The sequence below is a fragment of the Cebidichthys violaceus genome, unplaced genomic scaffold, assembly GCF_023349555.1.
Source record: "Cebidichthys violaceus isolate CVI_PGR_0920_01 unplaced genomic scaffold, fCebVio1.0.p SCAF_4, whole genome shotgun sequence".
NCBI classification, from domain to species: domain Eukaryota; kingdom Metazoa; phylum Chordata; class Actinopteri; order Perciformes; family Stichaeidae; genus Cebidichthys; species Cebidichthys violaceus.
Window position 1 is genome coordinate 19,512,980 of NW_027176594.1, and position 139,417 is coordinate 19,652,396.

The following is a 139,417-nucleotide window of genomic DNA, read 5'->3' on the forward strand; positions in this document are numbered from 1 at the left end:
ATAAACCGTTTTTTCTTGTTAGAATAATTACATAATAGCCTTTAAAAGATGTTATGACGTCCATGTCTTGTAAACAAACTTATGATGCGTTATAATCTGCCTATAGCACTTCCTCTTATAGTAATAAGCAATCATAAATATTCATAACGCTTAATAACACATTCAAAAGTATTCTATAATGACTTATAAAAGTATAATACTTAATTGTCACTTTAGTATCATAGTATATTATAATTCCCACAGTGGTAATACATTATAATCTTTTTATTATCACTGTTATTATACATTATAATATGATTATAAGTTATTCTAAGTGGCCATTGTTTGTTTTAAGTAAAGTGAAAAAATTATTATTGTCAGTAAGTGACCAACAATTATAAAGTATTCTCATTCTTGACTTTCATTATAAAATGCTTTATAATGTGATATGATTTTGTTATAAAGTATTATGTAGCCAAACCATCAACCAGGCACAGTGAAGGTGCCGTTTCCCTGTTCTTTAAATTATGATGCGAGACATAAAGACACTTGTTTTGAATGACTTTATACCAGATAATAATACGTTAAAAGTGTTAACTTTCCTGTCAGTGTTTTGGGGCTGACCATCCTTCTGGCAAAAGACTGAGCAGCTGCGTCACACCTGCCTAAGTAGATCAGCCTGGACAATTGGACTGTGCCATTCTACATCAGCAAGAGGGGTGTTGTCAGGAGCCACTACATCTGCACCACAGAGGAGGAACGTCTTCAACCCCCTGCAATCAACTATGGACTGGCCAGCACAGTATATATCGTGCAGTTAGGAGACGGGGAGGGAGTGTCTTATGTTGAGAAGAGCCCTCACTATGTTGTTTTAAACTAAGTTCTGTTTAATTATCTTATTCTTAGACTTCAGTGCAATCATGTTAAGTTTATATAGTTATTCTGATTTGTCACTTTGGCTTAATTTTGTTACCCATCCTAATTATCGTAAATACTTTGGGTGAATAAAATCTCTATTTTTTCCTACTTTACCTGCACTCCCAGCTTACCCTGGTCCCTCACACATTATGAATACGTGTGAGTGCTTATGAATATACAGTGCTTTAAGAAAATTATATGTATGTTTATAATGCATTATAAAAAACACCAATTAGGTGTGAATATCAGAGACATTCACTGTTTTTCTCTGTAACAGGTGGAGGTTAACGTGGATGTTGAACATATGTGTGACAGCTGAGGCTGGAGAGTCGTCACACCGGCCAATCCCCTGCTGATCACCTGCTCAACCAGAAGAGGGCGCTGCAACGCAACACAAGGTAAAGACGACACGTGTTCCCATGCACCAGATGTACTGTATTTAATACAAATATGCCGTTCATCACTTATGACCCTTAATAGACCATGATTATCGTGAAAGTAGTAACACTGAATGTTTTCTATCATACGGACACTTAATTATGTTTGATCACAGAAAAAGTTGAAAACAGTAGCAACCACAAGAATTGTTTGTTTTTTTTAAATAAGAGAATTTAATTCAATAACAAAAGATATTTAATAAGTACAAAAGCAAAACAGTTGCAAACCGAATTACACTATTAACAACAAAACAAACGTATTAATTTCATAAAAGTGAGGCCCCATCCGGGTCACGTGACAGACACGTATGTCTGCACCATGATCAGCAGGAGGTCTGAATCTCTCCTGGGATTTACAGTTCTTTGTCTCCCAAGAGTCCCATTCCTCAGCCTCCACGATTGGCTGAGCTCCTCCTTGGCTCTTGACCCATTGTCCTGGATCAGACACCTCAGTCAACTACGTATACTTCCCCCGCAGGTTCACACCTTCTGACATTCCTCAAGCCCCCCCTCACAGACACTCAATTCAATGCATGAAATGACCACACTCCCTGGTTCAAAACTTCTACAAGCAAACATATTATACAATAATTATACCTTTTTGGTTTAAACCTTAAGTAAACATTGACATAAAATATCCACCACCAGGAGTGCTTTAAAACATACTAGGAATGCTTCTAAACTTTAAATTCCTCACAGTCGCGATGACTGACCCAAACCCAGCTGTCATCAATGTCAATGAAGTCACCCTGAGACCTACTGATAGAGTAGTCACATGTCGACGAGCAGGTTTTATCTGTGTCAGGAGGTGCGTTCCTCTTTGTCGAGAATTTGACGCTGGCATAGTGGAGCTGGTCCGCGGGAGGGTTGACAGTGGCATAAACGGACAGCATCGCGTCTCCTGAGCTCGCCTGCTGGTTCTGCATCTGTATCTCGTCATAGTGGTGATCTCCATGATTTTCCTGCAGAGGAAGAAGGGGCGCAGTGTGATAGATGCAATTGTTGTCTGAATGTGAAAACTCGCGCACACACACACACACACACACACACACACACACACACACATACACACACCTCTGTGTAGTGTTCTTCGTTTGTCCTCTGCTCTGATGATCCGCCTGCAGCACAACACACTGGGAACAAGAACATTGAGTAGATGGAAACAAGATTTTTTTTTTTTGTATTATCTTTCAAAGTTATTTATCATCTTCAAAATCATGTGCAAATTAAGCTTTCCATGTTTGTTTTAAATATAATTCCATGATTTTGATAGACGACCGACAATCCTTTTGCCAATTAAAGGATAATTCAAGACAAAAATTATATTTATAAAACTAAAAACTCATAAAAAATGTGTTTATTTCAAATTTCCAACCCTCACCTTGTGTCCTGGGGAGTTTGTGTTTGCACAGTATAAATACAAGCACAGGTATCAGTAACAAGGCCAGACACACAATCACAACGGCAATCAGATCTGCAGCAAAGAGACAACAGTTGAAGCAGTTAAAGAATACATGCCGTCAGCAGTTTCATCAAAATTCATGCGTAAAAAGGGAGAGGTTGTGTCGATGTTTGTTTTTTTGCAGTAAAAGTGTTACGTGTGTTCAGGGAAGTGTGAACAGCAGCTGTTTGTTTGCGGTAGCAAGTGGCAACCGGAGGTCACCTGAATGGAGAACTCTACGGGTTGTAGAAGATGCGGTTGTCTGCAGAGCTGGAGGGTCTGATCTTTTGGTTTTGATGTGTTCTTCAGCTGAGTGAGGGTAAAAAGCCAGAAGGTTAGAGATGTGACAAAAAGGCACACACACACACACACACAACACATCTCAATCCATCCATCTGTTTTCCCCATCTCTTTGTAGGTTCTGTACTCCGTCACTGTAATTATAGTACTTTCTCTCGTTATGTTCATTCATAAATACTCAGTGGTGAACAAATCCTGCATTCAAACCCATTCAAAGCATTGGAAGCAAAACATACTTAAAGTAAAAAATACTTCCCCTGTCAGTGTTATATTGTTATATAAATTATTACAGCATTTTAAAATGATGACCTTTTTAAGGTTTTCATGAAATCCATTTTAATTGTTGATTCTATTTATGGTCTGCTTTTTTTTCTGCAATAACATTAGATGTATTTACATCCTGTAAATACCTTTTTTTTCATATAGTAGTTTTCATCATTAGTGGTGGAGTCTGCCATTCCTGCCCTGGATTCAAATTGCCTACACACATACCAACTTGAGTTGTTTGGCTACACTGTTAGCTGATATACCAGCTGCTCTTTATACTCCGGTAAAGTAGCTGCTCAACTTTCATGCTGCAGCTGGTCCAAAGGAAGCTAATTTGAACCGCTCTACAAGTACCTATCACCCATAGAAAATGTGTAATATGTGATAATAGTATTTCAACTGATCATGTGTTTTGTATGTTGAATCTAGTGACTGTAGCTGTCAGATGTTCTGAAGTTAAAGTACACTAGTATACTAACTAGCAGAACATTTATATACTGCAAGTATTTAATGCTAATACTTGTGTAAATGTACTTCACATCAGTTATGCAGCTGTGAGACAAAAACAATGTGAACAGACCTTTTTTTAAAATGGGTGAATAGGAATAACCTGCAACAGCAGCACAGATGTGTTTGGATAAAATAATTGTGCTGCATTTGGTTCATAGGTACCGAGTGAATAGGTTCTACTTGTGGGTTTAAAGTAGAAGACAAGAAGTGCTCAGTGTTTACTTACTTACTACAGAGAGGAGGATTTTGGTGGATCCAACACGCTCCCCCGTCTTGCTGGAGCCACACCAGTAGTACCCAGAGTCCTCTGTGCTCAGATCGTTGATGTACACGTAGAAGTAACTCCTGTTATCTATTATATGAAACCTGCCTTTAACCACGTCTCTCTCCTGCTCTGATGTATTTATCAGCTGATTGTAGTTGGAAGGATTCGCCCCCTTGCACAGGAATTTCTCATTGTTCTCATGGCTGCGTGGATAGCTGCACTCAATTTGAGCGGTATATCCAGTGTTTTGGGTTATTGTCACTGGTGTCATGTCATTCCAGTCTGAAAACATATATGATTATGTTCAATTATTGGATTGTTTTTCTTACCACAAACACAGAAATGTCTTATTTGAAATAACCAAAACTGTGTGTAAACAGTGTAGCACCCCGTCACTGCTAGTGAAAATAAAAATAATAAGTAAAGCTGGATAGTTTAATCTATAACTATGCATATTTGTGAAGCTGGTTATATGTTTTCTATGTACATTCATTTACTGCAAAGTAAGTAGTAAGTATAGTGACAGATACACGCTGTGGAGTAAAAGTACATTTTCTTTTGCATTGTAGTGTAGAAGAAGTATAAAGTAGCAGCAAATTAAGAAAAGTACCTCGGTGCTGTTTGAGCTGCCAGGTTTATGATTTTTAGTTTTATTTTAGTTTGACATCAAAGAAAATATCACGTCTTTACAGAAGCATTTTTTGCGTGATGCTTTACTTCATTGTACTTACAGTTCATGTCAACATGTCCTCCTTTGTTTCCTGTGACGGGTGATAATCTCACACTAGCTGTTGTAAAAGATGTAAGAAAACAAGAAGTTATTTCTTCAGAACACTGTAAACGGGTTTTCACTCATCAAATAGAAACACATGCAGTAATATAATAATTACCTGTCATTAGGTAAATGATGACTCTCAGTGATATTCTCATTTTCTCAGTCTATTTTTTTCCAGTTTACTAAATACTACTTTATCAAATATTAAGCACTTTTCCTCTGCTTTTTCTCGTCATGGCAACAGTGTACTGTCACACCTTCTGTCTCAGATGTCCCAGATGCAGCTTCTGCTTCTGCTTTCTGGAATATAATTAGAAATATTTGCATTTTAAAATGAGTATACATTAAATTTTTATGCAGAGAAAGAAAGGAAGTAGAGACAGAGAGAGATGGAGAGCGAAAGTGCTGACAAATATTCAGAGTGACTCTTCACCTGCTGCATCTCATGATCTCCTCATCTGTTCAGACGTAAAACCAAATGTGGTCAAACTTCACAGAACGTCGTCCACAATGTACCTCTTGTCTTTGGATCAGAAACGTCTGAAGAAAATCATTGATTTAACCCATTCAGACACAGGCTCCGTAAAATAAATAAATGAATGAATAAATTAATGAATAGATAAAAGATATTGTTAAATAAATAGAAATATTTGATGATTTGAAGTTGACAATTAACCACTTTAGCCCCATTTTTTTGTTATATTTGTTTACATTTTGGCAAAGTGGCCCCATTAAAAGTCTGCTGAATCAGTTATTAGCCGTTCCAGTTTGCAATGGATACAAACACAACTATCTCTGGATTACTTTGACACTGAAAAAAACTTAAAATGTGATGATTCTCGTTCTATAAGGGACTTTTTTTTATGTTTTGAACTGGATTTATGGACGTTAATTCATGATGGACTTCAGAGATTAATATAAATTGAGAACTGAATCTAAAAAGGAGTGTAACATGTCTGTGTGATCAGGTATCATGTGACTTTCACAGTACCTTTGGGGAGACTTCCAGATGAAGTCAGTCAACCTCTAAACCCTGATGAGTATCGCATCATGTACCAACATATTTGCATTTTGAGTTATTTTTAGATGGTCAAAACAACCATTAATGGGAGGATACTTTTGAAAGTTTTAAGCGAGACTTTAAAAGCAAATCTAACACATTCTTCCTCTTACAAATGGAAAGTGAAATAAGCAAAAAAACATAACTTTGTTAAAGTCAATGCACTCAAGGGCTCTGCTGCTACAGCCTTACTTTGTCCGTTATGACCATTAGCCTTTGGTGGCTAATGTTAGCAAACTTTAGACGGATATCATGGCTGCCTCCATGTTGGAGCTCTGGACCCAGACGACCTGGTTTGTGGTCAGATTATTGGATAATAACGTTGCAGAGACTTGCAAGTTAAATTGAGGTCACTGTATCATGTCTGTGTCTCGGTCTAAAGTACAGAAACACCAACAGATTCAGCAGCAGTGCAGCAGCAACCACAACAGCTCTTTTCCTGCCGGTGGTGATAACACTAGAGCAACGGGAAATACCACAGTAGAATACTGTAAAAAGATTTCAAAAATAAATAAAGAGTTGATCCAACAGTTATCTCTGTTATATCTGTTTACCTGTTTTTTCATTGTCATTTCCAGGACAAAAAACCCTTAAATTTATCACAATCCTTACTTCAACTTAGTACAAAAAACCTTGTAAAATACATTTAGTATTTGAATAGCAAACTATCGTAAACTTTCCCTTTTTTAAAACCAACCAAATACAAACCCCTGAAAAGGAAACAGGTGATATTACAGTATGCTGCACACAGATGGAAGCAATTTCCTGATGATTGCATAAAACTTATATTAAAAACTTGTCAAAGAAAGTGCGGTAACATGTAAGGAAAATAGATAACTGATAACTAATTGACATACCTTTTGTAGACTTTTAGCTTGATTTCTGTCTCAGAATCAAACGTGTGTGTATGTATTTCACAGCAGTATGTTTTGGCGTCATTCAGGGACAGTTTATTGATGGTCACATGCAGGATCTTTCTTTTGGTATCATCATAGGGATAATATGTTAACGTTGGTTTTAATGAGAAGCATCCTTTGACCGTAATAGAGAAATGTTTAGGACATTTTTCATTCCCAGGGTCACATCGGCATGAAGATGTCAACTAGTCCTCCCTCCTTTGTTGATGGATGTGTCTTTGATTGTTGGCTTCTGCTGCTTCAAATGAAAAAAATAAGCACAGTCGGTTATTTTTTTGTAATGGCTAAATTACGTATTTTTTTCATTGGATTTTGGTTTATTGCAGAAAATAAGCTCTGTGTTCAGCAAGATAATATTCACAAATGAACACCACTTTTATTGTGGTTTTTTTAATGGGAAATCAGAAGTGCAAAAATGTCAACTCATTTCCTGGTTTGAGAACTCATTCCTCCAGCACTCTCACTCTCTGCGATCTTTGCGAACATTCTCTCTCAGCTTTTGTTTTCCTTAGACTCTACTGGGTTCTCTGCCCTTCACCAACTCTCAGACCACTCCACTGAGTCTAAATTCAATCTAAAGGCTTTCATCCTCTCCTAGAAACACGACCGGAGCCCCACAATGAACCAGGAAGTCTTGAGGTTAATTACAAAGCCTGGTGTTAAGTTAGAGAGGTGTGACGCCTGTCTCCTATAGCCTCTTCCTTTGCTCACGTCACCTTCTCAGTTTCTATTGCATTGTGTGTGTGTGTGTGTGTGTGTGTGTGTGTGTGTGTGTGTGTGTGTGTGTGTGTGTGTGTGTGTGTGTGTGTGTGTGTGTGTGTGTCACAGAAGAAGAACAAATACACAGAAGAAAATCTATCTTTGATTTGACAATGTTGTTTTTATTAGGCTAAAATACAAAATCTACTGACCATAATTATAATTTCCATGCATTATTTTTAGTTATCCATATATATTTCTTATCCGTCCTTCATGAATGTTAATCAATAAATACATTCTGAATGATCTGAATAATTAATTCACAACAACCTGTGAATTTAGCTTAACAGAAATGTGTGAATTGTGGGTATTTTCAGTTTAGCACCACACAGACTTCTACAGCAGATGAAGATACTGCACTAGAGATGATCATAGCTGAGTTCTGACATTGTAATAGACTGCGGATTCATCTGTTTCTTGGTGTTGAATGGCGGAGTACGTAAGCGCTGCAGCGTCAGGTGCGTCAGCGCCGCCGTCTGTGTGTTTGTTGAAGCTGACTGTGGTGTAGAGGAGGCCGTCTGGTTGGATCTGAGAGGCGGATGAAACGGAGACGTTGGAATAAACATCGTCTGAGGGATCGCCTCTGAAGTCATGGAGTTGAACAGCCGACGAGCTCAAGATGCTGTTTGTCCTGCCGCCTGTTTCTTGATACTTATTGGCTGTTGAAGAGGAAGTAGCGACGTGGTGTCCATCTTGTTTCTGACGGGAAAGTGTCGCATAGACCGTGTCATGGTTGTTTCCTGCAAGGAGAGTGGTGATTCACAAAGTGTTAGATCCCAGACGAATGAAAGCTAGATTTGTATTACATTCACTCCCTGAAAAAATGCTGCATCAAATGAAAATAATTAAAAAGTACAATAAATTGCTGAACATTTCTTGAAGAAACCCCAGGGAGAGCAGTAGAGGAGAGAGACCTCTTCCAGGATAGACATATGTCAGACATGTACAGAATAGACGGGAATAAATATGGAAATTACAATAATATGCCTATTGAAAATTACAAAATGGAAAAATTGTGTCCCTGTTGTTGCTAGCTGGTTGCCACATTAGCTACCACTTTTAAGTGCTACATGTTAAGAGAGTGCTAATTGTTATCTGTGTTGCTTAGTTGCTAAGGATGTAGATGTTTTTATTGCAAAGATGTTGCATGCAATATGCTATCTGTAAACTATTGACAGGTGACCCCAAACTGCAAACATTGTCAATTATTACTTTTATTTACGTCCTCCCAAAGTAAAGTACTAGTCCACACTAGTGTTTATTTTGTCAGCTATTTTTCATTAAGTCTTAGTCCTGTGTCAAATGTCCTTGTTAGTTTTTATCATATTTAGTCAACTTAATCCTGTTATTTTAGATTTAGTTGACTAAAAGTCTGGGCATTTGAGTTTTATCTTATAGCCAAAGAAAACTAATTATTTTAGTAGTTTCAGTCAATGAAAACTGTCGACATTTTACTTTTTTTACAGGACGACAGCGGAAGCAGAAAGAAATGTCTTATATTTCATCTTTTCTTTTTTTGTCAACCAAAATAAATAGAGGTTTTGGCAAAGTTTTAGTTTTTTTGTTTTTTTAAACAAAATTTTAATTTCGCCTTTTTTCCGGCAACAATATTGCATGTTGATATAATCACACTTAGTGTTTATTGACGTCGGAGCCGTGTCGTGGTCTCCTCGTCTTAAACATGTTAAAAAAAAAAAATCAAAAAAAAATTCTTTTGGACAAAATCAACACTGAACCATATTGGAGTCAGTTATAGATATGTGGTTGTTTGTGGTGGTTGCTATGGCTCACTGGGCAGAAGTTCAAGAAAAGTGCTAGATAATTGTGAGGATGTCGCTAGGTGCTTGTTATATCCTTCAGGCCTGGGTATTGCTAAGTTGTTTGGGAAAGTTGTTCAGGTTAATCTGTTTTCTACCATGGGTGTATCAAACTGCCATCAGGTTCTGAAAATATGATCACACGAGTCTGTTAGTTTTGTACCAGAAGATGTGTGGATGTCTCTGTTTCGATGTCTGAAGAAGATTAAAAGGACCGTCGCCAGAACCAGAACAAGCAGCCCGAGACCTGCTCCAATGTACACCAGCTTATCTGCAAAAAAAAGAGACAACGTCACATCTCAGTGATGACACATCACTCAGGACTCTCTCTCTCTCACACACACACACACACACACACACACACACACAGAGAGAGACAGTTGCTTACTAGCGGTTGAAGTTTGTGACAAGTAATTTTCAGAATCCTGTGTGTTTCCTGAAAGAAACGAGAAACAATTATTTTTATTTTAATCCTCGTCCCTCAGTCCCATTGTATGTGCTGTGTTGCTGTCTCATTTCTTTATTTTAATTACTGTCTGTTTGCGAAACAAAGAAGATCAGCTTGAGACAGACTGTTGTGAAATATTGCTCATATTCTAGTGAAAAGGAATTGGGTCAAAGGTTTTCATCTTTGAAGTGACGAAGAATAACGACGTCATGAAAGCTATTCATATACAGTGCCGAATCAACTCACCCTTTATGACTGTAAGGACTACTTCATTGTATGTGTCCACACCAATTCTATCTATTCCACACTTATAAGTTCCTGAGTCATCCTCCGTCAGACGAGAGATGGTCACGTAGAATGTGTTTCCTTCATCTGTAATGCTGTATTTCTCATTTGAATCCTTCTTATTGTTTATGCTTCTGATTAGGACGTTTTTATCGTCACACGCTCCCTTGCAGAAATACTTGACGTTGCCAAATGCGTTCGAGTGAGAGCATTTTATTTTGACCTCCTTTCCCAACTCTCCTGTTACTGACATGGCTTCAGTCTCCCATAATCCTGGACAAAACACACAGACAGCAACAAAGTCAGATCTTCATTTTGTAGTTACACGGTACGTCACCAACCAGAAGCACGTCTCCTGCTGTTTTAAAATTCTCAAACGTTTACGGTTTCTGGCCCTTTTGCTTTCTGGCCCCTGACACAAGTCGCATATGTCTACAGCTATAGGCTGTTTAGTCTGTTCTGATTGTTTCTTTTGAATATTCTCAGAGGCTTGAAGAGGTTACACTATACAGTACTTTTGAAAAATGTTCCTCAAAAAGTGCACTCTTTAATCTTGATACAGCTCCCAACAAAACTGACAAATTAATAAAAAAAAAGTCCTCCAGCTTTAGCTCTAATAAAATCAGGAAGGTGAATTCCAACACCTGAGGAAGACACTAAACATTCAGATAGAGGAACAGAGAGACAAACAAAGGACTAACCTTTGTAAACTTACCTTCCAGAAGAAAGATCAACATGAGGAAAATCATCTTCACACACAGTATGTACATCTGTCACTTTCCTTTGCCTTTTCTTGACTCACTCTGATTTCACCTTTCTTTAGTATTGTTCTCCAAACGAATGACAACTCTCCATTTGTCACCGGTTCCTCTTTGTTGTTGCACTTCCCGCAGTTTAGTCAGCTTCCTCATCTCACTAACTAAACCACTTGTGAGAAGCACCAAAAGATCCTTTCCCGTCTCGTGCTCGTCTCAAAGTGAATGTTTCAGATCAATTAAGCCAGTAAGGAATTAACACAAGGACACCATTAGATATTACCACTTGGTTTTATTTTGGTGAAATATATCAGAAAGCAAAGCGAGACACGGAGCTTAAAGCTTCCAGTAAGCTCCTCTTTTTTTCAACTCTTGACAGCTTGAGTTGAGAGTCTTGCTCAAACTGTTATTTCTTTTCAGTTGCAAAACTACTTCCTCTAGAAATAACTAAACACAGTAATAATCAACACTACAACCTCTTGAATTACTAAAGTTCCTTCACCGCTAACTTTCAAATTGGCCAACGCCCCTCCAACTCACAATGAAGTATAATTTTGGTTTATTACAACCTTGATGTTGCCGTTGTTCTTAATACTGACACATATCTCATCAAGATCTGGGAACACAGCTACAAGAAAACAAAGGTTAACAATGACGTTTCTGACTTTCCGTAATTAACCTGTAATTATCCTTCAACAGTGTCAACAGTTGATCTGCTTTTTGACTCCCAGAGGTCCGTCTTTAGGATCGCTGAGTCCATTAAGGCTGTGATAGACGTGCTCCTCGATCCGGCTGAGATCCAGATGCTGGTACTGGTCGATGTGCTTCGGTACATCCACATCCACATATTCGCCGAAGCCGAGAGTGACAGTGGACTCCCGATGCTTTGATGTGACGTGGGAGCAGAGGTCAGGTGGTGCCGGTGGTAAAGCCGAAAGGCCGGCGCAGTCTGGAGCCGAAGAGCTGCAGCGCTGTTCGGGTTCGGTTCTCACACCGGGCATCATTGTCTCATAGTCGGATGATATCTGTGGGATGAACAGAAACCGGCTGACAGTGAAACTGCTTCTTGCACGAGATGTCATAGTATTCTCTGAATGCTAATTTGTGCTAGCATCACTCTGACTAAGGCACATTGAGCTAAATGCTAACATCAGCATGCTAACAGCTGAGTTGGCATGAGTCTGATGGGGATGTCTTTAGTGGTGCAGAGTATTGGACACATTGACCAATACTTTGGTTAGTGACAATGATGGTGTTAGATTAAAAAGTCAGAGAATCACCAAACGTATTGCAAGTCATTTTGATGTGAACATTAATATCTGTACTAAGATTCATGCCAATCCATCCACTAGTTGCTGAGATATGTTTCAGTCCTAATAGCAGACTGACCGACATCGCCGTAGCCTTGCTGCTAGTGCCGCTAAAAGTTTGGACAAACCTCTCTATTCCGGCCGGGTCTTCGGTGTTTAACAGCCAGCAGAAGACAGAGCGTGAACAGACATATGAACAGCATTGCTGCCACACACATCGCTGCAGTCACGAACAGCGACAGTTGGATCTCTGCAGGGGAGAACAATAAGTGAAGTTCACCTGGCTGAGGATTCACTCACACACACACATAGAATTATGAATACTATGAAAACACACACACACACACACACACACATATCACTCACTGTTCACTTGGTCGTTCATCGGAAAGATGGGTGATTCAGTAACTGGAAAGCACAGTTAGGAAAAAAAAAGGTCAAAGTATTTATAAAGAGAAAAAGAATGAACACACAGAGCTCCCTGATGAATCGTGTCGTTACACAGATTTACTTACTGTGATGTGTGAGATTTTCTGGAGGGTTTGCTGTTGATGAAGGGCAGCGAAAAATAATTAGTTTACAAAAAGGTACACAGACACTCATAAATATACCAGCACTTTCAAACTGAAAGTTCAGAAAAGAGGAACATGTGTAGGAAAGCACTGCTATTACTGTAACACTACTTAGTTGTTATTTATAGTATAAGAGGCCTGATCGAAATCACCAGGTAGGCAGAAACTATTCAGCATCTGTACTGTAAACTTCTTATTTCACTGTAAGGCACCAACCAGGGACCGGATGGTGTGCCATGGATGAGCAGTCAACAACATTATCCTGTGCTTTGACGCGACATACCTCGGGAAACATTCAGTTTTATGTAACTGACGTGATCAGGGATCGCGTCCACCCCGCACCGGTACGTCCCGCTGTCCTCTGAGGTGAGGCTGTCCACCCTGACGATGAAGACGGCTCCGGTGGTGTTGTCGTACAGAGAGAAACGTCCGTTTTCATCCCACTGGTCGTGTTTTTGTGTCCGTATCAGGGTGGTGGAGGACATTTTGGCATCATTGTTGTCATTTTCATAGCAGAAGTACTTCGTATTCCTCTGCAGGACGGCTTCATATTCACATCTGAAGTCAAATCTCTGGCCTTCCACACCATTAACATCCGTGGTTTTGACACTGATCAGAGCTGTCATTTCGAAAAGAAAAAAAAAGCTGTGTTAGTTGCGTAATCATATAATCATGTATTTTAACAAATAGTTTAACTCAAGTATTACTATTAACTATTACGTCAGCTTTAATGCATAGCATGCGGCCCACCTTGGATTTGCAGTATAGTAATGATGACGGTTGTTGTGGTTCTCCATGAGATCCAGGTTGCTCCCATCACTCCCAGTTTACCTTCAGTTTGCAACGCGCAGAGTCCTCCCCAGCTGCACAATGAGGCAGCAACCTGGACGAAAGACCGTGTCCCTGCGTTCGATCTGGTGCTTTCATGTCAACGTGTTCAAACCTCTTCCTCTTTCATGGACCAACCGGTCCACACATAACCTTCAACCTGTGAAAGTGAAATCACGGCGGCGTAGGTGACTCAAAAAGTTACCTTTTATGTGTATTCACAAACTTTTTTCTTTTTTTCTTGAAATCATCCAGAGTTCACTGGTTTTTTTCTTAAAAATTAAGAAAATAATTCGGGATTTAATTCACTGCATTCTTCAAGGCACTCCCATAGTCCTCTGTAATCCTCTTGAGTCATCACAAACTGTACATGTTCTTGACTCCAGTGTTGCTATCTGCTACTCTACCACTTCCTATAAGTAGGTGTGATGAGGTCCAGCTAAGTAGATTTTTCATGGTGTGCTAACCCAGATGTTGTTATTACTGTATAAAGGATACATAAATGAGTTATGATTATGATTAATTAAATCTGCACCAATCAGTGTTTTTTTTAAATTAATAATGGATCAAATGATAACTTATCATGTGAATGGTTTCCCACAGAGAATTATCTCCAGACTGAAGTTAACACCAACAATTGAGCGTCTAAGCTGAATGTTTTGGTTTTATGGCCCATAGCTTTACTGTTGCCAATTATTCTCCCTGCTCACATGAGATTTGTTTCCGGCAGCCGCAGGAAGCCGTTTCAGTTCTCTTTAATAACCCGACTGTTCCCTAACTGCAGAGAGCTCAACATGAGAACAGACACAGTTAGTGACTATGTGGTGAACATAGCGGAGCAGAAAGCAGCTTAGTGTTAAGAGAGATTTTTTTTTAAAAAAGAGCTGAAATAAGTAAATATTGGACTTGGACTCGTCGGGTGGACACAACGACAACTGGATGATAGTGTTTGCTGGATGTGTAAATAAATAGCTGATACTTTCGCCACACAGATTGACCCAAAAAAGAACAATAACACCTGCATTGTACAAACCATTTATAAAGTATGCTTTATTCAAAACATGCCACAAAACACTGATCTGTGTAACAACAACAGGCTGCAATACTTCTTTTAACCTTCCACTGAAAAGGTCATGAAGAGTGATATTAAATTAGAAAATGCTGAATGAAATAAAACATTAAAGATAAGTTCAACGCTGATGCCAAAAAACGTGTTATGTATCCATTGACCCATGTCGTACTTTCTCCCTATTGTTCTATCAGATGAAAATTCATGAAGCAAGTCTGTCTTTTGTTACGTTATTCATGCAGGTAAGCCTTAAACATCCTTTCTTTCCACTTCATTATGAATTATTATTATTAAAGTTTCACAGTAATGTGCTGGAAATTATGACTTTGTGGGTTGGGTCAATTTTCAGGGCACAGTGTCTTTATTAATATGACCACTAGGGGTCGCCAAAGTAACTCGCTAAGTTTGGTGTGAACGCACCTTTAGACATTCAACCACAGCACCCCTGCATGCAAGGCACTAATCTCGTATGTTAACAGTCAGTCTGCTATCGGTAAAAAAAAAGATTCAGATTTTTTTTTTTTACTCTTTAAAAATGAACTTTATTGGTCTTTAAAACTTTTTTTTTTTTTTTTGTGCAAAAACCAGAAAGCATAAATATAAATCAACATGCAGTGGCTGCAGGCGTCACATTATGGGTAGTCAGAGCTAGCTGGTGAGATAACTTTAGAAAAACATTTTAGTAAATAGTTATTATTCACGTAACTTGTTAACTCAAATGACCAAGAAAGCTGAAGAAACAAAGAGACATTTTGTTTGCACATGCTGCGTTTCCTTGCGCCCTTTACATTGTTTAGTATTTAAACTCTCCTTTTTATCTTAAGTCTGTGATGATTAATAATCATCCTAAAAAGACACAAAGGTTTTACCATATATATATATATATACAGTATATATGTTACACAGTTTGGTTAAGAGCCTTCAAACTTCAATCCCCTTTTTTCACAACATCACTGTTTCTGTAATTACTGCTCTCTGCCTTTGTAAGGCAGTACAGTGTGGAATAAGTACCACTCCTGTGAAGTTTATAATGATAACTTATTGTTGACACTGTCATGGAGGTTTCTTTTGTGTATACAGGTTGAAAAAAATCCATACGATCTTTGTCATATTCCAGTTAAAATCTTAAGTCTCTCAACTCTTTCATCAATAGCATTTTCAGCTTTTTATGAATAAATTCTAGGACTGTAGATCAGATTTCATTTTATTCATCTATCTGAGATTGGACTGTCAACACGTCACCCATCCGTCCTTTCTCACTCTACTCAATCGTGTAATATCAAGGAACAAATACTCAAAAGCAAGTAAAGTAACTCAGTGAATCTAGGAAAACATATTCCTTTGTTTGCTTTTTCCAGTTAAAAGTAAGATTGTCTCTCTGTTGGCACACAAATCATGACTCTAAATCAATGCAAAGACAGAACATGTCTCCAACCCTCAGCATACCTTTGTAAAGGATAAAAAATGTAGTTAAAGTGAATTACAAACGTTGGTTTAACTGAGGAAGCATCGTAGGAGGTTCTGTTGTACATCAGTGTAAAAATCCCACCAATCACACTTTGGGGCGTAACTCACATTGTCCCCGATACATCCAAACCAAACCAAAGGGATCTTGGCCTCACTTCTGTGGAATCACCGCAAGATCTGCAGTGACAAGCGGACGCATTGCTTGTACAGCTCTCTGTTGGTTTGCTTGTTGCATTTTTAGTTGCCGTCGGTTGATTTGTGTGTTTTCTAAGACAGCCTTCGCCAGTTCTTCCAGATATAGATGGCAAAGGTTTGATGTAGGTCACAAAGTTGATGTCGTCTTTGTCGGGGACATTTGCAGCGGAGTGTCTTGAATGTTCAGTGCCTTTGGAGCAACAGATGTTATCATAAATGTAAAGAGGTCCGCTACAATCGACTGCAGTGGACGCATCTGTCGGTGGATTCTGCTTTGGGTAGTGAGAACAAGAGACGAGCTCCGATGTTTTTTTCATCGACTGCACATCTTCGCCGACGTCATCGTAGTCGCAGTCCGCCTGTAAAACAAGAAAAACAAATCGGCGTTTATCAGTTCAAGTATGTTCTTCATTTAAATGCTGAATTTAAGTGTACCTCTGAACTGAATCTACTCAGTAACACATATATAAATACCACATTAAGTTTACTGATGTAGTTCAAAATTATAAAAAATTTGCATTGGAAATATGATGAACTGCAGACTCAAATATAAAAAAGTCACTAAATCCTTTAACCCCACCTTTTTAGGCTCACCAAGGTGTCATATTTAACAGAGAGACTATCTTCTCATCTAACTCTCAGCAAGTATGCAAATAAGCATCTTTCCTAAAATTACAAATGCAAATAGAAACACCGATTAGTTGTGGGTATTTGAAATATGAACTGACGGACTTTTGGGAAAACCCTCTTCGTACGTTGACCTCTGACCTCGTCAGCTTCACTTGATTCGCTGCCAAAGACAATCGTCATGTTTCTCTAGGAAGACAATTGCCGTGTCGTGAAGAGACTCGTACCTCTGGTTCATCTGCGCTGACGCGGTCTGTGCTGTCGGAGCAAACCTGTGGTTGAGGTTTGAAGTTTACTCCGTGTTTCATCATGATTATTGCCAGCATCAAGATAGTGAGCATGGCAACAGCCCCGAGTGTCGCGTACAACACGGTGCCTGACCCAAAAACAGGAGACATGGTTCAACAATTTGACATATCCACAAGCGACTGATCTTCATGCACCATCTGCACACACACACACACACACACACCAAATGATAAGATAGAAACTAATCTGTGCTGTTCTGTTTTCCGCCATTGGTGTTGTTTGAAGCTGTGAGGTTGGGTGGAATATTACTTGTACATTGTGTTTTTTTTTATCTAATTTAGAAGGATTCAATTTTGATGATATTTTTCTTCCTACCTGTCAAAAGGTTTGCAGGCCTTCTGGTGTCCATTCCAGGTGTTGATTCTGTTGAGTTGGAAATATTCGGATATGTCCATGTGGGAGAAAGCTCAGTTATGGCGGTCGTTGCCTCACTTGCAACAGCTTTAAGGGAACAGTGGTGGAAAAAGTATTTAGAGTCTTTACTTAAATTTCATATTTTTGTTACATTAGAATGAGCCCTTCATATCTATATGTTCACAGAGTCCGCCATGTTTCTACAGTGGTTCAGAACGGACAAACCAAACGCTGGCTCTAAAGAGGGCTTTTCATGTTTTCACGTGACCTGAAGGTCACTGTAGTTCTCATGCGTTATTATGAATCACACCGCTTTTCGTGGCTGTGCAGCATTCAAGTGTCCATGCTCACCGAGGTACTGGTAACCTGATTTGCTCAGGTCCTACGCTCTGACCAATGAGCTATACTGACTCTTACTACTTGAGGTTAATAGCTAACCTTAACCAATCGTCCTTGCTTCAACCAGCTACGCAGGGCGGGTGTTGCCAAGGGAAGCAGCAGGATTCAGAATAACGCTTAGAGATTGAGGGGTGAGTAGAGAGGTATTGAGTCGGTTGCAATCTGCACACATTCATGAGACAATTTGTCTATTTTCAGATGGGATTTTAGAGGAAATGGTGCATAGTTACACAATCATTTCACCTCAGGTTAATAGCAGACCACCTCAAGGTGTCACGCAGAGAGAACCAGGACATTCTGATGTAGCTTTTCAAAATTAAAGCCCTTCAAAATCGCATGCATGAGCATTTTACTGTTTTAGCAGGTTGAGGTGGAGCTAGTTTAAATTACTTTTTATACCGTGAGGTAGTTTAGTGCAGTGGATTTAAAAACCGAGGGGTCACAAGATGAATCTGAGGTTCATTAGATCATTAATAGGGATGTATAATGCATCCTTTATTTTAAAAACTTAAAAAGTCACTATTTTGTAAAGGACTCCAGCCGTCAGATAAATGTTGTGGTGTAAAAAGTACAATATTTCTTGAGTAAATGTACTTAGTTACATTCCATTCCGCCACTGATGGGGAAATGTGTATTCACGAATGTAGAGACAAAAATAAAAGCAGTCGGTGTAAAGATGCATCCGATTCAAGGTAGGAGTAATAAGATCATTCACGTACCTTCCTTTACAGTAACATGTACTTCAGTGAATGTATCCAAACCAAATCTGTCCACTGCACACCAGTATTTCCCCAAGTCTGACAGCCGGAGGTGACTGAAGACCACAGTGAAGACTCCGTCCCCCGAGTCCACCAGAGTTATCCTCCCCGACTCCACTCGTCCACCAGCTTTCAACGTCACCAGTTTATCTTCTCCGTCGTTACATGGATCCTTGCAGAGGTATTTATCGTTTTTCACCGCTAATCTGTGTGAACACTGGAACGAGACTTCTCCCCCCTCGAATCCCTCTACTTCGATGCGTGCACCCTCTATCCCAGCAGCTGCCAAAATGAAATAATGTGACAAGAGTTACAGCATCTTTTGAGTTGTTTAGATTGTTCGCATGTATTTAATTAACACACTTACCATAGAGAAGACAGCAGAAGATATAAATGGTCTTCATTCTGATTGATAAAGTTTCCTGTTACTCCCTCCAGACTCTGTACTTTAAATTAAAATCTGTCTCTTTAAAAACCTAAAAAAGTAGTTTAAATATTTCATCAGGCTCTGCCACTGCACAACCTTGTGCAAATGAAATAACATCTAGGTACGTTCTCAACAATCAACCTGCTTCCTGTGGTTTTGACTGTATATGAGAGCGGAAGACGAGGAGCACAGACTCACGTTAACCCAAGAGAAGGGAAACATCCGTGGGCAAAGGTGAAGTGAGAAGACCCTTGTCTCCAATGCAAGCCCACACTTAGTTTCAATTTCAGGTATCATTATTGTGGAGCCCGTTTTGCAATACAGCAAAAGAATTAAAAACAAAGAATTGAAACCAAAATACATACGCGTTTCCTCACGTCTACTACAAAAACCTTGACAAACAATTCAAATGAAGCATACGTAGATAAATAAAAAAAACATTCAGTTGACTTTGGTACGACAACTAAAAAGCCAAATATTTCCCACGGGAGTCCGTAAAGAACAAAAACAGAGCTAAAAGAGGCTAAAAGAGGCTAAATATTGACGTGGACAGAAATAGGACTCCAAATAATGTTGCTCTGGAACAGACTGTAAATAATATATTTTATTTTATTTTTAAAAAGTCCTATTGTTTGGCAAAGAATTACACATTTTGCTTATATAAATAGACAAGATGGTTGATACACATGTCTCAATATGAAGCTGCAGTCAGCAGCTGGTTAGCTTTGCTTAGCATAAAGCCTGTAAACATGGGGGAATGGCTAGCATGGGTCCGTCTGAAACTAACTGGGAATTTCTGTTTTATATTTAGTTGCTCACTTCAGAGGAACCGTCGGGTGGATTTGGTTACTTTTCCACAGAGACGGTAAGTTGTTCCTCTCTGGTTCCTGTCTATATGCTAAGCTAACATGCTGCTGGCTGTAGCCTTACAAGCTAACTCACTCTCTGCCAAAAAGCATAGATCCTAAACTACTGCTTCAGTTCATTCACAAACACCTACAAGCAATTCTAAGCGCAAGTCTTGATCGAAAGGATACCACAACATTGCAATGTTCTATTTTAGTGCTGAGGACATCTAAAAGTGAGTCATTCATATTTTTTGATGCTGTGTCTTTAAATGTTTGTGGCCGAAACGCTCACCGAGTGGGCCGTCAGTTACACAGAGGCTAAGTGTGAGAGGCAGAAAATGACTCTATTGTTATTAAAAGCACAGGTGACAAATGAAGAGACTTTCAGTTATAAGGCTCGAGCTAGAATGTCTCTGGATGGGTTCTCCACTGTTGGGCGAAGGTGTTAAAACTACAGGTTGTAAATGTGACGATAGAATGTTTATTTCTCTCACTTCTCTCTGACCATCTCACATCCTCCATGGAAAGTTGGTGACTCAGAGTGACACTACACAAGCAACGACGTGCTGCAAGCTGTTGCATGTGCGAAGGAAATAGAGGTGTGATTAAAAAGTGTGAATGTGGTCACTGCATGAACTCATCTATTGTTTTTTTACTGCCTTCGTTTGAACATTGAACTAGGTCTTCTAAACAGACACTGGTGGATCTAATAAAAGCAACATATTATCAACACCATTTAATTCTATATTTATACTTTTAATTGCCTCCGATGGGGTCCAATTCCAAAGTGAGATCAAATGTGTGTAGCACCCTCTGCAGGTCTAACTGCACCACTACTTTGAATTGTATGAAAGCTCAGAATCCCAGAAATGTACGTAGTCCAGTAATGCTTTCTGTGCATTGTGCTTTATTTAGTTGTATTTCTGTTCTTGTACCATTATCTTATTAACAATAGATACTGATATGATATATATATCTATATATATATTTTTTTTTTTTTTTTTTGGTCAACACTGAAATGCATCACACCTTTTCAATTTGTTCGGCGAAGAAAATTGACACAATGAAAGATATTTATAAGGAGAAAAAGCAAAGTTACTGTCATTTTTACATGTGCATTTCATCTAATTATGATATATTATTATATTTGTTTTAGGCATTCTAAATCTTCCATACCTGCGTGCGCCACATATCAGTCCTGTAAATCTACTGAACACCGTATTCACTTTCATCAGGCCGCACCACATCTAACTGAGTTGTGTGAACAGGTTAAAATCGTACTGACCGTATTTCCTATTTTGGAAGATGACGTCACTGAGGATCATCACCGCAAGAATTAACTTTACAGACACCCAAAGGAAGAATATGTACAGATATACAAAGATGTGTCCTTTATTTGAGTCATAATACAGAGAAGAAGGTGAGATTGGCTGTAAACTCAAAAGACAGAATGGACCCTGTTCAGTCCAGAGTTTTGGGATTGAGTGCCTGGTAGACTGAAGCGTACTGGGAGGAATTGTGAATACTGGACTCTGGATCAGCATCTAAAGACTGCAGCCTCACTGCAGCCTGAGTAGAGGCAACATCTGCGTTTTCCTCACAGTATTCAGGCTGCAAATGAATAAGAATTGTCATTAAGAATGATTTTATCTGTTCGTCTCATAAGAGACGAACATTTTAATCAAAACTAAAGCCGATTAATGACAAAATGGTCACTCACCTCACCCTTGTTCTGACCTTCTGAAACAAACAAACGGGATTCATTAAAACACATGTGAATGCTCAGTTTTGGTTTTCAGATCACACTATGGAATGAAAGCAGTGTGTGTGTGTGTGTGTGTGTGTGTGTGTGTGTGTGTGTGTCACCTCACCTGCATTACTCCACCAGTGTCTGTAGAATATAAGAGGTATGATGGCACACACCAGAAGAGCCAGGCTCACCGAAACAATGATGACCACTGTGGTGTCTGCGGAGTCACACATGCGTTTGTGACAAAACAGTCCTTGAGATTTATATTCTTAATGCTTCTGACTCATTTTCAGTTGATTTTCTGCATAAAAATACAAATCCTGATACTAAGTTCTCCAAGTGAACGTGCGGGTTAGGGTGAGAGCAAGACGGCAACACATTTTTTTTCCAGTTGTGCAAATAAAAACTGTTTTGTTCCTTACTCAGAACCAAACACATCTAGTCACTTTTCACTGAAACTGCACCGGAAACTCTGCCTCTTCTACAAATAGATAGTTTCCACATCACACGTTGGCTTCCAGGCAAATATATCTAAAAACACTCAAATTTAAGATTCCACCTTCAGCAAATACAACAGCGAAGTTCAACCACCAAAGTAAAGTAACAATGAGTAAAACACATTTTGGGCTGCAGAAGGGGGCCTTTAAGTTCTTTTCCAAACTGACCACGCCATTATTAGTTCCAATACAGCTTCTGGCTGTAGCTGTGAATACCTTTGAGGTTGTTTGCTGCTGTCTGGTTTGTCTTGTCCTCTGTAGCGGGCAGCGTTGATGCTGCTGCTGATGCCTCAGTGCCGGATGCAAAGCTGCCTTGCGGCAGAGTTTCCGCTTCAGTCTGAAGGGGGGTGGTGGAGGGAGGAGATCCGAGAGGAACAGTGGAAGCTTTGGAATAACGGGACAAAACTTGAGTGGCAATTCATTTTGTGTGCTCATGTGACATTGCTGAATCACAAGATACACTATATAATATTTCCACGCAAAGCAAGACCCGGCTGTCAGCTTCATACAACTGTGGTTTTTATCCTGAAGACAGAATCAGTATGAGACACAGACGATAAGATTGTTCATTGTTATCGCAAAACGTCCCATTTTCCTGCAGGAACTTTAACGCGTCTAGCTATAAACTTACCATCTAAAACTATGAGCTTGACCTCCTGGTGCCACACATTAAGAGTGTCCTTCACTCCGCAGTGGTATGTCCCTGCGTCTGTCCTCTCCAGCCTCTTTATGGTGACGCTGAAGGCTCCATCTCCTCCGCCGGCCTCCATGCCGTATCTCCCCCGCTGCGTGACGGCCAACCTCTCGCTCGCAGTTTGGATGAGAACGCTTTCTTCGGAGCAGACTCCTTTGCAGAAGTACATGTCGTGGCGTTCGGAGCTGTTGTTCGCGGTCCAGCTACCAGAACAGCGGATGGAGACCTCCGCTCCGACATGGCCGGTCACCTCCAGCACTGCTGAAGCCTCTGCACGCGCAACTGCAGCATAAAGCAAGTGGCTGGTTTACAGCTGCTGACCACAGTATATCTACTGAAACTAATGTGGATGAAATGCTTGACAGGGAAGCACATTAAAATGAATGACACGCATTACTACTGTACCTCAGCTTGCAAATGAATTACGTCTGTTTCTGTGAAGTGATGCAAACATTTGAATTGTGGCCTTCCACCTTTTGGGTTCACCCAATATTCTTGACTTATTTTATATTCCCTAATTTAAATGCAATGAGCAGTTTATAGAAGTGATCCATCCCACAATTATGTACCTTTTGTTTGTTTTTCAAATTGTCTCAATGTGGGGTTTTTTTTTTTTTTTTTATATATATATATATATTTTTGGCATTTTGCATTGATTTAAAATAGTAGAGACACAGACATGAAATGCAGGGTGAGAGGCTGACTCTCTGTGTAGGTTATTATAAATTAAAAAAAAAAAAATCTGCTGCCACTAATACTACTACGCAAAAAAACACACGTTGAGTCAAAACGTTCTGAAACATCATAGTCTACCTGTATAATTCAATATACATGTTTTCTGTCAATAAAACAGCTGACAGAAAATCATCAATGTAATTACACTTACACAAAGTTCTCATCAATAACTAATTAACCATTGAGGGGTTGAAGATTTCCTCTCATTCACATCTAAGTTAATAAATTCAGAATGTAAATTTGACAAATAAAACCTGTCTATATGAATGTTAATAAAAAATAAAAAAAAAGATATCACATCGAAACTCACCGGAGAAGCAGCAAAACATGAGGACATGAAGAATCCTCATTCTTGATCCAGGTTAAAAACCAAAGTAAATAAAGTTTAGTCCAGCGGGGTTGGGAACGACGCAGTGAGCTGCTCCGAATAATAAGTCTTCTGATTCAATGCCATGAAACAACGAGCGCCTTAAAGATCCAGAAGAGCTGCTTTAAAGCTAGTCTACGCCACAGTGTAACCACAGCACATGAAGCTGCAGGGCATCCAACGCAACAACAGATGTCTATTGAAGGCGTCACGGGGACCAGAGCCGGAGGGCAACTTCAGAAAATCAGGGTTATTTCCAGAAAATGTTGTTCTACACAACAGGAGTCAAGACAGTATATGGGCCAGACAGTTTAGTCCTCGGGGGACTGGACGAGAATTAGGAGAGGGACTGAGTTTTATTGTTTGTTTTATTAAAAAGCATTATGAGTGTTTTTCTACTTGTTGCTTCTCTTGGATGATTGCTGTTCTTCTGCACCATGAAGTTCAGAGGGCAGCGTTCACACTCATCTGAAGGTTTCTCTGCGCTCACCTTAAAGCCAGTCGACAGCACCGGTTCCACAAAATTCGTCTTTCTGGCAGAAATTTAGATAACGTCGACACCACGCTCATATCTGACCGTTACAAAAGGGACACAGCTAGCATGGCTCTGTGAAACAGGTTTAAAAAAAAACAACTGTCAGCCTAGGAGTATCTTTAAAGCTCACTAATTAACATTAGATCTGGTTTCGAACACATTTTTATTTGAACGTAAAGTTAAATTGTGTTTTCATGGCATGAGCTGTGAAGTGTTTGGTTTCTCCGTCCAGAAATCTTTTCCTCTTAAGTTGAACAATTCAATCTTTTATGTTGCGACTTGATACAGCAGGTTATTTTTTTTTTATTAAGGAGAACCTTTAATACAAACAAAACAGAATATATGCACATGTATTTTTTTTTTTAGAATATAATACAGTACACTGTGTACTTATTCCCATCAAAATAGAATCTTATTCAGTATCAAACACCAAACAACATTAATCATATTTACATTTTACCCTGCGAAATGGCTGCAGTCATTCTCAAAAGGCGTTTTTTTTCCCCGAGTCTGTCCGTTATTGTCTCATGTGATTTATAAAAGCCACATGAATGCAAATGCGATGACTGACAGCAAAACAAAAAATAGTTGGCAGCTTAGTGTGATAACTCTGGCAGTCCTGGATGTCTGCTGGTCTTGTTTAGGATCGCGGGAGGACCCGACCGATGGTGTCCCGGGCGCTCTGGCTGAGCCGTTCTGGGAACTTGACCTCATACTCCACTAATAGGTCCCCTCTGCGATCGGGGCGTTTTGGATGAGGCAGCCCCTCGCCATTGATGCGCCGCTTCATCCCCGGCTGCACGATATCCGTCGTCGACACGGTGACCGATCTGCCGTCCAGTGTGGGCGCGTTGATTGTACAGCCACACAAGGCCTGATGGGACAGAAGGGGAAATAACAGAGAAAAAAGCATGAATTAAGATCCAGAAAAGGCATCGATAGGAACTTTATTCTACTCATCATTTTCACAATCTTAACTTACATCTCTGAGTGATATCGTTGCCGTGTAAACGATGTTCGAGCCGTCGCGTTTGAATTTCGGATGCGACTTGTCCTTTAACACAAAGACCACGTCCGCCGGAATGTTTCTGGGAGTCTCGTCCCCCTCTTTGGGAAACGTGATTTTTGTGCCCTCTTTCCACCCTTTCTTTATCTGAACCTCCAGGATCTTATCCTCCATCCTTATCGTTCGCCCGTCGGGGTTCAGCCTTTTACGAGAGACCTTCATCCTCTTTAAGCAACCCGACAGAACTTCCTCCAGGGTCACGTTGAGATCGTAAACCACGGGGGGGTCTTGGGGCTTCTTCACAATGCTGCTGTGAGGGCCCATTCCTCCCATACCAGAGCTGAAGGAGCGAGGGAACCCGCCCATTCCACCTCCGGCCATCCCAAACTGAGCGAAAGGGTCGTTCGTGTCCATATCCTCATCCATGCCTCCATTGCGGGCACCGAAGAACTGCTCGAAGGGGTTACGTCCACCGAAGAACTCTGAGAAAATGACATGAGGGTCGCCCTGGAAGCTGTAGCTGAAGTTACCGGGACCACCATGACCGCCGCCACCACCACCACCCGGCGGGCCTCCGCCTTTCAGACCTGAGTGAGACAAACAATCAATTAATACAGTTATCACTAAAAAAAAAAAAAAAAAAAAAAAGGCAACACTCATTGTGGCATAAACTACAATATCTCACTGACATTCAGGTTACAGGGGAGCAGAGATTGCTCGTTAGGTATTCATATTTACAGTTTTTAATCTGCAAACATGCCACAAACTAAAGGATTGTCAACACAGTTTACTGTGGAGGTGCTCTGTGAATGAATCAACATAATAAACACACAAATAGATCTATTCCCTATTAGCCGGAGAGTCAACCTCTTATCATTCAATCGAAAAAAAAAGTATTTCTGTCACGCGGCCCCACCTCTCTGGTTTCCATGCGCCAAAATCAAGCACTGACAACACCATTCAAACATGCACACACAAGCGCACTGTACACTCAGCCCCGCCCCCTCCACGTGACGTCAGACACCAACCTCCCATCTCCCCTCTGCTGAACTGACGTTCACATATTTTCAGTTATACTTTGTGTCAGGTCTTGTACAAACATGAAATGGTGTGATACGCTGTGTGCGGGGAAACGCCTTTCTTTCCTGGCTCACAAACAGGGCTTTACTGGGGCACAGAGCGCCATGACACTGAACTGTTTGGTCCCGTGCATGTCTGACACTGTCACCCTTTCGTGTTGACATCCATAGTACCAGCGTCACTGTCAACCGTTAAGTGAATTCTTACCTTCTTCTCCAAAACGATCATAAATGTCCTTTTTCTTTGGGTCGCTCAGAACGTCGTAAGCCTCAGCGATTTCTTTGAATTTGTCCTCGGCTCCCGGGGACTTGTTTTTGTCGGGATGAAAGCGCAGCGCTTGTTTACGATACGCTTTCTTTATATCGTCCTCGGACGCTCCTTTCTGAATTCCCAAAATGTCGTAGTAGTCTTTACCCATTTTGACCATCCAGAGGGCTGTTCAGTACACGGGTATATGAACTGTTCTCGCTCCTCCTCGGTCCGTCCTTTGGCTCTACTCCGACGGCTGCGCCTCGAGTATTGTCTTTATAAACCGCGTGGAAACTTCCAGAGTTTTCCATAGACAGCCCGAACAAGCTCAACTGTGACGGCAAATCCAGTTCACGCCCACCAAGGACGTCACGTTGTGCTGCCTTCAGGGGCTGTCGGAAATTATCAGGCACAGTAACATACCATGCCTTATCAGTCTCCTTTAAACTCGCTTGCCTATGTAGGGCTGTATGGCTATAACAATGGTGGAATACGTTTTCAGATCTTTACTAACTTTCTTTACGTAAAAGTACCAATACTACAGTGTAAAAGTACCACATTACAAGTAAACGTCCTTCATTCAAAATCCTACTTGAGTAGAAGTACAGATGCAGTACAGCTACTTGTTTTGCTCCTCTGGCTGATATATGTTTTTAAGGACATTAATAGATTGTTGATACCGTTGTAACTGGTGGAGTTGGAGCTAGTTTTAACTGTTTTGTATACAGTTTGTTTAACTATTTACGACGTTTAGAGTGAAAATCACTCTTTTAGTGGAACTGCTTATAACTCCCCACCCTTATTGTAAGGAGTTACAAGTGCAAACAAGTTTTGAAATGACTGTTTTAATCTTCAACAGTGTATTATATTAGATACATTTATCATGTGTTTGTTATGTAACATCTCTATCTATAGTCTAAAGTAATTAATAACTAAATATGTCCTTTTCATGCCTAAATGTACATGTTCCATGGACATTAATGAGATGCCGGACCGTATCACAAGCAGCTAATCCCATAAGCAATGGATCAACAACAACAGTAGCCTAGAAATACGTGTGCAAGTCTTTTTGCAAGATTAAAATAATAATAAAAAATACTTCCCTCATGGAGCCCTATCATAACAAAATGAAATACTGTGGCACTTTACTTAACCTATGCACACAGTTACGCTCGGGAACATTACCATTAGCCCTGGAGACCGGTAGGTTTAATTCCACTCAAGAGGATTCAACAGAATCTGTTTGTTTTGTGAGCTAGGTGAAATTGAGAATGAGGTGCACATTTTTTGTTTTACTGTCCTATTTACTAGGACATAAGGGATGCATTTTTTTGTAAAATGACTTCCATTTATGTTGATTTCTTTTGGCTGGATGATTATGAAAAACTTGAGATGTGCTTCAGGAAAGGAACCTTTTTTGTAGCAGACTTTATGCTGGGCACATTAAGTACATGACACGAGGGGCATTTCTAGATTTTTAAAACAGATGTGAGCATTCAGTGCAGTAAAGTAGTTGGACCAATGTATTGCATGAGCTGATCTAATTTATGCAACCAGTCGGGACATAATATCACCAAATTAAGACTCAGGAGGTAACACTTCCACACCTCAGGATGGGTGATACGTTCAGATGTGTTGAAAATGGTTTTATTGGACATAATTGCCCTTTGATTTGTTGCATGTCCTGTAACAGGCCTTACAAAAAGTGACAAGAGTACGAGTAGCACTTGAAGGCAGCATTTCAGGTGTACTACACAATAGACTACATGCTTCAGCTCTTGCTATGGCTTTTACACAAAGATGTCACTCTGAGATGTGTTGCAGGTAACAATGTGCCGTCATTTATCAGTGTTCACATTAAAAATAGTGCCGCTCAGTCTCTGTCTGACAAGTGAATCGAAACCGGTTTGTCAGGGATGAGAGAGGCGTTGTCAGTTTTTATATTTAAAATATCTCTGCAGATGTTAAGACTTGCACAAACCCACATACACTACAGTGGATTTTCAAGGTGGAGCTCACACAATTTTCTTTTGGAAAGGCTATAATTCCTAGTTATGCTTTTGTATATTGTAGAGTATCCATTCTAAGTATTTATTTACACATGTCCCTCTGTATGTGTGTATTGGACAACACGACTTGAGACAGTTATGGTGCCTTCAGCACAAGAACATGTTTTTGGGTCAGTGTGCCTGACTAATACAAGCATTTCATAGCTTGACAGTTTTAGAATAAGTGTTGCCTTTGGTTTGAGATTACAAAGTGACAAGATACCAGGCAAATGGCAAACTTTATTTTTGTAGCACAATTTATGCACAAGGAAAACACAATCTACACATAAATGCAACTAAACAAAAGAAAGCAAATAAAGATATTATACATTGTGCAGTGGAGGGAGGGGGGGGGGGGGGGTACATATTGTAGGAGCATGACATTGAGTAAGACTGCAAAAAGAAATTGGAAAAATAATAGCATTTAGTCTGCAAATGAAATTGGGAAAAGACAACAGATTGATAAATCATTTTCGATACAGTCCTCTGTCTGTCGTTGCTGGTTGGATCAGTAAGCCTGCATACAAACAGACAGAGCCGCTAATCAAAGAGCAACACATCCTAACGCTAAATCCAATTACGTTAGCATCGTAGCCTGAACTTAAGACGGTTAGCATAGCCGCGACCTCGCCATCTCCTCAAATCTCATTGGCTACGTCGCTGACAGTGTCGTCAGTTTTGATTGGCTGCGGGACGGACGTCGGGCCCGCCTACGGTGGCCTCGGCAGTCGCACTTCACTCCGCTGATTGGAGACGGCTCTGTCACTCATCCGGGATATTAAGGAAAGGGGGTGCTAACTGCCAAGATGAAGCACTACGAGGTAAGTAGTGTCTGTGGAACTCTAAATCATCAATGGAGCGATTTATGGGGCCAGAATTGTATTAATCAGAATATTTTTTTCTGTGGTTTCTGTAAGGATGAACTCCACCAGAAACAGTCACGTTTAGAGCTTTAAAATATGAGCAGAGAGGATCGCATTCTGCAGCAACGTCGCCTGTCACGGGCTGACTGCTATTACCGGGGATTTAACGGCCTCGTGCACGGAAATTAGCGCTTCTATCGGTTGATATCGCACACGAAAGTCGAGCTGCTGCCGCTTGTACGACGAATTCGACTAGCGTTGTGTATTTGTTGAGTTTTCGATGTACGCTGAACGCGTCTGTTAGCTTAACACGGAGTCCTCTGTTTGGGGATAATGCTCGACATCACCGCCATCTGTGGCTGGAGCGACGCATGGCGCTTCTTATCGTGTTGTTACCCAATCGAATGCAGGTGAACAGTCAAGCGTGCACGACTTGTTGAACTTGCTCAGAAAGAGAAAAAACCCCAAAAACTATATGTTAGCTAACTGTCACCAGAAACAGCCATACTCCTGACACAGGCCTCTCTTTTTATCATTCATGTGAAAAGTGCTACTTAACAATGGCTGTAAGTCTTCTCCTGCAGCCACTGAAAGCTTCTCTAAATGTTAACAAAATAAGAGCACCAAAAAAACCCATCAGACAGGATTTTAAGTCGTCTAGACAGAAACTGACCCACCCAGTGGCTTCTCCTTCCTTCTGTTGATCACAGATATGAGGCTGTTGCAACCTGTGAGGGGGGTGAAAAACACAAAACACACCATGTTTTCATTCAGTAGTTGCATAGTTATGAGATTATTATTTTTTTAATGGCCAATGTGACTCCTGTGACCCCCCCCCCCCCCCCCCCCAATCCATCTGCTTGATCCTTCCATGGCCATTGAAACATATGATAAGGATCTAAATAGGCTCTCTTTTTTTGCAGCGTTAGCTCCGACTGGTATCTTCAATTATCAGCCATGCATAAAGCATTTGAATACCACCAGCTTGCACATTTTGGAAGTCTGTGTAAAAGCCACTATCAGGCCAATGATGTGCGCACATTCTAACTCTAGTGTTCACTCGGATGAGTGCCAACGTAATCTGTGTCACCAAAACCGACAGGTTAGCCAACGTATTGGCAGCTGGTGTGGGCTGCACAGACAGTAGCCACTGCTAACGAATGAAGTTAGAATTGAAGAGCAAGCTTATGGATTAAATCACAGTGGATTTTATTCTTTATTTACTCTGTGCATGCTTTATAGACATTCAAATATCAATCTAAACAGATAAACTAAGTCGAGATTGTTGCATATCTTTTGGTTACAACGTGTCCACAATATCCTGGGACATGAATCAGACTGTAAATGTTTTTCCATTTGTGTCAGCAGTGATCCGTCTTACTTACAAACTGACTGGCCGTGAGTATCTGGAATGGAGCAAAAAGAAATCATTTCCAGATTGTCTGTTAATCTGCACTAAAAAGAGAATCCATTTCAGAAGCGGTCTCTCACCTTTTGCGATAGGAGGTACAGCAAAACCCAGCAAAGAGCAGCAGAAGTCCACCGGCATAACTAAAGCCTCTAGTTCTCCCTGCTTCACCCTCACCCCGGAGTGCCCTACCAGGACAGAGAGTCGCTGCCAGACAGAAGCTTTATATAGATGAGATGGGGGAGGTACAGTGGCAGAGAGGGTATGCCTGCCAGGTGGAAGACTGAGATAGATGGGGGTTATGTCCCCTTTAGCCTCAGCTGCAGTGTCATGTGTCCTGCTTTGTTTAAGCATACATGCATGTTTACGTTAGCACAGTAACACGGCAGCAAGAAAAAAAGCATGGATTATATATATATTATAATCTCCATTTTACTTGTAGTCTCAGCTTTGTGAGCAGGTGTACGTGGTTCAGGCGTTAAGTTGATGGAGAACCATTTTTAGATAGCAGAAGATGTTTCCTACGTCCGGCCTAAACTTCCACGTTGCCTCTTGTGACTATATGCATCATTATAGAGTGGAAGGGTGGGTGTGGGTGGGCTTCACCTAGGGGAATGCCCCGACTAAGCCCTCCTGAATCTGGAGTATTATCACCCCTTGGTGGCAGGAAAAGGCGGCTCCCCAATGCGAGAGACCGAGAAACCGGCACCGCTCGGTTCGGGGTTTTCGAGGAACACGCTCCGTGAGACGTCATGTGGTTTTTGGTTTTGTGCGCGCGAGAGCCCCTGAACCGGTCGAGGTCAAAGGTTGGCGGTGCACTTTGGGGGCCGGACAGATGGACCAGCACTGCAAAGGGCTTTAAAGAGTGAGCCCATGACATCACCGCATAGGCGTAGACGGACGGGGGTCTGCGGGGAGAGGGTTGGTCATGCAGAATTAGCAGTAGACATTTATATTTAGCCGTGGAGAGGAAGACAGGGGGCAAACTATAAAGGGGGGGGGGTTGCTTTTTTCATTATACCCTTCCTCCATCTTCCCACTTAGCCAGGGGTTGAGAGGTGCCAGGAGGGTGCCAGGTGTCCTTTTTTAGGAAGGAGTTATGTTCTCCCCCCCCCCCCCCCCCCCCCCCCCCCCCCGCAGCACTAAAATATAGCTCTGTGCTCTAGAAGTTTCCTTGGTGAGATCTAACACGGCTGATCTACTGCGGACAGTTTGCCAGGGGGATGCTGGGCATTCCTGTGTATGCAACTGTGCACACACATGTGGTATATGTCCACGCTCCAGAGGTCGGTTAGCAGTTAAATAAAGCAACGCACCAGAAGTGAAGGAATGACAAGAGGGGCAAATAGGGTGGGGGGGGGGGACGAGAGAATGGGGTGTTGGAGGGAGGGGTGGAGGAGCAGCAGGCGGAGAGACAGATTTATTTCCACAGCTGAGTGCTGCCCCTCTCCTCTGTGGTTTTGGCATGGATCTTGGATAGACAGCTGAGAGGTGAGGAGTGACAAGAGAACCGAGAGGAAGAGTGAAGGGGGCGAAAAAGCGAAGATAAACCGAGTGCAGGAGGAGGACTGTGGACATGGATGCCCTAGCACTAGAGGCCACCGGCACTAAAAAGCCGGCAAACGGGGCGGCGGTGACGGCGGCGGCCGCCCCGGTGCTGGCCCAAGCCCCGGTCAAACGCAAACCTGCCAAAAAAGCTAAAAAGGCTGTTGTTTTCTTTGAGGTGGAGATACTGGATGCCAAGACCAAGGACAAGCTCTGCTTCCTGGACAAGGTGAGGACGCATTTCCCTTCTCTTCGTGTGTTTGTATCAGTTTCCATCTCGGTTAACTTTTCTTTTTCTAATATCATCTCTGCAAAAAAAAAACCCCAACATTTTTTAATTACTATATGTGCACATGCAATTGCTCTTGTGCCTCTATGTTTACTAAATGCAACAGGTGCAGTGTGTCCGGTCCTATTTCACAGTAAAAAAAAAGTGTGTGTGTGTGTGTGTGTGTGTGTGTGTGTGTGTGTGTGTGTGTGTGTGTGTGTGTGTGTGTGTGTGTGTGTGTGTGTTGGAGTCGGGCATGTTCTAGAACATTGTCGAGCTGCTGTGTTCCTCGCTGTCAGTCGGTGGGCGTGTAAATGACCCGACGCGGCTGTGTTCTGGTATCTGGGTAATGAAGGCGTTTTTTTTGTTTTTGTTTTTTGTTTTTTTTTCTGGAGCGCACACATCACATCATAAAACATACATCATAAAACATACATCATAAACACTAGCATACCAAGTACAGTTCACCTTACTTGCGTTACAACACCACCACCACCACAACCTCTGGCCTCAAAAATGCCGGTGTGTTTTGAGCAGAGTCTACATCCATGAAGATGAAGATGTAGAAGTCCCACATGATGCTCCTGGTACATCACATCATCGGGGGGGGGGGGGGGGACGTAATGATGGAAGAGTGTGATGAGGAGGAGGAGCTCATGTGCCTAAAATGAGGAAGGTTGCTGTAGAAACAGACGTGAGGCGCTTGTCTGGGAAACCCCTCTCTGAAGTTCAATCATACGTAATCTGAATGTATACACTGCTTGTATGAATGCAACATGTAGCCTATATATATGTGTATATTTTTGTGTAGAAGTCCCTCATAGCAGTACTAGAGAGAATATTTCTTCATGTAAATAATATTGAATCCTCTGTTTTGGAAGTGGAATGTGACGTTCATACTGGTTTTTAGGATATTTTGGATAACACGAGCCAGCGTGACGCTGACTAACGGTCCGTACTCGCGCTCACAGTCGTGATTTAAGAGCGCCACTGTTGCGTTTTGACGGGTCGTTTTAAGCTCATTGTTTTACGGTATATTGACTGTACTTTGCACTTGGCCTGTGCTTCGTTATCAGTGTGTTTTAGATGGCTTTCGTGTGTCACCGACTGGCCTGTGAGTCAGCGCGGCTGCATTAGGAGGGTTTAGCGTGTTGTTGACGTGTGCATTAGTCAAGTTCACGCCGGCGTTGGACTCCTCTTATCAGAGGCTGCTCCAAGATCAGAGTATAATGTTCTACCCTTGTCGGATTACACCCTGTCGTCGGCTTAGCAGAGGTTCTGTGTTGATAGCGTGCAGAATCTTAACACCTTTTTGGAGAGGAAGTTTCACTGGTTTGACAGATTTAGATCTGGATCTGGACAGAGGGGGGGGGGACTGGTTTATTAAATATGCTTGGATATAAGTTGGATATAAAACTCAAGTCCTGCATCATGTCAGGGTTTATAAAACAGACTCTGAATTCAGCCTGTAAGAGGGGGGGAGTGTCACAGAGAGGGTTGTTTCTCAGTGGTGTCATCCTGCTGAAAATGGCCTGTGGTCCTCTGGACCACGTGAATAGAAGTCTATTACAGCAGCAGACCTCCTCAGTCTGCTTCGGATGGGTCACATGGTGTTTGAGCAACTTTTCCTCGCAGCACAAAATACCAGTTCTCTGAGTTGCTCAAATTAATCTTGCACTGTTTCATACTGAACAGCGCTGGCCTTGGTCATCGGATACGTCTCTTGGCCAAACTCTGTGCTCCCCGACAAACATGAAACTCGAACAATTTCCTCTCCGCGTGTCCTTGTGGCTCAGGTTCCTACGCGGGTCAAAGGTCGAAGCGCATGATCGTAATTTGCAATTGCACGTTTGTGACACGGACTCGCCGAAGGTCAACCGTCTGTATTACTTTTGCCATCTCGCCGTTCACACACTAGCCACGTAACGGCCTCTCGCTGCACGCGTGAAGAAGGAATAGGCCTTCACACTTTCCTGTGTCACACCTGTGCTTGGACAGTGTGACTGCGTACAGGTTTACGTTTCACAGACGCTTCTCAGCTCCCGTATTCCAGGCCAACAGGGAAATACAGGCTTACTGCTCAGATGTGGATTTCAATGGCAAAGTTAATTGGTGTCCCTGGTTGTATGAGAAGTTGGCGTTTACGCATCGACTCCTCCTCAGAGCGTGTCCACATTTGCCTCCGTGTGCGCTTCATGTTTCTGTTGTGTTGTTGTTGTGTTTATATTTGGGCTAGTTGTTTGGGAGGCTGGCACAAGGTCGTGTGTGTGTGTGTGTGTGTGTGTGTGTGTGTGTGTGTGTGTGTGTGTGTGTGTGTGTGTGTGTGTGTGTGTGTGTGTGTGTGCTCTTTAAAACCCTAGTACCAGCTGTTAATAAACCACATCCATGGGGTATGTGAGCTAAATTTACCACTAATCACCATCATGAATGGAGAACAGGGTTTATCTGTTCCTGTGTGTGTGTGTGTGTGTGTGTGTGTGTGTGTGTGTGTGTGTGTGTGTGTGTGTGTGTGTGTTACAAGTCCCTCCACTTATTTATTGTGGCGTCATTTATTGTAGGTCGAGCCAAATGCCACTATCGGAGAGATCAAGTCCATGTTCCACAAGAGCCGTGAGTGCCATCTCCCTGCAGGCGTCTGCAGCCTCGTACATCCGATTTATCTTCAAGCTGCGCATACAAATCCTCACTTTAAGTCCCGTCTGAAGATCACTGTGTCTCTCCGTTTCAGATCCTCAGTGGTACCCGGCCAGACAGTCCATTCGCCTCGACCCCAGTAAGTCAGCCACAGTGCGATTGTCTATCCGTCCACTTAAAGTGAATGTAGTACTACTACCCAACTCATAATTCACTGTACATCTCATTCAGTAAACGTGTGTGTCTGTGTTTCAGAGGGGAAGTCTCTGAAGGATGAGGATGTTCTGCAGCATCTCCCTGTGGGAACCACAGCGACCTTCTACTTCAGAGACCTGGGAGCCCAGATCAGCTGGGTCACGGTGAGTGCGACCCGGTGCCGCCCAAAGACAGACGTGCTGTCAGTCCAACGGTCCTGACGAGCCCGCATGCACCAGATTACAAGTGGGATCAAGAGCAGCTATATTGAGATTTCCCGCTGGGTTAAAAAAAAGGGCGTGTGTGCGTGTGTGCGTGTGTGCGTGTGTGCGTGTGTGCGTGTGTGTGTGTGTGTGTGTGTGTGTGTGTGGAGAGACGGAACAAAGCGAGGGAAGATTATATAGTACGTAACTTGAGTTTCCGAGGCTCTAATGTACCTTGTCCTACTTTCTTTTTTTCCAGGTCTTTCTGACCGAGTACACCGGTCCACTGGTCCTCTACCTGATGTTCTACTTCAGAGTTCCCTTCATCTACGCACCCAAATATGACTTCACCACCAGTAAACACTGGGTCGTACAGTGAGTGTCTCCAACACGCCGTCACACACTTTATATAGTCGGAGCCGTCTCGGAGTCGAACGCGTCTCAACTTGAAGGAACGGTGTGACATTTTGTGAAGTGTGCTCACTAGTGAGACGACAAGAAGATCCAGACCACTCTCGGTGTCTGGAGGTAGAAGACGAAGCTCCTGGACTGGATGTCTTCCCTGCTGAGTTCTTTTTAAGACACTCTGGTCCGTCATGTTCCTGCTGGTCAGACCGCCAAACTCGTTAGCGAGGCTCTTGCTGCCACACATCCAGAACAGACCGGTTTTATCAAAGGAAGCCATTCATTCACACAAAAAGCATTTGTTGAGGTTAACTTGTGTGATTCCAACTTAGCAGTCGCATATTAAATGGTGTTAAAGCACGATACATGGCCTCATCTGACCACTTCTAATGGTACATAATCACAAAGTGTCACTTTATACAGGGGGGGGGGGGGGAGAAAGGTCTGTCTTTAGCTTGTAACGGCAAAGGATGAGGCAAGTTGCTGCACTATATTCTTTATTTTTTTATTCAGGAAAATAAATAAAATAACTTGATAAGAAGATAGTTCTACTTATCTAACTCTCAGCAAGAATGCAAATTAGTTTTCCCTAACTATTCCTTTAAACAATGTGGAAGTGACCCTTCAAGTCCTATGTTGACGGAGATGATAGAACATAGAAATGTATAGCATAGAAAGGCTAACACAAGCGTTTGTGCTCTCTCCAGTCTCGCCTGTATGTGTCACTCTTTCCACTTCATGAAGAGGCTGCTGGAGACGCTGTTCGTCCATCGCTTCTCTCACGGCACAATGCCGCTCCGTAACATCTTCAAGGTGAGGCGCATTCCACCACTCGTGCTCTGAACCGTTCTTCCTCACATTAACAAAGGAGTCATGGAGGTCTCTCATGGAGCAAAAGGTCAATGATCAACTGTCAAAAGTGACGATGTTCCCGTCTTATTCCCCCTCATTTCAGAATTGTACCTACTACTGGGGCTTTGCAGCATGGATGGCCTATTACATCAACCACCCGCTGTACACACCACCCAGTGAGTATGCATGCACCATGCACCATGCACCATGCACCATGCACCCAACACCCATTAACCAGTAATCATCGTAACTCCTGTTACTCGTTTCTTATTGCAGTCTACGGCGAGCAACAAATCAGACTAGCCCTCGTCATATTCCTGGTAAGAGTATTTCTACCTCGACACAGTTCTGTAATTTATCGTGTCATTTGACTAATAAATAGAAAAAAATGTCATTTTCATAATTTAAATTGTATTTTTTTTTACAACTCTATGTCATCCTCAGAAGTGTACAATAAGGCCCTGACTTAAAATGTTTATTCTCCTCTGCTCTTCATACTCTATTAAATCACTTGTGTGACTGTTTTCTTCCGTAGTTCTGTCAGATCGGCAACTTTTCCATCCACATCGCTCTTCGGAACCTCCGTCCACCAGGTACGCACACAGCAATGCGTTGCTACTCTGTAATTGATTTAAAAGGTACAATATTTGATGTGGTCCAATCAGTCCGTATTAAAATATATTTGAATGCTTTTCAATTAAAGAAAACAACATTTCACGGCCCTGTATGTCAGTAAATGTTTGTTAGGGTTTCAAGAAAAGACCCTGAAGATAATTAAGATCGTTGGTTTTCACAGCATTTAAAATCAATTTACAATTGTTTAGTTTTGACATTGGGCCAAATTGTAAACATCGGAACGAGTAGATGGTTTAAAATACGATGCATTTCTTTGACAAGCCCTTTTGTTTTGCTTCCTTCATCCAGGGTCTAAGACCAGGAAGATTCCTTATCCAACCAAGAACCCCTTCACCTGGATCTTCCTGCTGGTCTCCTGCCCCAACTACACCTACGAGGTAACGTGTTTCATTACGCTCATTAATTATGACAATTTTTACACAAATGTCTAAAAGGATAAATGGATGACACTTTGGGAACATTTATGACACACTATATTGTGATTTTTAGGACATACTCTATTGCACTGCATCTTTGTAAGTTAATCTCACCGCTGCTGCCCTCTTGTGGTATGAATGTGTGTGTGTGTGTAACGTCCCTCCTCTTCCTCGTTCAGCTGGGCGCCTGGTTCGGCTTCACACTGATGACTCAGTGCCTGCCGGTGGCCTTCTTCACCTTGGTGGGCTTCATCCAGATGACCGTGTGGGCAAAGGGGAAACACCGCAGCTACCTGAAGGAGTTCCGCGACTACCCTCCTCTCCGCTCACCCATCCTGCCCTTCATCCTTTAGAGGACTCCAATACCCCCCCCCCCCCACCCCCACCCCCCACTGTTCTCTACACTGGAACTGACTGACTGAATCTAACCACGTCTCCTCCAAAACCAAATCTTTCACCTTCTGTAATATTGAGTGCAGATTTCTTTTTATCGCCCACAAGCTCATACCGATCGATTCATTGACTTACGTGTGTTTGAGCTACTCGGTGTACACTGAGTGACAAACTGTACATACGTGTTCAGACGCCCCAACCACTCTGCCATCTACTACTGTTGTCTGGAGGCTGAATCTGCAGTTTACTTTTTATATCCATTCATCTAAATTTGAAATCATGACAGCATGTCATTTTGTTGATGTCGGAAGTAATTTATTAAAAAAAAGGTAAACCAAAGTGTTGTTTGTAAGACTTTGCGGTGAGCTTTTAAGTGTCACCAACAGGAAAACTGACGTATTTTAAAGGCTCAAGGGTTGAAATGACAACTTCCTTTACATTTGTTTGCAAATACACATTTTGTCGGACACACCTGCAAGAATTTGGCAACCAAATAAAACAACCAAAAATGAATAAACCTTTTAGACTCATCCAAATACTAATAAAAAAAGTTTTAAACAAAATGGTGATGGAAGGATTTTGTAGCAGGAAGAAATCTTTAGCCAAACACTAAAGATCACATGTTTTTGGTGAAGTTATGTTTGTGTGGACATTAATGAGACGGAGGGTTGTGTGTAGAGCTTAAACAATATTGTTTATTGTGAACAGAAGCACATATATACAGAGTAGTATCCACTGATCATGCAGCTTCAGCCTGAACCTCGACCCTCTTCTTCCTCAGCTGGAGCCTCCTCTCTCTCTCGTACTCCTTCATGCGCATCACGTAGCTGGAGGCAGAAAAACACCGGTTCATAGGTAATGAGGAGCTGGATCCGTATCGCAAGATTAAAGTTAATCTGACCAATCTGAGGATCTTAAATGTACTCGTGTGCCGTCAGTGATTCAATCTTAACGTTATTAGACAACTTGGTTCTGTTTTTGTTTTTTTGTGGAGTCCTAATATTGAAAAAGAGAATCTAGCTACTTAATTTATGCAATTTTAGAATATTTACAGTAAACTACGATAGAACAGAGTGAACCAGACACTTTAATTAGTTTAGGGTTTTCTGAACTTTTGGCTGCTAGATTTAATTTCAACTTTATTTTTCATGATAATAATTAAGAACGGTGTATGAGTTGCATCTGCTTACACGTCTGACAGTGCTGCAGGTCTTCCAACATCAGTGGTTTTAAAAGGTGAACCAATCATGTATTAACTGCAGACTGTAGGAAGCTTACAGTTTTCATCCAGAGCACTTTCTCTACTTATCTACCAAGTCCCAACCGGTAAAGAACGCTGCGCCTAAATACCCTTCTGCGTTTTGCATTTAACAATGAACATGCATGTCATTTAAAAAGCAAGAATATAGCTAATAATAATTTGACAATTAAGCATATTTTTGTGTCACTGCATCTGAGGGAATGTTAGCGAGCAAACTGTGGAAAAACATGCATGTCTCTACCTGGTGATGTGTTGTGATGATTTTCAAATATAAATTCATTAAAACAATATTTTATTGATCTGAATTCTTAAACACATTCAGATATAATAGTAATTAGCTTGTATTTTTTTTTATATTTGATCTCAGTAAATGGCGCTCCGAGGCCCACCAGAGGACCTGGTCCAGAGGAGTCCATCCTACATAAGACCTTTCAAATGCAAATACTCACTCCTGGTGTTCGCAGTAGTCCCAGTCGTGTCTCTCGTGCTTGCAAGCCAGGAAGTTGGGCCAGTTGTCCCTCTTGCACTTCATGAGTTTCAGGAGATGCTGGGCACAGTAGTCCCTCTGCTCCAAAGGCAGCTGGGCCAAGTTCATCTGCTCCTGGCTTGCTACCATCTCTGAAAAAGGAACGCAAATTATCATGGTCATCTTTGCACGTACAAGGAACCTCATGGGGGATGCATCGACGCCAATATCAGGCCGATACCGACTCAAATAGCTGGATTGGGTATCGTGACAATGGAGCCTATCGATTCTATATAACTCCGAGCACAAATCCTTTGTTTTCACTCAAATAGAAATGAAATGAACTAGGACTGAACGGGTTTATACTTATTACATTATGCTTTACAGAGTTAGGAAAGCATTGTTTAGCCTGATGTTGCCACACACGCGAAGCAACGATCCCAGTCACAGGTATTCTGTTCATTAAACTCCGGTATGGGATCATACTCTGAAACAGCGGACACCCAGAGCTCAGATATCTGGACTGAAGAAGTCAGTCAACGCGGTTGGCTGTGGGAGTCTTACAGAGCGGACAAATACTCGGTTGTACAAATCCTGTACAGGGTAGATGTTCTGTATATAAATCATACGAATCAAATCATTTTCCAGATGTTCTAATTCTTCTACACACAGACAATGATTTTCATGACATGAGTGCAGTTTTCAACTTCCTGAGATGTTTTGCTTGATTTCACAACATGTGCAAATCCCAACAAAATGTCTACAAACTATGCTACAAATCAGGTGTCTCCTTAAATATTTGAGAATGTAATTTAAAAAAAAAGGTAGATTATGAAGTGACAGGGCAAACTGCACGAGCTCACTTGACACTGAACTCCTCTAACAAGCAGTTAGCAGGTGAGCTAGCTCGGCTAACGTCAGACAGGTTAAACATAGCATGGCTCAAAGGGGAATCTGTTTCACTCGCGGTGATAACAAACACATTGTAGTATTCCGTTAGATGTTTATCTGATGACAAACCTCGCTCGTTCCTCTCTGGGAAGCCTAACTGTGGGTCGAACTCGTATTTCCTCGCGGGGTCCGGCTCGGTGTCCGTCTCCGTGACATACCGCCTGGCCAGGTGAGCTCCCATGGCAGCGACGATGTTTAGACACTGTTACAGAAAACAATGAATGTGTTTAGTTCGCTGCTGTAACCGTGCTAATCTAATATTTCCAAAGGGAATCTGCTGCCTGCCATTCGGTCACCTCCACAAGCCCCTTGATGCCACTTCCGCCTCTCACCGGAAATAAACAGCCTAGCGGTACGTCAGAGAAACACGTTCTTTCTAGCTAACTGACAAAGGTTCCGAGGCTGGTGTTGTTTCCGATAACTTAGCGTTTAGTAAATACTGGTAAAACTACGTATTCAGTTCTAAGTATTGAATAATGTTAACCGTACAAAAACATTACTGTTCAGCTCAATATTCAATGTTTTCTAGCAAAGCTGGCTCATCAAGCCAAGTGGGCAACTGCACCTGAGCCCCAGACCCTCAGTGGTCATGAAGGCCTCAGAACTAAATTGTCCACAGATCACAAAAAAGACAAAATGCATTGCTTTCACACACTATATATATATATATATATATATATATATATATATATATATATATATATATATATATATATATATATATATATATATATATATATATATATATATATATACTTTATTTTGTTGGGATGTATTGGTACCTTTACAACTTTAGCAGATCAAACTGAGACCATCTAAAGTTGTAGTTGTGTTATTCACTAATAAAATTAACAATGGTTGTATTCAAGTGTCCCAGTAAGTCAGTGTGACAGTGAGCCAGCTTGCACCGTACCTGTACAAAAACACTGCAGTCGGTATCCCAAGATAAAGCTAAGAGTGATGGCATTTGAATTTATTTATTCATAACGATTGCAAACAGATTACAGTGTGAAAACCCAAAGCTTTGACACATTTATTCTTTCATCACTGGCTTACATGTTTATTGGTTTTTACATTGACTATTATAGCATCATTACTAGATAGACATTTTTAATTTGATTTCTTGTTTCATTAATGTTTTTTTAAGTATTTAAAAAAAGATTCTTTATGATTATTATAACTGTGATTTCCCCAAGTTTCCTTTTGTGTCTTACAATTTCCACTCCCATTATTCATCACTCCTATAAGGAAGCCAGGCTCAGCAGTGGAAAAGGAAAACATTGAGCAGCTCTTCAACTATATGATGAGTTTTCTGTCACTGGTAGAGATCGTCATTGCCTTCGTCTCTGGACACATTTGGGCCCCCTGACCCAGAGCCTGAGCCCTGACCTCCAGACTGGGCGCCAGTAGCAGAGGGGAACCTAGGTGTGGGGGGGGAAGAGGGTTGAGTCTTGAATATATCTTGAAGAATCCAAGACTACATTTGTTGTGACACAGTTGTTCTGTCATAATATGTACCTGAAGTTTCCAAAACCTCGGCTCTGCTGCAGAGTTTGAGCAAACATTTCATACTTGCGGATGTCATTGTCGCTGACAGAGCGACGAGCAAATCGCATCGCCTCTTCAAAGTGGTCTTTTCTGAGCTCTGGGACTGGATCACATTCCTCATCCTGCAGGAAGAGAAAAACATGATGTGGACCTCATATGGAAACAGAGTACACCATGTGTGTGTGTGTGTGTGTGTGTGTGTGTGTGTGTGTGTGTGTTCCCAGTCCAAGGGCTGAGAATTACAAAACCCACAGCCGCCCTTTGGGGTACTTTTTTTTGTATCTTCCACAGTCTCTTTGAGGAGTGGTGCTTGTGTGTGTGTGTGTGTGTGTGTGTGTGTGTGTGTGTGTGTGTGTGTGTGTGTGTGTGTGTGTGTGTGTGTGCGTGTGTGCGTGTGTGCGTGTGTGCGTGTTAGAAAAAGTCAGAGAGACACAACTATCAGTCTCCTGTTGAATACATTATAGTACGGTGTAAATAAGCATGTATGCAGCGCTGTAACTGACCATGGGGATGCCTGGTCTGTTCTGCCTCTGACGCTCAGCCTTGATCTCGGCCTCGATGGCCTCACGGATGGCCAGCTTACAGGCCCGCTGGCAGATCTCTGTCAGGTCAGCTCCGGAGAAACCATCTGTGATGCCAGACAGGTAGTCCAGGTTCACGTCCTACAGGAAGAAGAGAAAAGAGGAGCAACAGCAAAGAGCAAGAGGAACACTCCTCACAATGAATACTTAAATACATTTTACCACCATCATCTAAGATAAGATATAGACTTTATTGTCCTGTTCTCTCTCTCTCTCTCTCTCTCGCGTACATGAGGGAGATATGTTACAGAGGAATTCATCTCCATACATGTGTGTGTGTTTCACTAACTCGTGCGACAGGGGACTTGCGCAGGTTGGCGTTCAGGATCGCCGTGCGAGATGGTTTGTCTGGGAGCGGGATGTAGATGAGCTGGTCTAAGCGGCCCGGCCGCAGGATGGCAGAGTCGATGATGTCTGGCCTGGTGTGACAAGAGGAGTAAAGGAAGCGAGATGAGAATCATTGCTCCCAGCGTGCTGCCCTCTCAAACCACAGTCGTTAAATACAAACGCGTGCACCTGTTTGTGGCACCAATAATGAAAACGTTTTTTTTGTCCGACATGCCGTCCATCTCTGTGAGTATCTGGTTGATGACTCTGTCAGCTGCACCACTTCCATCCCCAGCTCCGCCTCCTCTGGATTTGGCAATGGAGTCTAACTCGTCGAAAAACAAGATGCAGGGGGCTGCCTGTCTGGCCTGGAGACAGAGAAGGTTACAGTGAGAAACAAATGTCTATCCTCCAACAATCATCCTTCTTTTTTATTTCTCTGCTCTCACCTTATCAAACACATCTCTGACATTTGCCTCTGATTCTCCAAACCACATGGTGAGCATCTCGGGTCCTTTGATGGAGACAAAGTTTGCCTGGCACTCGTTGGCGATAGCCTTCGCCAGCAGGGTTTTCCCGCAGCCCGGAGGGCCGTAGAACAATACTCCACGAGATGGAGTCATACCGAACTTCAGGAACTTGTCCGGATACTCAACAGGGTACTGAGGAGAGTGAAGATAGATGGGATTGTTGACGGGGTTTGTGTTTTGTAGGTATGTCCGGTGGTGTGAGTGTGCGAGTGTTTCTTCCACCTGAACAAGCTCTTGCAGTTCTCTCTTGACCTCGTCCAGTCCTCCGACGTCCGCCCAGTTCACCTGAGGCACCTCTACAACGGTTTCTCTCAGAGCTGAAGGGTTGCTCTGACTCAGAGCCCACTGAGGGTGGACACGATGAGTGATGAGGAAAGGACACGAGGAGTGATGAGGAAAGGACACGAGGAGTGATGAGGAAATTACATGGATCTCTCTTCAATCATTTAGAAATATTCACGTCTAGCTTTTATTTTTTGCGGTTACGAATGACGAGATGCACAGTTGTGTTCTTTGAGGAATGGATACACACACATACGGTCTGGAAGAACAAAAGTCAGTATGTGTGTATTTGCGTGCGTGTGTGTGCGTACCTGGAAGTCATCCATGGTGACAGCCATTGAGTTGAGCACGTCAGCGTCGATGGATTCGTCCTCCAGGTCTATGAGGGTCATCTTCTTGCGGATTGTTTGTAGAGCAGCTTCTGAGCACAAAGCAGCCATGTCGGCGCCTACGTGGCCGTGAGTCTCTTTGGCAATCTGAGATGTGTTACATAGCATTGATATTAGTTCATTAATAAAGAGCACACATGCATATCAAGATTGGGATGGATGCCACCAGAAGGTAGTGTGATTGCTAAAGGTACGGTTTTTGTTTATAGTGCTCCTTTTTTTTTTTTCAACACTGAAACCAGAAACTGACAAAATGTGATGGCAGTGATGTTAATGGAACTGTGCTGTTAAACGGCAACTCCACCAACGTGAGGGTGAAGTCAGTTAAACTCAACTGAATCGGTTTGCGCTACATAATTATATCAAGAATAAATCACAATTGCCATCTTACCTTTTCACAGAGAGGTTTTAATTTCTCAAAAAAAAATTGTAATTTAGGTTATACTATTTACTGTCTATATAATGCACTGAATATAGAAATACAGTGGATTTAATGTGCTCTTAAAAATAACAAATTTTACTCAAATTTGATTCACTAGAATAAAATACTAATTTCAAATTCCCTCTCACTTTTATCTCAGTGAAGACAGTAGTACAGTTATTATAAAAACATTTAAAAATATAATTTGATTTCATGGGGAACATATATTACAATAATAACATTCTAATCCTGTTACATGAGGATATCTCAGCACACCTCATTAACCAATTTTCATAAGAGCTGCAAATAACGATTATGTTTTCACGATCGATTAATCCGCCAACTATGTTCTCAATTAATAATAAAAACATTTTTAAAATCCCCTTACAACATAAAACCAAAGGTGGTCACATAAGACAAAGAAAAAAAAAAAAAAGCTGGAACTACGTTATGTTTGGTGTTTTTGCTTAAAGAAATACTCTCAAAAGAGTTCTTTATGTTGCTTTTGGCCCAGGCTGCTACACTCTCTCACCCTCTCCAGGTCGATGTCGTCAGCCAATTTCATGTTTTTGGTGTGAATCTGCAGAATCTCCAGTCTGCCAGTGGAATCAGGGATTCCAATGTCAATCTCCCGGTCAAACCTGCCTGGAAAGAGACATCACCATTTGTATGGGATTGCTTTTGTGTGTGTGTGTGTGTGTGTGTGTGTGTGTGTGTGTGTGTGTGTGTGTGTGTGTGTGTGTGTGTGTCTGTGTGTGTGTGTGTGTGTGTGCGTGCGTGTGTGTGTCCTGACCAAAGCGTCTCAGAGCAGGGTCCACGCTATTTGGTCGGTTTGTAGCTGCCATGACAACTACATGAGCTCTTTGCTTCAGGCCATCCATCAGGGTCAGGAGCTGAGAGACTATACGTCTCTCCACTTCACCATGGGTCTACACACACACACACACACACACACACACACACACACAAAGTTAAAGGCAAATATTTTTCATTTTTCCTTGCATTTCTTTGCATTCAGAGAAAAGAAACGCACACATGATTGTACAGTTGTTACAGAGACTTTATGCGCATACAGATCTGTACATGCATTCTGTAGCCATTCTCCAATGTTTACCTTCTCTCTCTTGGGAGCGATGGCATCCAGCTCATCAATAAAGATGATGGCTGGAGCGTTTTTCTCCGCCTCCTCAAACGCCTTTCTCAGGTTGCTCTCCGACTCTCCCGCCAGCTTACTCATGATCTCAGGACCTTGTCACAGAATAATGCACAGCCTGTACCACATATTTCACCCCACAGACATCTTTAAATAAGAACACAGTAATGCTGTATACCTTGTTTTCAAAGTTTCTCTCTTTGCAAGAGCAGGATAAGCTCATTTTTCCTCCCTTTCTGTGTACAAATGATGTCAAGCCTTACCATTGATGAGGAAGAAGAAGGCACCGGTTTCATTGGCTACGGCCCGGGCCACCAGGGTCTTCCCTGTGCCTGCAGGGCCGTACAGCAGGATGCCTCTGGGGGGCTGAAAGAGGGAACAACACACTGAGTCATTATTAGATAATGTAAGAATTAAAGGAAGCAGAAGTAAGAGTGAATGGGGTCAGTGTTTCTGTGTGTTTATCTATGACACCTTAACTCCGATAGCCTTGAAAAGGCCAGGGTGTCTCAGGGGAAGCTCCACCATCTCTTTGATCTGGGCCAGCTGCTTCCGACAGCCTCCGATGTCGTCGTAGCCGATGTCGTTTAGGCTCTCCTCCTCGTCCTGTCACAAGGCAATATGCAAGATTCAGACCTGGTCGGGCCACGGATGTGGCGTACACTCAGCGGTTCCCGATGCCAATAAGGTTACATGAAATCACAAGATAACCAGCTTTAGTTCACTTCGTTAGCCTGCAGACGAGATGATTGATGGGGGCATCAAGTCTGCAGACAACCTCGTGTCCCAGCTGCTGTATACATACAGACATATTCTTACCTATAGTTTTTAATACATGTAGATCTTTCACAATAGAAAAATTACATGAATTTAAGTACCATTTAAAAGACCAACACACAGATGGAAATTCCCACATTTTTGAGTGTGTTGTTCATGGAGTCCTTCTGCAATACAATGTACTATGGATAAGAGAGAAGTGACTGAAAAAGTGACAAAATATAGATGATGTTGTGATGTAACAACAGTTTAGAAAATGAACAATGACCTAACTAATACTAAATACTTTTTCAAATTTGAAATTAATGTCTGTAGGTATATTATATATATATTTTTCCTGTTAAAACATTTTTAACTACCAAAATAGTGCATTTAGTACATTTAATGAAATTAGTGTTGTGGCACACAATCTCAATCTCTCACAGACCTCTCTCTTGATTGGCTCCCCCTCGCAGTAGATGACGGTGTCTGGGGCAACGATGCAGTGAGGGTTGGGGTCAGTCTCCACCACCTTGAACTCCACCCCCCGCATGCTCCCCCTCACCAAGAAGATGTCACCTGGCAACACAGGTAAAAAAAAAAAAAAAAAAGAGTCACCACACAAAAAAGACATGTAAGGGATGCTCTAGATGATGGTGAGGTGATGACCCGGTCATAGTATGAACAGAGCTGTGTTGCTGTGCTATGGTGGAGTTTGCAGTACCTATATGTATGGGCCGGTAAGCCTCCAGAAAATACGGTTTGAGGAAAACGTCAAAGAGGTTTCCTGTCAGGCCCTCGATGGTGTCGTCTATCGGGAGGACATGGATCTTTTTCCCGTACTTGATGTCAGGGCAGGCATGAATACTGCGATAACACATACATCCTTGGTCACTTCATATTGTCAAACCTCACGCACACGTAACGAAGGCACAGGCGCGAAATCTACCTGATGACATCACCGAGCCGGACACGCAGGTTGCTGCGCGTCACTCGAGTCATGCGTATTCTTTCAGGCCCACAGGAGTCATCGTTCAGGACAATGCACACCGTCTGGCGACGCTTCTTCCCTCTCAACACCACCGTGTCCCCCCGGAAGAGCTGCAGCTCCTCTGTCTTATTCTAGTGCAAACGCAAAGTTCTCAGAAGAAATACAAACATACTAGGATTTATATATGTTTGCCAGCCAGCCACCCCCAAAACAACACAACACAACACACACACACACACACAGACCTGTGACAGGCTGACAATGCTGTTGTCTTCATTGAGAGCTTCGTCCACAATGAGTCTGTTAGGTCTGTGCTTCTGCTTTAGGATGGCAGTGGAGAAATCTTCTGCCTTTGAGCTTCCAAAACAAGAGACACATTATGACTCTCTGAACATGCAGTCTTTGCACTTGTAGCTCTTATTTCCTCATGTGACACTGAGCTGTATTTAGACCCTCTTTGGCTCGGCACGTAGCAACTCTACGGGCCTCTACACGTCAAATAAATCGTGTTAACTTATCAATAGTTTTGAGGGGATGTAAAAAAAAAAAACAACTACTTTTAAAAAAGCTGATCAACTGCAGATTACAATTTGCATAATTTATAAGTTAGAACTAGTTTTGTGAAGAAAACATATACTGGATAAAACATGCTAATGCTAAATATTGTACAGTATGTTTAAATATACATATGCGCACACACACACACACACACACACACACACATACTGTACACATGCAGCTGTCACTCACTCTGCTCCTCCTGAGCCTGGCATGACTGCTCTGCTTTGTCCCGTCAGATATCCTCAAATTTTCCACTGTCACTGTCGTTTGCCGCGTTGTATTCAGGAGCCGCTCTTGCGAGGTCTGATTCCGGCTGTGATCGGTTTCAGGTTCTGCCAAATCTGAACTGCCCCTGGTGTGAGGTTGTTGTTTTTTTTTTTTTTTGTGGTCTTCCTGGAGCCCTGAAGTTCCCAGCAGAGAGTCTCAGTCTTTTCTTTTGCGTCTGTTGCCTAGACCCACCATGTTTGTGGGAGTTGCAGTCTATCTGTTTACCAGAGGAGGTATAAATATGCCCGTCGTATTTGTAACCCCATCGTGTTCACGCGCAAACACTTTCATACGCTCACACACACGCATCCCAAAGCACTTACCTTGGAGAGCGTCCCGGGACAGATATAGCGTGATAGTTCCTCCTCCCCCTGCTTCTTACCAGCAAATGCAGCACATAGACAACACCTTCCGACTTACTGTGAAATATTTACTGTCTAAATAAATGGTGTATAGGGTCTATTTTCTAAAACGCAGTACGGTCCTTCCTCCTTCGACTTCTTGTCGCTGTGACTGAGGGGAACCCGGCTGCTGTGTTGTTGGATTCCCTCCCTCACACACACACACACACACACACACACACACACACACACACACACACACACACACACACACACACACACACACGGCCCCCAAATGAACACAATTATACACAAACACTGTTTATACAGTACATGCAACACTTGTTGTCTCACACACACACTCAGAATGGACACGTTGTGGTGTTTTGATTCAAACTTTTATTACTAAAATTGTCCTTTCACATATAACTTCAGACACGCAACAAGGGCGTAGACGCACTGTACATTCCCCTTGTGCTGTGTCCCCCCCCCCCCTCCTACAGATTTAACTAATGACAGTGAAATTATCTGAACGCTAACAGGGGGCAGCAAACACTGAAACATGCACCGTACACTAAGTGTAATAACCTGAAAGAAATGCTTGTGGAAGTTGCAAAGAAAATGAAGGGACAGACGAGAGGAGAGAGGTAGAGGAGGTCAGTGTGTGGAGAGCGGAAACATTCACCGGATGAAACCAATACGCTGAATACAGAAATATAAACATACAAATATGAGGGGGAAACAAAGTCACTGGATAATGTCAAACCTGGAATGTATCACGTTACAGTGAAGGTGGGAATGAGATGATCATTTGACAGCATTTTGGTTTTGAGACGGTTTCAAAGCTGCTGCTGCTGGGATGAGATCAGTTGCTTGATTGACTCAGCTTTACCCTGCGATAGCATCTTTCAGTCAGATAATTGTTTTTAATAATTTACAGATGGAGGCTGATGTATCGACTTATTTTCAATCTATTTACACTCAGGTGAGAGTTGATTGTTCTGCTGATTTCAGACCAGTTAGCTGTGACTGATCAACACTTCTGCTCCAGACTCTGAGGCCAGTTTCACAAAGACGTGTCAGACTTTACTTTAATGCATAGTTTAAGCCTAACATCTTAGCCACACTAACCCCAGGCTAACTGTGAACAAAAAAGGCCATTTTTCCATGGTAACAATCACTGACACCTGGCAACAAATATGACTTAAATGACCCACAATTCATTGCAAATGTATCCCTACTTAAGCTTCGTGCAGCGGATGGATTGTGATGTCCTTCTGGAGTCTGACCGGTTTAATCTAAGCCAGTCTGGCTTTGTGAAACCGGCCCCTGATGTGGTGACGCGTAGACCAGAACAGATCATGGCTAGCTCTGCTTCAAAACATTTTGAAAAACTGAATGTCACTAAGATACACAAAGACAACCTGTCGATCTGAGAGCTTACAAGGTTCAACGACCTCTCAAACATTCTAGGAGGAGCTATCCACTTATTGACCAACGACCGTTTGCACCGGACTTTACTGTGACGGGTCCATCCAGCTGCTGAGAATGTATTTAAATCTGGTCAATTTCTAATATGCTCCTGCTCCATCCAACGCGCATACAGTTTGTGTACGATGACAAACGCGGAAGCGAGAAACCCTTGAAGTAAAGCCTCACGAAAAGGAAACGTACTTCCACACAGAATAACCGCGACCTCTTTCAAAATGTGCATAAAGGTCCGCACAAGACAACAGACGAAAAACAAAACATTCCGCACAGTTTAGTCATAGAAATGGCAAAGTGCTTGATCATTGTAAATAAAAAAAGAGAGAAATTGCATTACTTTTTTTTTTTTTTTTTTTTTTTTTTTTAACCTCTGCATCTTAAGATTGGATGAGTCTGCTTCCTCCCTCCAACTGTTGTGCTCTGCTTGGTAGAGAATCCTTGTTGTCCATCCAGTCTCACTTCTGTGTGTTGAGAGGGCCAGAAAAAGAGAAACAGAGGTGTGTGTGTGTGTGTGTGTGTGTGTGTGTGTGTGTGTGTGTGCTGTTTGACATGGGATGAAACGTGAAGCGTATATATCATGCATGCATTTTTTTTGTATAGGATTACTCGAGCTATATGTAGATACAGACATGACAGTCATTGACAGTCGTCATCCTCAAAGTGTGTTTTCTGCAGAACCTTTACGTGACGCTCGTAGATCTTGAGGGCGGGCCCGAGTCTGATTGACAGGCCGGTCAAAACGTCGTTGCGCTGCATGAGGAGAAGAGACTTGCCATCGATTTCCTGACGGAGAGAGCAAAGCAATGCGGTAGGTAGACGAAGGTTACAACCGTCAAGGAGTTCGAGTACAGCCATTAACGCTGTCTCTGGTGGCCTCTGGTGTTTGTTAAAGGGGATCACAGGCTCACCTGGGTCCTGAAGGCAGCAGCCTGTTCAGGGAAACCTGCTGCTGTGAAATAACTGACCACATCAGACACTGTCCAGTCCACTGGGCCCCCACTGGCCCCCTCAGACTTCATAAACCTAGGGAGGTGAGGAAGAGGTGCGGTTGGCCCATTACAAAACCTGCAGGGGATGTTGAAATCGTAAACTCGTAACGTTATGTCAGAGCTGACACTTTAATTAGGAAATGTAGATTTTTTTTTTTTTATGTCGGGTTTTAATGGCTGTTCATTCCCTTCTTTATGGTATTTAGTGCTGGTCTATTAGAATGGGACACTGTGATTCCCACGTTTTTCACAAAGCATGAACCTTGAGTTTACGCCGTATCACCGTGAGCGTAAACAGGAGAATCAGATATTAAGTTCTAGATAATAATGAATGGCCAGACTTTGTTTCCCTTTATTTAAAAGCCTCTATAATCCATATTTTTCCACATTAACAATGTATAAGTGTAGACGATGTGAAACGGCTCGCTCATAGAAATGAACTTACAGAATCTGCAGCTCCCCTCAGCTTCACAGAGCGTTATAGAGAGTTTCAGCTCACTGTTTTTGCTGCGACTTTACTATTTTGGTTCACTGTCAGCACTTCATAGCATAAAAAGAATCTCTTAAAAAAAAAAAAAAAACACTGTACACTACCGGCTGAGCAGCAAACTGCAGACAGACCCAGTTAGAGACTAGATGCTGAACATAGTGGAGAATGAACAGCTAAACAGACAGATGTTTCCCTCAGGAGTGGAATCAGAGGCATTACTGTGCTTCATCAGGTGGACACACACACACACACACACACACACACACACACACACACACACACACACACACACACACACACACACACACACACACACACACGACTCCAAGTAAATGGTGACGTTGCTCTGTAACTGCAGGGCGAGGAAATAAGCAACTGTTTGCTAACAACTCCGCCGTATCTATTTTAAAGGTGATGGATGAGATATCAACGATGTGTTCCTAACTTGTTTATTGCAGGTCGAAGGTTTTACAGTCGGGGGGAAAGAGTTTTCTTGGATTTCACGATACGGAGAAAACATGAAATGCCTGATTGGTGATTTATTGGATGTTAAGATAGAAAATAACCTCACAGAGCCGGACTACAGCGAAGCGAGAACCCCTCTCCACTAGAACAGACTTTGTAACCCCAATGAACCTGCGTCTTCAGTGTCTCCAGCATCTCTGCTGTACTCACCCTCCTCCTCCGTTCATCCCTCGTTCCTCAGACGTGCCGGAGTCTCTCGGAGACGCGGTGGGCGTGAGCAGGCAGGACGACGCGCCGACTTCCGTTTTGGACTCCGAGCCTACGGTGGGAACAACAAAGAGCGCAGTCTGATTAGCTGTCGCCACCGCTAGCCGCCAAACACGCAGACGTTTTGAGACGATCTGTACGGCAGCACTCACTGGTGAAGTCGGAGGAGATGTGGTTGATTCTGTCATGCTGCATCTGGCTCTGGATGTAGAGAGTGGGGGGGGGGGGGGGGGTCAAACAAAGAAGCAAATAAATGAGCATGACAACAAATCATGGCTGAATTATTAGTGTTGATGTGGATACAACGCAAGGTTTCACACATCATCACTTAAACAGAAAATACATGGGAAAATAAGGTCCAAGTTAAAAAGGTAACCCTTTAAGGGGAGAAACTGACGGCAAAATCCTCACTTTCTGATTCATTTTGAGATTTTGTTCTATTTTCAGACATCCAAAATACATATTTAGGGGTTTATTTTATTAATTTGTCTTTCTAAGTCTGTAGATTTCCCAAAAATGCATCAAAAGTTAGCATTAGATAATGCCTCAATTGCATATTTGAATATAAAATGGAGAAAGTGGGGGAAGTTTCATTTCATTTATCAGTTTTTCACACGTTACAACACATATCTTTAAAGGCTGTTGCCTTAAAAGGAGAAATCTCCACTTCAGTAGCACTTACATACATAACAACGTTCCAATTTGTACAGAGGTGTTTGTTCATATTTCAATTAATTCATAGTCGGAAACATTTTACTCCTAAAAAATGTTGTTTTTGTTTTTTAAATGGCTTTTGACAGTATTTTCTGATTTACGGAGTGATAAAAAGAGATATCCCAAATTCCCACAGTTAAACTCAAGCATATCAACAAAATTGAAAATATAATTTTGAACCTATCCAATGCTCAGATTTATATCCTGGAAATGTATGTAAATTAACACATATTTGATAATATAATGCCTCACTTGCATATCAAACCAAAACATTTCAGAAAATGTGTAATACAACAAATATTTGCCCCGTTTCATTTTGTACACTATTCACCTGTGGTGTCTCCCGTTAAGTTGACACAAATGCACTGGCTTTCATGAGCTGGAGATTAGAAAAATAAATGAACACTATCACACAGAACACTGCATTTTATTTACTTAAAGATAACCCGGTAAACTTCTGACAGCCAGCGGCGCTGTCCCTGTTCTGTTTGTACTGTTCGCACGTGAGGCTCACTGTTCACAGCTCTGGTTTCACACGATCGGTGGACAGTTGGCGGAGGTAATGTGCCAAGAAATGTATCAATGCACCGACAAAAGCAGGGAGGAAAATGACAGCTGGCAAGTAAACGTGGACGTAAACAAAAACAAAGAAAAGGCTTGACATGTGTAAGGAAATACAACCGACTGTGTGGCGGGCCTCCTGAACACACACTATGCATTCTGGTGGGAAACAGTTAAAGTAAGCAATAACTATGTTTGTTTTGTTGTTGTTTTTTTAAACTCCACTGTCAATATCCCAAGATGCATTGTGCTCAAATACTGTAACACATTTTGGTGTTCACAACGTCGCACCAAAATGCAACATGTACTTCACAGATAGCTTGGAGAGATATATATATATATATATATATATATATATATATATATCTAAGAAACCGATGACAGCACATCTGCTTCAGCACATCTGGTTACTTACATTTCATGTTTTCAATCAAAACCAATTTACCAACTCTGACATCAAATAAACAGTTTGTGCTCTCTTTCATCTCTTTTCCTTTTTCTTCTTTGGATAAAGTTTGAATTTTGGACACAGTCTGTCTGCGTTTGTTGAGCTGTTGGACACATCGCTGCTCATTCTAACTGCCGCTTCTCCTTCAACTTTTAAAAAGACGACAGAGAAAACGCCCGCGCGTTGAAAAAGCCGGTTCAGAGCAGCATGGAGATCAGCTGTGTGTAGGATGAATCGCGGCCGTGCGTTAACGTGTTACGACACGGCGGCAAAATGAACATTTGACAGTGAAACTGTCACGGAAAACCGACATCGGGAAACTATTTTGACCTCTGGCATCACCTAATTGAAAGGCATTTCTAACATTCACACACAAATGAATGATGTTTTGAAAAGAGCCCTTTTGAAAAGCGTCAGTCTTTTACACAGAATGCCTCTTCCAAGGCTCAGCGGTGGAAAATATCTGAATACATTCACTCAAATCTTCAGTACAAATTCGCAGAAGTGACAATTCATGAGTATTTCTCTACATTTCATGCTACTTTATATTTCTACTTTACTACAATTTAGGAGGAAATATTATACAAATAGTATAAAGGTAAAATAAAATACTTGGCACTGCCTTGACCAGCTACAATATCATACACATTAATGCATAATTAATAATAATATAGTATGCATCATATAATTATACAATATTAAAACTACTTTTTTATACTACTAAGGAACATTTTTCTGATGGTACTACTCTACTTCTACTTAAGCAACGTTTTGAATGCAGGCCTTTTACTTGTAATGGAGAATTGTTTCATCATTAGTGCTTTTAATAAGGTCAATAATCTCTATAATATTTTGGGGGAGTTTTTCAAACACAGGACGGTGCATTTCATGGTTGGCATTCATTTTGACCTGTTTTGACCATCCAACAATAAAAGGAAACATCAGGACAGATGCACATTGTCGCACTTACTTGTGCCTCCACATGTAGCTGATCAGAGACCACAGCTCTGTCCTCCAAGTGTGCGCTGTTACATTGTGACAGCGAAGCTCCCTGAACCGGCAGACGCGGCGTCCTGGTGACGGAATCGAGCGCGCACATCCCTGACCGAGATGGAAGAGGGAAAAGATTAAAGACTACAACTTGTATTATTGTTACTGTCAATATTACCGTCATTATTATGAGTATTATTATTGTTGTTGGTAGCAGCAGCAGTAGTAGTACATTTGTAATTTATCATAGAATTAATTTATTTAGGTTTTCTCATCAGAAATAAATTATAAAAACAACAGTGATATAAACAACACATTAATAAAGTTGGTGTTAATAGTAAACTCATTATTTATATCAAAATTGAATATATTACTTAACATTCTGAATCATTTTCTTACAAAAGCGCTTAATTCCATTTAATAGGCAACACATGAAATAAAACTAAGCACTCAGGTACTTGTAGGTGAAGCAGCAGTAAGCAGTCATGATAGCGGCCTTGATCACCAGCGGAAGGTTACCGGCGATAATTAGGGCCTTTAATCAGCCTGTCCCAGCCGCACGTTCACGCACACACACACGCACACGCTCACGCACCTTTGCCCCCGTGCTGCTGCTGCTGCTGCTGCTGAGGGCTCTCGTGCGGTGATGCTGTCTGGATCTCAACTTCTTCTGTGGTTTTCTCAATGAGCTCTGGTTCGGTTGTCATGGCTACTGGGGATAGTCCTCCCGCCTCCTCATCAGAACTCCGGGGATCCTCCTCCTCTTCCTCCTCTTCCTCATTCTCTTCCCGTTCCTCTTCTTCACTGGCTGTTTCCATCGGCTCATTCTCCCGGGGAGAGGGGGACGGAGGCTGCAATTGACAGATAAAGTTAGTATGAAGGCAATTAAAGCGCACACCTCGTTCCACCAACTGGAGATCAGCAACACCTTCAGTTTGAGCGAAGTTCTCAATCAGGCTGCACTCTGAGCTTAATACAGAATAGTAGGTAATGTCAGGGGCGGGAAGAGTAGGCTGGATGACAAACACCGCCCACTTGGGGAAACAGAAATCTGAAATAACGATAGCTGACTACTGTAGCCTACTCAAGTGAGCTCCCACCAGTGAGGGAGGAGAGTATCAGAAATGATACAAAGGATTTAATGAGGCACGAAACGAAAGATGCGGGTATGACGCGGGGTGGAGAAACACAAAGCCACGGGGTTACAGGAGTGGCGTCGATAGGCTCGCAAACACGACGCTCAGCTGTGAGTCCTCCGCCGGCCCGCGCGACAGAGCAGCGCCCACAAGAGAGAGGCAGCGGCACGTCTCAAGTTTAGACAGACACCGCCTTTACCGCGCGGCAGGCCCGGACGCCCCGCGCTCTGTTCCGCGCGGCTAAAGTTCCCGAGAGCAGAGATCACATGTTATGAACCCCCCGAATAGTGATGTGGCAACGGCAACACAACCAGCTCGCGCCACGCAGAAGACGCTCTTTTATGGTGTGTGTGTGTGTGTGCGTGTGTGTGTGTGCGTGTGCGTGCGCGCGCGCGCGCTCATCCTGTGTGCCGGGGGAAGCCGCTCCGGAGCCGTCTGCTCCGGCAGCCCTGTGTAACCCGCACCTTTTGTGCAGGAAGCGGAGCCACGCGTACACGCGCACAACGCAAACGCAACACAGGCACGGCCACATCCCGCCGACAAATCACAGAAACTAAAATGAATCTTCCTAAATGTCTTCTCCTCAAACACTTTTGCGTGTCGCCTAAAACATCGTGGTGGACCAAGAAACGAAACAAACAAAAAAATGTTGGTAAAGGAAGCCGAGCGCGTCCTGGTGCCGTGCGTGCGATTTTAACAGCCCGTAATGTCTCAGCAAGCACGAGAAGCCAGCGCCGTTCGGCGCCCCGTATAACCGGGACGTGTTGGACATATTAAGTTAGCGGTGCCCACCTTCTTCCCTGCGTGCTCGTCCTGCAGTGCGCTCTTTACAAGTCTGTCAGCGGACGCATTCTTCGGCTCCTCCGCCACCATCCCCCTCAGAGGAAGAGTAATGTTCCCGCAGCGGGTCCTGCGCAGTCTGCCCCTCGCCACCTCTCTCTCCATGACCACTTTGACTTTGCCTCGGGTCAGCTTCTCCTCCGACAGCCGTTCCTGGCTGCTCAGATAGCCCAAAATCTCCTTCAGCCCGAGCGGCTTCGTGTGGCCTCTGGTCGCGGCGGCGGAGCTCCCTCGGATGCTTTTCTCGGACAGGCTGCGAACAGAAGCCACCAGTCTGTCGCCCAGGTCGGAGTTGGCGTGGTTCCCCGCTGTTCTGGTTCCCCCTCCTCCGACTCGAAGTTTGGGCTTGAGGGGCGCAGTCTGCTTCTGCCTCTGCTGTTGTTGTTGCTGCTGCTGCGGGAGGTTGCTGACGCTCCCTGAGCAAGTTTTGTCCTGGGTGTCATCTCTTGACAAACGCGGCTCCGTCTCTCCGGGAGCTGCCTCGGCGGTGCTCGGTGTTATCCCGCTTGCATCACCGCCGTCGCCTGGTTTCGTTCTGTGACTGGGAGCGGGCGACGGGCAGTCCCCCGCTCCCTGCTGTCCTAATCCCTTGTCTCTCGGTGCACTTGCTTTCTCCCCTTTACAGCCGCTCCCGACAGCGCAGCCCGTTGTTGCGCCACAAATGGGGCACCCGTTTCCGCTACTCGGGCTGGAGGCAGGCTTGAGCTTCTTGTCGGTGGTGCTGGCTGATGTTTGAGTGTGAGACTCCGGGCTGGGCACCGAGTCCTCCTCGCCCTCCTCCTGGTCGGTGAAGCTGTGCGCACTGTCGCCGTTGTTGTTCAGATGGTCGTGTTTGGTCCGCTCCCTCGCTGCCTCCGCGCTGCTGCTGCTGCTGCTGCCAGCGGCCGTAAACTCACTCTTCTTTCTGCTTTTCCTCTGCACCTTCGCCGCATTCCGGTACGATATGGACCCCTTGTAGCTAACTTTGAGCACCGTCTGCTCTTGAATCAGTTTTTCCAGTTCTGTCCTGGTTCGGTCCGGGTCTGACCCGTGTCGTCTCCGGACCATTCGACAAATCCTCTCCAGATCCGGACGGGCTTTTCTCGAGCGGAGAGAGTCGATTGTTTCCAGGATCCACTCTCGGTACTTATTGGGCTCGGACATCTTCTCTTGCTGGTAGGGTTTGGCCCGAGTGCGTCTTCTTTTTTCTTCTTCTTCTTCTTCTTCTTCTTCTTCTTCTCTCCCCTCTGCTGTTTCACAAGTGACGCTGTGTCAAAGCTGGGAAGCCAGAGTGCGATCCCCGGCTGGAGAATGAGGACGGAAGCCTGGCTGGTACGCTTTCGTTCGTTGGCCACATTGTGCGCTTAAGGTGGACCGAAGATGGCGCCTCGGTCTCCGCCACAGACGCAAATGACATTTAAGGTGGAATCGGCTGGTTTTAACTCCATCGGAGCTCCGTTCTTTGTTCGCAGGCGCGATCTGATCAGCCCGCAGATTATAACATCCGATTTTAACACAAAGAAACAACGATACGCAGTCCAGGCAGGGAGCGGAGGAAACGATTTTGCTCTTGAATGTCGTGTTTTTTAAGCGTTTTTGGCGAATCCCATTGAGCCGCGCGGTCAACAGATGGGTGGGTTGACGGCTCCATTCCGCATCAGGCGGCAGTGATGGATGTCTGACCTCCAGGCAACACTCACGCTACTATACATTTACAATATGTCATCATCTACAATTCACTCTTTCCCAAACTTGCAGCCGCTGAACAGTCAAATGAACAGACACCCAGGAGGCGCGCACACACAACACACACACACACACGCGCGCACACACACACACACACACACACACACACACACACACACACACACACACACACACACACACACACAAGTCCAGTCGAATTTTACAAGTAAAACTTTATTGGAATGATACTCATGTTGCAAAATATTACACTTCGTGTTTTTATGTCACTGTTCCCGTGACTTTATACGCTTCCCCTTGCAGTGTGTCTGCGTGTGTGTGTGTGTGTGTGTGTGTGTGTGTGTGTGTGTGTGTGTGTGTGTGTGTGTGTGTGTGTGTGTGTGTGTGTTTGTGTGGCGGGGGTTAACATGGTTTACATCGGGGTCTCGTTTCCCTAAAAAGTGCGACAGTATGTACCAGCATTGTGCCTGCATCGAGAGGAAGTTGTATCACTGCAAAAAACATCGAGGAGACAGGGAATAATATTGTATCATAACTTCAATTTTGTCCATGATGATATAGTCAACATTAAACTCGACATGGAGGAAATACAGCGAATGTGAAGTCTCAAGAAGTGGTTTACAACAATGTCATAATAATAATAATAATATTAATAATAATAATAATAATAATAAAAGGTTGGAAAAATAGTCCATCATATCCAATAAGTCAGCATAACTACACCTGGGTGTGTGTCCACCATCTGTCTGCCAATAAGACTTCAGATTGATCAATGAAAACGTCTCCGCCTCTCTCAATGAGAACGAATATGAAAAGTAGGTATAGAGGAGACGGGGGTGAACCCTTTTGGTCACGAGTTGGTTGCCTTGTGTGTGTGTGTGTGTGTGTGTGTGTGTGTGTGTGTGTGTGTGAGAGAGTGTGAGAGAGAGAGAGAGAGAGAGACTCTTTCTTTGATAGAAAACCAATCAGTCAAAAGAACTCTTAACTGGACATTGCCGCGGCTGGATTACCAAAGAGGCCTACTGCCCCCCCCCCCCGGTTCACTGAGGCAGTTTGTTTGTGGGACTTTTGATAAATATTAACTTTGTTTGGGAATTACTAAGCACAACATCGACTGACACCATGAAGGGACTTGAGATAGATGCTACTTCTTTAGCTCGACTCGTGTCCTGGACCCAAGTCGATTCTACATGCCGAAAGTCAGTTCACTACTCGAGTGGACTACTCCTCAGCCTGTGAAGTTGTCAAACCATCCATCCCACATGACGTGAACGCGGCACCATCTTTAGGATATCTAGGCCTCTAAGCCTCTTGCAGGTTTTATGGAGGTGCTATACTGAACAGCTGGCCCTTTAAGGCCTCCATTTAGTCTGCTAATGCTGTGCTTACATGGTGCATATTCCTCGATTAATTCGTTTAAATCAAATTAGCACACAGAGTACACATGGGGCCATGTTATATTCCAGCATAGTGATAGTGTACAGACTGTAGAGACAGAGGGGGGGGGGGGGGTAATAGGGGCTCGGGGGCCCCTGGTTAAACCCGCTGTGGACGTTGGGCTACATGGACCTAAAAATGATCTGAAACAGGTCTTTTAAGCCCGCCTTAAAATATTCCTTCATGAGACTATAAATTAAATTGTGTGTGTGTATCATTTGATTTATCCACACACACACACACACAGAGAAATAGCTTGTTACATTTCCCAGTATCTGAACTTTTTTTGGACAGGAAGGACTCGTTCCAATAAAACCAGAGAAAAACCAGAGCGCCTGTTTGAACCAGAATAGATTATCTTCATTATGGTGGGCACATTAAAACACAGCTATGAAGAAGGCATTTGAATGTTTGAAATAGACACTATTTATAAACTCTGAAAGACCAAATCCTACAAGTGCTTTTCCATCATAGCTCAGGTGCTAATTAGGCATTGAACACCTGAAGCGCTATCTTGTGGTGCACTTTTAAAAACAGGCAGCTTGTATACTGTGCACTGAGATCATTCTCGTGTCTTCTCGGCACTAGCTTCTATTCAACTCTTCTACCTTTTCCCCTAACTTCTTCAATGGAGTCATCTTTACATCATCACCACATGAAAAAAAAAAAAAAAACAGAATTAAACAAAAGCTGTGCATGTAAACACAGAGATGGGAATAGAGCTGCTGGCACATGTAAGACTGTGGAGATGAACACAGATGAACCATCCAGACCACTTACACAGCTTACAAACTTACAAAGCGCTCCAGTGACCACCAGCCAGGAGCAGCTTGAGGTAGTCCGCCTCGGGACGGTCTCTTCTAACTGGAGCAGGCAAGGGCCGAATGGTTGATTCGAAATGCTGCGTCAGCTTGACTAGTAAATGAGCTCTGAGCAGAGACAGCGAGTGCTTTTAAGACCAGACAAGAGTTGTCGAGTTTGCAAAACCAAATCCTCTGGAAGGGAAAACTGTGGAATACCCTAACTAAAAGTCTTAATATTCCCTTTTGTTCCTCTTAGTGCTAACCAGAACTTTAAATTCCAAAATCTATATCACAAACAAGTGTCTCACACATCTTCTTGACCTGCTAATCCTAATGCTTAATGTTGATAAAATGTCTTATTAAGTGATATGTTCAAACCTGAGATACCATTATGTTGTGGCGTTCCTTCACAACACCATTGAAACTGAGATATTTACGTTCCCTTGTCCAAATTTCCTTGTTTGTTTGCGTGACATGAAATAATTGGAGCGACTAGTATCTAGTAACATTTAAAAATTGAGTGCACAAAGCCTGTCTATGCTAACAATGATAAGAAGTATAGATGGGAGTTACGCAGTAAACTTAACTGACTTCTCCCCCCCCCCCCCCCGAAGTGTCATCTGTCTCTGACCCCAACTTGTTTGAGTAGACAACGCGTCGTCTTTACGTTTTTTTTTCTTTTTGGCCAATCATGCCGGCGACTCGAGGTACGATGTCTACGATATGAAACGGTAACGGTTTAAATACTTAAAGAATAAAAAGGTATTTAAGTGCATATGAGTGAGATTCATTCAAATGTTCACTTAAATGCTCCTCCTGCTCACCAGAGAGAGAGAGACAGAGAGAGAGAGAGAGAGAGAGAGAGAGAGAGAGAGAGAGAGAGACAGAGAGAGAGAGAGACAGAGAGAGAAAGAGAGAAAGAGAGAAAGAGAGAGAGAGAGCTCGCCGGTTATCAGTTTAAATTGAAGAGACTTTTGTGCAGACTGAGACCTCGACTTGATCGACTCTATGGGCTTCGAAGACGACGCGATGACCGACAGACCGCAGGAGACTCGAACAGACGGACTGATTTCTCTGTGATGTGGCCCAAAAGTGATCAGAAGATGAATGAAACAATGACAGAGCAGGTAAGATCTCGGGTGAAAATGTGTAGAGGCAACTCTAAATAAGTGGGGGTTCCCAACACCCTTCTGAATCTGAAGCACACCTTCATTATAAAGGGATCCATAAATAAGACAGACTCATAAATAAAATACAACAGAAACGCAACAGAAAAGGCAACACTGCTGGTTATCAGTCTCCTTGCTCTTTTTCCCTTCTCTATCCCATCCCCCCCCCCCCCCCTCCCCCCTCTTGTTGTAGCTGGTGCTTGTGATTGGACAGGAGACTCTCTCCTTACGTCTCCCACTTGACCAGCCTACCTTTGACTCTCCCTACTTCCTTCTTTCTTCCTCTCTCGCTCTCTAAACTCTAGAACTCCGCAAACTCCTTGGCACATTTCTCATTGAAGGAGACGCGGATCTCCTCCTCCTCGTAGTCGTCAAAGTTGCTGGTGTCGCCCGGTCCTTTGAACTTGGGGACGAAGGGAGCTTCCACCTGAAGACGATGGAAAAAGCACCGGTGTGAGAAGTGAACTTTACGGAAGGGGAAGTCAAACGCATTCCATGCACTCACAGACACGCTTACCTTTTTCTGGTAGATGGCAATCCAGTCAGTGGTTGCAAACCACTTGTGTCCCTTGATGTCGTTGACCCCGTTCTTGAGGTTCCCGAAACGTTTTGTTAGATCCACCTGAGGATAATGCCGTATACATTTGCCTCACTTGTTCAGCACACACACACACACACACACACACAGCAGAGTAAAGGTAGCCTCAACGTCAGAATGACTGAGATAGCAACTATCTCACCTGTAACAGGTTCCTCAGGAGGTCCTTCAGGTCTGAACTGAAGTGAGATGGGAAACGCACCTGAGACGGAAGACAAGAAGCGGTTACAAACATGTCTGCTTCTCTAAACCTTCATGTTGGGGGACTAGACAGGTGGTGCGATAGGATGTCATATCTTGTATGACTAGCAGTATCCAACATGGCTGAACATAAAAACTCAAACTTTACCATAGAAAATTCTAAGAAAGCAAACATCACAACATTGACACCGATAGGAAAATGATCCATGGAAGTATAAAACAATATAACAGCAATCACCGCCTCTCACCAAAAGCGGCGCTACACTGTAAATATAACCCAAACTTTCTGAAATAAAACCATCAGAACGACGTCAGGGGGGTGGAAGAGGGCCGGGAGCTCCAAAAGGTTCCAAACAGACACCGAATGAAGCACAAAGTGGTAATCAGAGAGTCCGACTCACCTTCCCTGATACGATCTTTTCGTAGATCTGAATGGGCTGGTCAGCAAAGAAAGGCGGGTACCCTGCTGCCATCTCATAGACCAGTACGCCCAGCGCCCACCAGTCTACGGCCTTGTTATACCCCTGGTGGAGATAACAAGGACGGAGGAAAGTAGAGACAAAAGGAGAGCATTATAGACAACTACTCAAGACAACATTTTAAATGTTATCTCCTCAGTTACGTCTTATTTTTTTATCCCATTCAGATGTTCAGAAGGAAGAGATATGATCGCTATATACAGCATGTCAAAATATTTTTGTGATATTATACTGAGGATGAGGATTTTTTTTTTTTTTTTTTTTTTTACAGTCAAAGCATTTATTGAGGTTTTTGACTGAAGCTTTGAATTTCTATCGTCACATATTAAGACATAATCCCCCTTAAAAAACCCATAAGTAAATGTTGACATTGGGACATTAGATCATTCTGAGTTATTGGAAATGTTTGAATCACAGGAGTCAGAAACAATCCTACAGAAACACTGTTTAAACAGAATTAAAAAAAAACAACATTTGAATGTTGATTAATAATTTGAATGTCAGCATTAAGAATAAAGCTTCACACTTTTCGGTACAGTCCTAATATGTAGCATCAAACAAAGACACATTTGGCGTGATCTTACAAATGGCTCATTTCACTTTCACCTGCTAGCCTGTCAAGTGCAGTAGTTATTAACAGCATGTGACTGGTGTCAGGTGACATTAAGGTCTACTTAGAGTAGTGCTAGGTTCACTGTTTACGTCTTGTTAGGAGGAACATTTGAGTTGCGTTGTGCTCTATAGATGCTCCTTAAACCCATCCTGTAAACTAAAGAAAGTGTTGTAATGTGTTTTTAACTCTATATGCAACAAGTTGGTGTCATTGTTTGTTCAAATGCAAGAATATCTTGTTTTGAAAGGAAACACAGCTGACAGTTCACAAGATGACAACGAGGAACAACGGCGGCTCACCTTGCTGAGAATAATCTCTGGGGCCAGATATTCCGGGGTGCCACACAGTGTCCAGGTCCGGCCCTTTACGCGTTTGGCAAAGCCAAAATCTGTCACCTGAGAGAGGAAATGAAAGAGCATTGACAAACAATGAGAAGAGTGCCCAGCTGAGTTTCAGTGCATGACGGGCAGAAACAGACAGAGGCAAAGAGGTGGAGCAAGGCAAGGATCTTGGGGCAGCAATGGGACTTTTTCACCAGGTTACGTTTCACCGTTCACCACTAGAGGGCAGCAGAATCTGCGTCACAAGAGAGACTCGGTGCGATGGCACACTTACTCGGTAAACGCAGATAATTGCAAAACACACACTGCCATCGTAGTTGCACTCTCTGGGTAGTTGTTGATAGTTTCTAGACTCATCCGTGTCTGTGTGACATCACAAATAAAGGGGCGGGGTCAAGCCTTTTTTGGGACAGCCATCTTTCTAAATATGCACCAATACAGTCCTAAATGTTCTGTTTTTTTAAATGTCTTGTTTTGTTTTCATGCAATCGACTTTTTTTTAAGATGGAACAGAGCCGAGCTCACTTTCTTTAAAACCCAACTGTTTGATGTCCCATGGACTGGTTGCAACGTTAAAATAACCAATTCTAATGACAGCGAAATTGCAAAAAATAATATCCGGGTTGGTCTTTTTATCAAATTCTCCTCCGTCTGTCCCGTTACTGTCTGTAACTGCTACAGCATATTATAACAATGGCAACAATATCTCATACTGAACATAACGCTTCTTATCCACCCTGAGTTACTACACACTACGGTATGAGCCGACTCGAGCTAGCAGAAAGTGCTAAAATGCTAATGTTGCCTTACATTGCCTTACAGTATCTGAGCACTTCATATAAAATAAAATATGAATTCACATAAATGTTAAAAACAACTTGAAAGACAGCGCACAAAAAGAACCACTGCTTTTTTTTGTTAAAATGTGATGTGCTTTGTTGCATCAACATCAAAGATTAGCGAGCTAGCTTATGTGGCTAATGTTAGCTGCTGTACATCAGAATGTGATTACTTGGCCAATACGTTTTAGAGCTGCGACAATTGAGTTGATAAACCAATAAGTCTATTGACAGAAAATGAGCCAGCAACTATTTTGATAATCTATTCATCAATTATGTCATTTTTCAAGCAAATGTTCCAGATTCTCAAATGTTAGAATTCCCAGCAAACACACACAGCTGGGCCAGTCTGCATGTTTAGAAAGCCCGAAATCTCAACCGCCACCGAGGCTTCACAAGAAGGGCCCGACCTTTTTCCAGCATCAGTCGTGAACTCCCGCCGATCATACAAATTCACGAGTACGTTATGATTAGCTTTTGTACATCACTGCATCAAGTGTTCGTTACCTGTATGTAGCCCTGTTGGTCTATGAGCAGGTTTTCAGGTTTCAGGTCTCTGTAGATCAGGTCCAAAGCGTGAAGATACTCAAAGGTTAGAACGATCTGAGCGGCGTAGAACCGAGCGTGAGGCTCACTGTGTACACACACACACACACACACACACACACACACACACACACACACACACAAACCCAACCAGAAGAGAGCAGTTTAGTGGAGTGTGCAGTTCAGAACATAGCTAAATAAAACAGAGTAGAGCTAAAAGAGAGCTGAAGAGAACAGAGCTGTGTAGAATAGAATAAAATAGAGCAGAACTGAGATGAATCGAGCGCACATTTCACCACAATTCACCACGTGCCTAAAAACACTAACCTAAATCTGCCAATTCTCCGTAGATGGGAGAACATCTCTCCACCTGGTACATACTCCATCACCATGTAGAGGTTAGTGTTGTCCTGGAGGAGGGACGACAGAGGACCCGTTAGTGACACTCGCCACACAGACACACATTAACGTACATAAAACACACACAGGACGGACAAGTGGACGACATGAAGACTGTATTTTGTGGGTGAATATAAATAAATGAAGTGACTTTTGTTTCAGGTATTACCATAATAAAAAAAAAGGCCGAATGAAAAAAGTGCCTGTAACTGTGTCTATCACACATTTATATACGTTTTGTTTACACCCTTTAACAGATATAAGTACTGTAACGTTAGCTTTACGTTATTCTCATAATTCTCATAACTCACTGTCAAATAACCGTTACCGAGCGGAGTTAACATGCGTTTGTTGTTGACCCTTCCATGAGTGTGAAGGACGGGACATGTGGACAGGAAAACTTAGTTAATAGGTTTATTTGAGGCTTAACCTGAATAAGGCTTTAATTGGAGTTTGGCCATCAGCCGGGTTAGTCTGTACGAGCGCAAGCAGCCACCGATGAAGCTGGGGTGTGAAAACGTTGAAGACTGTGTGTGGCTCATTTCACAGGAAACGCGGAAGTGATGATATGGATGAGATTGTAAATTAACAGATCATTGCATCAGGGTTTACAAGTTAACACAACTTAAGAGAGCAGTTTATTTGTAGGTGTGTGTATATATATATATATATATATATATATATATATATATATATGTAGTTACATTTCTGATCACACAGATCATTATACATACTTGATGTGGTCTTTAACCAGAAGAGATCATATTTTATTCAAACCTAAATGATTCATTTGGAGTGTTAAAATTGCATTGTATGCCTGTTATCTGCATTATACAGAGCTACTGTGAACCGGAATGAAGTGAGAATGTTAATTAAATGTTTTGATTTTTAGAAATATGACAATATCAAAATATCTTCTCAGTTTTGGTTATTCTTTCACAAATTAGAAAAGTATTTGATATGACACAAAGAAATGAAGCTTCAAATGCAATGCTTTGGCCCTTAGTTTAAATAGTTAGTAATCCATCACCTTACCTAAAAATAAACCTAAATAGAAACGCTTTCATACAAAATACACAAAAACACTCATCAGCTGTCATAAGTCAACTGGGTGAGCTGGGATATCTGTTGACCACTTTCATGAAAATGTAGACAAATAACAACTTAAAAGCTGGGATGAGGAAATGGGGCTAAGTAGATGAGTGGAAAGAAGGAAAATCTATTTAGTCACTCATCATCAACACACACACACACACACACACACACACACACACACACACACACACACACCATCTGAAATTCTCCGTACCTTGAACGAGTACTCTAACCGCACCAGAAAAGGAAAGCTGACAGCCTGAAGAATCCTCTTCTCATTCAGAGTGTGCTCTATTTGCTTGAGCTTCACCACCTGAAAGAGAGAGGGGAGTTTATATTGTATGTGTTCATGTAGCTACATAGGCAGCCCATTCATTTTTTATTCCTGGATGATAAAATAAATAATAAAAATCATTTATATGATATTAGTCTTATTATAAGATACTTTTTTTTTTTTCATTTTGTAACACACAACTGCTTCTAAGGTAACTTCATATACCAGAAGTCCAACCTAAATGGACAGGTACAATATTTTCAAGATGTTTGAAGATTTATTCTCGTGAAATTGGTAAAAAAAAAAGGAAAAAAGTACAAACACAAGCTGAAACTTTGAAAACAAGTCAAGAAGGGTGTAGCAATTATTATTTTTTTCCTCCACTTTTGGTAATCAGGTGCACTAACATACAGTAATCATGGTGCACACTGGAAAGCGGGCCTGAATAGGATGAATATATTATGAGTAGGAGAGGTGCGTAGTCTAAGCAGATGTCATTACATTGGAAAATCACGATAGATGCTTTTATCCAAACGACCAATAGGCTCACGGTCCCTCCTTTCATAAATTTGGTCAGGCAGGTTTTGCCAGGTTGCCAGCACACACTGGATATACAGACAACATTAGCAAATTGTGAATTTTGCATTTAAAAATGGATTGACCGTTTGTCCTAACCTGCATGTCTTTGGACTGCATCCATGCGATGAAGAACATTGATTTTTTTTTCAAGCGTTACATTCGCTGGATTAGCCAATGAAACAGACATTCCCATCTTTGTATTTTATCTGTAATATGTGAAACGCAGGCGCAAATTCATTCTACATCGGTTACCAAAATGACTCTACTTGACAACCTGAGCTCTGGCGCTGCAGTCGATGTCTGCTTCAGCACGAGCTTGTTCAAAGAGGTTCGGTGGGGAAAAGGCGGCCTGCACCTGCATTTGAATCACTGCATCGATGACATTTCCGAATATATATATATATATATATATATATATTTTCAATGACACATCCTGCAGGTGGTCCTTAAAATGAGAGTTGCGTTGAAAACAACCTCCACCCCACCTTGGACCCTCCTGACCCGCACTGACCTTCTGCTTGTTGAGGATCTTCATGGCATAATGCTGTCCCGTTTCTCTGTGCTTCACAAGCATCACACGGCCAAACGACCCCGTGCCGAGGGTTTTCAACCTCTCGAACTGCTCCAGGCCAGCAGTGTTCTGAACAGAGCAAACAAAAAAAAAAAAGAGTAGTTGATTGTTGTGGAAATGGGATGGTGAGATTTTTTTTTACTAATGTGTCCTATATGCTCACATTCTATATTATGTATGTTTTTGTACATGGCAAGCAAATGCCCGAGTGTATGATTTATGTTACTACGATCACAGAGAATATAATGTATATCAAGCATGGTATGTATGGTTCATGATACTGTGTTGTAATATATATATATATATATAAACATACTGAATACATTGTACATACACTGTACAGAATATCCCTATAGAGCCCAGTCATATTTAAAACTAGTGTGTGAACCTGTAAAATCTCTTGATTCATCTACATGGGGTGGGGTGACTGGAGCAGGGCCGCCTTTCAATCAGAGGGTCGGTGGTTCGATCCCCAGCACCTGCTCTAGTGTCCCCGTTAATGTGTCCTTGAGCAAGACACTTAATAGTGTATCTACTATTATGATCTGTGTCTGTAAAATATGCATAGCAGCACAGAACTCCATCATATTCCAATACCATAATGCAAACAAGAATACATTTTTTTTTTAAATATCTTTACATAAAAAGGTATATAAGCAAATAAAAAAAACAAGTACATTTCAAGAGGAATAGTAGAGAACACACCACACACACATTTGGTACGTCTGGTCACACAGCATAGGAATGTACATGTTTGCATAAATCCAAGAGCATTCAGAAAATATTCACATTCCTGTTGCGTTAGAATGAACGTCACACAGACAGTATATCCAAACACTAACCTGTGCAGGGCTCTCCCACTTCTTTAGAAAGTCCTCTTTGGCTTTAACAAGGAACTCCTTGACTGTGGAAGACAAGATCACAAGAAAAGCTTTAGGAGGTGTGAGCAAAAAAAAAAGCGAAGGAATCCAGAAATGAAACGGGAGGATACCACTGTGACAAACTCGGCTGTACTGTTTGAGATTAAACTGGCATTGGAAGAACGGAAAGAGCCGTTGGAGGAGCTATGTAATGCAATGCCTCAACGTTAACCAACGTGAGCCTATAACTTCCTGTTCCTTGATCTTCCAAAATCCACAGTCCAGGTTTGTACCATGGGGTCTCTATCCTGCAGACTGAAGACAGCTCCCAACCACAACTGCTACGCTAAGCTTAGCAGCACTCTCCTGACAAGAAGAGCAACAACAACACACACGCTGTGTCTCGTCTCAGTGTAGAGCCCCTAAAGAATCAGCACGGTTTCTGGTATTGAGGCTCATTTCCCTGCATTCAGAACTGAACGGCACAACACAGCGTAATCTCAAACGGTGCAGCTGAGGCGGATGCCAGCTCGGCACGCGTTTTTGTCTCGTCCTCTCCTCTCCCTCGTGTACTTTTTAAACTGGGTTATAATAACCTATAATAGTCGAGTTAACTAGCAACACATCTACTACTCACCCTTGAGCAAGGCACCAAAGATGCTCACTGACCAAAGGGTCCATGACACGTGTGATACATGCACTCAAGAGCTTCTTGAACCGTATTTCAAACACTGTTTTCGTCGTCCCTGTCACCTGTTCTTGGCTGTTTGTGGAAAACGCATATCTGGTGGTAAATAGGAAAGCCCCAGGAAATAATTACTGCGATAGACACATCGGTCCAGTGGCCTCTGACGTTAGCGTACTCTCGTCCCCCTGTGCATAGCAGCAACTTTACATTACACCGACAGACACGCCGAGACCAGCTCAGCCAACCCTGCACACTTCCATGGGTTCACGTTAATTAGATTCAGCTCACCCACACACACCGTTTAAGGCAGCATCTCTTTTCCAAAGGAGTGGAGCAACAGGCCTGGAGTGTTTTGGGGGAAATATCTGACACTTGAGTGTGTTGTGATATTGGCAATATCTCAGTACAGTGAATATTCCAAAATGCGTGCAGTGTGTACAATTGCTGTTGGACGTTGTGCAGCTCACACAGAGCTTTGTCTGTGAAAACAGATCCACATCCGGCTTCATTCTACCTTTAGCATCCACTCAAATCAAAGCCAAAAAGGTCCAAAACTGAACAGCACGTCTGAGCCTCGTCTGAAGAGAGACTCCCGATGCATCTACATGCACATACATACAATGCTTTCATTTAAAATGCATTACAGTTATCATCTTGGGAGTTTGCATTCGTCTGCAGCGAGGACTTGTCATGGACGTGCTAGTGGATCTTAATGAATGGGAAAGCAAGAACAGGCCTCTAATTAACACCGTATGGCTTGTTATGTAAAGCTACCACAGCCTGGTGTATCACATCGTTCTTTGATCGTTTCGTGAGGCTGCAGCCGAGCAGGTGTTGCTGAAGAGTGATGTGAAACATTACTGGCGATGGTACCCACCGCTTTCCATCTCGCTGCCCTTCCTGGCCGTGGGCGCGTTGCCCATGATGACAACTTGTCAACGGGCGATCCGTGGCTTTTTGGCCGCCCTACAGACTTGTCAAGCCGGTAACTCGATTAGGTCCGGACGGTGTTTCCTAAATCCAGCTGTAGCAGTCAGCAAGCGTTGCGAGGTCTTGATCTTTAATAGCCTGACAGCTGCTGATGCGGCGAGACGGTACAGTGGAGCGGGCTCACGCGCTCCACGGCCATCAACCACCGGCGAATGAGCTCTAGTTTAAATCCACGGGGAGCTATCGTTGTGGTGTCTCGGTCGCTGGGGTTTCACTGGACTGCCAGGCCGACCTTGTTGTCCTGAACACGGAGGATCCAGTCTTCTCCTGTCCCTCCTCGCAGCCCCCTCCGCGCGAGGCCCCCCCGGCTCCCCACCTCTCCCCCAGCCCACAAATAACCAGCTATACCGACGGCGGGGATGCACTGTTCTCAGTCAAAAGACTGCCGCTTTTCGTCACCGAACCCAGATTTCAAAAATTAATCCTCGGCGGGGTCCGACAACGACGCGAATTTGCCCAAATCAACATTGGCCCCCTGTAGCCTCGGAGACGGGCGAGATGACGGAACTACAGCCGAGCGAACATCCCGCCTACTCGCCAGAACCGGGGTTGATTGACGGCTGGAGCGAGGCTACTGATTGGCCACCTATCTACGACGCTGCCCCACGGAGCGCTCTGATTGGCCGTTGAATCCATCAACGACGGCGACGTACCGCCACCCTACAAATAGCCAGCGACGGGAACGTCAACGATTATTTTCCTCTCGACGACGTCCGCGCCCACTTTCTCCGGTTGCTCTCCTCCATTGGCTTGTCGCAGCCGAACCGTGGGAATCTCGGTGAATGCGAGGATATCTATTGGTCGTGAGGAATGGGCCCCCTCCTTCCAACAAAAAAAAAAAACCTCCCTCCCCGCGCGCTATCACCCCCCGCCGCCGAGCGACTGATACACGTTTGGCTAAGTGACGTCAACCGCGAGCTATTTTTAGAAATGTTGGTCAGAATATAACGCACGCGCGGCGCAGTCTGGTTGGCAGGACTTCTAAACAGATCGCAGACGGCCGTGCATGGAAGGAAGAGTTTATCTGGTGGGAAATGAATCACGAGAATATATATATATATATATATATATATATATATATATATATATATATATATATATATATATATATATATATATATATATATATATATATATATTACTATCGGTTGAGAATGAAAACACGCAGAGCCTCATACTCTCTGTGTACCAACAACCTCTACAGTCAGAGGCTCGGTCTTCCTCGCCCCACATCTGGTGTACCTACGGGGCGAGTGCAGCAGATGCCCAAGGGCCCCTATTATCAGGATCCTCGAAAGGCAACATTTCACATAGATTTGCATCTGAATATCTTAATTTCAATAATAATTTCAGCTTGTGTTAGTAAATAAAAAAATCTGAATTTACAAACAAACACCCATGGTATAAATGGGAGATCCAAAATACTAAACTACTGACATTTAGAAAGTTATTCATACATTTATGTGACATAATATAATACACAAGTGGTAAAGCACACACATTTGCATTAAATTCACATATTTAAAGAATCAAAAGTTAAAGTATTCATCGTGCAGAACAACCCATTTCTGAACAAAAACAAATGACATTATTGGATTATGATTATTGACTAACTAACATATACATCAATTTAATGTCGCAGCTGGTAACTGTGCAGACGTGTGCAAAGCAGACCGAGGTAACAGACGGGAAGGACGGAGGAGCCGGTCGCTTCAATGAGATGAAATGGGTGAGAGCAGACAGTCTCCCCCCCCCCACCCCACCCCACCCCCTCGTGCTTCAGTTGCCAAGCAACATGAGGCTAGAGTGAAAATGGTGGAGTGAGGCTGCTGCATTTTATGAATGAAATTGGAAAAAAGAAAGGAGCCAGAGGAGGGGAGGGGAAAGAGTGGGCCAACACACACACACACACACACACACACACACACACACACACACACACACACACACACACACACACACACACACACACACACACACTCTCGCTAGTGTGCTTCCTTCCTCACTAGTCAAGGTGGAAAGCAGCTGTGTAATTAAGATGTGGCGATTAGTAGCACTAGGTCCACAAAACAAGCTTTATTAAGCCCATCACAACCCCCCCCATTGTTACAAATACAGAGAATATATAGTAAGTACAAAAACAAAATGTGCCTTCTCATCTCAGAGACAATATAAGCGCTGAGAAAACATTATTTACAGTAAGCCTAAACCTTAACTTGACTGCAACAGAGAATCCATTTCTCCTTCACCTCCACAGACATTATAGGTCACATTTTTTTAAAGAACAATAACTGAACTGGGGCCTGTTTGAAGAGGCAGGTTTAAAGAGTTATCTGAATCACTCAAGCTTAAAACTCACAAACACAAGCTTGTAACTCAGCATAAGCTTATCTAGCTAACCGTAAATAAAGCTAGTTCTTGCAACAGGCCCCTGAACATGACCCACATTTCAAACCCAAGATCTTCCTACTCCAAGATGCTACACATTCACGTGAGACAAAAAAACCTTCACAACAATGAAACGTTTTATTATAACCAGCTAGTGCTGCATACAGAGCACCGCCCATATCTTTTGATCAGCGCTCAAGGAGGACACAACGAACAGCACAGTATGGGTACCAAACAGGTGAACATCAGTGTGTGAGTATGACTTGCAAAATCTCAGGGCTGCGAGGATTTGGCGATATTAAAAAAAAGAAAAGAAAAAAAACGCCCCACCCCGATGACTCAAAACTTTCCCTGGCTCAGCTTTGACATCGTCTAAGACGGAGATATAGTAAAATAAGGCAAAGCTGGTTGTGCAGGTGTGGTGATAAAGAGAAAGCACAAGAGACAGAAACAGTTTGCAACAATGCCAAGAGTCATCCCATCTGCGTATGCTGTATAAAAATAATGTCCTCGATACATCCATGGCCTTCTTGTCCAAATGTGTGTTTGAAATGTGGATGAGTGTACATACAAGAAGAACCTCGTGTCCTTTAGCTTAATCTTTTTTTTTTTTCTTTTTTTTTTTTACATGCAGTCCATGGAGTTGTCCGGCATCAGTCCAAGAGGCGGCATCTTTCCCGGTACACAGGACGGCGGGAGCATGCCGCTGATGTTGGGGGACGGGTCGACGTTCTCGCCGTCCTCCATCTTGTCTGCCGAGCCCTCCCAGTTGATGTGGAAGCGGGTGACACGGGGGTTGGAGGCCAAAATATTCCTCAGGAGCTGAGAGAATAAAAAGCGGCATTTGGTGACATGTCAGAATTCCTGTTTGTGGTGGAGATTGGCCTGACTTTTAGTCCCAAATATGGGTCAAGTTCTACCAAACCTTCCCTTAATGGAACTGAACAGCATCTTTTACTTAGGCCCTCTGTGCCTGGTTAACACCCAAAGTCCACGCTTCCTGTTCGGGATGCAGGCGTAAAGTGCAGTCTCTCAAACTGAGATAACCTCGATGGCATCCCGTGGATTATTTTTGTCAGATTATTAAAAAAAAAAAAAAAAGCTTCTGCACAGCTTCAGAAGACATTATACAACCGTTTTTCAAAAAAGGTTGAGTGGATCCATGTCGGAATACAAAACAGTACCGTTTGCATGTAGAGTATAGATCACAGAGAGCCTACACTAGCGAGTCACGGCCAGTTTTGAGTTAGCTTCTGTTCCACTGGCGTACATCGACCCAGCTGGGATCTCATACAGGGCTCAGGCTTTCTAAAAAGCTGAAATATGATACCAGAGTTTTAAGGTCTATATTAGAAGCTAAATAAGTATCTCTCAATTTCAGAAAACGATACAAAGTGTTAGGCTTGGGCGATTGAACAAACGTAGCAGCTATTGGCGGAGTACATCGCCGCTAGGCTTTTCATTTTGGCCGTTTTTTTCTGTCAATTTACGTTGCTAATTTAATGGTCCGCTTCTAATGAATAAGCGCTCAGCGAGCAGAGAGACTAAACCAGAGTTGGTAATTGTTGGAATAGCAGAAACACTAACGGAGATGGATTGGGTGAGTTCTATTGTGTGCTGAGTTTGAATGAAATTGTGAAATGAATTTCACAATCGGTGTATCCTTATTATTTTGTTTGACAAACGGCACAAAACCAAAAGATATTTCGTTATTTCCTTTAGAACAAAGAGATAATTACAAAAATATACATTTACAGCTCATGTTATACGTCTTTTTTTTTTTTTTTTTTAATGCTACTGTTGCCTGTAAATTCTATCTCAGATCACCAGAGGGCAGTAGAAAACAGTGCATGTTTCAACAGATAGATGGATCATCAACTAGTCAACTCATCAGATGTGTTTAGTCATTTAGCCTTTTTTTTACCATGCTTAATGACTTATTTTCAACTTCTAAACACATCTCTGGTAAACAATACTTTAAGTGGCGATTTTGTGTGATTCTTTACAGATCTGTCAATAAAATAAACTTATGGATTAGTTGACAAAATTGTTAGTCGACTAACAATTGCTTTGGTCAAGGACAACCCTGTACGACACATAAAAAGGAAAGAAAAGAAAAAAGAAAAAGAAGCGCTAGAAAGATAAAAATGTATCACTATTATTATGCTACTACTCATAACAGAAATCAATGACGGTCATGTCCGGGTGTGTGCGTTACCTGAGCGTAGTCTGGTTTGAGGGGTGGGTTTTCCCGTAGTTCAGGGTCTGTGTATTCATTGTTGACATAGTAACCAATGCGGATGAACTCCTGTCCACGGTAGGTGCAGGTTATAAGGACGACGGTCACTCCTACAGCGTCGCTCTCTGGAATCAGCCCCGTGTTAGGAGCATCCGCCTGAGGGGGCAGACAGGAACACAACGGGGAAGAAATCAAATACATGTTCCCAGGTTTCTTTTTATTTTTTATTTTCAGGCATAGTAGTCAATGGCTTCTGTGGCCTAGCTGTACGACATGAGCGCTAACATGTGACCACAGCTTACTGACCTGAAACACAAACATGTGTCTGCCAGCCGGTACCGGGCCAACTAGAACAGAGTCCAGAACCTGGTCGTATTCCTCGCTCTCAGCTGAACCCACATAGATGATCTTCCACTCCAGATCTGATATAACACACACACACACACACACACACACACACACACACACACACAATGTAGACACTCCGAATCACTCAGATTGTTTTTAAATTATCTATAACAGAACAACATCATCAGCTGATAGCTGTATGCTTATATTGATATCTTCTATTTCCCTAAGTGTACTTGGAGATTACAAATCAAACATACATTGGTTGTGTGTGTATGCATGCACTGATGTCCATTTATTAATTAAACCGTACAACACTTTCACAAACAAAAAGATGTTTTCACTTCAACAATGCCCTAGCATTAATGAAGCGACATAGGACACCATTAAATACTTGTATTGGTGAACAGCTCCACCGTTATTGCCACCAAAGGTTCAGTGATACTCCCAGTAGCAGATACATGCTTACCGCTTCCCTGTTGTCTCTGCCCGCGGTTCGCGGCAACTTGTTAAGCTGGTCTGTTGCTACAGTAACGTAACGCGGTCAACCAATCAGCTTCACGGAAAAAAAAACTCCGAAGAACATCCACGAACCAATCAGTGCAGGCAGGAGGCGGGGCGCTGACCATAAACGCGCCAGCGCCAATTTTCAACAACTTGTCAAATGAAATATCACTATCCAGCGCACAAAGACAGCTAACACATTGGTACATCGTCGAGCTACACGGCATGCGTCTCTTTTACTTACGATGCACCCCATCTACCCTCAAAGTACAAGTTACCACTGAAGCAGAATGCGCACAGAGAGGTAGCTAGTACCCAATAGCTAACATACAACAAAGAAGAATGAAACTGGCATTACACGTTAACGTTAGCTGAAAACTATACCCACCTTCCGGTAAATCCTCCATGCATTCAAACGTTATTTCAAACTGGAAGGGATTTCCAAATGGGCTCGGGTTGTCCAGCACAGCAACATTTAAGACTTGTACCTTGGCCATAGCGGTATCTTCTGAGGCACCCGGACCTGGAAAACTAATGTGCTCTTCTCTTACGTGAACGAGGTTTAACGAGTCACTCGGTGCTTTGATATCGCTGTGTTCCCGGGTTTGGCTGCTCTCCCTCGCTTTGACGTTGCCTGTCTTCAAGACTGTCACTTAAAGTTTGATTCTTTTCTTCTCTGAGAACAGTAACATGACCTGGTGGCTGGAATACAGGAAGTACGTCACTTTCTTCTTCTTCGCCGTCTTGATTTGTAGCATTTAGCTACGCGCTGCTGCCCCCCAATGTTCATTTGTTAAACAACAGATCAAAATCAATTGCTCACTGTCACATGAGCTCACCAGGATGTTCAGTGTGTGTCACTTAGGGAGTTCAAGAGTTCAAATCAACGATAAAGCTGCATAAGGAACCTTCCAGGATATTTAAAGTGTCCGTGACAACTGTCTCACCGTGGGTTCTTGTGGGTTGAATATCCACAGTGGTTTAATCTTTCAGGGTGAATCTTGAATCTTTCTGTTTTAGATGATGTAGTTAATGATTAGTTGGATCATATGGAAGAAAAAACATAAATAGAAGGAAGTCACAATTGTGACATACAAGCGGTGTGACTGAAAATGATCAATTGTAGATGCACATTACCACACAGTGGAGATTTACCGTCTGCTTTATAAATTGGGGAAATGGATATTTGGGGCGAGGTTTTTAATCGTCATGTGCTTCATATTGCAACAATTTTATGTTTTAGTGTCTTGTTAGTTTCTTGTAAACCACTTCATAACTTTGTTTTAAAAGGTGCTTTATCAATAGTTATTTAATCAGCATCATCTCACAATACATTGATATGAAAATGTTCTCTCTTGTTTGTCAGTACAGTGACATGTATCACCAGCTATTTATCAGGATGGCTTCCCAGCCACTTCGAAACCTCACAAGTTCACAAATAAACTCCAAAGTACCCAAATAGTATAGATGAGTAGTGTCGGTAAGCTTATGTGCTGAAACATGTTGCTTTAGGAGAAGATATATCAACCAACATACTGTTGTCTGAGGTCAGGATCCAACACTGATCCTCTTAACATTAATAACATCATAAAGTTAATTTAATGTCAAAATGAAATAAATACATGTGTCTACATCCTGTGTGGGTAAAATATTAATTCCCCCAGATGTTAGTATACATCACCACAAATATGAATATAAAGCAACCCGCATTTATTTTACAGCATCCCAAAGATGCTTTCCAGGGCAGATCAGAGTTGAATCACTGAATCCTTGGCAATATAATAATACATGTTTATTTCCTATATTTGAAAGATTTTGAACATTATCCCACAAATATGAGTTTCTGTCAAGTGTACCTTTAAAATGTTAAAGTGACATTCAGAGATTTCTTCTTCTTTTTTTAACTTAGAGTTGTAATTGTTTTAGCCACATTGGTTTGTGTCAAGGGGAGGATATGTATAGATATGTTAAGTTATTATAATCTTCTAATAAATTAAGTTTATTAAGTGGTGAAGAGGTCAGTTTGTGTTTTTTTCAGGATTTTGTTGCTTGGTTCAGTTAAAATTATCAATACGAAATAACAATTCACACCTGCGCCACCAGTAAACTTATTTTCCTTTTATAATGTATCACACCTGGTGTCAGTTGTTTTAAAACAATCAGTGAGCAAGGAATAAGGCTGAAATTCAATAGTGTACTTATTTTTGTTGCCAGGTTGTAATGAATTCATTTTTAAACCTTTGTTCTAATTCTAACTGCTGTAAAAAGCGATTGTGGTGGATAATTATGGTCGACGGTAAACTACAGGTGGATGGACCATACAGACACAAACAATGACAACTTAAAGTTAAAGGGAATTTCATTCACAATTTAATACAGTTCAACACAACTTGTAACGACATGTAACATGTTAGAACATTATTATCAGCATTTCACATTATAAAGATACAATAATGTAAACATTTCAACTTTACAATAGATGAGCACAGTCACAACTGTCTGTGTGTGTGAGGAGCCACGGTCACAACTGTCTGTTGTGTCCCAGGTAGCCAGCGGACGCGGCCGTATTGCGGCTGAGTGTCGGCTGTGTTCCGGCTCAGCCATCAAACAGGTTCTGGCCCGTTGATGGCTGCCAAATCTGGGCCCAATCTATGGGCCCAATCTATTCTGATGAACACATATTCTGCTGCCTTAAGGCTGGACGGGATATGCGATTGTAGGAGGCCGTGTTGCGACGTAGGCACAGATGTGAACACTCTGGCTTTTTCCAGGAGAGTGGCCCGCTGCTGTGTTGCCGACCAAGGGTCTGTGACCTTGGGGATGAACTCCCCAGGGACCCGCAGAGGCTGGCCATAAACCAACTCGGCGGATGAAGCTTGAAGGTTCTACTTGGGGGCTGTCCTGAGCCCCAATACGACCCACGGGAGCCTGACCACTCAGCCGCCGTCCTTGAGGCTGGCCTGGAGAGCAGCTTTCATTGAGCGATGGAACCGCTCACACAACCCATTAATTAGCCTGTGGGTGATAGGAAGTAGTCTGATGGAGCTTCACCCCTATCTACCACTGCGTTTCAGAACTCCAACGTAAACTGTGGGCCTCGGTCCAAGGAAACATCAGCTGGGGCACCAAACCTGGTGACTCAAGTCCTAATGAACGCCCGCTGTCATCAACGACATTGGATGAGGTGGCTCATCCAATGTCGTTGATGACAGCGGGATGACCTCCGGCAAATGAGTGGTTCAGTCTACCATGGTGAGGAGATGTGTGAAACCACAGGACGGAGGAAGAGGTCCAACCAGGTCCACATTAACATGATCGAACCTCCTTTCTGGAACCGAGAACTGTGCCAATGGGGCATTTATGTGGCGGTGCACCTTGGAGCATTGGCACACCATGCAAGTCCCAGCCCACTTTCACAAATCCTTCTTCAGCCCGTGCCAGACAAACTTAGCTGCCACCAATCTCTGAGACGCCCTCTTGCCGAGGTGTGACAGACCATGAATAGCGTCAAAAACCTGCCGTCTCCATCTGGTGGGAATGACCTGTGGAGACGTCACGTGGTGCCTGTTTTGCCTAAAGCAGGGGTCGGCAACCCACGGCTCCGGAGTTGCATGAGGCTCTTCAGCCCCTCTGTTACGGCTCCCTGAGTCTACATCCACACAAATACGTTTTTGTTTCAAAACAGAGATTTAAACAAGTGGGTGCCGTGTAAACAGGAAGTAGATTGATTGATAAGTTAAAAAAATATGACAAAAATAATAAAGTAGTCATTAATAATGACAGGTCATGTTTGATACTTAAGATTTTCCTCTAAAATCTTCCTCTATAAACTCAAACAGACACATTTCGTGGAAAGTTTTAGAAGTTTTATTTTTCAGACTTAGTTACAGCGTTACGGGTCTTGCTCTATCTCTTTCACATCAAATTTACTTTAAAATCAACACATACAAGTTTACTAGATTATGGGTCATTAATGTGGTCAACACACATCTCTCACTCATTTCCACCGTTTCGTTGTTGTCCACGCTACCTGACAAGAGGGCAGAAAAGTCCAGAACGTGCGAAACTGGATAGCGGTACGGGATCGTTGCCTCGTTGAGCCGACGATAATCACCACACGGGCGCCACCCACCACCAGGCTTTGGTGCAATGTGCAGGGGTGAAGCCCACGGGCTGTTGGAGCAGTGAATGATGCCCAGGCGCTCCATGTTGTCAAACTTCTATTGTTTCTGTTTTTGTAGACTTTTGTAAAGTGTCAAAAACTTTTAGCACTATACAAATAAAACGTATTATTATTATCATTGAAATTAGTAATAGTAACATGGGGGACTAAATTGAATGAATTTACTGTTAATCAGACCACAGAATTAGCTAGCTAGCACACCCTTTAGTCCCTCAGCCTCACTCCCAACCGCTAGATGAAACTTTCTACAGTATATCTGCTCTACAGGACTTTGGAATACAGACTGGAAAATGTTCAGGGATGGTGGCATCTAACAACATTAATCTGAATTAATATACATCACACATCTGCTGTGTCAAAGGCACTTCAACACATTTTGTGTCATTTCTGTATCCTTGTAGCACACATGTGTAGTATGACAGTGGATCAGCCCACACATGAGTGTGTTGTTGAGCGTGGCAAAATATGTTTTTTGACAATTCGGTTTCTACAATTGTAAATATTTAATGTATGAATAAGTCATCTGACAATGGACTTGAAATCAAATTATTGCTTTCCAAATAAACTTAAATATAAAATGTGTATCCTCCTGAGACCTGGTAAAGCGGGTACAGCGGACTGCCTTGACCAATCACGGTTGAGCTATTTCAAATGTTTCAAGTTACAACCGTCACACTGCCCTTTTCGCTGCTGGCTGCCAAAGAACATTGACGTCTCACAGGAGGACATTCCAACACTAGCGGTGAGTTGTTGGCGTTGGTTATATTACAAAAACAGTGGCTCCATATTTGAATGGAAGTGTGTGTAACGTAGCGTGTGCAGTCCAGCGGCGCCCGGGCCAAACTCTTCGCAGAAGCTCGGAGCTCCCCGCCCGCTTGCCGGCTGATGGACGGGGAGCTTCGAGTGCTGCGGTAGGGACCGAACGTCTGCACACACTGACACAGAGCTGGTTGGATATCGGCAAAGATTAATTTGAGTGAGTACCGTTAACATTAGATGTCTTAAAATAGTTTGCCAACAGAATCTAGCTATCTGGCTAACATGAGCTATCAGCTGATATTAAGCTAGTTATCTGAAGAACTGAGTTAGTGGTTAACGTTGAATGAATGAGTCTGCTAGCTGATGTTGGATAGCTAGCTAGCTATGGGTTCATACATTATGTTCCGGCCATCATGATGAGCGTTATGTGATGTAAAGTTAGTTCATGTTAGCATTTGTGAGCTAGCAAACACTCGGTTGTGCAAGTCTAGCTAGCTGTCTTTGTTATTGAATTCATTGTTCGTTCCGTCAAAAGTGGCGCCAAAGGGCGTAACGTTAGTAGAGAGAGAGAGAGAGAGAGAGAGAGAGAGAGAGAGATGCACTTAGAGCAGACAGGTGTTAGCGATGGGGCAGAGGAAAAGTAAGTATCGTTAAGCGGTATGTAAATGTGAAGTTTGGGTTAACTGTGTTTGATTTGTCAAAGAAACGAAGTGTGCCATTAACTACATGGCACTAATATTACCTAGCTGTTTATAATTGGCTTGAACATGGACTAGAACAGGTTCTTTAATCACAGTTGACTTTGATAGCAGGGCTTTCCTTGCCATTGTATGACTATAGGGTGAAGGACCTTTCTGCACATGAATATTAAATCAATGTGGAGAGCTTCAGGGCCGTGTGTCGGGCGTTGTCTCTCCCTCTCCTCTTGCATGTGCTGGCAGGCAGGAGTAGATGCTGCCTGCATGAGTGGGAGTTCAGCTGTAGTGAGTTTCTATAATCAATTTGACACTGAAATTTTATTGTGTTGAAATGGTGCACTGTAGTATAAGCGCAATAGCTCTCATGCCATTTGAATTTTCTTCGAATTTTTCTATTTAATATAATTCAGCAAAGTTGTCTCCTTCCTTTTTGTAGATATGTTTTTTTTTTTTTTTCAAATAAACAATGTCCCTGTAGTGAGTTGTGATTATTTGTCTAAAGATTACTTGAAGTGTCTTTAGGTGACCTCTCCCTTTCTGTGAATGTGTGATGCAGCACCCTTACCCTCTAAAAGGGGAAAACACGGGATAAATTAATACATTTAGTCAATATCACAATTAGATTGGTACTTAACTTGTCTTTGTTTGTTGTTTACAGGAAGGGAGACATGAGCAGCAGGAATCTGGGAAAGTCCTCGCAACCACTTTTAAGGATGGTAAAGAATTGAGGCCGTGTGGTAATCACATATTTACCTCCCATGCCAGATTTCACAACTGCCCTGGCCCTGGAGTATCAGGTGGAAGCAGCCACAATGTATACAAAGGTATTGTTAAAAATTCTTATGTACATCACGTTTCTTTGCATTTGCATTACCTGCATTTCTCCATTAAAGTCTGCTTGTAGCATTGACCAGGTAAAAATCACCGTACTTGCATTTAGGTGGCATTTGCGGACAATACAAGAATAGGACTTCTTACAATCAGCATCTATTTGATTTTGCTATAAAAACAGTTTGCCCAATTATTATCTAAAAAGAGTTTGATCGTTGTGTTACTTTGTTGATATGCCCTGATAAGACTGATGGGCTCGGTGGTTCTAAATATTAACTTCCATTTTCATTTGTATGTGATTGCTTGTCAGGGTAAAATCAGACTCCAGCAAATGCAGTGCCAAGGTCAAGAAAAGAATGGAAAGTGGAAGACCAGTAAAGCGCAAGACATCAGATATGAACCAACGTGTCAAATCCTTCATGAGGGACTTCACTGCATTTGACTGGCAAAATAACCAGATGGAGGTGAGGCTCTTATAATAACGTGGCCTTGATTTTCGTCCACACTAAAACTCATGAAAATGAACATCACATACACTGGGCATGTGTCGATGTAAACAGGAAGTAGATTGGATGCTTGGTTAAAAAAAATACGACAGAGTATTAAAGTAGTCTTTAATAATGAAAGGTTGTGTTTGATACTTAAGATCTTCTCTAAAATCTTCCTCTATGAACTCACACAGACACAGTTCATGGAATGTTTTAGAAGTTTTATTTGTCAGACTTAACGTTAGCTACAGCGCTGCCTCTCACTCACACACACGCATCAAATTTACCTTAAAATCAACACGTACACACAAAGGTTTACTGGATTATGTGTCCATAAATGTGGTCAACACACGTCTCTCACTCGGTCCCTCGGTTTCATTGTCTGTTTTCACTCGTAGCTCTGCGGGTGGCTGAAGTCTCTGTCCTACTGAAGAGCAATTACTGCTTTTGTTTCTTTACGTTTTATCTGTAGACTCACAATAGTTGTGTAGAACAAAATAAGCATGAATAAGGACAGGAAAGTCCTCCGTTTTGTGTCCATCACCCTTCCTTAAGCCGCTAACCGTGACTTCAGACGGCCGCTCCTTAGGTCTGATAACGCCGCTGGACACGCCGCTCACTCTAATCGCTCCAATAACAGCTGCTTCCTCCTCAGAAATGAAATGCTGACTTTAACTGAACAACAGCTGCTAGTAAAGACAACAAGGTCAGCAACACCTGTAATCAGTTGTCCATGTTAAATTAGCCTGGTAGTCGATCGGTAATCAATGTTGTTTATGATTTCTGGGAACGGTCACATGATTGGGATGTGACGAATCAGGAAAGTACACAAGTTCAACAAGCCATGGATCACCAGTGACCTGAAAGCACTTCTTAATAAGAAGAAAGCTGCTTTCAGGTCTGGGGACAGGGATGAGCTCAGGAGAGTCCAGCGTGACCTGAAGGTGAAGATCAGGGAGTGCAAGGACACCTACAGGAGGAAGCTGGAGGCCAAACTCCAGCAGAACAATGTTAGGGAGGTGTGGACCGGGATGAAGCTGATTACTGGCTTCAAGGTTGGAGGGAGACAACCAGGGGATCCCTGGAGAGGGTCAACGAGCTAAACTGTTTCTTCAATAGGTTTAGCTCACAGCCCTCATCTGTCTCCTCCACACACCTCACCTCACAAACACCTCGGCTGCCTCCTCCCCTCCCCCCTCTGTCCCCCCTGGTGAGCGGCACGGACAATGAGCCCTCTATTTCAAAGGGCTCTTCCACCACCGACACCATGACCACCCTCCCCCCCCTCTCTGTGACGACTGGCCAGGCTAGAAGACAGCTGGAGAGACTCCACCAAGGAAAGGCTGAGGGACCTGATGGCATCAGCCCCAGGGTCCTGAAGACCTGCGCCATCCAGCTGTCTGATGTCCTGCAACACCTCTACAACCTGAGCCTGAAGCAGGAGGAAGTCCCGGTGCTGTGGAAGACGTCGTGCCTGGTTCCTGTACCTAAGAAGACGACACCATCTAACCTCAATGACTACCGACCAGTTGCCCTCACATCCCATGTGATGAAGGTGCTGGAGAGGCTGGTCTTGGCCCACCTCCGACCGCAGGTGAAATCATCACTGGACCCTCTGCAATTTGCATACCAGCCTCATGTGGGAGTGGACAACGCCATCATCTACCTGCTGCAACAAGCTCAGTCGCACCTGGATGGAACCGGTGGCTCTGTGAGAATCACTTTCTTTGACTTCTCCAGTGCATTCAACACCATCCAACCAGTGCTGCTGAGTGAGAAGCTGCGGGAAGTGGGGGTTAACGTGTCCACTGTCTCCTGGATCACTGACTACCTCACAGGCAGACCACAGTTTGTCCGTCTGGGCCGTGTGCTGTCTGATACGGTGGTCAGTGATACTGGAGCCCCACAGGGAACTGTTCTGTCTCCCTTTCTGTTCACCTTGTACACCACTGACTTCCAGTACAACTCGGGGTCATGCCATCTGCAGAAGTTCTCTGATGACTCTGCAGTGGTCAGGTGAATAAGGGACAAACGGGAAGAGGAGTACAGGGCAGTAGTGGATGACTTTGTGGAGTGGGCCGGTAGAAATCACCTGCTTCTGAACGTGGCTAAGACCAGAGAGATGGTGGTCGACTTCGGGAGGAGGACGACGGCTCCACAGCCGCTGAGAGTTCTGGGAGAGGACGTGGACATGGTGAAGGAGTACAAGTACCTGGGTGTCTCCATCGACAGCAGACTGAGCTGGAAGGCCAACATCAACGCTGTGTACAAGAAGGGGATGAGTCGACTCTTTTTCTTAAGGAAGCTTCGATCCTTCAATGTGTGCAGCAAGATGTTGGAGATGTTCTACCAGTCTGTTGTGGCCAGTGCACTGTACTTCGCCGTAGTCTGCTGGGGGAGCAGCATTGGAGCCGGAGACACCAACACACTTAATAAACTGATTAAGAAGGCCGGCTCCATCATCGGCTGTAAACAAGACTATCTGGAACAGGTAGTGGAGAGGAGGACACTGAAGAAACTATTATCCATATTGGATAATCAGGACCACCCTCTCCACCACCTACTGCAGGGACAGCGGAGCACTTTCTCCAACAGACTGATCCAGCTCCGCTGTCATAAGGACAGATACAGGAGAACATTCCTGCCTACTGCTATAAGACTCTATAATAAATCACCTCGGGCCAAATCAAATCGTTAAACCTCTGCACTACTGTTTATTTAGTTGATTTAATGTTATTCTATTCACTGTGTATATAGTGTGCATTTTTTTAAATATATATATATATAACATCTTTACTCTATTATAATTGTATATATTGTGACGTGTGTTTTTCTTTTTCTTTTTTCTTTATATATAATATTAAGATTTTTATACCTGTAACCTATTGCTGCTCTGGAACCTATTGCTGCTTGTAACAAAATAATTTCCCCTCGCGGGATCAATAAAGTTAGTATCTATCTATCTATCTATCATCTACACGTCATCATTGCTAATAACCAATCAAGTAGCGAATGCGGGTGTGGGCATCGTTTCCAAACGTATCCGTTTTCGACTGTCCACACAAATACGCAACCCGGAGTTTTCAAACGTATCCGTCCTCGGGAGCGTTATCAAACTCCTCTGCTTTCGGTGCTCGAAAATGCCGGCGTAGTGTGGACGCTCAGTGTAAACGTAGCAAAACATGCATTTTCAAATGGAAACGGAGTACTGTGGACGTGGCCTATAATTTTTATATATGTACATTTATTAGTGTTACAAATTGTTTATGTGTCACAAACTGTTGTGTTGTGGTGATTTGCCCTGTTAAAGAGCGTTAGTTGTGGGTTATTAATTGTTGTGTTATAACCATGATTAAGGGTCCCTCTCAATTAGGGTTGGGTACTGAAAACCGGTGCCAATATGGCACCGGTTTTCGGTGTGGTTCTTATGCGACCGGATCGAAACGCAACGCAGATTTTGGTGCTTCCTTTTGGTGCTTCCTTTTGGTGCCTAAGCCAATTGAAATACTTTCGGTGCTTCATTTCGGTGCCTGAGCCGATTGAAATACTGCCACTGGTGGCCTAAAACGGACGTTACAGCCAACATAAGCATCACCTCACTTGCGCTAGTTAACATTACACTACTCTGATGACTCCGTCCTGGCAGCAGGTAACGATAGCCTACCGTTTGTATAGCTACAGTAGCTAGCTAGCCATCAACCTTTTAACAGAGAAAATGCCAAAAGGTAAACGGTCAAAAGTGTGGCTGTATTTCGCACTAAAATGCATGCACCGTGTTCGACTGCCTGCGTGAGCGTGAGCCCATGCCAAGCACATCAGCGGGCAGTGTGGGCCTCCCTGGCCTCAGCGATGGGGAGACTGGTCCCAACCCTGAGAACGATGATGACAACAGCAGCCTTACCTCAGGTTAATAATGTAACATTGATTGCAAATCTTGCATTTAGAAAAGTAGGCCTAATAACAAATGATAAATTAGGCATTATAACCATGTTTAAGTTAGCTAGCTACTAGCAAACGGTAAGCTAAATGCCGCCATCATAGCAAGTCAGTGTAATGTTAATGAAACTAGCAATGGCATGTGCAGTGATGCTTCTCTTGCCTGTACAATATTTAACATTTATGTTTATTTTTGGCTCTCCAGCTTCAACAGTGACCCCATTCACCTTGGCAAAGAAGGCTCATTTAACAAAAGAGAAGGTGGAGGAACTCCACAGGTCTGTGACCAAATTTGTGGTCAAGGGACTGCATTCTTTTTCCACTGTAGAATCTCCATGGTTCAGGTAAAAATAAGTGATGTGAAAACAATATTTGTATAAAATCTGTTCCATTAAAGCAATTCGTCAAAAAGACTAATAAATATCCTCAAATTTATTTTATACAGAGAGATGACCACTGCCCTCAATCCTTGCTACCGATCCCCATCCAGGGATGATCTGTCCAATACACTAATTCATACCTGTGTGTACAGGCCTCATTGACACCATCTGAGAGGGTTTGAACCGGTTGAACCGGTATACAGCCCAGCACTATTACAAATTAGGATTTTCCACAAAACGTGATGTTTGTTGTCAAATCTAATCAGCTCTTTGATCAAGCGACAGCCAGGCGTTTCCCATCATGCCCTGGGTCATGGGTGCAATCCCAACGTCCCCCCTAAAGCCTCAAACCCTGAACCCTCAAGGACTTAACCGATGTCACCTGGTAACTGGTTGAGTGTGAGAGACTGTGAGGGCTTGAAATGGTGTAAATAGGAATGGGACAGTGTTTTGCTGCGACGTATCACATTACTATGACAACAACAAAAAATAAGATGTATAATTGTGTTTCTTTATTTTATACTTTGTACTTTTGCAGAAGCTTTTTAAAAATTTGACAAAATAATCCACGCTTTGGGTGCCGATCGTCGGTGACCGATTCTGCGCAGGACTGGCTTATCTCGAACGAGCCTATTAGTTCAAATGCACCTGAAGGTGCATTTTAAAGTGTGGATTAGTGTCCAATGTTATTATTTTCTTTCAGTTACTGAGGCTACAAAATACAAATAAACTGGACAGGTGGAGAAATCCAGGTAATGTCCTAATTTTCTTTCTGTCAGTGGTTTTACAGTGACCTGAAAGACCCGTTCATTGCTGCTGCATTAATCTTTTCAGTGATTGATATATATGAATTGTCATACAGTATATTCTGAGTCTTAGGATCCTACTCCTAGTTGAAAGTCCTTGTTCAACTTTATTATACAGTAAACAGATGATGACAATGATTTACATTAAATAAAACTGTAGATATGACAGATGAGATAAATAATATTTAGTTTTAATTAACACAGTGGAACATTGACTTTTGAATTTACTGTATCTCATAGCTATAAGGAGGACGCAACTAAAAGCATTTCATTTTTTAATTAAAATGATTTCTATTGATGTTCTGATTTAGATTTGACTTGTGGGAGGAAACTGGAGTGCAGAGAGTAAAACCAAGGAAATTTCCCACAGCTAGAATCCAGCCTGGAGAGCCTCGACTGTGTTAACCAGTGATCCACTGTGCGGTCTCAGTGGACATTTTGACCGGTTAAACATAGTAATTAATTAGGTATTAATTCATAAACACTGTCTTCTATTGAAACGTGGCACTGGAAAATCAAAATGTGACACAACCGCTATGACACATTAAAAAGCACAGTGTGAAAAAGGTGGTTAGGACCTCATAAACTTAGATACAGCACCTGATACAACACCTGAAGTAGTACTGAACCATTTTGATAGCACTTTACAGCTCGTGAATGGCACTCATTCGTGCAGTTTTCTGAGATTTCACTCTCCCCGAGTCACAGAAATCAACACACGTTATTTAGTTTCTGTTTTGTGTATAACGATAAATATTTCAGAATTGCCATCTTTCTGTGTTCATTTCCCCTTAGACTGACTGGGTTGTCCTATTTCATAGCTGCTATGTTGGTAGGCACTTCAGATCCAATCTATGTGGACAAACACTGAAAAGGGGAGGTTTTCAATATATGTGTCCTTTGATTATCTCAGACATTTATTTGCTGGTTTTCGTCATTGAATGTGGCAGTAAATTGAATATCTTTAGGTTTTGAAACGTTGGGACAAATTAAGCAATTCAAAGGTGTGTAATCCAAGATTTGTTAAAACAGCCAATTAGTTATATGGGTTTGTTGCGAACAAACAATCAGAAGCAATGACTTCTGCACAGGTTGCCTGGCAACTTCATGGTAAATACAGGTAAACTATTGTGCCAAACCGCTTGTTGTCAAGTCAAAGTAACGGCATGTAAATTACCGTAAATCACCATTTTGCAGTTATTTTTGTGTATGCATTAAATATTCAAGATTTATTTTATTTTGTTAAGAACCAAGTTTTCTATTTGCTTTAAGCCTTTTTCTAAGCTAAGAGCCATCTGGCTATAACTACATACTTAGCATGTGAGACTAGCATCAATTTAACTTTATGTATTAAAGCAGATAAGTGTATTTTCCACAATGTTGAATTTAAAACACATTTTTGGTCACTAGAAAACCATCGCCATATAATTTAAAAAAACAGGGCTATGGCTAGATGAGCAAATGCAAATAGATCATTTAATTATGCACCATAAGATGAAAGGGAAGGTTTTCTTCTTTAGAATTTTTTTGTGTATCAGTAGGAATACATCTGTTCAGTGGTTATCGTCAAATCCATTTTTGTCAACAATACTGTTGCCATGGATAAATTGATGAATTTTTGATAAATGCCAGCTTTATTACTGCTGCAGTTCTCAATAATTGATCTACATGAGCCGTTATATATTCTGAATCACAAGCAATTTAATTTTATTTCATTTTTTATTGTTTAACTTTCTATGCATCAGCCCATTGATAAAACTTTATTAAACTTCTACTTCAAGTTGAACTTTTTACTCTACATTAACCATAACCAACATAACAGTAATTACTTTAATCTGTAAAGAAGACAGAGAATTATTGAGACCATTCGGTTTTAATCAATATAGTGCAATATTGTAGGTCCTTATATCCCATTGCAGGGAAAGTTTTACATAAGGATAAAATCCAAAATAAAAACAATTTGAAAAGAACACTTTATTTTGTTTGGTTTCACTACTCCTTACATCCAAAGACTATGTACTGCTCGACCATCTCCGCCATGCCCAAACAGGTACGTCTGTGTTTCTCAGTTTGACACTCTGCGTCTGTGGGCCAATACTCAATCCAAGTTCTCTCTCCGAGTACATACTGATACCTGAGGAGAGCAAAGTGAAAAATGCATTGGTTCTTCATGTGAACAGCTATCTGTAATACGCTGGAACATAACATGAAAAAGCCTCCTACCTCCTTCTTTAAGCTAATTTACTCTGTCGATAGTAACATAAACAAGAGAACAAGAAAGGCTAACTTGATTTAGTAATAGAAAGCAGTAAAAACATTTAAATACACACACACCACACACTTTCACATAAAGAACACGCTTACGATTGTTCTTGGTCATCTCTGTAAATATCTTTGGATGCACCCATGATAAGGTAGTTGTTGCCTGTTCTCAGATCCAACGGCTCCCTGCAGTGTGGAAAACTGAGCAATTTGCGCACTTTATTCAGAGGACCCACATCCTTGCTTCCTGTAATTAAAATATAAGAACATAGAAAGGGTAAGGATTAAATGCATAGCTAAAGGTGCAGTACAACGCATGACTGTACAGCAAATGTGCAGACGACAGCCGGCTAACTTAACTTAGCATAAAGACTGGAAACAGTTAGCCTGGCTCTGTACAAAGGTAACAAAATCCACCTACTAGCACCTCTAATATACTCTGTTTAATCAATACAAAAAATAAATTGGTAAAATACAATTCACCTTTTTAAAGGGCCAGTGTGAAGCAATTAGGGGGATCTATTGGCATTAATTACTATATTTTCTTCAGAGTATAATCACCTGAAACTATAGAATCATGTATTTTGTTACCTCCGAATGAACCGTTTACAGTATAATGAAGAAAAATGATAAATACCCACCTTCTTTGATGACTTGCACTACCTGCACTGTGTAAATATCAGTGGACAAACCGTCTCTATACTCTTCCAGTCCCACTTTGTATGCTTAGGACAGACAAGTTGCAGATTGTTAGCAGAGTTGCTTATACTTGCTAGTCTCTTACTCACACCAACGTATATTCTTTGTATAAAAGTGCTTTATAAATGCAGTCACGCTCACTTACCAAAATCTATTCTATTGTTCAATTCAGTTTCACAGACCTTAGCTCTGCGCTGATCATTGCTGACTTTGTCCTTCTTCTGCATACTGCAGTTCTCTGGAAATACACAAGTCACAAAGTAAAAACACGACCGATGACCTTTTAAAGTGAACCCATGTGGATGTGAGAGTTGGTGGGTGAGTGTGGATGTGAGAGTTGGTGGGTGAGTGAAGCTGCATCTAAATCCCAATTTAAGTAATTCTTTATCTAATGCTCTGATCCGACAGCATCCTGCAGGCGCTTGTTGCCTCTGACAAAAAGTTCTGATCACTATGTTACAATCTGGTGATTTACAGTGTTAATTTTGGAAGGTGTTTTATATTTAGTCTTTTTCAGCATTCACATAGAATCAGGCAGACTGTAGAAGCAGACGGACACCTTCTGGACGGCACTGGACAAACCAACAGTCATACGGAATATCTTGTTATGTTGTTAGAGTAAGTTTTATTCAATAAAACTATTTCATCTAGTATTTCACGTAATTATCCTTATAATGCATGTAACTATAAAATGCAGCCTCCTCTTAATTTTCTATTGGAAACTTCAACAACTTTGTCCTTCCGTGAGGGAGCTACACAACATTCGATTGTAAATTCTGTCACAAATGATGTCAAAAAGTTAAAATGTTTTATCTTTGGACGGCAATGCTGTCTGCTGTTACCATTGACTATGTTCTCTGCCGATCTCACCTGATTTTACTGTCCTGTTTTTGTCCGGTAAAATAATATCTGGTTTGTCGTCTGCCTGATTTCATGTGAATGCAGCATCTGTCTTAGTCTTAAGATAAAAATCCTTATTTGTTGTAATCACATTTTAGGCATTTTCATCCTTCATAGTTTTAGTCAACAACAACTCAAAATGTTTTTGTCCAGTTTTAGTTGAAAAGACATTCAATTTTAGTAAACTGTTAGCCAAAAATATTTCTCCTCTTGAGTTTGTGAGTTATTTTTCTATGTCAGCAAAAAAACAATATTTTGTCATTTTAGCATTATCCGAAGAAAAACCCAGGTCAAATGTTTAAGAATGCAGCTCAGTCCAGTCGCACCGGGCCCATTTTGAGAGCCAATGTACCCAACATGGTTTGTGTGTGTGTGTGTGTGTGTGTGTGTGTGTGTGTGAGAGAGTGTGAGTGTGAGTGTGAGAGAGAGAGAGAGAGAGAGAGAGAGAGAGACACATCATCCTGTTGACCTTCAGCACATGTGCATTCATTAGTTCTGCAGAGCCGCATTAGCTGTCCAGCTTTCCTCTCTGGATGGTAGAATTTCACACAACGTGTTTCTGCAAAGGAGAAGAAAGACATTTGAAAAGGAGTTGCAGTAAATCAAAAAATGTACATTAAATACTTTGAAAATGTAATATCGACTGCTCATCCGCAGTGTTGTCTACTCTGACATCTATCGGCAGCAAAGTACATGGAAGCATCATGTGTTTCTAGGAGACTGAGACTCACGGTTATAGTATTCATAAACAGACACAGCAGCTGGTTGAAGGACGCCCACTTTCAGCTTCTGATGGACCCTGAAAGAGATCTCCTCGGGTTGTGTGTGAGAAACCTGTGGACAAAGGTAAGATGGAGATAAACACAAAGAACAAGGCAGAGAGAAAAATTATAAAAAGGTAGGGAACAGGTGATGTGTCTTACCTTGTCCAGGTAGATGATGAGTGAGCCTCTTTCTGACAGGACTTTGTTCATCTCATATTTTGCAATGGTGCGAGCACGTCCTTTGGACAACTACACACACACACACACAATTTCTAAACCATAAAAAACTTATCTTCTAATAATCACAACTTGACTGAACTGTTTGTGGGTATACATGTATCTATCTGTCAGTTCTTACTAGGTCCAGGTCCTTTGTGTCAACAGTGAAGCCAGTTAGCAAGCCAATATCCAAGATTGACATGGATGCATCGCTGTCATTGTCCTTATACCTACACAAAGAATAGACAGAATAATTAAATAACGGCATAAAGGAGAGAAAGAATTAAGTAAATTATGTTAGAAAATGTTCTATATCTAACCATGTTTCTGTAACACTGGTCTATATGACATTTATTGTACTCACAAAACCTCTATTTTCAGCTTGTACATCTTCTCATCCATTTTCTCTGCAGGAGCTAAAGTAATTGAGTATTTTGTTTATTCGTTTCTCATAAGGTAAGGAACTTGGCAGAAACAAACTGATAAGACAACAAATAAACAGAAAGAGAGGGAGCGCATCTCATTACCTGGGAGGAGCTGCACAGACATGTCAAACTTCTGACAGTCACTCTCCTTTTCTTTAGGGTGAGCGTAATACAGTGACACCATCTGTCACATTGATAAAAATGGGTCACAAAATGTGATAAACTAATAGCAATGTATCTAAAAAAATAAAGTCTACATAAGGTTAAAAATGTATTTGGTTTCATCTGAGATTCAAAAAGGACAAATCAACAGATGATAAAACTCAGAATCTGAAAACATTGTGCTTACGGTCAACGTTGCGTCTCCTGTGCCATTGGCAGTCACTGTCATATTCTGGTGTATATCATTGTTCTGTGGAAATTTAAATATGCACACAAACACACACGGTCAGAGATCAGCTGAATAAACCCACAGGAAACAACAGAGTGGTGATATTATGTCATGGTTCAGGGGCAGATAAGAGACTCAAGAGCAGACCAGTTTCCCAAAACTGGTCGGACGGTTGTGGTGCGGCGTTCACCAAACCGTGGTCTGTGGAGTCTGTCATGGCCAGATTGTACTGTCACGGTTCGGGGGCAGATCAGAGACGAGGTGATGTAGAAGGCAAAGTCTTTTAATAGGCTCCAAGCAGTAAAACACAGGAAGTCAGTTCTTAAAGGCAAAGAAAAACGACGAGCAGGCGAAAATCCAAAAAACCGAGAACAAGGTAAAGTAACAAACCATAGAAATTGACACGAGAGAATACTGCTGGAAGGCGATGACACTTGGGGTAGGACAAAGACTGGCAGAGGGAAAAAACAGGCGCAAGTGTAGTAAATGAGAAATCAGGAGGGAGCCGGGAGGAGACCAGGGCGGAGCCATACACAGACAGAGAGACAGAAACACAGGATGTTACATAATAATGAGCCACAGAGAGTTTGTGTGTCTTCTCACCTTAGATGTTCTGGTGGTGTAGTGGTTGTTCCTGTTGAACTTGAACTTGTCAGGCCTTGACCTGCCCGTGAACGTGATGTCCACATTCAGATCATACTCTGGTTCTTTAACATTGGTCCAGTACTCTGCTATTGCCTGGTACACTATTATGGTAGCCTAGAGAGAAACAGAGTGAGAAAACAAGACTTAGAAAAAAACAATATTAAAGTAGACATAGGATGGAGGTATCAAGATGCAAGGAGAGGTCAGTGTTACCTGAGTTGATCCATAGCCTCCGCCCACCCACTGCTGCTTGTTGAACCATCTCACAACGGGTCTGGCTTCTTCAAAGGCCTTTATCAACAAAATCAAAGTAAATGGTTGACATGTCCTATAGTCTGTAGTTGCATATACAGTAGATTTAAAAAAAAGTATTAATTTAAAATAGAGATATGTCCTGATTCTGGTACAGTGGTATTTTAGATTGTAACCTGCCAGCTTCCAAAGTTTCCAAGTCCACCATAGAGCTTCTAAATCAGTTTTTCCCAATATGGCACAACCAAACAGCAGCTACTTGAAACTTGAAACCATCATTTCAAGGCATTTGCATTACTGAAACAAACATTTCATTGACTTTTGATTCTAAACCGTCCACCCTTTTAGTAAGGCAGCATGGATGATGACTGAGTTGTATGATTTTTGTAGCATGACATTCTGGTGAAACCCAAATAAGTGGGACATGCTCACCTTGGCCTTGACCAGAGCAAGAAGAGCATAAGCTGTGGCCTCCAGCGTGTAAACATCTCCCTTAGGTGTCGGCCAGTGGGATAAGTCTGAGGAAGACACACACAAATAGCTTTTTATTACAATGCTGTACCTGGAACAAAGCTTAATTCACTGATAATTCCCCAATCCCTCGTCTTAGAATATAAAAGTAAAAAAGAAAGTAAAATGTCCTCAATTTTAAAAATGTTAACTATCTTTCTATATAAGAGTCCGACTGAGAACAGACTAATAAGAACAATAGCGATTATTGATATTACAAAGAGTAAAAAATCTGATATTTGGTTTTAACACAAACAAGCATTTCTGAAAAAAAAATCCCTTAAATTTGTAGTTCAAAAACTGTTCCAAAAATATATACTGAGCAGGACACTATATAGCTAATAAATGACATTGTCAAATCTGGTGGACTATGTGTGAAAATGAGATGATTTCTAAATCACTTAAAACTTTTTTTACCCAATAATATTATCCAACATACCATTGTGTTGGTTGGGCTCAAATCAACTTATTATAGAAACTATTAGTAGATGTGTAATATCTAAACACTACAACATAAAATCTGTTTCTGAAAATTATTTTAAGAATATTGCTGTGTGACGACACCTGGGGAAGCAAACTTGAAGAGGATCTTCTGGTTCAGTTTGTCTTCATTTGCCAGGGCATATGACGTCATGGCAACAGCATATGGGTTGGTGAGGCTGGGCAGATGCCTTTCCAGATAGACCACTGCTTTGCCTCTACTGCCTGGCAGACTCTGCACGAAAAAAAGGAAAGAGAATGAGGAGAGAACAGTCGGATGACAGTCATCCATCCATTTTAAATATCCCATTCTGTTCAGGAATGTTGTAACATTGTTGTAACACATGTTGTAACCTTTCGATAAACCCCTCCCCTCAAACAGCAATTGCTATTTTGGTTTAGCAACTGTAACTAGACCCGACAGGTCGTAACACCTGCTGAAGCAGTATTCAAACTGTTTTTTTTAGACATTCTAAAACTAAAAACATGTATATGTGTATATTAGAATGAAACAAGTCTGATTGAACATTTGTCCTTACCATACTTATAATGCAAGGACTAACTAGCTCTAGATTGCAATACAATATCCTTTTCAACCAACTCACAGAGTTAATGTTAGCTTAATATATGTATTTAATTACAGTTGACTAAATCTGCCCGTGGCTAGAAATGCAAACTGAAATTGTCAACCTCTGTGTGAAATGAAGAGCCAAAGTATTTTGAAAAGTAAACTCGCCTCTGTCCTTTCTGTAAACTGCATGTGCAAGAACGGAAAGCCCTATGAGTCGCGACAGTAACTAAGAGAGACGGGACTTCGCAAATGGTGAGTTACTTCAACATCAGAAAGCATTGTGTCGTCCATCACTTAAGTAGAATCTGAAAATTAAGAAATAAAAGCAGTGGAGGGAAAAGAAAAAAGATTGTATCATACTCACATTAACAGTGGCATTGCATAGTGTGCTTGACTCCTGCATGGCAATGAGGCAGAAAGCCGTCATGGAGGCATCTGAATCTGTGCCGCGAACATCGCCCTACACATGTACAGACACAAACGTGTTGATTTATATAAGGTTTTAGCCAGTGACGTGGAATTGTTTCCATCTTGTTTTGTTATTGACGATAATTAAATCAGTTCACGTACAATCATCTCTCCGTGAATAACCTTTCCATTTTCTCTAAACAAGCCGTTAGGTTGCTGCGCGTTGAGAATCAGATACGAAATAGCGCCACAGATGTATTTGTTATCCACTTTCACCAGACTGTTGCCCATGGCAAACACCTTGGCAACATAAGCTGTCAGCCTTAGAGAAAAGAGGAGACGTTTAGTTTCCTTTATTTGCACATGAAATACACCATCACCACATAGTCAGAATTTAGGTTAAAGGAGAAACATTTCTTGGATATTTGAAAGCCTCACCAGGTGCTACTTTGTTCGCCGGCCCACACAGCAAAAGACCCATCATCTTTAAGGTAAGCAAGCTCGTTCTGGTAGCCTGGACACAAACAAGAACACACAACCAGTTTGAAGAGCCCTGTTACATTTTTCTCTTGTTATAATTGTATCTTTTAAATGATTCTGCTGTCGTGCGTTTTTGTTTGTAGTCAAACTTATATAGTCTATGTATTGCATTCAGAACACTAATACTTAGTGTCTCTGCTTGGATCTGTGGGGCAGTGGTACCATGCATGTCTGCCATACTGTTTTTCTTTTAGATACCACTTCTGCAACTCCAGAAAATTAAAAATCCTACACAGAGGGGCATTAATAAGATTCCTGGTATCTGTTCCAATACCTACCAGTCTTGATGTGTTGGAGGGCTTTATTACGCTTCTCAAAGCCCACATTTTCCCACTGGTTGGTTTTGTCCAAATAAGTTGTTGCAATGACAGGTAGAGTCATGTAGATCATGTTCTGCTCTCCACAGCCTGAGGGTTGTGTGATCAGACTACCCATAGACTTTCCGCTAATGGCGTTCTCCACCAGTGCAGAAACTTGTTCTCTCCCTGCATTCACACACACAAACAGAAAAAAACTGAACGTTACAAATCAACACCAAGAAACATCCAAAGACACATGCAAAGGTCCCCCACAACCAGTGAGGTGGTCAGTTCATTTTACAGGCACTATGTCACATAACGTGCCCAAATATGACATAACATCTCACCTGTCACAGCGATCTGTAAGCTAGTAGGTGTGTCTCGAACCAAATCTTTCTTAGGAATTCCACTGAAGAGAGTTTCTTCTTGTTTACCAGCTGAAGGGATTAACAGTGGGCAAGTTGAGGGATCAATACGCAAGTGATAAAAACACAACATTACCAAATTACAATATAATTTAGCTGTTTATGGGTAAACTCACCTACACCTTTAGTAGAGGGGTCTAGAATTATAATCTGAGCAGATTTAACCTGTACACCTTCAGGCTGGAACAAGTTCGGACAAACATTACAACTCACAACTATATTTTCGTAGTCTGCTAGTGTGTAACAAAATACAATATGGCTTGCTTGTTAAAATATTCTCTTCATTTTGAGAAGACTGATAGAGTACACATATGCATCAAGGTTAAGCCCCTATTGATGTGTGTTTCCCTATGCTGACTTTAACACTGGAGATCGCTGTTTCTCTTACCACCACCAGCAGCATCTTCCTGATTCCATCATTGAGTGACGAATCTTTAACAAGTGCTTTGACCTCAATGCCGTATTGTCCTTTTTTCATGGGAATAATAACGAATGGCACAGAGCGTGTAGTTTGGGGCCCAATTCTGACCTCCTGACGATACTTCCCACGTTTAGAGGCTGCACTGCACACATCCTCCTCCTCAATGAGATCCACACGCACCTTGAAAACAGAAAGAGAGAAAGAGAGTGAAGTGTGTGTAACTGTTGAAAGATGAAGACCCCCATTGAACGGATAATAAGGATCACAGTAATCAGTTTTATTTTAGGTCACCTACCAATGATGCATCCCAAATTTGAAGAAATGTAATGCTTAATATTGTTTCCTTTGGGATCAATTTGAACTTGAGAATGGAAAGGTACACTGTCCCAGTTCTGGGGACCAACCACCATTCATCAAAGACTAGAGTGAAGAGTTAATTTGTTCTATTTATTTTGAGTGCCACTCGTTGCATGTCAGTCCAATATTTACTGTTGTTTTTGCACTTTTGTTTGAAATCGCTTAGAGAACAATATCTTGGTCTAATTGGCTCCGGTATGAAACACCAGAGCAGAGGAACACAAACTTACGGTGGCAGGTTCGTCGCTGTAGTTGTGGAGGATTGCCTTAACTTCCACCTGCTCTCCACGGACAGCAGAGTACGGCAGCTTAAGATCAATAAAGAATTCCTTCCAGACAATTACCTCAAACGGATCGCTAACACAGATTCCTTTAAGATGAGAGCGATAAAAACAAAAAAACAAGCGATCAATGAGAAAAAAAGGGAGAGAGAGAGAGAGGTGTAAAGGATGGGAGAGGTTTACAGATTTTAGTCACTGAATCCTCACCGTGAGTTTTTGACAGACTAATGCCAGTCAACTGCCAGGTTGTGATTGAGTCTTGCAAAGGAACATTTGTCGTCAATGATGTGGTGACACTGAAAGAAAGAAAAGGGTTAACACTTTGAGAGGTAAAGGGTAGCTTTAAATCGTAGTGGTGTCAGTGTGAAGTTATCAGTATATTTTGTGTGTGCATATTTCAGTTGACTTACCAGTTAGGTGTTTGTGAAGGACAAGCAGGCAGTTTGATGTCTGACCACAGCCAACTTTCAGGGAACTTGGTGCGAGACACTATTTCATTGGTGTCCATGTAACTGTTGTCATCCACCTCACCTAAAGTGTCATTAAAAATGTTACTATTGACCATGAATAGTAACCACTCAGAGATTCAAAACATCCCCTGTCCCCGTCTCTTACTGCGAGCAAGTAGGAGGCTATCCTCCTTCCTGTCAGCTCGCTGGGCCTCCATCTCCTTGCAGCAGTGCAGGAAGGCCGTGACACAAGCTACACCATCACTGATGTACTCGCTGCGCCTCTCACATGTGTAGTTGAGAAGGGTTTCCTTCATGCCATCCAGACAACAGTCACTCTGCAGCTGGTCTTTATATTGACTCACTGGGAAGAAAGAGGGTTGTGGAGGAGAGACAGAGGTAAGAAGATACAGACCACCAAGAAGAATTGTGAACTGGAAAGGCAAATTACAAATTAGAAATTTAAATTGCAATTGTGCTTCTTTAATTCGCATGACCTCTTACATTAGACCCTTGATTTGAATAAGAAAAATCATATAAACAAAGAACTAAATGGGACAGGGAGGGGAAAACTGACAAGAAAAGACGGCTCCTTCTCCCTTCAGTATGGAAAAGTAGAAGCATGAAGAAATAGATTGACATAGAAAGTATGAAGTAAAAACAGTTTCACCTCACTTTTATCTGTCTATGAATACATAGTATGGCAAAGGCGAGAACAGTGAAAGTCAATGGGACAAGCTGTCCAACGACACTGAAGAGTGCCTGAAGATGTGTTTATTGGGTAGTTAAGAGCTGTGGTTCTTACGTAAGCTGGTTGTGACATCCATGATAGTAGTGGCTCGTTTCCTCCTGCTGGGGGCTGGACATTTAAATTCTGGAAACAGACAAGTTTTTAACTTTAAAAGTTGGAACTAAACTTGATTTGTGCTTTGTATAATTAATGTGAAAGTCTTTAAATCATAGTGTAACCAAGTGAAACTGACGGGGAGAAAACGATTGGGTCCGCCGGACGGGTTATGGGTTGTACGGGCCCTGATTAGGTGAAAAGATGCGCCTGCTGGCAAATCGTGTTCTTTCTCTTTCTCGCCGCCGTCACGAGCGGTGTGCCGAGAGCCCGTTCTTTGTCTCCGCCGCCACGAGCGGGTGTGCCGGGAATCCGTCCGCTTTCTCTCTCGCAACGAGCGGAGACGTAGTGTGGGGCGCATTGTAGGGTTGCGTCGGGAGCTCAGTGTCTGGGAGGCATCCTGTACAGAGGGGACGGCGTGTGTTTGGGGGATGGTTGGTTTCAGGTATGTATTTATAGTTGAATGGGTTTTCTTTATGTCTTTGGGTGTTGGAGGAGTTGGGTGTAACAAAGTGTGTAATGTTGTATTTGTGTTTTGTAGAGCTTCCTGAGTCGTACACCCAATTGTAGCTGTGGGGGGGAATCCAAGTGGGGGTGGCTGGGTTGCTGGACAGCCGGTGGGTGAGGTAGCTTCTTTTTGGTTTATTTTCGGTTTGTTGACAGTTTTGTGTGATTAATTGTTTTTGTTTTATTTATTTCCTAGCTAGTGGGACACTGCCTTGGTCTTTTGTTTCTTTTCTTTTTCTTTAAATTGTTTGTGGTGCCTATCCTGGCACATGGTCTGTGAACTCCTCCTGCCCACCAAACCAGCTGTCATTGACTAACGCAAATAGTTATTGTTCTAATAAAGTTTGCTATTTTCATAAACAACGCTGCCTCTTGCCTGTACATGCCTTCACGGTGTTTGAACCGGGTCTCTGTGGCAACGGGGTGCTACAATAGTGAGGTCATTAATCTGGTTGGAAATGTGGACAGGGTGAGGCTGTGAGAAAATTTGATCTACAATTGCTCATCCATTTGTTGAAATGTGAAAACATTGTATAAACGCTTTGTTGTTATAAAGTGCTGAAGGCAATATTCTAAAACCCCTAAAATAAGGGAGGGACCATGATCACCTAATGTGGCAGTCACAATAGTTCAAATGGAAATACCTCAAAACGTCAGTTCAACCAAACACATATTATCTCACTTACATCAGGTAGTATTTGGCAGATAGTTTTAGTGCCCAAAGTTTAAGATATTAGTTTGAGGTTTTGAAGAATTAAAAAAAACTGGACAGTAACAAGAAATCTATCTTCATGTCAAAATACTGAAAATATAATGCAATTTGGTTGAAGATGCTGTTTTTCTACTGTCCACTAGATGCTTACTCCTAAAAAAAACTAGACTTATGGCGATGAAAAAAGGTCTACATCTGCCCACTTCTCCTTATCAGAGATATTTCATTGATACAATATTGAAACCTAAATAAGGGTATTAATAGGGAAGGGGAGAGTAAAGTAGTGTCACCTAGTCTGTAGGGTGTCCCAGAAGCCGTGTCTGACTCAAACATCAGCCCAGCATCGTAGAACACACCCATACCATCCTCCCCTCCACCTGGTGTGCAGCCTGTGTCGTACTTCTCTACAATGTCCCACACCTGAGCAGGTCAGAGGTCAATCACACAAATACAAACAAACAAGACATAGGGTTACAGTATGCAAATTAAACAAATCTATAAACTCACATGACAGATCTCATATGTGCACATTAACTCATGCAATGTATTTTGCTGCAGGACAAATTAATGCCAGATATTATTTGGAACCAAAAGCTAACAAACGTGAAATTTAACATGTGGGTAATTTTCTTTTATACATAGCTTTTTAAATAAAACCCCTTTCAAATATATTTTCTAAGAAAAATATGACATAAAGAATTTGCCTTTTTCTGGGTGAGACGGTGTTTGTTGTTTAGGACGTAGACGCCTTTGTCAACTGCCACCAGTCCCACTGTGGCATCTGGATCTCCTGTGACCTTCAGAGCAAGCATCTTGCGGGGCTCATAGGAATTTTTATGTTTTGTCGATTCAAGCTTCAGCTGAATGTGAAGGGCAGGTCAATGAATGAGACGTGCAGTTCTGTATTATATGTATAAAAAATATGTCTGAGAAATTTACAAATCATTTTATCAGCTTGTGTGTTTTGTTTGCCCACTTAAACTCTACTACATCAGCGTTGCGTGTCTCACCGAGCCCATGCAGGAGTCCTTGACATCCACCCAAACAGAGTCTGATACCACTTCATTGCTGTTTGTATGGTAGTAGGCTATGATGCGGAACGATGGCAGCATTTCTTTGGTAACAGGAAATATCAGGGAAATCAGAAATTGACCTTTTGTCCTGTAACGGCCGTTTTTCACCAGCTGACCTCTCCTCAAGATCTAGGGACGCAGATTTGAACATAAGCACTTATCAGACATGCATGTATATTTTACACACGACGTGGGATGCCACCAAAAGAGTAATATATGTGCACACATGCACTGGTGTAAAACATCTCTCACCAGGTATGTGATGTCAGTGTCATGGCTTTCCTGCCGCTTCAGGTTGAGGTTGATTTGTAGGTTGTCTCTTAATTTCAGCTCCGCTGTATACACACCTGCAAATGTGACATGTTGTGATAAAACACCCAAAACATGTAGTGCACGGTGTACACTTTTCCACTGCTATCTCCTTATTTTGTACCATCTGATATTATTTCGGGATGTCCCTCACCTATGTGGATGTAGTTATTGCCTGGTGTTGTGTATGGTAAAGCTACCATGGAGGCTGATGCTTGTCTTTCAGGGCTAATAGCAGGATCATTGGTCCTTGCCTGTAATTAAAGACACACACAGGTAAGCATACACACACAGTTGAATAAAGAATACTTGAAGTGTCCCAAGTCTATCCTATCTCAACTTATCGTGGCTGCTAAATAGAATGACAAACAGACATTACACTGACAAGAAGTTCACTATTGACATGCTGTGCAGTAAATGTGCGATTGAACAATAACATGGAGCTTGATTTCACCTCTTTAAGTGAACGTCAAAAATGTTTGCCAACGAAAGCGGAAATTCAAAAAGGGTAAAAGATTTCAGAGACTTACAGTTATTGTCAAGTTTAGGTTGTTTGCCACTGTATTGATGGTAAGCTTTGCGATGCCATTGGCTGTGGTCACGGCCTGCACCTTCTCTGGATCCACCACCACTCTCAAGCCTTCTGCCGGACTGCCGTCAGGATTCACAACTTCAACCTGCCATCAGAAACACAAACAGCTGAACAATCACAAATCGACTAACTGTCTCATTGAAACACATCTTTTTAAGGCCAAACTCATTTTATTAGATTAGTTTGTAGTTCTAAGTATCATGACTTAGTTCATGGTGACCCAATGGGTTGATAGACAAATTGCTTTGTTTTGTTTATCAAAATCTGCCTAAAACATCATAATGAAAGTACACAGCAAAATATTGATCTAATCAATAACAGTTATGAAGAGAGCATGAAGCAGCATGTGACTTGCACATTTACAATATACTGCCATCTGTGTTTTCTGAGAGTGTAATGTTGTCTGTAATGTTTCTTTTTATTTAAGTAGAAATATAGCCATTTGATGAAATTAATTTATTCCAAACATGTAACAAATAATAACAAAATAAAACAAGAAGAAACCAATAAAATAATAGTAAACATATACAGTTAATTATGAATAAATACATATTATATGTTGATGTGACACAAGGCCCCTTCCTCGTCCCTGTACCTTTGAAAACAATTCTTAAACTCATTTATATCTGTACTTTCCTCAATTTCTTCATCGAAACCATTCAATAAATTCACCCCACTTATTAAAATACACATGCTCTTCATAGTAGTACGAACACAATTTTATTTTTTTAGATTAAATATTCCTTTTATAATCCCCTTCTCTATCTGAGAAAATTTTTTTGTATGTTGCCCGAAAGTGCCAAGCCATAAGCCATACATATGCTGTCATTTCATGTAAATGTAAATAAGTACTTTACCGCAACATCGAAGGACATTCCTGGTTTGAAATATTTGGGTGTTTTCTTGAAGTGGATGGTGTAAGGTGATGTGACAATCTGGATGCTTCTCAACTCTGCCTCCACCATTTCACTACCTGTGTGTTGATCAGAAACACAAACACATTCACACAAAAACTGATTACAAGAGTATTTAATTTTATTTATTTTACATCTCCTGATTTACTTTTGTTAGCTGGTAGTTACTTTGATCAAACACACTGAAAAGGCACATACACACAGTCTCTCTGTCTTACCGCTCTCTGTCAGCACACTGACGGCCACAAATATGGAAGTCCCCACCAGTTCATTGATGTTTGGGAAAGTCTTTGTGATGTGCTCTCTCTTCAGTGTGACCACTCCATTACCTCTCTCGACCTAAAGTGACACAATTTAAAAATGTATCTCCAAATACAGTACAGTGGTACAGTCAGCGAACAGCCTGGTTTAAGTCTGAACATCCTAAATAATTAATATACGTATGTAGGCAGAAATGTAAAAATCCAGCTGAAATTACTGAAGACGTATGAATAACAGGAAATTATAGACATTTGTTATGTTTTAGAGTCTTGCAAAACATTAAAAAAATACAGCAAAAGTGTAAGAATGTGCTCACCTGCACTCTCTGAAGAGAACTTGGGAAGCTTTTCTTTTGACCGTCTTGCATAACCCCAAATACCACATAGGCGGTCCCATCCACCTCTTCACCAAACAGATACCTAAAGCCACAAGACAGGGACATGTTAAAGCCCATAATGTAGCAAAACAGAAAAATCAAGAACAAACACAAATCAGACTTAAAAAAAAAGCAACAGCCCCAAACACAACCTTTGGACAACACTCATCATTTTTCCTCCTGCAATCAATCTACCAATCAAACCTGATCTCTCAAACCACAAAACAAAAACCTTCACATACACAGCCTTGATATTGACGACGAGCTCTTCACTGTCCACGTAGAAGAAGGAACTTGTAAGTGTCAGTTTAACCTCAAAACTGGGCAGCACTGCAAAATGGAAAACATTTTATTGTGTGTCCAATCAGGTAAAAAAAAATGAGTGAATGTTTTAAATTTATAAAGGTTTTAAATAGAAGTGCATGTAATGAAGGACTCACCGTATTCTTTGACCTCGAACTCTGCAGAATAGCTCTGCTGCGGATAGCTGTTGAACTTTGTCACCACCTTCCACAGTCCTGGACTACACACACACACACACATACACACACAAACACATATACAAAATTAAAATAATCATTTTGAGACTGAAAGTAACAACAGACTTCGGATTGCGTGAAGTTATATATACATATTTATATCTTACACAAATTGAGATGTAGGCCTATACAACAGAGCTGCTGCACAGAACTTGACATTTATATTACTGCCCTACAACACTGATGTTTATAACAAAAGGTTTTAAGTTTTCAGGTTGACTTTGCATTAGATAGAACTGGTGCACTTGTATTTTATGCCTTTGTAAGGTAAATTGTATTTTATAGGGATTTAACCTTTTAAAAACGAGGCCTATTTGCAGGCCTCAGCTCGAATAAAGATAAGAAATACCTAATTAATTGTATTAAAAAAAATAAAAAAAAAAATATTTTTTTTTTATATATTTTTGAGATGAGAAAAATCATGGAACTATCAGAATACATGTTACTGGTTCACATAAGATAAGGATGGAACACAGCAGAACTTGGAAAACTCAAAAGCTCGATCTTGAAAAACAGCACTTTTAGGGTATTGTTTTTTGGAAAGTATGGGTATCCAAGACTTTTAATATGCTGGGCTCTTAGAACAACTGATATAGGCTCTATATACACAGCTATACATAGATACAGTGAAACATTTATGAAATATAGAGCATTTCAAATTAGAAAACTGATCAAATACTCCAATATTTGAATAAAAAAGTATTTTTTAAATTCAAAAACACTCTATATCACTTCTATGTATCACTCATGATGTTCATTGAATCAATAGACCGAAGATTGGACCTTTTTTGAGTGTTTTAAGCTCTTTCTATGCCCTTTTTAGTTATTTAGTTTAAGGTCAAATACTGCTTCAGACTCTCTGTTCAGGGCTGTATCTCAGCCCCCCCTTCTCCGATTTTCACCATTGAGACATCCTTCGAACCGTAGGAGCCAATAGAATTGCCTGGAATTGAAAGCTAGATGATTGACAGCACTATTAGCCAATAAAGCTCAAAAAGGTCCAGCTCTGAAATCTGATTTGCTGAGCTTCCAACCCTCCCAAGAATCCGAGGAGTGTCGGAGAGACACGAATCGAACGGATTCACACGGAGCACCAGCAGCTGGACAAACATGCGTTGGAAGTACGGAGATATTCCATTTTTTCGCTGAGATTCGACCAAAAGTAAGTACAATATTCGATGAAAGCTGTGTGACTTTTTGTGTTCGAAGCTGAATATCTCTGCGATGGTTTACCGGGGAGAGAAATGGAAACTATGTCCGTAATCTCCGTCAGGCGCTCGTGCTTTTTCATGCTGCATGTTCGTAGGTAGCACGTTGCTAACGGAGTGTAGCAGCCTTTTTCTCCGGTCTGTCCCAGTCATATCGAGTATGATTTATGATATTTTGTTATTTGTTTGCTTGGCTGATGGGAGATGTGTTTGTCTCATGTAGAAGTGACCTAGTTCATGTTGTTCCCAGGACGCTGAGGTTTCTGCAGAACTATAACATCACTATATTCGTTCTTCGTGGGTTCTCTGCCAGTTACTTTTAACACAAAACTCTCTAAGTTTTGATGTACTCTGCGTCCAAATGGGGGACTTTCGGGTGTATGTATTTCCATCCATTAGCAATTAATATTTAGATCTTAAAAGACAAATTGATCTACAGTTTTAAGGAATGGTTTAAGCTTTTGTTGGAGAGTTAAATAAGATTATCCCCACTGTAAAAATCTTCTCATCTAAGTGACCCTCTGCCAAAAATACATGAGCTCTTTCCCAAAATGTCAAACTCTTGTTTTATTACATTAAAATTGACTACACCCTGATTTCCAGAGTAACACTAGATTTTCTACTCTAGATGGCAGCTGCTGCTACTCTGCTAGCTAAGCTAGTTGATCTTTTAGCAGGTCTAGTTTATCTTAGCTGTTTGCCTGCTGTCTCATTTATTACGTCATGTAATACACTTTATATACAAAAATGTTGGTTTATCAAATTAATATTTTTCAATTATATATTACAGATTCAGGTTGGTTTAAAATGATCTAGATCTTGCTTAAGTGAAGATGAGCAGTGAGATAAAGTGCAGTAACGATTCAGGGGTTCCAGAAACTACTTACCAACCAAGTTGAAGATATATTACTATCACAGCCAGGCTCTTATAACATTAGCAAATGGAGTTACATTTACAAAACTCTTTTCTCCAGTTCATGTCTTTTTCCTATTCAGATGTGCTTAACTAGTATTCATTACTTCATCAGATGGCCTTAATTGGCTCAAATGAAAAGTCTCAGTATTCAGTGTGTCTTCACACTTTACACACTTTGACTTTTGACGTACATACTTATATTTAGTTGCTGTCCAAACAATAAGTTAGCAACATGGTAATTAATTGTAAAAAGCGCGACATAGACATTTTAAAATGTAAGCTACTTTGCAAAATTCTAAATAATTTGACTTTTTGAGATGAATTTACCTGCCATTCATGTGTATCCAAAGTGTAAATACATCACTTAACAAGAACATGTAGAAAAATGCAATATGGAAAATGTAATTTAAATCAGATAAACTACTAACCTGACAATTTCAGCAAGTTGGAAATCTCCAGAGTGCATCCCTGATTTCAAAGCGACTGAAACAAGTGGTAATATGATGCCTTCAGGGGTCTAAAAATGAAAAATTTTCAATAACCATGAACAGAGAGCCGAGGTAAGTTACAAATTAATTCAGTAAATCCATGCCACATTTTAAGTATGTCTTTTGTCTACAATCCGCCACTAGAGGGAGACATGCATGTATTTTTACTACCAGTTAAAGTTCAGTTTATGATATCACTTTCAATTCTGTGCTTATTATAGATTAATCACAATACCACAATCTCGATGGAAATGGCAGCATCAATTTGGGTTTCATCATCCCTCTCTACTGGCTCCATATGAGGCGTCACTGCAAACATCCTGTAAAGAACTGACATAGAGAGAAAGAGGTTCATTTTTATGCTGAGGGTTGAAGGACGGTGATTCTATTTTGGGTCATGTGACATTCTGAAAAGAAGGGTTCTTTTAACTTCACAGTAATTTACAGTAAAATATTTTTTGGGAATTTGGATTAAAGACATTGTCACAGAAGTACTGTAGGTGTGTTTTTCAGTGCTGATGCAGATTTGAACTCACCTTTGCTGTTGGGGGTGTAGAGGGTCTTATCAGTCTGTATGAAGATGTACCCAGACTGAAAGGACACTAAGACCACTTTCTCCAGCAGTTGGTCAGGAAACTGAGCTTGCAGGTACACATACTGCTTCATGGTGGCATCAGTACTGAAGTCTCCAGTAGGGATCTGAAACCAGTATGAAGAGACACCAGTAGTGCATCAGTAGCAGGGTAGGGAAGTCTAAATCATTTCTTGAATCATTTATAGATTATTTGTGGTCATGTTAGAAAATGAAGCCAAGTAAAAGTAATAGATAATTACATATACAGTGACGGGATTTCATTTACCGTTATTTGTCCAAGCTGCTGGAAGTCATTTGTAGCGTTAAGTGTCACAGATGTGGTTGTCAGCCTTTTGCTTTTGGTTGGATGGTTCCTCACGTTGATTTCGACATTGATGTTTTCTCCAGTGCAGTCTTGACACTCCACAAAGATGTTTTCTGCTGTACCTACACGCAACAAGTTGGGGGCAGACATCACCTTCCTGCAGAGCAGCAAGGAGAGATGACGATAAGAAGTAAAATTAATATTCTGTAGTCAGTGTGTGGAAAACCTCTTAATTGTATGCATTACAGGCTAGAAAAGTGCATTCAGTAGAGTGCAGATCTCCGCCTGGTGTGTCTCCCTCTCCCCTCCCAAACAAAGAAGAGTTGTCCTTCTAGGCTCCCTCAGAGTCACGATGGTGTTAAAGATAATAATAAACAAAGGTGGACTTATTCATCTTACCTGACCTGCAAAAGTGAGGCCTGTTTTTGGCCTAGCTGATTTGTGTAAATGCTGTTTGCTTCTGAAGCAGTCATTGATCACTTGCAGCCCCTTGTGGCCGGTTAAGTGAGGTGTCAGCCGTCAATGACAGTCAATAAAATATTTTTTTAAAAGACTTTGAATCACGGTAAATATGAGAGGTCCTAAAACATACAGTCATAAATGAGCACAAAACATAAAAGGCTGATGGGTCCAGTGTGTGCGAGATTTGGTGGACAGACAAACGGATACAATCACGCATGCACACAGGACCGAATGCATGATCTCCTACACGCTTAAGTCTGGTGGAGATAATAATGGAAGGTTGTCACCTTTTAAACACAATTACAGGTTTGCTTATTTGTCTTTTTCTACGACCCCTGGCTTGTAACCCTTCATCACAGGTATCAGCCTTACTGAGAGCATGAGTGTCCTTTTTTTGTGAGATTTTTGAGTGCTTGATGAAGGAAACCGTTTCAGTATTTCACAAGAAAAAAGTCAGAAAAAATAAACATGGGTTTTGTGAAACAGAAATGTTTTTCATCGTCTGACTTCTCAGATTTATATTGGTTGCAAAGCCTCAGGTTGAGAACCACTGTCTTAGAAGCTGTGAGTTAAAGTTTAATTTCACCCAAATCACCAAGATAAACAAACCTATTTGCCCAGATGAGGATCATGACTGCATGGACTTCCCCCACAATGACTAATCTATTGATTACTTTGATGAAGATCCAGCACTGGACTAACAGAACATTTCATCATGGCTCTAGACTCTTGCCCTGTCTGGCTTTATGCATCATTGTGCAAACTCTGAACCAAATTTAGGGTCAACTAACTGACCTCATTTGAAAGTCCACATTACCTTGTGACACAAACGGCAAACTGGACCATAGCTTCTCATTATTTAAGACACAAGTCAAACTAATATTTATTCACTTTTTAAATTGAGTTTAAATGCAGATATCGTTAATGCTCTCATTAAAGTTCAACCAAAAATAATGTGAATACCAGGAAGAAGAACAAACAAACAAACAAACTGCATATTTTAACTTTGTTTTTGGTGAAATTCAAGCCCAGGGGTAGTGTGTAAAGGAAAGACAGGTCTACTTACAATGGAGCTCCATCAGCCTGAGAAGTCAGGGAGGCCAAGGCCACAGAGGCCACCAGCCACAGCAGAGTCCTACTCATTCTCCTGACTGATCCTGATCTGCTGTCAATGGAGACTGTCACTGTACTGCACCCTCCTTTTATCCTCCCTCCAACCTCCTCCTGCACCTCCACTTCACCTCACTAAGTGTTTCTGCACGCATTTATGAACTGTGGTGGAAATTATTATACTCGCTAAACCGTGAGTCTTTTAAAGGCGCTGAAACAAAGAATACTATGAAACAGAACATGTCTTTGTGAATTTTATTCTCTTCGCAAAGAAGGCTCAATGGTTATACAGAGTGCAGGCAGTCTGCATGAGCAAGAGCAACTCATTACAAGATGAGTTGGATATTTAAGCACACATACAAACAGGGGGGCTGAGGGAACTTCACCTTTACAGTTCCCTTTGACATCGAGGTTAGACATTGGTTAGACAGGGCAAGAGGAGGTCAGAAGGAGGGGGGCTTAATCTTAATCTTACACCTGCAGAAGTGCCTGATACACTTCCTTCGCAAAACAGGAAGGTGCTTTGAAGTGGCTATGCGTGGACAAAGGTCACCACACGTTCCGCTTCTATATATGTGTCATTTGAGTTTTTGTGGAATTAGTTCTTAAAAATAACAAAAAGGAACATGAGCTTAAGTATATTATATATTTGTACAGAGGTTACTATATGTTTACTCTACTGTGTGTTCTGTTTATTTATATATAAAACAAATTGTTTTACACGATCTTCAGTACTGAAGGATATTAATTAAATTACTGATAATGACTGTAATGCACTTTTATGTCAAGCTAAAAGTTACATTTCTAAAAAAATGTAAATCTGTATGTATTGTGCACAAGGTGTTTTGTTAATAAATCAGGAATGTGCGCACCCCTTTCTCTCTCATGTCCTGGATCATTGAAGTCATTGAACGGATGTTAGACAAACAAAAATCTGTTCAAATAGTTGCTAAATCTTGGCAGTGTGCCCTATGTTTTTCTTAATGTCAAATGTCATGAAAACACATCAGCGAGCCACACTGTGTTAAATGCTTCTTCATTAAAATGAACATACACAAACTGTGGCTTATTTTGACTGCTGTAAATACTCACCAGTGCACCAAATCTGTGGCTGATAATAGTCCCCAACAAACGCACCTTTTACTCCAGTTTGTGTAACATTTGCTTAAAGCTGCAGTGCCCAGCTTTCACCAGCCTTATCCTCTAAGCTTCAAATCGCTTCTTCAGTTCAGACACTTTGATTGGAGGCAGGTCTTCACATTCATGCCCCTCTGAGCGTTTTTTCTCCTCTGATATATTTGAGTCACATGGCGGCTGTGTTTGTGCTTTCTCCCTGCTCCAAAGCATGTTGCAAAGTCTCCCAGGTTCAGCCAGCTCCTTGGTCCTGGACTTCACCTGAAAGCCCCGGCTATGCTGAGACTGGAAGCGTGCTACAACAGGTAGCACTTTAGGAGGACAGGGGGTCTGTCTCATCGCCTGCTCCTCTTTCTTTACCGCTTCTTCACTCCTTTTGTCCTGAGCTGCTGGAGGTTTAGGGTCAACGATGGGTTGGGGAGATGGGGATTCAGTTTTAGAAGTTTGTTTAAAGTTACCTCTTTAATCTTCTCCTGATCTTCCGTCTCTTCTTCTCTTGCTTCATTTATCTGCATTTCACTTGTTCCTTTTTCTATTTCTTGTCCCTCGCTACCTCCTCATTCTGATTTTGATCATCCTCCCTATTTTCTCTCAACCGTTCATCCTTTAGCTGCTCAGACATTTCTTTTAAAGGGTCCTTTCCTAAACTCATTCTCTTTTCTTGTCCCTCCTCCTTCGTCTCTTCCTCTAACCCAGGGGTCGGCAACCTTTACTATCCAAAGAGCCATTTTGCCCTATTTTCCACCAAATAAAATTTGTCTGGAGCCGCAAAAGCTATTTGATGTCACAGCTTATTATAGTTATATTATGTATACAAAAAATATATTTTTTGTATTTATGAAATTATAGAACAAGAATAAAGACAATTCCTGACATTTTATTGCTATTTTACCTGTTATAACAATATCAAACGCTCAGTTTGCTGCAGCAATTGAGAAATCGCTCTTTTTCGCTCATCTCCAGCGTGATACTTTTCAGCAGATGTGTGCCTGTTCTGGAAGTGTCTTTTAACATTACATTTCTTGTTGTTTGCTAATTTCTCGCCACATATCAAGCATACAGGTAAGCCAGCATCGTTGGCAGTGAAAGCAAATGAATACGTCCACGCATAATTTAATTCTCCATTTTCCTCCGTGACTTTTCTTTTTTTGGATTTATCCATTGATAGTTTACTGAGGGTTTATGTTGCGCCTATACTTTATGATAATAATAAAATAATAAACACGGGGCTCCGTAATCTGCGCCAAGATGGCAGCAACTTTATTCTTCTCCCACACTTCATCAGAACCTCTTTTTCTCCTTCCATCTCATCCTCCACAATAAAAGCACCGAACACATACACAGGAACACTGCTTCCTAGAGAGCTCTTAACATGCTCAACATAATAGCTCATAATAGTTTACAGAGGGCGGGGGTCTGCAAATCATAATTAGCCACCTGCAGGGAAAGGAGCTTGACAGCGACGTAAACTGCGGTCAAGTCAGCAGACCCAGTGAGCACTAACCCGGATTTCAACGTTGATTTCTGGTTGAAAACGCGTTGAAATGGGGTTCAGGTCTGAACGTTTAAGACCTATTTTCAACCGTCTAAATTACGGTTACAATATCAACGTGTCACAAAACACCAAATTCTTTTAAAATATTGATGGTTTGTTCAGTTGTAGGTTAAAATAGACGCGATTTTGGTTACTTTGAACGTATTTCTCCAAAGTCATATTATGCTGGCCGGTGATATCTGGTCTACACAAAGATGTGATTTCAACGCATGTAATGCATTTAATGTATTATATATTATATTGTACTATAAAAATATGTTTCTCAATAATTCCAGACAATGACTGATTTATATGTGTTCAAGACATCTTTGACAACAACCATGCTGAAAATCTGACAATTTTACTGTACCAATTAAGAGATATTTCAAAGTAAAAGTCATACATTTGTACTGAAAAATATCTAATAACTGAATATTTGAAGTGTTATTAAAACTATTTTCTCAATAATTCCAAACAATGACTGATATATATGTGTTCAGGACATCTCTGACTCCACCCATAATGAAAATCAGACAATTTTACTGTACCATCTCATCTCATCTCATCTTCAACTGCTTATCCGGGATTACATTACGGTCAGTGACTTACAATTCAGTATCTATCTGCACACTGTAGATGCAGCTACGGGAGCAATTTTGGGGTTAAGTGTCTTGCTCAAGGACACATTGACATGAGACTAGTAGAGCAGGAGCCGGGGATTGAACCGCCAACCCTCTTATTGAAAGGCTGCCCTGCTCTCCACTTAGCCACGGTCACCCCTATTGGGTTGTGGGGGCAACAGCTCCAGCAGGGGACCCCAAACTTCCCTTTCACGGGCCACATCAGACAGCTCTGACTGGGGGATCCCGAGGCGCTCCCAGGCCAGTTTGGAGATATAGTCCCTCCACCTGGTCCTGGGCCTCCCTCGGGGTCTCCTCCCAGCTGGTCGTGCCTGGAACACCTCCCTAGGGAGGCACCCATGTGGCATCCTTACCAGATGCCTGAACCACCTCAACTAGCTCTTTTCCACGCAAAGGAGCACAGCTCTACTCCGAGTCCCTCACGGATGACCGAACTTCTCACCCTATCTCTAAGTGAGATGCCAGCCACCCTCCTGAGGAAACCCATTTTGGCCGCTTGTACCTGCGATCTAAATCTTTCGGTCATGACCCAGTTCGCATGACCATAGGTGAGGGTAGGAACGAAGATTGCCCAGTAGATAGAGAGCTTTGCCTTGCGGCTCAGCTCTCTTTTCGTCACAACGGTGTGGTAGAGCGACTGCAATACCGCTTCAGCTGCTCCGATTCTCCGGCCAATCTTACGTTCCATTGTTCCCTCACTCGCGAACAAGACCCCGAGGTACTTGAACTTCTTCACTTGAGGTAAGGACTCATTCCCTACCCGGAGTGGGCAATTCACCGGTTTCCTACAGAGAACCATGGCCTCAGATTTAGAGGTGCTGATTCTCATCCCAACCGCTTCACACTCGGCTGCGAACCGATCCATTGAGTGCTGGAGGTCACAGCCCGATGAAGACATCAGGACCACATCATCTGCAAACAGCAGCGATGCAATCCTCAGCCCACCGAACTGTAAACACTCCTCCCCACGACTACGCCTCGATATCCTGTCCATGAATACCACAAACAGGATTGGTGACAAAGCGGAGTCCAACCCTCTCGCCAAGCTCTCGCTTTGGGCGTACAGGGATTGGATAGCCCCCAAAAGTGGCCCCCTCACCCCATACTCCCGCAGCACCTCCCACAGTATCTCCCGGGGGACCCGGTCATACGCCTTCTCCAGATCCACAAAACACATGTAGACCGGATGGGCGTATTCCCAAACCCCCTCCAGGATCCTTGCAAGAGTGAAGAGCTGGTCCGTTGTTCCACGGCCAGGACGGAATCTGCATTGTTCCTCTTCAATCCGAGGTTCGACTATCGGCCAAACCCTCCTTTCCAGCACCTTGGAGTAGACTTTACCAGGGAGGCTGAGTAGTGTGATACCGCGATAATTGGCACACACCCTCTGGTCCCCCTTTTTGAACAGGGTAACCACCACCCCGGTCTGCCACTCCCTAGGCACCGTCCCAGACCTCCACACAATGTTGAAGAGACGTGTCATCCAAGACAGCCCCTCCACACCCAGTGCCTTCAGCATTTCTGGACGGATCTCATCAATCCCTTCCATCAAGGAAATTGATGATGCTCCCCCATCAGCCTCCAGCTCTGCCTCTACAGTAGAGGGCGTATTAGTCAGATTCAGGAGTTCCTCAAAGTGCTCCTTCCACCACCCGATTACCCCCTCAGTTGAAGTCAACAGAGTCCCATCCTTACTGTAGGATGGTTTCCCCCTCCTGAGGTTCCGGATGGTTTTCCAGAAACACCTTGGTGCCGACCGAAAGTCCTTCTCCATGGCTACTCCGAACTCCTCCCACACCCGCTGCTTTGCCTTCTTCACGGCAGCAGCTGTAGCCCTTCGGGTCTGTCGGTACCTTGCAACTGCCTCAGGAGTCCTCCGGGATAACATATCCCGGAAGGCCTCTTTCTTCAGTCGGACGGCTTCCCTGACCACCGGTGTCCACCATGGTGTTCGAGGGTTACCACCCCTTGAGGCACCTAAGACCTTGAGACCACAGCTCACCGCCGTAGCTTTGGCAATAGAAGCTTTGAAAATCGTCCATTTCTGTTCGATGTCCCCAACCTCCACAGGGATGCTAGAAAAGCTCCGCCGGAGGTGTGAGTTGAAGATCTCCCGGACAGGGGCCTCCTCCAGACATTCCCAGTTTGCCCGCACTACTCGTTTGGGCTTACCAGGTCTGTCCAGAGTTTTCCCCCACCGTCTGACCCAACTCACTACCAGATGGTGATCAGTTGACAGATCCGCCTCGCTCTTCACCCGAGTGTCCAAAACATGCAGCCTCACATCTGATGATACGATCACAAAATTGATCATCGACCTTCGGCCTAGGGTGCTCTGGTACCACGTACACTTATGAGCATCCTTATGCTCGAACATGGTGTTCGTTATGGACAATCTATGACTAGCACAGAAGTCCAACAACAAACGACCGCTCGGGTTTAGATAAGGGAGGCCGTTCCTCCCAATCACGCCTCTCCAGGTATCCCCGTCGTTGCCCACGTGCGCGTTGAAATCCCCCAGCAAAACTATGGAGTCCCCTACTAAAGTTAAAGTTGAACAGTGGTGGGCCGCCAGGGCCAGCTAAGCCTTCTCTGCTGGCCTAAACAGTATCACAAAGTTACAGCTATTTTATAATTTAATAATTTTTCATAAACACACTACATATATTAAATTTTTTTTCCCATTAGCTTATTTTCTCATTGCACAGCTCCTGTCTTCCTCTGTTGCTCTGCTTCCAGCACAGCTTGTTTTAAGTAGAGCTTTTATCCAATCAGATTTAGCCCCTATGTCTCTAGGTAAGAAGAGAGGCCCGATGCCCTCTAGGTAGACTTTGCAGATTGAAGTAAATGGAGACGATACTGTTGATTGTCATAGTCTTCAACCAATCAGGTCTTTAGTTTGACATGTTGGGCGTATTCTTTGACACGCCCTGCTACCCAGGTAGCCTGCTAAGTACATCTGCATTAATGTGCGCTGTGATTGGTCAGTGGGCCAGCGTGACTTTTGTCAAACAGAAAGCTAGCTAGCAGATCTAGTGTTTAGTAAGATTTCAAAAGAAGTTATGACATTTTTTGCATTTTGCTTGGTGTTGATTCTATTTTCTATTAAACTCTTTGTAATCAAAGAAAGGAGGATGGACTTTGTCTTTAAGTGAACAGCAGCTTTGGTAAGTGAACTGCTTTGTTTTTACATCCGCAGTAGCGTTACTGTTAGATTTTCTATCGTGTCGTTTTTATGATTTGGTTAATATTGTTCTGATGTGAATAATATTTGAATGGCTCGTGCTCTTTTCTGTGCGGCGGAATACGCGTGTTAGCGCTGCAGTGATGCTGGATTGATTTGTCATGCTTTGTTGTCATATAAATATATGTGACTGGTTCATGTGAGTTTGTTCTTATGTTAATTACATTGATTCTGACTATGCATTGTCCGTTAATGACGAAGCATCCCGTCATCGCGGGGTTTGCCGCGGTTGTTTTTAGTGGTGCGTCAGCCATTTTGTTTGTTTCGGGCTCAGAGGTCGCAGCCTGTTGTCTCCTCCGTGAGCTCAGTCCACCAAATACATATTCCCACAATTTAAGCTTCTGCATTTTCCAAACACACTAGTATTATTCAAACGTATTGTTTGGTTCGTAAGCCTCGGACTGAACGATTTAATACGAATACATGCATTGTTACACCCCTAGAAACAAATAACCGTAGCTGTGGCTCATAATTAGGTTATTCAACTGTAGTAGGACAGCACAGAAGATCCAGGTATAAAATGCACGGCCCGCCACTGACTTTTTAAATATACATTTACCATAACCAACATAACAGTAATCTTTAATCTGTAAAGACACAGAATTATTGAGACCATCCGGTTTTAATCAATACAGTGCAATATTGTAGGCCCTTATATCCCATTGAAGGGAAAGTTTTACACAAAACTTTTGGATAAAATCCAAAATAAAAACAATTTAAAAAGAACACTTTATTTTGTTTGGTTTCACTACCCATGACATCCAAAGACTCTGTACTGCTCGGCCAACTCCGCCATGCCCAAACAGGTACGTTCGTGTTCCTCAGTTCGACACTCTGCATCTGTGGGCCAATACTCAATCCAGGTTCTCTCTCCGAGTACATACTGATACCTGAGGAGGAGCAAAGTGAAAAATGCATTGGTTCTTCATGTGAACAGCTATCTGTAATACGCTGGATCATAATATGAAAAAGCCTCCTCTCTCCTTCTTTATGTTAATTTACTCTGTCAATAGCAACATAAACAAGAGAACAAGAAAGGCTAACTTGATTTAGTAATAGAAAGCAGTAAAAACATTTAAATACACACACCACAAAACTTTCACACAAAGAACAAGCTTACGATTGTTCTTGGTCATCTCTGTAAATATTTTTGGCTGCACCCATGATAAGGTAGTTGTTGCCTGTTCTCAGATCCAACGGCTCTCTGCAGTGTGGATAACTAAGCAATGTGCGCACTTTATTCAGAGGACCCACATCCTTGCTTCCTGTAATTAAAATATAAGAGAACATAAAAAGGGTAAGGATTAAATGCATAGCTAAAGGTGCAGTACAACGAAATTACTGATGTATTGTCACATATTCCTAGTGCCACAGTGGAATCATGCTTCACGAAACAGTTGGACACACGCTTATTTGGTTTCTTGCAGAGAGTTAGATTGATACCACTCATGACTGTACAGCAAATGTGCAGACGACAGCCGGCTAACTTAGCTTAGCATAAAGACTGGAAACTGTCAGCCTGGCTCTGCACAAAGGTAACAAAATCCACCTACTAGCACCTCTGATATACTCTGTTTAATCAATACAAAAAATAAATTGGTAAAATACAATTCACCTTTTTAAAGGGCCAGTGTGAAGCAATTAGGGGGATCTATTGGCATTAATAATAATAATAATTAATTTGTATATTTTCTTCAGAGTACAATCACCTGAAACTATAGAATCATGTTTTTTGTTACCTCCGAATGAACCAGTTTACAGTATAGCTACATAGAGACCAGGTCCTCTTCATTGAGTCTGCTATGTTGCACTGCCATGTTTCTACAGGACAACGCGAATGGCTCCATCAGAACGGACAAACCAAACACTCCAGATGGAGCCATTCGCGTTGGCCACCGTAGTTCTCCTATACGCTTGACACATGGGAAAAGTTTCGGCTGGTTGCAATCTGCAACCTCACCGCAGCCAGACTGTACTGGAATATTTCTTGGCTAGAACCAACCAGTAACTTCCTGAAGCGTCCGCTTGTTACCTGGCAATGCAAGCTAATTTGGCTGGCTACTACAAACATGTGAGTGGTACCAGTCTTCTCATCCAACTTTCTGACAAAAAGCAAATATGCACAAATGATAAATACCCACCTTTGATGACTTGCAGTACCCGCATTTTGTAAATATCAGTGGACAAACCGTCTCTATACTCTTCCAGTCCCACTTTGTATGCTTAGGACAGACAAGTTGCAGATTGTTAGCAGAGTTGCTTATACTTGCTAGTCTCTTACTCACACAAACGTACATTCTTTGTATAAAAGTGCTTTATAAATGCAGTCACGCTCACTTACCAAAATCTATTTTACTGTTCAATTCAGTCTCACAGATCTTAGCTGTGCGCTCATCATTGCTGACTTTGTCCTTCTTCTGCATACTGCAGTTCTCTGGAAATACACAATTCACAAAGTAAAAACACGACCGATGACCTTATAAAATAAACCCATGTGGATGTGAGAGTTGGTGGGTGAGTGAAGCTGTATCTAAATCCCAATTTAAGTAATTCTTTAGCTAGACTTGTGCTCTGATCCGACAGGATCCTGCAGGCACTTGTTGCCTCTTACAAAAAGTTCTGATCATTATGTTACAATCTGGTGATTTACTGTAAACCAGTGTTAATTTTGGAAAGGTGTTTTATATTTAGTCTTATTCAGCATTCACATGGAATCAGGCAGACCGTAGAAGCAGACGGACGCCTTGTAGACGGCACTGGACAAACCAACCAACAGTCATACAGAATATCTTGCTATGGTGATGGAATAAACTATATTAAATAAAACTATTTCATGTCTACTATTTTACGTAATTATCTTGTAATGCATGTGACTGTAAAATGCAGCTTTCTCTGAAACTTCAACAACTTTGTCCTTCCGTGAGGGAGCTACACAACATCCGATTGTAAATTCTGTCGCAAATGTCAAAATGTTTTATCTTTGGACGGCAATGCTGTCAGTATTGACAGTATTCTCTGCCGGCCTCACATTATTTTACTGTCATGTTCTTGTCCGGTAAAATGATATCTGGTTTGTCGTCTGCCTGATTGCATGTGAATGCAGCATCTGTCTTAGTCTTTAGATGGAAATGCTTATTTGTTGTAATCACATTTTAGGCATTTTCATCCTTCATAGTTTTAGTCAACAACAACTCAAAATGTTTTTGTCCAGGTTTAGTTGACGAAAAGTCATTACATTTTAGTAAAGTCTTCAAGAAGTACTACCCTGAGCATTCCACTCAGCACTTATTGTATTCATACTAGTTTGTTGCACTTTTTGTATTCGTATTGGTTTGCTGCACTTATTGTATTCGTTTGTTTCTGCACTGTTGCTCTGGTTTATGCTCTGTTTCATGCCTTAGATGCTTATGTAAACAAGGAGATGCACTTATGACTTCTGGTGACAAGTAATTCTCTTGATTACCAATGTTGAATACACTTATTGTAAGTCGCTTTGGATAAAAGCGTCAGCTAAATGACTGCAATGTAATCTAAACTTTTAGTCAAAAAATGTTCTCCGCTTGATTTTGTCAGTTATTTTTCTATATCTGTTAAAAAAAAAACTTTTTGTAATTTTAGCATTATCCGAAGAAAAACCCAGGTCGAATGATTAAGAATGCAGCTCAGTCCAGTCGCACCCACCAGGCTTATTTTGAGAGCCAATGCGCCCAACATGCAACGTGCTGTGTGAGTGTGTGTGTGTGTGTCTGAGACAGAGTAGTTTGACATCATCCTGTTTACCTTCAGCACATGTGCATTCATCATTTCTACAGAGCCGCATTAACTTTCCAGCTTTCCTCTCTGGATGGTAGAATTTCACACAACGTGTTTCTGCAATGGAGAAGAAAGACATTTGAAAAGAAGTTTGTGGCAGATGCAGTAAATCAGAAAATGTATATTAATACTTTGAAAATGTAATATCGACTGCTCATCCGCAGTGTTGTCTACTCTGACATCTATTGGCAGCAAAGTACATGGAAGCATCATGTGTTTCTAAGAGACTGAGACTCACCGTCATAGTATTCATAAACAGACACAGCAGCTGGTTGAAGGACGCCCACTTTCAGCTGCTGATGGACCCTGAACGTGATCTCCTCAGGTTGTGTGTGAGAAACCTGTGGACAAAGGTAAGATGGAGATAAACACAAAGAACAAGGCAGAGAGAAAAATTATAAAAAGGTAGAAAACAGGGATGTCTTACCTTGTCCAGGTAGATAATGAGTGAGCCTCTTTCTGACAGGACGTTGTTCATCTTATATTTTGCAATGGTGCGAGCACGTCCTCTGGACAACTACACACACATGCTGTCAGACAACTTTCTAAACCATAAAAAATGTGTGTCTCCTAATAAACACAACTTGACTGAACTGTTTGTGGGTATACATGTATCTATCCGTCAGTTCTTACTAGGTCCAGGTCCTTTGTGTCAACAGTGAAGCCAGTTAGCAAGCCAATATCCAAGATTGACATGGATGCATCGCTGTCCTTGTCCTTATACCTACACAAAGAATAGACAGAATAATTAAATAACAGCATAAAGGAGATGGAGAGAAAGAATGATGTTAATTATGTTCAAAAATTTACTATATCTAGCCATGTTACTGTAACACTGGTCTGTATGACATATTTATTGTACTCACAAAACCTCTATTTTCAGCTTGTATATCTTCTCATCCTCATCCATTTTGTCTGCCGGAGCAAGTATTTTGTTTATTCGTAAGGTAAGGAACTTAGCAGAAACAAACAGATAAAACAACAAATAAACAGAAAGAGAGAGAGCGCATCACATTACCTGGGAGGAGCTGCACAGACATGTTAAACTTCTGACAGTCACTCTCCTTTTCTTTAGGATGAGCGTAATACAGCGACACCATCTGTCACATTGATAAAAGTGGGTCACAAAATGTGATATACTAATAGCAATGTGTCTAAAAAATAAAGTCTACACAAGGTTAAAAATGTATTTGGTCTCATCTGAGATTCAAAAATGACAAATCAACAGATGATAAAAACTCAGAATCTGAAAACATATTGTGCTTACTGTCAACATTGCTTCTCCTGAGCCGGTGGCAGTCACTGTCATATTCTGGTGTATATCATTGATCTGTGGGAATTTAAATATGCACACAAACACACATACGGTCAGCAGAATAAACCTACAGCAAACAACAGGAGTGGTGATATTATGTCACGGTTCAGGAGCAGAGCAGTTCCCCAAAACTGGTCGTACGGCTGTGGTGCGAAGCGCACCAAATGGTGGTCTGCGGAGTCTGTCATGGCCAGATTGTACTGTCACGGTTCATAACAAGGTAAAGTAACAAACCATAGAAAATGACACAAGAGAATACTGCTGGAAGGCGATGACACTTGGGGTAGGACAAATACAATCTGGCAAATGGAATAGGGAAAGCAGGAGAGTATATATGTGTGGGGTTGGTAGAGGGAAAAACCAGGCGCAAGTGTAGTGAATGAGAAATCAGGAGGGAGCCGTGAGGAGACCAGGGTTGAGCCACACACAGACAGAGACACAGAAACACAGGATGTTACATAATAATGAGCCACAGAGAGTTTGTGTGTCTTCTCACCTTAGATGTTCTGGTGGTGTAGTGGTTGTGCCAGTTGAACTTGAACTTGTCAGGCCTTGACCTGCCCGTGAACATGATGTCCACATTCAGATCATACTCTGGTTCTTTAACATTGGCCCAGTACTCTGCTATTGCCTGGTACACTATTATGGTAGCCTAGAGAGAAACAGAGTGAGAAAACAAGGAAAAAACAATAGAGTAAACATAGGATGGAGGTATCAAGATGCAAAGAGAGGTCAGTGTTACCTGAGTTGATCCATAGCCTCCGCCCACCCACTGCTGCTTGTTGAACCATCTCACAACAGGTCTGGCTTCTTCAAAGGCCTTTATCAACAAAATCAAAGTAAATGGTTGACATTTCCTGTGGTCTATAGTTGCATATAGATTCAAAAAAGTATTCATTTAAAATAGAGAGATGTCCTGATTCTGGTACTGTTGGGAAAAAATCAAATGACTAATTATTGTGCGTTTCCTTGTGTCCTGATGTGACCATTTGTGGCTCCTGTGTGAACTCTCTTCACTTTTGCTATCTCAGATGTTCTTCATTTAGCAGTTGCAGTGACCTTCTGTACGTCAAGATGATGTTTGCTTGTGCGGAAGGGGAGAAGAATGAGAAGAACGAGCTTCTAAATCAGTTTTTCCTAATATCGCACAACCAAACAGCAGCTACTTGAAACTTGAAACCATCATTTCAAGGTATTTGCATTAGTGAGACACACATTTCATTGACTTTTGTTTCCAAACCCTCCACCCTTTTAGTGAGGCAACATGGATGATGACTGAGTTGTATTTTTTTGTAGCATGAAATCCTGGTGAAACCCAAACAAGTGGGACATGCTCACCTTGGCCTTGACCAGAGCAAGAAGAGCATAAGCTGTGGCCTCCAGAGTGTAAACACGTCCCTTAGGTGTCGGCCAGTGGGATGAGTCTGAGGAAGACACACACAAATAGCTTTTTATTACAATGCTGTACCTGGAACAAAGCTTAATTCACTGATAATTTCCCAATCCCTCGTTTTAGAATCTAAAAATAAAATGTTAAAAAGAAAGTAAAATGTCCTCAATTTTAAAAATGTTAACTATCTTTCTACATAAGAGTCCGACTGAGAACAGACTATTAAGAACAATAGCGATTATTGATATTACAAAGATTAAAAAATCTGATATTTGGTTTTAACACAAACATGCATTTCTGAAAAAAAATCCTTTAAATTTTTAGTTCAAAAATTGTTCCAAAAATATATATTGAGCAGGACACTATATAGCTAATAAATGACATTGTCAAATCTGGTGGACTATCTGTGTAAATGAGACACTGTTTCTAAATCACTTCAAACATTTTTTACCCAGTAATATTATCCAACATACCATTGTGTTTGTCGGGCTCAAATAAACTTATTATAAAAACTATTAGTAGATGTGTAATATCTAAACACTACAACATAGAATCGGTTTCTGAAAATTATTTTAAGAATATTGTTGTGTGACGACACCTGGGGAAGCAAACTTGAAGAGGATCTCCTGGTTCAGTTTGTCTTCATTTGCCAGGGCATATGACGTCATGGCAACAGCATATGGGTTGGTTAGGCTCGGCATACGCCTTTTCAGATAGACTACTGCTTTGCCTATACTGCCTGGCAGACTCTGGGTGAAAAAAAGGAAGGAGAATGAGGAGAGAACAGTCGGATGACAGTCATCCATTCATTTTAAATATCCCATTCTGTTCAGGAATGTTGTAACATTTGATCCTGGGACATTAGCTAAGACTGAGTTACTATTTGAGTGTGGCTTTAATGCTCCATGGAATTGCCAAACCAAGGTTTGGCAACAAATGAATGTGTCACATGCTTCGAAAGAGTCATTTTAGCACAATTGACCTTTCGATAAACCCCTCCCCTCAAACAGCAATTGCTATTTTGGTTTAGCAACTGTAACTAGACCCGACAGGTCGTTCCACCTGCTGAAGCAGTATTCAAACAGTTTTTTTTAGCCATTCTAAAACTAAAAACACAAAAGCAAAGATATAAGGAATGGATTAAACATTGTGTCGCAATAGTCAACTTGTCCTTGTAACACTACATCGAGAAACATTACTCTCATTGCATAAGAAATAATAGTATTTCCCGACTGAAGGTGTTTTTGGTAACTTAAGCCACTCTGTTCAGATGTTTATTGTTTTTGATGAACTCCAGCAACCTCCAGCAAACATCACTGAAGACAGCTTTACGTTACAAATATAGCTAAGCTAAGCAGCTAAGTTATTAGAATATATCTAAAAATGTATACATACATGTATGTGTTTATATTCAAATGAAACAAGTCTGATTGAACATTTGTCCTTACCATACTTATAATGCAAGGACTAACTAGCTCTACATTGCAATACAATATCCTGTTCAACCAACTCACAGAGCTAATGTTAGCTTAATTATGTATTTAATTACAGTCGACTAAATCTGCCCGTGGCTAGAAATGCAAACTGGAATTGTCAACCTCTGTGTGAAATGTAGAGCCAAAGTATTTTGAATAGTAAACTCGCCTCTGTCCTTTCTGTAAACTGCATGTGCAAGAACGGAAAGCTCTATGAGTCGTGACAATAACTAAGAGAGACGGGACTTCGCAAATGGTGAGTTGCTTCATCAGTGTCGTCCATCACTTGAGTAGAATCTGAAAGTTAAGAAATAAAAGCAGTGGAGGGAAAAGAAAAAAGATTGTATCGTACTCACATTAACAGTGGCATTGCATAATGTGCGTGACTCCTGTATGGCAATGAGGCAGAAAGCCGTCATGGAGGCATCTGAATCTCTGCCGCGAACATCACCCTACACATGTACGGACACAAACGTGTTGATTTATATAAGGTTTTAGCCAGTGACGTTGTTTCCATCTTGTTATTTTGTTATCAATGATAATTAAACCAGATCACGTACAATCATCTCTCCGTGAATAACCTTTCCATTTTCTCTAAACAAGCCGTTAGGTTGCTGCGCGTTGAGAATCAGATACTTAATAGCGCCACAGATGTCATTGCTTTGCACTGCCACCAGACTGTTGGCCATGGCAAACACCTTGGCAACATAAGCTGTCAGCCTTAGAGAAAAGAGGAGACGTTTAGTTTCCTTTATTTGCACATGAAATACACCATCGCCACATAGTCAGAATTTAGGTTAAAGGAGAAACATTTCTTGGTTATTTGAAAGCCTCACCAGGTGCTACTTTGGTGGCTGGCCCACATAGCAAAAGACCCATCATTTTTACGGTAAGCAAGCTCGTTCTGGTAGCCTGGACACAAACAAGAAAACACAACCAGTTTGAAGAGCCCTGTTACATTTTTCTCTTGTTATAATTGCATCTTTTAAATGATTCTGCTGTCGTGCGTTTTTGTTTGTAGTCAAACTTATATAGTCTATAAGTCTGAAATCTGAAAACTCACCTCTTCAGGAAGTGCTACCCTGAGCCTTCCACTTCCACTGCACTTATTGTATTCGTATTACTTTTTTGCACTTACTGTTTTTCTTTGTTTCTGCACTGTACTTTGGCTCTGAGTTATGCTCTGCTTCATGCTCTTAGATGCTTGTTTGGAAAAGGAGATGTACTTATGACTTCTAGTGACTAGTAGTTCTTTTGATTACTTACCACTAATACTTAGTGTCTCTGCTTGGGTCTGTGGGGCAGTGGTACCATGCATGTCTGCCATACTGTTTTTCTTTTAGATACCACTTCTGCAACTCCAGGAACTTAAAAAACCCACACAGAGGGGCATCAATAAGATTCCTGGTATCTGTGTCAATACCTACCAGTCTTGATGTGTTGGAGGGCTTCATAACGTTTCTCAAAGCCCACATTTTCCCACTGGTTGGTTTTGTCCAAATAAGTTGCTGCAATGACAGGTAGAGTCATGTAGATCATGTTCTGCTCTCCACAGCCTGAGGGTTGTGTGATCAGACTACCCATAGACTTTCCGCTAATGGCATTCTCCACCAGTGCAGAAACTTGTTCTCTCCCTGCATTCACACACACAAACAGAAAAAAACTGAACGTTACAAATCAACACCAAGAAACATCCAAAGAAACATGCAAAGGTCCCCCACAACCAGTGAGGTGGTCAGTTCATTTTACAGGCACTATGTCACATAACGTGCCCAAATATGACATAACATCTCACCTGTCACAGAGATCTGTAAGCTAGTAGGTGTGTCTCGAACCAAATCTTTCTTAGGAATTCCACTGAAGAGAGTTTCTTCTTGTTTACCAGCTGAAGGGATTAACAGTGGGCAAGTTGAGGGATCAATTCGCAAGTGATAAAAACACAATATTACCAAATTACAATATAATTTAGCTGTTTATGGGTAAACTCACCTACACCTTTAGTAGAGGGGTCTAGAATTATAATCTGAGGAGATTTAACCTGTACACCTTCAGGCTGGAACAACAAAAGTTAGGACAAACATTACAACTCACAACTATATTTTCATAGTCTGCTGGTGTGTAACAAAATACATTACATTACATTACATTACAGTCATTTAGCAGACGCTTTTATCCAAAGCGACTTACAATAAGTGCATTCAACATTGGTAATCAAAAGAACTACTAGTCACCAGAAGTCATAAGTACATTTCCTACAATACAATATGGCTTGCTTGTTAAAATATTCTCTTCATTTTGAGGAGACTGATACAGTACACATATGCAAGGTTAAGCCCCTATTGATGTGTGTTTCCTTATAGTGACTTTAACAGGGGAGATCGCTGTTTCTCTTACCACCACCCACAGTATCTTCATGATTCCATCATTGAGCGACAGATCTTTGACAGTTGCTTTGACCTCAATGCCGTATTGTCCTTTTTTCATGGGAATAATAACGAATGGCACAGAGCGTGTAGTATGGGGCCCAATTCTGACCTCCTGGCGATACTTCCCACGTTTAGAGGCTGAACTGCACACATTGTCCTTCTCAATCAGATCCACAAGCACCTTGAAAACAGAAAGAGAGAAAGAGAGTGAAGTGTGTGTAACTGTCAAAAGATGAAGACCCCCATTGAGCGGATAACAGGGATCATAGTCATCAGTTATATTTTAGGTCCCTAATTTGAAGAAATGTAATGCTTAATATTGTTTCCTTTGGGATCAATTTGAACTTGAGAATGGAAAGGTACACTGTCCCAGTTCTGGGGACCAACCACCATTCATCAAAGACTAGAGTAAGGAGTTAATTTGTTCTATTTATTTTGAATGCCACTCGTTGCATGTCAGTCCAATATTTACTGTTGTTTTTGCACTTTTGTTTGAAATCTCTTAGAGAACAATATCTTGATCTAATTGGCCCCGGCATGAAACACCAGAGCAGAGGAACACAGACTTACGGTGGCAGGATTGTCGCTGTAGTTGTGGAGGATTGCCTTAACTTCCACCTGCTCTCCACGGACAGCAGAGTACGGCAGCTTAAGATCAATAAAGAATTCCTTCCAGACAATTACCTCAAACGGATTGCCAACACAGATTCCTTTAAGATGAGAGCGATGAAAACAAAAAAACAAGAGATGAATGAGAAGGGAGAGAGAGAGAGAGAGAGAGAGAGAGAGAGAGAGAGAGAGAGAGAGAGAGAGAGGTGTAAAGGATGGGAGAGGTTTACAGATTTTAGTCACTGAATCCTCACCGTGAGTTTTTGACAGACTAATGCCAGTCAACTGCCAGGTTGTGATTGAGTCTTGCAAAGGAACATTTTTTGTCAAAGATGTGGTGACACTGAAAGAAAGAAAAGGGTTAACACTTTGAGAGGTAAAGGGTAGCTTTAAATCGTAGTGGTGTCAGTGTGAAGTTATCAGTATATTTTGTGTGTGCATATTTCAGTTGACTCACCAGTTAGGTGTTTGTGGAGGACAAGCAGGCAGTTTGATGTCTGACCACAGCCAACTTTCAGGGAACTTGGTGCGAGACACTATTTCATTGGTGTCCATGTAACTGTTGTCATCCACCTCACCTAAAGTGTCATTAAAAATGTTGCTATTTTCATTCGGTATGACCATGAATAGTAACTACTCAGAGCTTCAAAACATCCCCTGTCCCCGTCTCTTACTGCGAGCAAGTAGGAGACTATCCACCTTCCTGTCAGCTCGCTGGGCCTCCATCTCCTCGCAGCAGTGCAGGAAGGCCGTGACACAAGCTACACCATCAGTGATGTACTCGCTGCGCCTCTCACATGTGTAGTTGAGAAGGGTTTCCTTCATGCCATCCAAACAACAGTCACTCTGCAGCTGGTCTTTATATTGACTCACTGGGAAGAAAGAGGGTTGTGGAGGAGAGACAGAGGTAAGAAGATACAGACCACCAAGAATAATCGTGAACTGGAAAGGCAAATTACAAATTAGAAATTGCGCTTCTTTAATTCGCATGACCTCTTACATTAGACCCTTGATTTGAATAAGGAAAATCAAATAAACAAAGAACTAAATGGGACAAGGAGGGGGAACACTGACAAGAAAAGACGGATCCTTCTCCCTTCAGTATGGAAAAGTAGAAGCATGAAGAAGTAGATTGACATATTAACTCAAGAAAGTATGAAGTAAAAACAGTTTCACCTCACTTTTATCTGTCTATGAATACATAGCATGGCAAAGACGAGAACAGTGAAAGTCAATGGGACAAGCTGTCCAACGACACTGAAGAGTGCCTGAAGATGACTGAAGATGTGTTTATTGGGTAGTTTAGAGCTGTGGTTCTTACGTAAGCTGGTTGTGACGTCCATGATAGTAGTGGCTCGTTTCCTCCTGCTGGGGGCTGGACATTTCAATTCTGGAAACACAGACAAGTTTTTAACTTTAAAAGTTGGAACTAAACTTGATTTGTGCTTTGTATAATTAATGTGAAAGTCTTTAAATCAGAGTGAGGTCATTAATCTGGTTGGAAATGTAGACAAGGCGAGGCTGTGAGAAAATTGAATCTACAATTGCACATCCATTTGTTGAAATGTTAAAACATTGTATAAATGCTTTATTATAATAAAGTGTTGAAGGCAATATTCTAAAACCCCTAAAATAAGGGAGGAACCATGATCAGCTAATGTGGCAGTCACAATAGTTCAAATGGAAATGCCTGAAAGTGTCGGTTCAATCAAAAACATTATCTCACTTACATCAGGTAGTATCTGGCAGTTTTGGTTTTATGTGCCCAAAGTTTAAGATATCAGTTTGAGGTTTTGAAGAATTAAAAAAACTAGACAGCAACGAGAAATCTATCTACATGTCAAAATACTGAAAATATAATGCAACCGTTCCAGTCCACATACTGCTGTCCGGCAACCACCACGAAACCATCAGCTTCCACATCCTGCAAACCCCTCACATCCCCCTCATTCTGGGATACCCCTGGCTGCGTCGACACGATCCTCACATCAACTGGACTACGGGGGTTTTTCGGGTTGGAGCCCGTCCTGTCATCTAGTCTGCCTGAAGCAAGCCGCCGTTCCACGAGGTCCCGCGCTCACCAATTCCACGCCTGAACTTACGGGGGTTCCCACGGAATACTTGGACTTTAAGGAGGTTTTCAACAAGTCCAGGTCCATGTCTCTGCCTCCCCACCATCCGTATGATTGTGCCATCGACCTCCATCCTGGTACGTTCCCACCTAAGGGGCGCCTTTATTCCCTGTCGGCTCCTGAAAGAGAAGCGATGGACAATTATATTAATGATTCCCTGGCTTCCGGTCTCATACGCCCCTCGTCCTCTCCCGCAGGGGCTGGATTCTTCTTTGTGGAGAAGAAAGACAAGACTCTCAGACCCTGCATTGACTACCGGGGCTTAAATGAAATCACGATTAAGAACCGGTAACCCTTGTCACTCATCGCGACGGCCTTCGAGCTACTTCAAGGAGCCACCATCTTCTCCAAGCTCGACCTCCGCAACGCCTATCACCTGGTCCGGATCAGAGAAGGGGATGAGTGGAAGACGGCATTCAATACACCTAAAGGACATTACGAATACCTTGTGATGCCCTTCGGCTTAACCAATGCCCCCGCCATCTTCCAAGCCCTGGTTAACGACGTGCTCCGAGACATGTTGGACCGGCACGTATTCGTCTACCTCGACGACTTCATGTTCCCATGGTTTCATTCCTGGGATATATTGTTTCCCAGGGCAGCATCCAGATGGATCCCGCTAAGGTTGCTGCCGTCACTACCTGGCCTGTCCCTAACTCCCGCAAGCAACTTCAATGTTTCCTGGGGTTCGCCAATTTCTATCGGAGGTTCATCAGGAATTACAGTGCGGTCGCTTCCCCACTCACTGCCCTCACCTCCTCCAAGATCCCTTTCCTGTGGACCTCTGCAGCCGAAGAGGCCTTCTAGAACCTGAAGTCCAGGTTCACCTCAGCACCCATCCTCCAAGTCCCGGATACAGACTGACAATTTGTGGTGGAGGTAGATGCCTCCGACATGGGGGTTGGGGGTGTTCTGTCCCAGCGCTCAGCCACTGACCAAAAGCTCCATCCCTACGCCTTTTTCTTGCGTCGGCTTTCCCCCGCCGAGAGAAACTATGACATTGGTAACCGAGAACTAATAGCAGTGAAGCTGGCCCTGGAGGAGTGGCGGCATTGGTTGGAGGGGACCAAGCTCCCATTTCTGGTTTGGACCGACCATAACAACCTGGAGTACATCTGCACACCCAAGAGACTCAATTCCCGACAGGCCGGTGGTCGTTATTCTTCACACGGTTCCACTTCACACTCTCCTATCGCCCCAGGTCCCGCAATGTCAAGCCTGATGCCCTTTCCTGTCAGTTCCAGGGGGAGGAGGAACCTACCTTTGGCTCCTCGTCCATCCTTCGTGCCTCCTGCCAAGTAGCCATCCTCACCTGGGACATTGAGGAGACAGTGAGGGCCGCGACTAGGGGTCAAGCCGGTCCCAGCGCATGCCCTCCTAATCATCTGTTTGTCCCACAGGGCCTTCGGTCCGACGTCCTCCAGTGGGCCCACTCCTCAAAACTTACCTGCCACCCGGATATCCAAAGGACTCAGGACGCTCTTCAGCAGCACTTCTGGTGGGTCTCGCTCAACGAGGACACCAAGGAATTCATCAACGCCTGCCCAGTCTGCAATCAACACAAGCCTTCTCACCAGGCTCCGGCCGGCCTCCTGCAGCCTCTCCCAGTGCCTCATCGTCCGTGGTCCCACATCTCCCTGGACTTTGTCACTGGGCTACCACCATCTGAGGGCCACACCGCCATCCTGACTGTGGTCGACAGATTTAGCAAGATGGCCCATTTCATTCCTCTGCCCAAACTCCCGTCTGCTAAAGAGACTGCAGAACTCATATCCCAGCACATCTTCTGCCTGCATGGGATTCCAGTCAACGTAGTCTCCGACCGAGGTTCTCAGTTCACCTCCATCTTCTGGAGGGAATTCTGCACTCTGCTGGGGACCACCGTCAGTCTGTCCTCTGGGTTTCAGCCCCAATCCAATGGCCAGACGGAGAGGAAGAACCAGGAGATGGAAACAGCCCTCTGCTGCTTGGTCTCCCGGAATCCTGCCTCATGGTCCCACCAGCTGATGTGGGTAGAATACGCTCACAACTCCCTGACCAGCTCCGCCACAGGCTTGTCACCCTTCCAGTGCTCATATGGGTTCCAGCCGCCTCTGTTCCCCACGTTGGAGAAGGAGGTTTCCTGCCCTTTAGTCCAGACCTTCATCCGCCGCTGCCACCAGACCTGGACAAAGGCCCGAGCAACCCTGCTCCGGTCTGCCGACCGCTACGCAACAGCAACTAATCAATACCACACTCCAGTCCCCATCTACCAGGTGGGTCAGAGGGTGTGGTTGTCGACTCGGGACCTACCGTTGCGGGTGGAGTCCAGAAAACTGTGACCTAGATTCATCGGGCCTTTCGAGATTGAAAGGATCATCAATCGCATCGTTGAAGGAGGCCCTGTCTACACGGTTCATCGCCTGCTTCGCTCCCGCCGCTGGGAGCGAGGTCTTCAGTACCTGGTCGACTGGGAAGGGTACGGTCCGGAAGAGAGGCAATGGGTGCCGGCTCGTAACCTCTCCGACCCCCGAACCATAGCCCGGTTTCATCAGCAGCACCCAGAACAACCATCCAGGACCAAGACGCCTGCCAGAAAGACACAGCAGGTTCCCGGTGCAGACTATGAGGGCCCTTCCTCTGGGGCAAAGGAACCCTACCGCCAGACCCCGTCCACCCACCCGGCTGGGGACTCTGCCTCGGAGGAGTTCTAAGACCCCAGTATTTAGACCCCAGTCTCACACACACTCACTGCCAGATTGTTCTCCGCTTCCAGTGTCTCCCTTTGGACTGATTCCCCGTTACCGACCCCGCCTGTCTTGGACTACCCCACCTTGCCTCTGCCCCGGTAATTCACTCAGCCTTCTGTCCCGACAAAGAGAGACTGGCGCTGTATTCCTGTGAAGATTATACCTGTTGTGTGTGACAAAGAAATTAAAGCTTTGATTCAAATCATCCCTGGTGTTTGTCGTACTGCTCCTGGGTCCTTACTACACTCGTTACAGCCCTCGAGGGGATGGGCGTCTCAGGTTCTGCACTCTCCCTGTTTGCATCCTAATGGGCAGGTCGATCCTACCAGGTGACATGGAGGGGGGGGCGTGTCGAAACCACGCATGTTGACTACGGGGGTTCCACAAGCTTCAGTTCTGGGCCCCCTTCTCTTCTCACTCTATACAACATCTCTGGGCTCTGGTATTCGCTCGCATGACTTCTCGTACCATTGTTATGCCAATGACACCCAGGTGGTCTTGTCATTTCCCCCCAACGACACCCAAGTGGAGGTACGCATCGCTACGTGCTTGGCATCTCAAAGTGGATGGCATCTTGAAGTGGATGTCGACACACCCCCTGAAGCTCAACCTGGACAAAACTGAGCAACTGTTACTCCCGGGGCAGGGTTGCCCACACTGAGACTTGTCCCTCACCATTGATGATACCGTGGTGACGCCAACTCGGACTGCGAGAAATCTTGGTCTGTCATTCTCAGTAAACATTGCATCGGTTACACGCTCCTGCAGATTCCTGCTCTACAACATCAGGAGGATTTGCCCCTTCCTCACTGACAAGACGGCGCAGGTGCTCAACCAGGCTCTTGTCATCTCCCGCCTGGACTACTGCAACGCTCTACTTGCCGGAGCCCGGCGTCGGCCATCAGACCTCTGGAGCTTGTCCAGAAAGCTGCAGCTCGTCTGGTGTTCAATCACCCCAAGTTCTCCCACACAACTTCCCTTCTCCGTTCTCTACACTGGCTCCCTGTAAGAGCACACATCCAGTTTAAGACTCTGGTGCTAGCCTACAGGGCAGTGAAAGGAACAGCTCCTTCCTATCTCCAGGCCATGGTCAGCCCTACACCCCTGCCCGACCACTTCGCTCTGCTGCCTAGGGGCAATTGGTTGCCCCGTCGCTCAGAGGTCCCTGCGGCCAATCGACGGCTGTTTTCTGTCCTGGCCCCACAGTGGTGGAATGAACTCCCCACTGACGTCAGGACAGCAGAGTCGCTGCCCATCTTTCGCCGCAGGCTGAAAACTCACCTTTTCAGAAAGTACTACCCTGAGCCTTCCACTTATTGTATTCGTATTAGTTTGTTGCACTTATTGTAATTGTATTGGTTTGTTTTTGCACTGTACTTTTGCGCTGGTTTATGCTCTGGTTTATGCTCTTAGATGCTTGTTTAAAAAAGGAGACGCACTTATGACTTCTGCTGACCAGTAGTTCTCTTGAATACCTATGTTGAATACACTTCTTGTAAGTCGCTTTGGATAAAAGCGTCTGCTAAATGACTGTAAAGTAATGTAATGTAATATTATATTAAAATGCTCATGGCAGTATTCTAAAACCCTTAAAATAAGGGAGGGACCATGATCACCTAATGTGGCAGTCACAATAGTTAAAATGGAAATGCTTCAAAACGTTGGTTCAACCAAAAAACATTATCTCACTTACGTCAGGTAGTATTTGGCAGATAGTTATGGTTTTATGTACACAAAGTTTAAGATATCAGTTTGAGGTTGTTGGCTTTTTCTTTGTGTCGCTCGCAGCACTGAAGAATTAAAAAACTACACAGCAATGAGTGATTTTGGAAACAGTGTCTCTGAAATCTATTTTCATGTCAAAATACTGAAAATATAATACAATTTGGTTTATGATGCTGTTCTTCTACTGTCCACTAAATGCTTACTCCTAAAGTCTACATGTGCCCACTTCTCCTTATTAGAGATATTTCATTGATACCATTTTAAAACCTAAATAAAGGTATTAATAGGGAAGGGGAAAGTAAAGTAGTGTCACCTAGTCTGTAGGGTGTCCCAGAAGCCACAGAAGCCATGTTGTACTCAAACATCAGCCCAGCATCGTAGAACACACCCATACTATCCTTCCCTCCACCTGGTGTGCAGCCTGTGTCGTACTTCTCTACAATGTCCCACACCTGAGCAGGTCAGAGGTCAATCACACACACACAAATACAAACAAACAAGACATAGGGTTACAGTATGCAAATCAAACAAACAAATCTGTAAACTCACATGACAGATCTCATATGTGCCCATTAACTCATGCAATGTATTTTGCTGCAGGACAAATTTACGCCAGATATTATTTGAAACCAAAAGCTAACAAACGTGAAATTTAACATGTGTGTTCATTTTTTTTAGACATAGCTTTTTAAATAAAACCCCTTTCAAATATATTTTCTGAGAAAAATATGACATAAAGAATTTGCCTTTTTCTGGGTGAGACGGTACTTGTTGTTTAGGACGTAGACACCTTTGTCAACTGCCACCAGTCCCACTGTGGCATCTGGATCTCCTGTGACCTTCAGAACAAACAGCCTGCGGGGCTCATAGGAATTTTTGACTGCTGTCGATTCAAGCTTCAGCTGAATGTGAAGGGCAGGTCAATGAATGAGATGTGCAGTTCTGTATTTTTTTAAGCAGTTTCATATATAAAAAATATGTCTGAGAAATTTACAAATAACTTTATCAGCTTTTGTGTTTTGTTTGCCCACTTAAACTCTACTACATCAGCGTTGCGTGTCTCACCGAGCCCATGCAGGAGTCCTTGACATCCACCCAAACAGAGTCTGATACCACTTCATTGCTGTTTGTATGGTAGTAGGCTATGATGCGGAACGATGGCAGCATTTCTTTGGTTACAGTAACTATCAGGGAAATCAGAAATTGACCTTTTGTCCTGTAACGGCCGTTTTTCACCAGCTGACCTCTGCTCAAGATCTAGGGACGCAGATTTGAACATCAGCACTTATCAGACATGCATGTATATTTTACACACGACGTGGGATGCCACCAAAAGAGTAATATATGTGCACACATGCACTGGTGTAAAACATCTCTCACCAGGTATGTGATGTCAGTGTCATGGCTTTCCTGCCGCTTCAGGTTGAGGTTGATTTTCAGGTTGTCTCCTAATTCCAGCTCCGCTGTATCCACACCTGCAAATGTGACATGTTGTGATAAAACACCCAAAACATGTAGTGCATGGTGCACACTTTTCCACTGCTATCTCCTTATTTTGTACCATCTGATGTTATTTCGGGATGTCCCTCACCTATGTGGATGTAGTTATTGCTCGATGTTGTGTATGGTAAAGCTACCATGGAGGCTGATGCTTGTCTTTCAGGGTTAATAGCAGGATCATTGGTCCTTGCCTGCAATTAAAGACACACACAGGTAAGCATAAACACACAGTTGAAAAAATAATACTTGAAGAGTCCAAAGTCTATCTCAACGTATCATGGCTGCTAAATAGAATGACAAACATACATTACACTGACAAGAAGTTCACTATTGACATGCTGTGCAGTAAATGTGCGAATGAACAATAACATGGAGCTTGATTTCACCTCTTCAAGTGAACGTCAAAAATGTTTGCCAACGAAAGTGGAAATTCAAAAAGGGTAAAAGGTTCAGAGACTTACAGTTATTGTCAAGCTTGGGTTCTTTGCCGCTGTATTGATAGTAAGCTTTGCGATGCCATTGGCTGCGGTCATGGCCTGCACCTGACCTGGATCCACCACCACTCTCAAGCCTTGTGCCGGACTGCCGTCAGGATTCACAACTTCAACCTACCATCAGAAACACAAACAGCTGAACAATCAGAAATCGACTAACTGTCTCATTGAAACACATCTTTTTAAGGCCAAACTCATGTTATTAGATTAGTTTGTAGTTCTAAGTATCATGACTTAGTTCATGGTGACCCAATGGGTTGATAGACAAATTGCTTTGTTCTGTTTATTAAAATCTGCCTTAACATAATGAAAGTACACAGCAAAATATTGATCTAATCAATAACAGTTATGAAGAGAGCATTAAGCAGCATGTGACTTGCACATTTACGATATACTGCCATCTGTGTTTTCTGAGAGTGTAATGTTGTCTGTAATGTTTCTTTTTATTTAAGTAGAAATATAGCCATTTGATGAAATTAATTTATTCCTAACATGTAACAAATAATAACAAAATAAAACAAGAAGAAACCAATAAAATAACAGTAAACATATACAGTTAATTATGAATAAATACATATTATATGTTGATGTGACACAAGGCCCCTTCCTCGTCCCTGTACCTTTGAAAACAATTCTTAAACTCATTTATATCTGTACTTTCCTCAATTTCTTCATCGAAACCATTCAATAAATTCACCCCACTTATTAAAATACACATGCTCTTCATAGTAGTACGAACACAATTTTATTTTTTTAGATTAAATATTCCTTTTATAATCCCCTTCTCTATCTGAGAAAACATTTTTGTATGTTGCCCGAAAGTGCCAAGCCATAAGCCATACATATGCTGTCATTTCATGTAAATGTAAATAAGTACTTTACCGCAACATCGAAGGACATTCCTGGTTTGAAATATTTGGGTGTTTTCTTGAAGT

General features: G+C 42.2%; 13 protein-coding genes, 2 long non-coding RNA genes and 1 pseudogene across 20 annotated transcripts; 2 read left to right on the forward strand and 14 right to left on the reverse strand.

Moving 5' to 3' along the window:
• Positions 1–1,567: 1,567 nt before the first annotated feature.
• LOC137885247 (transmembrane domain-containing protein TMIGD3-like) lies at positions 1,568–5,123 on the reverse strand. The gene is made up of 7 exons (XM_068727430.1): positions 5,008–5,123; positions 4,849–4,905; positions 4,079–4,399; positions 2,998–3,084; positions 2,716–2,808; positions 2,409–2,467; positions 1,568–2,296 (listed from the first exon to the last, which is right to left on the reverse strand). Exons 1-7 carry the CDS (start codon positions 5,045–5,047, stop codon positions 2,012–2,014), a joined length of 942 nt encoding a protein of 313 aa, XP_068583531.1. The 5' UTR covers positions 5,048–5,123; the 3' UTR covers positions 1,568–2,011.
• Positions 5,124–7,735: 2,612 nt separating this feature from the next.
• Positions 7,736–10,994, reverse strand: LOC137885079 (uncharacterized). Its single transcript, XM_068727224.1, has 5 exons — positions 10,894–10,994; positions 10,140–10,451; positions 9,834–9,881; positions 9,609–9,716; positions 7,736–8,368 (listed from the first exon to the last, which is right to left on the reverse strand). The coding sequence occupies exons 1-5, from the start codon at positions 10,946–10,948 to the stop codon at positions 7,998–8,000; spliced, it is 894 nt and encodes a 297-aa protein (XP_068583325.1). The 5' UTR covers positions 10,949–10,994; the 3' UTR covers positions 7,736–7,997.
• A 211-nt stretch (positions 10,995–11,205) lies between these two features.
• LOC137885073 (uncharacterized) lies at positions 11,206–13,723 on the reverse strand. The gene is made up of 6 exons (XM_068727213.1): positions 13,566–13,723; positions 13,099–13,434; positions 12,759–12,788; positions 12,610–12,651; positions 12,372–12,493; positions 11,206–11,958 (listed from the first exon to the last, which is right to left on the reverse strand). Exons 1-6 carry the CDS (start codon positions 13,630–13,632, stop codon positions 11,635–11,637), a joined length of 921 nt encoding a protein of 306 aa, XP_068583314.1. The 5' UTR covers positions 13,633–13,723; the 3' UTR covers positions 11,206–11,634.
• A 974-nt stretch (positions 13,724–14,697) lies between these two features.
• On the reverse strand, positions 14,698–19,354 carry LOC137884826 (uncharacterized). The gene is made up of 5 exons (XM_068726861.1): positions 19,189–19,354; positions 18,783–19,103; positions 17,626–17,751; positions 17,229–17,377; positions 14,698–16,733 (listed from the first exon to the last, which is right to left on the reverse strand). The coding sequence occupies exons 1-5, from the start codon at positions 19,223–19,225 to the stop codon at positions 16,284–16,286; spliced, it is 1,083 nt and encodes a 360-aa protein (XP_068582962.1). The 5' UTR covers positions 19,226–19,354; the 3' UTR covers positions 14,698–16,283.
• Positions 18,928–23,205, forward strand: LOC137884830 (uncharacterized). Its single transcript, XR_011104774.1, has 3 exons — positions 18,928–19,002; positions 20,060–20,113; positions 23,037–23,205. It is a non-coding gene; the product is annotated as an uncharacterized lncRNA (long non-coding RNA).
• LOC137884829 (CMRF35-like molecule 8) lies at positions 21,465–24,724 on the reverse strand. The gene is made up of 6 exons (XM_068726863.1): positions 24,083–24,724; positions 22,975–23,319; positions 22,560–22,727; positions 21,968–22,063; positions 21,817–21,836; positions 21,465–21,707 (listed from the first exon to the last, which is right to left on the reverse strand). Exons 1-6 carry the CDS (start codon positions 24,120–24,122, stop codon positions 21,558–21,560), a joined length of 819 nt encoding a protein of 272 aa, XP_068582964.1. The 5' UTR covers positions 24,123–24,724; the 3' UTR covers positions 21,465–21,557.
• A 233-nt stretch (positions 24,725–24,957) lies between these two features.
• dnajb1b (DnaJ heat shock protein family (Hsp40) member B1b) lies at positions 24,958–27,340 on the reverse strand. Its single transcript, XM_068726862.1, has 3 exons — positions 26,968–27,340; positions 25,657–26,267; positions 24,958–25,548 (listed from the first exon to the last, which is right to left on the reverse strand). Exons 1-3 carry the CDS (start codon positions 27,185–27,187, stop codon positions 25,315–25,317), a joined length of 1,065 nt encoding a protein of 354 aa, XP_068582963.1. The 5' UTR covers positions 27,188–27,340; the 3' UTR covers positions 24,958–25,314.
• Positions 27,341–29,818: 2,478 nt separating this feature from the next.
• Positions 29,819–39,794, forward strand: tecrb (trans-2,3-enoyl-CoA reductase b). 2 transcript variants are annotated; one of them, XM_068726701.1, is made up of 12 exons: positions 29,819–29,878; positions 33,052–33,102; positions 35,700–35,751; positions 35,870–35,914; positions 36,031–36,134; positions 36,433–36,548; positions 37,286–37,391; positions 37,534–37,606; positions 37,707–37,750; positions 37,966–38,023; positions 38,355–38,443; positions 38,662–39,794. In XM_068726701.1, exons 1-12 carry the CDS (start codon positions 29,864–29,866, stop codon positions 38,833–38,835), a joined length of 927 nt encoding a protein of 308 aa, XP_068582802.1. In that variant the 5' UTR covers positions 29,819–29,863; the 3' UTR covers positions 38,836–39,794. The 2 variants fall into 2 exon arrangements, with proteins under 2 accessions (XP_068582802.1, XP_068582801.1); XM_068726700.1 differs by lacking the exon at positions 29,819–29,878 and having other exon boundaries at positions 32,720–33,102.
• Positions 30,546–31,476, reverse strand: LOC137884729 (uncharacterized). The gene is made up of 3 exons (XR_011104759.1): positions 31,412–31,476; positions 31,306–31,326; positions 30,546–30,648 (listed from the first exon to the last, which is right to left on the reverse strand). It is a non-coding gene; the product is annotated as an uncharacterized lncRNA (long non-coding RNA).
• Positions 39,551–41,924, reverse strand: ndufb7 (NADH:ubiquinone oxidoreductase subunit B7). Its single transcript, XM_068726702.1, has 4 exons — positions 41,850–41,924; positions 41,623–41,755; positions 40,586–40,754; positions 39,551–39,702 (listed from the first exon to the last, which is right to left on the reverse strand). Exons 2-4 carry the CDS (start codon positions 41,732–41,734, stop codon positions 39,615–39,617), a joined length of 369 nt encoding a protein of 122 aa, XP_068582803.1. The 5' UTR covers positions 41,735–41,755; positions 41,850–41,924; the 3' UTR covers positions 39,551–39,614.
• A 575-nt stretch (positions 41,925–42,499) lies between these two features.
• On the reverse strand, positions 42,500–49,875 carry zgc:136908 (Transitional endoplasmic reticulum ATPase). 2 transcript variants are annotated; one of them, XM_068727265.1, is made up of 19 exons: positions 49,683–49,875; positions 49,282–49,576; positions 48,777–48,888; positions 48,490–48,662; positions 48,265–48,407; positions 47,989–48,119; positions 47,259–47,390; positions 47,048–47,150; positions 46,746–46,879; positions 46,425–46,560; positions 46,164–46,276; positions 45,133–45,297; positions 44,762–44,884; positions 44,459–44,671; positions 44,199–44,377; positions 43,972–44,101; positions 43,605–43,763; positions 43,072–43,223; positions 42,500–42,974 (listed from the first exon to the last, which is right to left on the reverse strand). In XM_068727265.1, the coding sequence occupies exons 2-19, from the start codon at positions 49,302–49,304 to the stop codon at positions 42,869–42,871; spliced, it is 2,427 nt and encodes an 808-aa protein (XP_068583366.1). In that variant the 5' UTR covers positions 49,305–49,576; positions 49,683–49,875; the 3' UTR covers positions 42,500–42,868. The 2 variants fall into 2 exon arrangements, with proteins under 2 accessions (XP_068583366.1, XP_068583365.1); XM_068727264.1 differs by lacking the exon at positions 49,683–49,875 and having other exon boundaries at positions 49,282–49,666.
• A 215-nt stretch (positions 49,876–50,090) lies between these two features.
• Positions 50,091–59,965, reverse strand: samd1b (sterile alpha motif domain containing 1b). Of its 3 annotated transcripts, none has more exons than XM_068727715.1 (7): positions 58,041–59,965; positions 56,708–56,963; positions 56,093–56,223; positions 53,552–53,600; positions 53,343–53,451; positions 52,097–52,211; positions 50,091–51,971 (listed from the first exon to the last, which is right to left on the reverse strand). In XM_068727715.1, exons 1-7 carry the CDS (start codon positions 59,229–59,231, stop codon positions 51,825–51,827), a joined length of 1,998 nt encoding a protein of 665 aa, XP_068583816.1. In that variant the 5' UTR covers positions 59,232–59,965; the 3' UTR covers positions 50,091–51,824. The 3 variants fall into 3 exon arrangements, with proteins under 3 accessions (XP_068583816.1, XP_068583815.1, XP_068583817.1); XM_068727714.1 differs by having other exon boundaries at positions 52,097–52,253; XM_068727716.1 differs by lacking the exon at positions 52,097–52,211 and having other exon boundaries at positions 51,823–51,971.
• A 1-nt stretch (position 59,966) lies between these two features.
• On the reverse strand, positions 59,967–72,539 carry prkacab (protein kinase, cAMP-dependent, catalytic, alpha, genome duplicate b). Its single transcript, XM_068727717.1, has 11 exons — positions 72,141–72,539; positions 70,558–70,619; positions 69,656–69,784; positions 68,506–68,604; positions 67,125–67,207; positions 66,759–66,885; positions 65,371–65,466; positions 64,381–64,503; positions 63,921–63,980; positions 63,698–63,802; positions 59,967–63,607 (listed from the first exon to the last, which is right to left on the reverse strand). Exons 1-11 carry the CDS (start codon positions 72,184–72,186, stop codon positions 63,482–63,484), a joined length of 1,056 nt encoding a protein of 351 aa, XP_068583818.1. The 5' UTR covers positions 72,187–72,539; the 3' UTR covers positions 59,967–63,481.
• Positions 72,540–74,314: 1,775 nt separating this feature from the next.
• Positions 74,315–78,447, reverse strand: asf1bb (anti-silencing function 1Bb histone chaperone). The gene is made up of 4 exons (XM_068727679.1): positions 78,121–78,447; positions 77,187–77,302; positions 76,860–77,036; positions 74,315–75,463 (listed from the first exon to the last, which is right to left on the reverse strand). Exons 1-4 carry the CDS (start codon positions 78,227–78,229, stop codon positions 75,266–75,268), a joined length of 600 nt encoding a protein of 199 aa, XP_068583780.1. The 5' UTR covers positions 78,230–78,447; the 3' UTR covers positions 74,315–75,265.
• Positions 78,448–91,667: 13,220 nt separating this feature from the next.
• Positions 91,668–112,386, reverse strand: LOC137885168 (complement C3-like). 2 transcript variants are annotated; one of them, XM_068727325.1, is made up of 43 exons: positions 112,278–112,386; positions 110,711–110,906; positions 110,387–110,549; positions 110,086–110,180; positions 109,791–109,879; positions 107,140–107,222; positions 106,942–107,029; positions 106,640–106,742; positions 106,281–106,401; positions 106,006–106,121; positions 105,087–105,233; positions 104,711–104,810; positions 104,500–104,594; positions 104,185–104,376; positions 103,879–104,034; positions 103,465–103,594; positions 101,917–101,985; positions 101,278–101,475; positions 101,073–101,193; positions 100,870–100,958; positions 100,612–100,751; positions 99,992–100,204; positions 99,720–99,783; positions 99,526–99,615; positions 99,158–99,364; positions 98,778–98,853; positions 98,502–98,661; positions 98,296–98,391; positions 97,445–97,595; positions 96,803–96,888; positions 96,332–96,409; positions 96,077–96,232; positions 95,432–95,494; positions 95,185–95,266; positions 95,022–95,073; positions 94,797–94,887; positions 94,598–94,687; positions 94,406–94,508; positions 94,144–94,233; positions 92,920–93,012; positions 92,717–92,800; positions 92,178–92,322; positions 91,668–91,947 (listed from the first exon to the last, which is right to left on the reverse strand). In XM_068727325.1, the coding sequence occupies exons 1-43, from the start codon at positions 112,352–112,354 to the stop codon at positions 91,806–91,808; spliced, it is 4,980 nt and encodes a 1,659-aa protein (XP_068583426.1). In that variant the 5' UTR covers positions 112,355–112,386; the 3' UTR covers positions 91,668–91,805. The 2 variants fall into 2 exon arrangements, with proteins under 2 accessions (XP_068583426.1, XP_068583427.1); XM_068727326.1 differs by lacking the exons at positions 106,942–107,029; positions 109,791–109,879; positions 110,086–110,180; ... (1 more) ...; positions 110,711–110,906; positions 112,278–112,386 and having other exon boundaries at positions 107,140–107,211.
• A 7,091-nt stretch (positions 112,387–119,477) lies between these two features.
• Positions 119,478–139,417, reverse strand: part of LOC137885221 (complement C3-like) — a 24,777-nt pseudogene continuing 4,837 nt past the window's right edge.

Bases quoted from the DNA above. Each gene is read 5' to 3' on its own strand.
- samd1b (XM_068727714.1), bottom strand. From the start codon at position 59,231: ATGTCCGAGCCCAATAAGTACCGAGAGTGGATCCTGGAAACAATCGAC. The intron at 53,601-56,092 runs GTAAGTGCGACA...CTCTACATCCAG, and splicing joins AGCTACATGTGGAGGCACAA to AGCCAGATGCAGCATGACAG. The intron at 53,452-53,551 runs GTGAGTGCTGCC...TTCCCACCGTAG, and splicing joins CATCTCCTCCGACTTCACCA to GCTCGGAGTCCAAAACGGAA.
- LOC137885247 (XM_068727430.1), bottom strand. From the start codon at position 5,047: ATGAGAATATCACTGAGAGTCATCATTTACCTAATGACAG. The intron at 4,400-4,848 runs GTAAGTACAATG...ATATGTTTTCAG, and splicing joins AGGACATGTTGACATGAACT to ACTGGAATGACATGACACCA. The intron at 2,468-2,715 runs GTGAGGGTTGGA...TCTTGTTCCCAG, and splicing joins CAAACTCCCCAGGACACAAG to TGTGTTGTGCTGCAGGCGGA.
- LOC137885079 (XM_068727224.1), bottom strand. From the start codon at position 10,948: ATGTACATACTGTGTGTGAAGATGATTTTCCTCATGTTGATCTTTCTT. The intron at 9,882-10,139 runs GTGAGTTGATTC...CGTTTCTTTCAG, and splicing joins AGTCCTTACAGTCATAAAGG to GAAACACACAGGATTCTGAA. The intron at 8,369-9,608 runs GTACAAAACTAA...CTCTCCTTGCAG, and splicing joins AGACATCCACACATCTTCTG to GAAACAACCATGACACGGTC.
- LOC137884826 (XM_068726861.1), bottom strand. From the start codon at position 19,225: ATGAAGACCATTTATATCTTCTGCTGTCTTCTCTATG. The intron at 19,104-19,188 runs GTAAGTGTGTTA...TCATTTTGGCAG, and splicing joins CTTCTGCTGTCTTCTCTATG to CTGCTGGGATAGAGGGTGCA. The intron at 17,378-17,625 runs GTAGGAAGAAAA...TTTTTGGGTCAG, and splicing joins GCCTGCAAACCTTTTGACAG to GCACCGTGTTGTACGCGACA.
- asf1bb (XM_068727679.1), bottom strand. From the start codon at position 78,229: ATGGCCAAGGTACAAGTCTTAAATGTTGCTGTGCTGGACAACCCGAGC. The intron at 77,303-78,120 runs GTGGGTATAGTT...GTGTTATATCAG, and splicing joins CATGGAGGATTTACCGGAAG to ATCTGGAGTGGAAGATCATC. The intron at 75,464-76,859 runs GTAACGCACACA...TTATTCTCTCAG, and splicing joins TCAAACCAGACTACGCTCAG to CTCCTGAGGAATATTTTGGC.
- tecrb (XM_068726700.1), top strand. From the start codon at position 32,905: ATGGATGCCCTAGCACTAGAGGCCACCGGCACTAAAAAGCCGGCAAAC. The intron at 35,915-36,030 runs GTAAGTCAGCCA...TCTGTGTTTCAG, and splicing joins GTCCATTCGCCTCGACCCCA to AGGGGAAGTCTCTGAAGGAT. The intron at 38,444-38,661 runs GTAACGTGTTTC...TTCCTCGTTCAG, and splicing joins GCCCCAACTACACCTACGAG to CTGGGCGCCTGGTTCGGCTT.
- zgc:136908 (XM_068727265.1), bottom strand. From the start codon at position 49,304: ATGCCAGGCTCAGGAGGAGCAGA. The intron at 48,663-48,776 runs GTCTGTGTGTGT...CGTTTGCACTAG, and splicing joins GCATTGTCAGCCTGTCACAG to AATAAGACAGAGGAGCTGCA. The intron at 47,151-47,258 runs GTGTCATAGATA...TCCCTCTTTCAG, and splicing joins TCAAGGCTATCGGAGTTAAG to CCCCCCAGAGGCATCCTGCT.
- prkacab (XM_068727717.1), bottom strand. From the start codon at position 72,186: ATGGGCAACGCGCCCACGGCCAGGAAGGGCAGCGAGATGGAAAGCG. The intron at 68,605-69,655 runs GTCAGTGCGGGT...TCTCTCTTTCAG, and splicing joins AGATCCTCAACAAGCAGAAG to GTGGTGAAGCTCAAGCAAAT. The intron at 66,886-67,124 runs GTTAGTGTTTTT...GTGTGTACACAG, and splicing joins CGGAGAATTGGCAGATTTAG to TGAGCCTCACGCTCGGTTCT.
- ndufb7 (XM_068726702.1), bottom strand. From the start codon at position 41,734: ATGGGAGCTCACCTGGCCAGGCGGTATGTCACGGAGACGGACACCGAG. The intron at 40,755-41,622 runs GTTTGTCATCAG...TTCCTTTTTCAG, and splicing joins CCCAGAGAGGAACGAGCGAG to AGATGGTAGCAAGCCAGGAG. The intron at 39,703-40,585 runs GTGAGTATTTGC...TTCTGCCTCCAG, and splicing joins GACTACTGCGAACACCAGGA to CTACGTGATGCGCATGAAGG.
- LOC137884829 (XM_068726863.1), bottom strand. From the start codon at position 24,122: ATGAGGATTCTTCATGTCCTCATGTTTTGCTGCTTCTCCG. The intron at 22,728-22,974 runs GTAAGTTTATAG...GTTATTCCAAAG, and splicing joins CAAGCTCATAGTTTTAGATG to CTTCCACTGTTCCTCTCGGA. The intron at 22,064-22,559 runs GTATTCACAGCT...GTGACTCCGCAG, and splicing joins AGCAGCAAACAACCTCAAAG to ACACCACAGTGGTCATCATT.
- LOC137885168 (XM_068727325.1), bottom strand. From the start codon at position 112,354: ATGAGTAGGACTCTGCTGTGGCTGGTGGCCTCTGTGGCCTTGGCCTCC. The intron at 98,392-98,501 runs GTACGTGAACTG...GTACATGTGTAG, and splicing joins TTATTCACGGAGAGATGATT to GGCGATGTTCGCGGCACAGA. The intron at 94,688-94,796 runs GTAAGAACTGAC...GTGTGTGTGTAG, and splicing joins ACACAAAGGACCTGGACCTA to TTGTCCAAAGGACGTGCTCG.
- LOC137885073 (XM_068727213.1), bottom strand. From the start codon at position 13,632: ATGGGAGCAACCTGGATCTCATGGAGAACCACAACAACCGTCATCATT. The intron at 12,494-12,609 runs GTGAGTGATATG...TCTCCCCTGCAG, and splicing joins GATGAACGACCAAGTGAACA to AGATCCAACTGTCGCTGTTC. The intron at 11,959-12,371 runs GTTTGTCCAAAC...TTCATCCCACAG, and splicing joins GACCCGGCCGGAATAGAGAG to ATATCATCCGACTATGAGAC.
- dnajb1b (XM_068726862.1), bottom strand. From the start codon at position 27,187: ATGGTCAAAATGGGTAAAGACTACTACGACATTTTGGGAATTCAGAAA. The intron at 26,268-26,967 runs GTAAGAATTCAC...TGTCTCACTCAG, and splicing joins TGATCGTTTTGGAGAAGAAG to GTCTGAAAGGCGGAGGCCCG. The intron at 25,549-25,656 runs GTAAGTTAAGAT...CTGTCCCATCAG, and splicing joins CAACGATATCACTCAGAGAT to GCCTTGTGTGGCTGTACAAT.